General features: G+C 36.7%; 10 protein-coding genes across 17 annotated transcripts; 4 read left to right on the plus strand and 6 right to left on the minus strand.

The window, feature by feature from the left end:
* Positions 1–2131: 2131 nt before the first annotated feature.
* On the plus strand, positions 2132–3687 carry LOC131440235 (calcineurin B homologous protein 1). 2 transcript variants are annotated; one of them, XM_058611338.1, is made up of 3 exons: positions 2132–2246; positions 2320–2450; positions 2919–3687. In XM_058611338.1, exons 2-3 carry the CDS (start codon positions 2384–2386, stop codon positions 3419–3421), a joined length of 570 nt encoding a protein of 189 aa, XP_058467321.1. In that variant the 5' UTR covers positions 2132–2246; positions 2320–2383; the 3' UTR covers positions 3422–3687. The 2 variants fall into 2 exon arrangements, with proteins under 2 accessions (XP_058467321.1, XP_058467320.1); XM_058611337.1 differs by having other exon boundaries at positions 2215–2450.
* A 42-nt stretch (positions 3688–3729) lies between these two features.
* LOC131440234 (protein transport protein Sec23A) lies at positions 3730–18650 on the minus strand. Of its 3 annotated transcripts, none has more exons than XM_058611334.1 (4): positions 18509–18650; positions 16219–18446; positions 15978–15995; positions 3730–4122 (listed from the first exon to the last, which is right to left on the minus strand). In XM_058611334.1, the coding sequence occupies exons 2-4, from the start codon at positions 18442–18444 to the stop codon at positions 4033–4035; spliced, it is 2334 nt and encodes a 777-aa protein (XP_058467317.1). In that variant the 5' UTR covers positions 18445–18446; positions 18509–18650; the 3' UTR covers positions 3730–4032. The 3 variants fall into 3 exon arrangements, with proteins under 3 accessions (XP_058467317.1, XP_058467318.1, XP_058467319.1); XM_058611335.1 differs by having other exon boundaries at positions 18505–18644; XM_058611336.1 differs by lacking the exon at positions 15978–15995.
* A 156-nt stretch (positions 18651–18806) lies between these two features.
* Positions 18807–20219, plus strand: LOC131440238 (mediator of RNA polymerase II transcription subunit 27). The gene is made up of 5 exons (XM_058611341.1): positions 18807–19104; positions 19160–19423; positions 19486–19573; positions 19639–19860; positions 19970–20219. Exons 1-5 carry the CDS (start codon positions 18926–18928, stop codon positions 20102–20104), a joined length of 888 nt encoding a protein of 295 aa, XP_058467324.1. The 5' UTR covers positions 18807–18925; the 3' UTR covers positions 20105–20219.
* On the minus strand, positions 20178–31268 carry LOC131440236 (alpha-tocopherol transfer protein-like). Of its 2 annotated transcripts, XM_058611340.1 has the most exons (4): positions 31025–31268; positions 26156–26314; positions 21276–21464; positions 20178–21219 (listed from the first exon to the last, which is right to left on the minus strand). In XM_058611340.1, exons 3-4 carry the CDS (start codon positions 21448–21450, stop codon positions 20390–20392), a joined length of 1005 nt encoding a protein of 334 aa, XP_058467323.1. In that variant the 5' UTR covers positions 21451–21464; positions 26156–26314; positions 31025–31268; the 3' UTR covers positions 20178–20389. The 2 variants fall into 2 exon arrangements, with proteins under 2 accessions (XP_058467323.1, XP_058467322.1); XM_058611339.1 differs by lacking the exon at positions 26156–26314.
* A 10660-nt stretch (positions 31269–41928) lies between these two features.
* On the minus strand, positions 41929–43636 carry LOC131440239 (formylglycine-generating enzyme). Its single transcript, XM_058611342.1, has 2 exons — positions 43408–43636; positions 41929–43352 (listed from the first exon to the last, which is right to left on the minus strand). Exon 2 carries the CDS (start codon positions 43346–43348, stop codon positions 42353–42355), a length of 996 nt encoding a protein of 331 aa, XP_058467325.1. The 5' UTR covers positions 43349–43352; positions 43408–43636; the 3' UTR covers positions 41929–42352.
* Positions 43637–48063: 4427 nt separating this feature from the next.
* Positions 48064–49397, minus strand: LOC131436677 (uncharacterized). Its single transcript, XM_058605573.1, has 2 exons — positions 49219–49397; positions 48064–49011 (listed from the first exon to the last, which is right to left on the minus strand). Exons 1-2 carry the CDS (start codon positions 49307–49309, stop codon positions 48137–48139), a joined length of 966 nt encoding a protein of 321 aa, XP_058461556.1. The 5' UTR covers positions 49310–49397; the 3' UTR covers positions 48064–48136.
* Positions 49398–53853: 4456 nt separating this feature from the next.
* Positions 53854–112386, plus strand: LOC131440240 (juvenile hormone esterase). Of its 4 annotated transcripts, none has more exons than XM_058611345.1 (8): positions 53854–53990; positions 58204–58536; positions 91331–91453; positions 91527–91828; positions 91889–92598; positions 92656–92834; positions 92899–93182; positions 111908–112386. In XM_058611345.1, the coding sequence occupies exons 2-8, from the start codon at positions 58408–58410 to the stop codon at positions 112095–112097; spliced, it is 1917 nt and encodes a 638-aa protein (XP_058467328.1). In that variant the 5' UTR covers positions 53854–53990; positions 58204–58407; the 3' UTR covers positions 112098–112386. The 4 variants fall into 4 exon arrangements, with proteins under 4 accessions (XP_058467328.1, XP_058467327.1, XP_058467329.1 ...); XM_058611344.1 differs by having other exon boundaries at positions 58308–58536; XM_058611346.1 differs by having other exon boundaries at positions 58311–58536.
* On the minus strand, positions 112368–114459 carry LOC131440241 (DNA-directed RNA polymerase III subunit RPC3). Its single transcript, XM_058611348.1, has 2 exons — positions 114146–114459; positions 112368–113873 (listed from the first exon to the last, which is right to left on the minus strand). The coding sequence occupies exons 1-2, from the start codon at positions 114290–114292 to the stop codon at positions 112497–112499; spliced, it is 1524 nt and encodes a 507-aa protein (XP_058467331.1). The 5' UTR covers positions 114293–114459; the 3' UTR covers positions 112368–112496.
* A 153-nt stretch (positions 114460–114612) lies between these two features.
* On the plus strand, positions 114613–115835 carry LOC131440243 (TBC1 domain family member 7). The gene is made up of 4 exons (XM_058611350.1): positions 114613–114861; positions 114957–115141; positions 115194–115598; positions 115666–115835. The coding sequence occupies exons 1-4, from the start codon at positions 114675–114677 to the stop codon at positions 115780–115782; spliced, it is 894 nt and encodes a 297-aa protein (XP_058467333.1). The 5' UTR covers positions 114613–114674; the 3' UTR covers positions 115783–115835.
* Positions 115836–115928: 93 nt separating this feature from the next.
* On the minus strand, positions 115929–117261 carry LOC131440242 (GDP-fucose transporter 1). Its single transcript, XM_058611349.1, has 2 exons — positions 116916–117261; positions 115929–116862 (listed from the first exon to the last, which is right to left on the minus strand). The coding sequence occupies exons 1-2, from the start codon at positions 116993–116995 to the stop codon at positions 115929–115931; spliced, it is 1014 nt and encodes a 337-aa protein (XP_058467332.1). The 5' UTR covers positions 116996–117261.
* Positions 117262–124704: the final 7443 nt, after the last annotated feature.

Here is a 124704-nt window from a genome sequence, read left to right on the forward strand (position 1 = left end):
TGTTGGCCTCCCGTTGAACGAATGATTGGACTTTCATTGGACCAATTATTCAACATATTGGACCAATGAAGGACCACCATTGAACGTTTTTTTCTAAGTGGGGTGTATATCCTCCATTTGAATTATTGGAATTTGACTGTTAGTTTGGCTCCCTAAGAAGCAGCGATTTCAGATCTATGGATTCGGAGATTTTCTATGGATGTACGAATCCGGAATTTTTCTACAGATATCTACGGGAAAATAGAGAGGCGTTGAGCGCAGAGATGGCTGAACCGATTTCGACCAAACTAGTTGCAAATGAAAGTTCTTTCTAGAAGTATGTACGCTATTGGTTTTGTTTTTATATATGATTTGAGTTGTAGTGTAAGATACGTTTTGAGTTAAAGAAACTTTATGAAAAATACACACAAGTGACTTTAAAAATACCAATCAAACAAGCCATAGGTTGTGAGAATCCGTCAACTATCAATGAAAATATTAATATTTTTGTGTAGAAGATTTTTACACAATATCCCAATAGTACAGGTTTTTAACGAAGCACGATGAAATGACGCTTGGAATCAAAACTAGAAACAATTTTCAATTTCATGATAAAAATCAACTATTGCGAATATCAGTTAATATTACAATGTTAATGTAATATTGTCTGTGAAGTCTGTTGATCTTTGTTTTGTGATTTAAAATGATTTGATATAATTTATGGAATGTGTAACTACAACGAAACAACTATTTTGTCTCAATCCAATTCACTCGTTTATTTTGTAGCAGGTAATTCCATTTAGAGAAAATGAGGAAGTTTTTATTCGTTCAGAACTAACTAACCACGATTTTTGAGACAAATAAATATTGATGCAGAAAGCATCTCGATAAAAAGGTATCACCTCACTGCAATGTGGGAAACGCACGTTTTTCTCGGACTAAATGAGTTGTGGGCGGGAGAAACTACTTTAAACCTACGAATCTATAATTTTGGCCGGAACTCATGCATTGAAACTTGGTTATCCGGGTTTATCCTTCGTATTCAGGACAGATACGTATTCGTTTTCTATTTGTAGTAATTTTCAGTATCGGACGGATGTGTACGTCATTTAGTTTACCCCGGCCTTAACTTTCTGGTCGTTCACCGGCGAAAATTTAAAAACGTTTTGTTATAAATGTAAACAAACCACTGGTACAAGTCGAAGGTAAACTTTATTCATCGCGAGTTCAATTGTGATAAACCACCGGTACATGTCAAACATGAACTTTATTCGTAACGAATTCATTTGGGATGTTATTTTGCAAAACCCAATATACTGAACACTTATCTGTATATGACGGAGAATCAAAATAAAATACATGACGGAAAATTAAAATAAAAGAAGTGTTGGGTTATCATCTTACAAAAATAAACTATTAAAGCGCTTAACAAAAACAAATACTGCTAATGCTCAACTAAAATATATCATATCATTTTTTGTGTTAACGGCCAATAAGCCATCTCTTTGAAGAGGAATTCCATAGCCATCTCTCTGAAGTCATAATAGTACACGACAGAGAAAAATTTTCTCTTTCGTCTGGTGTTAAAATAATATCCTATTTTCCATAACTCGACCGCATTTTCCTTCAAAAGTGCATGTATAAAGGTTGATTATTGGTCGTTATCACAAAGAACGCTTGAATTCTATTGTTTCGCTGTCACATCACGTCACACGTTTCCTGAGTATAAAAAAAGTTACAATATGGATACGTATTTCGACTGTTAATTACAATCATCAGCGTATAAAAACTCGAATCGAATATTTCCTACGCAAAATATGTATCATTCAATCATTCTTGAAATTAAATTCAGATATCTCACAACATAGAAACTTTAATTACATTGTTTCAAACAAACTCCATTTTTCTGCGTGCATTGCATATTCCTAAAGGGCTTCCCATTCATGCAAACGGTTTCGGTGTCTGTCAAACCTCACACACTAATCTTTTGATTGTGTGAAGAGAAATCTATACGCTCCGTCTGGCAGTCGTTACCAGTACGAAAGTGGTTATTAGTATACGGTACTCACATTGAAATATTCACTTACAATACTACTGTAAAAAAATGTTTTGACGTTTGACGATCGTAATTAACAATAAATATAAATAACATTGACGGCCGATGACGTTCCATTAATGTTGATTGAGACTGACGTGTCGTATGAATCTTCCTTGAAAGAGACTGATTCGTTATTCGGTTTTCACTAGTTTTCATTCATTCAATCAATGTAAGCATCGCTAAGTAATAAATAACATTCTCTGTGTGTTGACCGTATTTATTTTTCTGCATTGACATCGCAGTAAACGTTTTCTTCGTTCAATTTCTGGAAGAACTTCGATCGCATCATACCATCACGAATTAAGGATGGGCAACAAATCATCTCTGTTGCTGCGTGAAGAGGAAATATCACAAATTCACGAGGAAACGGGATGTAAGTAGATTAGGAATAATATAGAGCTATCAATTTAAATTCGCCCTTGAGAGGAGGTGTAATGATCGTGCTATCTTGACACAACTAGTTCAAAGGTACTTGAAATCCTCATGAGCCGTGTCCTCCAACAGTTGTAATTGTTTGCGTACATGAATACTGCTTAGATTACATTGCTAATTGGTGCCTGTGCTGCTTGTGCCAAGGTAGCTTTGCGATAAAATAAGTCTGTTCTTCGAACATGAAATTCATTTTTAGTTCGCATTCATATTTATCTAATCAAAAGCTGTCGCGTCATTTGTTTGGTGATTTTTCTTATCACCCTAACAACATTTTAAATTCGATTCGACCAATTTAATCAAATTGGTATATTAGAACCTCTATTATCACTACTGTAAATCGTTAATAACGAATTTAATGGAAAAGAGGTAACACTAACTAATTTCTGTTTTTTTGTGTGCTAAATTCTAGTTACTCCAAACCAGATCGAACGGCTCTATTCCCGATTTACGTCACTTGATCGCAATGACTGCGGTACGCTATCGCGAGAGGACTTTCTACGCATTCCTGAGTTAGCCATCAATCCACTATGTGAACGGATCGTTCACTCCTTCTTTGCTGACAGCAACGATGATAGGGTCAATTTCCGTCAATTCACCAAGGTTCTGGCTCATTTCCGACCAATCAAGCCTAGCAAGGAAAACAAATTGAACAGCCGCGAAGAGAAGTTGCGATTCGCTTTCAAAATGTACGATCTTGACGATGACGAAACAATTTCACGAGAAGAACTACTCAGTATTCTGCAGATGATGGTTGGTGCGAACATTAGCCAGGATCAGTTGAACAGTATTGCCGAACGAACTATCCTTGAGGCGGATACCGTTGGACAGGGTAAAATTACATTTGAGGACTTTTGTCGCGCCCTGGAACGTACCGAAGTCGAGCAGAAGATGTCGATTCGGTTCCTTAACTGAAGCCGGCGCTCGTGGTGTGATTGGTTTGCCAATTTAGGGCAATCTTAGACCAGATGGAGAAGGTGCATTTGTTTTCGAGCTATGTTTGAAATAATTTTCCGATTATGAATTTCATTTGAAACTAATGCACACGACGAGCGGCAAAACGAACGATGTTGAAACGATGGGGAAAATTTTCCAATGTAATGGTTTATTTGATGTTTGTATATTGTTAGAGTGTATGGTGTAGTACAGTGCGGAATAAAAAACTTAAAAATTGCAGAAAACACAGTGTTTTGGCAGAAGAAATAAAAAAGAAATCAATCGGATTTTTTCTGTTAGATAACGGATTTATTTTTTAATAAATATGTTCAATAACGCCATTTGTCAAATTTATGTTGATGCAGTCATTAATCCAAAATTTAATGGGAAGTATCATCACTCAAAGTCGTTACTCCTGTTCCAGTGAGTCATTTCATGTAGTGGCGATATCAATAATTCCAATTGAATACCGAACATACACACAAAGTGAAATACTGATGTGACGACATATCAATAAGCTATTGAACTTTCGATAGTAAACAGATGCAATGCTGAATTGAGGCGTAACTTTTCTCCTGGAAGTGTTCCATCTAAGTGGTGGACGAAACAGCCAATTTTTTCAGATGCTCCATGAAAACCTGCAAGGATACATCGTCGGTAAGAACCGATGCTCCTCCATCCTGCAAAGAAAAAGAACAATTAGCAATAATAATCGATAGGCACTGGACAGAATTTTTGAACAAACTTTTACCACAAGGTAATTAAATTAAAGCGAGTTTAATTTGTACCAGTTACAGATTTGTTTTTTAAATACTGTTTTCCAAACATCCAAGCATAGCCCAATATTATAATACCGGGAATTATTAATTTATTAAACTAAAATGGAATAGTTTGACGAGCATATTTCGTAACGAATATTTTGTCTACAACAAATATTTTACATTTTTACTTATTCTGCATAATAATTGATTAGTTTAATGATCAGTTACAATAAATTATTTAATATATAATAACATATATTCTTTATCAGTTAGGACAAAACAGTGCAGTGAACATAGTGTATTCGAAATGAGTAAATACAATCTACAAAAGCCTGAAATTTGGCCTTCGCGATCAAATTTAATTTCCAGCGCTGCAAAGTTAAACCAGCAACAAGCAAATTTGAAATCTTTCTAATGAAACGGATATCGCTAGATGTAAAAGATGTTAATGAAATAAATATTAACAAGGCTTGTAACTCAGTCGCCCCCTTCAACACGAGAGTCAACAGATTACATGCCAGTTGTGTGAATAACCTGCTCATTACTGTAAACCCTACCCTAAAACTGCAAGAAAGACACCTTTAACCAAAGACAAAGAAACCCGTTCAGCAAAGGTAACAGGTGAACCCACTACTCTTCTTTCAAAATAATTCATAATAAAACCAACTAGCAACTGTAATAAATGTAGGGTAAGGGCTCCCTATTTCATCTCATTTATAAGAGCGTCGCTTCAAAATCCCGATTTAGCCACAAAAATCACTATAACTTTTTCATATTACTGCTTCATTCGCCTTGCTCCACGTTGAGAATTGATTCACATTTCTTGAAAAATTAACTAATATTCATGAAACAGCTAAAAACACTTATGATGTGTTCACTACTCTGCTCCTAATTTCATCTCAATGGATTTTTATCCATCCTATCGTTGGTCCTTTATTCATCCTATAAATTAGCAATGGCGGCAGCAATCAAAACAAAATATTCCACTATTACTCTCTCAGGTTTAAAATATCAGAATTCTTCTTAAAAAACGGCCTAATGCCAACTATGAGACAACAAACGATATTTTTAGAACCAGTTTGAAATCATTTCAACGTTTAAAAAATTTTTAGTCGTTTCCGTTACCTTTCGCTTTAAATTTAAAATTTTATTGCAAAGTTAATTTGGTGAACTTTATATAAAACCAAAAACAGAATTGTTACTATTTAGGCATTAGCCCTTCTTAAAATAAAATGCAGAGTCAGAGATGCCATTTATACAGATTTATCTGTATTGTATAGATTTTTGCATTCGCATACTGATTCAAATCAATGTACAGATTTTATACAGATTTCCTAAATTTAATACATATTTGTACAAGTTCATAAAAAGTGAGAAGTAAAAAATTACATCTCTGTGCACAGCCGATGAAACACACACACACTTCACAGCGTTATGTTGACGTACAGCGGAATGAAACCAGTGCTACTAGATTTGCCACAATGGTTATTTCAATAGTATTTAACACGCTCTTTCTGGTAATATTCGAAACCGAAACAGTTTTATTGAAATAATAATATCAATAATATAATTCAACTAATGCTACGGATACCAAAAACATACTTTTTGATGATAATTTGAGGAAGAAAAACAATTTCTGTTTTGTAACATTATGAGATAACTTGGCAACTTTGCGAAACCAAATGAGGTGAAAACAAAGCGCAATCAAGTGAACTAAGTGAAAAACTTTCATCTCATATTTTTGGAGACTTATTGCTGGTCGGGTAATTTTTTATGTTTTTAATCGTTAACTAAACAAGTGGCAAGTGAACATTACTAATTATGAAGTCATTCAGCATACAATGATAGTGTAATTGTGAGAAATAGTGATCATGTTTTGAGACGAATCGATTAGTAGATAATCAGAAACATGACGAAAATGTGTCCTAAATTGAAAAGTGAGTTTATTTTATATGAAAAAGAACGATCACCGAAGAATTTAAAACCATTTCTTTTAATGGGAAAGTGTGGTAATAGCTTTTAAAATCATTATAAAACATTTTACAGTTTGGTTCAGGTAGGTTGTAAAATATTATTCATGTTCAAAGTAATGAGGTGACGGGATGAAATGGAAATCGTAGCTCAGATGAAATAGGGAGCCGTTACCCTACATTGCTATCTATATTGTATACAACATTTTCAATCCGGTAGAAGATGCTACCAGAACTCGAGTCTCTCAATGCATGAACCGTGAGAGAATTTTGCCAATGTTGCTCGAATATCAAAAATACAACGAATGTCTATGATCATCGCTCGCTTTCCTTCGCCTTTTTTCGATAATCGTTCTGGTATTCGGACTTGTCCGTATATTCGGGCGTGAACGAAGCCGACGCTGCTTCGTTACTTGCACGAATATCTATTCCTTGCAGTTGTTATTCGCATTGGACATACCCCCGAATGACTTAACGCGAATATCGAACGAATATTCATACAGCGATCATCGCCAAACCTAAATCGCGATGATCGTTCGTGCTGTCTTTGAAACATGCAAATTAAGATGTTTCCCCCCGCACTATTACCATTGTCTTATGTGTATGTGATGAACCATATTCCAGCATTCTCCCATTACTGCCATCGAACGAGATATGATGAATTTATTAGATGAAGAATGCTTCGCGAAGAATGGAAACCAACGATCTTCGCCGTGACGCTATTCGAACCAATTCGAAGAATAAAATAAATGAACGAATGACAAACGAATGTATAAAACGAACATGCACGATGCATACCAGCAGCGAAGAATGGATTAGTATATTCGGGTTCTTTACGATTATTGCTTATTCCTTTTGCACCCTTCTCTCTTTCGAGCAGTGAATAGTTCAACGTTGTTCGAGACTGGCATATTCGAAGGCAGTATAATCACAGCAAGGATGCGTGAATGAATTAGTTACACGAAGAATATTTGCAACATTGAATTTTGCTACATTTCTTCGCTCCACTTCATAATCTGAGTATTTCACGCCCTTAAAAAATTACAGTCTGATAATGATCGTTGCTGTGTGGAATTTCCCAAGAGAGAATCGCAAGTTGACAATTATCGCAGAAAATCGAATCGATGATTCAACTTGATGATTCTCGTACTAGGTTGCAATATTTCAAAACCCTTGTGTGGAGCATTCACAGACATTTTCATAGACACAACAAAGGTTATATGCACATAGTTAGAATAAGCGGCAATAGTAAAATGATTCTATCGCAATTATCAACTGCCTGTATAGAATCGGATAGCGATACGAGAATAAGCGACCGTTTGTTGCTTCAGAGAGGATCCCCACCGTAGCGTGCTAACCTTTGATTCTGAGAAATGTCATCGAGAAATTCGCTCTCGCACTGGTGTCGATTCTATGTTAAATAAGCCATGCAGGGTTTTTGTTGTTGCGATGATATGCGTCTCTCTTTGATGGTACTGATTCAATCGTGTGAAGAGTTTCCAGTGAGCGTTCTTTGATACGATAAAGGCCATCCTTGATTGTAACTAGTAAAAAATTGGCTCAATAGGTCACGTAAAGCATGTACGCAAATAGGCCTGAATGCTCAACCCCTAAATGACCACTACCTGAATCGGCCAGTATATGCAGGAACTTGTTATTTTAACCTACAGCAAAACCGCGATGTGAATCCAGCACTCAAAATAGTATCGATCGAGGCGACATCTGCAAGGAATCGTCAGGCTCTTTTCATTCTACTAATAGTACTGTTATTGTACCGTTTGATTCTACTGTGTCACGTCATTACACTCTTACAAAGTCACTATTTTCACAAAAGTGTATCAAACGTTATAATACAGATACGTATTTCCGAATGTTACTTCCTCTATCTATTTTTTACTTCTTTTTACAGTTTTTTCATCGATAAAACGAAATGTAAATAACATTCCGAAATACGTATCTGTATTATAACGTTTGATACACTTTTGTGAAAATAGTGACTGTAAGAGTGTAATGACGTGGCATAGTGGAATTAAACGGTACAACAACAGTACTATTAGTCGCAATATTCTGCTAACAGCTCCAACGAAAAACTAGTGGTATTCATTCTAAATTTTACACATAGTTCATATGCGAGCCTTGCAATCCTATTATTTATGTTGTTACGACGGAAATAAATTCCATGAATTGGAATTCGAATTCCTACCGTGTCCTCCAAATTAGTCAGATTTATGCTTTAGTGACTATTTTCTGTTCTCAGATAAAAAACCTGTTTTAATCCACCTAGTGGTTTAATGATGCCTTTCTCATATGTATATATAATACTGTGGTATTCTTTTCGAAATGTTTCTCTTCGATTTTTGAAAAAAACCATGGAATTGTTTGAGCATTAACTAGTATAACCTACAGAATGAAACAGTTCTTAGTTCGCGTAGGTCATCCTTAAGAAAACGAAGTGGGTTCACTATTATATGAAATTCCAGCACCGGAACCCGAGAACCGATATAATCTAAGTCGGTTCGTACGACCACCAACTGACATTTATTTATTTATTTATTTCTTATTCCTTCATCTGACCTGTTATAGTCTCCATGAAGCATTGGAAGGGGAAAAGCCCAATTGAAAATAATTCAATCGTCCAATTGGGCGTAAAAACCCCTTCATCTTTTCTGACGGTTGACAATAATACAGTTCTACATACATTTTCATATTACATTGTGGGCTTACACTTATACATTACAATAATCTTCTTAGTCTATTTTTAAAAACATCACATGAAATGGAAAAATCAAAACATTCATAAGCACTATTAAAACTATTACACATTCCCCTAATGGGTTCGTTTTGTCCATAGTCAGTACGTTGATAGTCAAGTCTTAAAAAGTTCCGCGATCTTAAAGTTCTAGGTGGTACATTGATATTTACTTGAGAAAGGATATTAGGAGCGTCAATTTGTCCCATCAATAGTTTTCCTATAAATACAGCTCTGGAAATATTTCTCCTTTTTGAAAGTGTGTCCATACCCAGTAATCGACAACGATCAGTATAAGGTGGTAATTCTGTCGGGTTGCGCCAAGGTAAAGATCTGAGGGCGTAGCGGAGGAATTTAGCTTGTATTGATTCAATTCGGTTAATCCAAACGTCCGCGTAAGGACACCATATTACCGATGAAGCTTCAAGAACAGATCGGACAAGGGTGAAATACAATGATCTGAGACAGTAAGGGTCACTGAATTCTTTTGCTATTTTAAAGATAAATCCAAGATTCCGGTTAGCTTGTGCAATGATATGGGAGTAGTGGTCTCTGAACGACAGCTGAGAATCAAGTACTACACCTAAGTCCCTTACAATTGATACTCTCTCAAGGAATTCTCCAAAAATAGTGTATCTCCAGAGAATAGGTTCTTTCTTGCGTGTGAATGAAATAACGGAGCATTTCGATATACTAAGCGTCAATCGGTTACGCGTACACCAGTCGCTGAAGACATCAACTTGTCGTTGTAAGGCCATGCAGTCTTCTTCAGATCTAATGATATGAAATAGCTTGAGATCGTCTGCATAAACAAGCCTACACCCTGGTGGCAAGGCAAAACAGATGTCGTTGTAGAACAAAGAAAATAGTATAGGTCCGAGATTGCTACCTTGAGGCACACCCGACAGATTCGAGAAGCTATTTGATTCACAATTCCCAAGCTTAACAGAAAGTGAACGGCCAACAAGATACGATTTGAGCCAATCTGTGAATGTTTCCGATGCACCTAGTTTTCGAATTTTCGCAAGTAGCAGAGTATGGTCAACACGATCGAACGCTGCTTTAAGGTCTGTATAAACTGTATCAACCTGTGCTCCATCTTCAATGTTTCTGATGCAGTGTGACGTAAATTGAACTAAATTCGTAGCTGTTGATCTACCGGGGAAAAAACCATGTTGATCGGTCGATATGTATGATTTGGTTTTTTCAAACAGAACATTGCTAACGAGAATTTCGAATAACTTAGAACCAGCACAAAGAGAAGTTATACCGCGGTAATTTGCTACGTCTTGCTTATTTCCTTTCTTGAACACAGGGAACATGTACGATTTTTTCCAGCATTGTGGAAATATTCCTTGCGACAGAGACTTATTGAAGATTATCTTTAGAGGAACACACAGTGCATTCGCGCATCGTTTGAGTATGATGGCAGGAATGCCATCTGGGCCAGTTGATGTTGATGACTTCAGTTTTTTCAACGCAAAAATGATTTCTTCGCATGTGAATTGAATGTTACCAAGACTTATAATATCGCAAGGAACATCTCTGAGCCCGAATTCCATCTGAGCAGGATCAAATGAAATTGTTTCGAAGACACTTAAGAAATGTTTAGCGAACACGTTGCAGATTCCAGAAGATGAATTTGAACATTCATTTCCAAGAGTCATAGTAGAAGGGAGGCCTACCTCCTTGCGTTTACTATTCACGAAAGACCAGAAACGTTTTGGATGTTGTTTAAGATCGGCTTGTGTTTGTAAAACATGTCTAGAATAAAGCATGCGGTTATAGACCTTGTAGTTGTTACTAGCGAGAGTGAATTCGTGCTTAGTTATAGGGTTGCGTCGATTTGTATAATGCCGAAGTGCAGCTGCTCTTACGCGTTTCAGTGCACGAAGGTGCCGATTTGACCAAGGTGGTTTTGGGCGAGGTCGTGACGCTGGTACATGTAGATTAAACAAATATTTCAGCACATGTGTAAGCTTTTCTACCGCTACATTGACATCAGTTACATTATCCAAAAGAGATGCCCAATCAATTGACTCTAATGAGCTATTTAATCCGGTGAAATCGGTTTTCGAGAAGTTAAATTTCGAGTCTTCGACAGTATTGTTGAAGCAAACTTTTTGGTAGCATGTCAATTCAGCCAGAAGAGGTGGATGATGAGGATCAATCCAACATGATCCAACATGACATGACGTACAAGCTCTGCTAGTTTAAATTTTTGTTGAATTCGAAAATATGCAGTAATCTTTAGTAGGACCATAAGACCTAACATTTCATTTGATTGAAAATATCGGTTCCGCAAACTCTGAGAAAAGTTAGTGAAATCCACTTTTGTGCATATGACTATTTTCTTATTGTTTAACACACTTAACCCTATAACTCCGGAACCGGAAGTCGGATCCGGATGAAATTCAGGAATTCCGTATGGCACCGTGAGATCTTTCATTTGAATCCATCGCTGAGAAAAGTGAGTGAGATCTATTTTAGAATATATGACGACTATTTTCGGTTCTTCCGGAACCGGAGACCAGGAACCAGGATTGCCGGAAGCGGTTTGTACTGGTAATAGTTAAGTCATTATATAATTAGTGGTACATCAATTGTACACAGGCTCATGTTTATTGTGTTCTTTTGTCGGATTCCTTGTTTGAAATGTGACTAAGGAAACCAATTCCCCAAATTGAAGAAGTTGCGGTTTCAAGTCCTCACTTTAGAGGATACTTTTTCCTAATTGATCAATTTCGCGGTGTTTTCTATTGTTTCCAATTTGTTTTTTGGTATTGATTAAAAATGACAAGTTGTTAGAGAATTATTTGTTGCCATTTTTTAGCATCAAACCAATGCCCATCTGTGATGAGAATGTAGGGAATTTGATAAAATAAAACCAATTATTCTTAGAACAGTCTGATCCCAGACCCGTACCCAGGGTTTCATTTCGGGAGGGGCCTTAGATAAAAAAAATTATGTCGTAATGTAATTATGTACATAATTTTCGGTGCACCTTTTATCGGAGTTTTTAACAGATACTTTTCCACTTCAACTATCATTATTAGGTATTAAAATAAAAATGGTGACTGTGAGCGAGAGAAGGTTATTGTATTACATTTCTTAACATTTACTGTCGTGATATTTCAGTCGCGCATGTGTAAGACCTCCTAAATGTCCATTTATAAAGCACAAAAATCCACAAGACTTTTGATAGATTTTGAGATTCGTGGAGAACGCAAAACATCTTCTAAATTTGTAGGTTATATTAGTTGATGGCCGTACGAACTTAGTTTAGCTATATAGGTTCCGAATGTAGTGGTCTAAATTTCCATAAAGAAACTCACATCGATTTCTCAGCGATGATTTGAGGTTTGGGAACAGATAAAAGTTCGAGGAGGCCAAATCAGGTGAACAAGGTGGATGGACAAGTAATTGAGGCCATAAACCGTTGATTTCGGTATTTAATCGCTCCATTATTGCACGATAATGCTTGTATTTTTTTGACTATTTCGAGGTAGTCCTCCAAAGGAACATTATGAAATTCCCACAAAACCGGCATCATGATCTTTCCGACCTACTGAGTCTCCCGTCTAGGCACTAGTGCCGCTTCTAAGAACGACTTCAGTCCATTGCACAGTAGTCTCAATCATGTCAAAACACGCGTTTTTTTATTTGTGCTTCAGAGGTTGATTTTTGATCTTTCATGTCTTCTGAAGAATTTCTATTTGATATAGTCCGCTTCTTTTAGTATAATCAAAGTTGACATCAATCCACTTACAAGTGAGTTGAAAATATTATTTTGCATACAATACGAGATAGAGCATTTATGTGTTCAGAAAAGTTGTAGATCATGTTTAAACAAGGAACCATGTCGAAGACATGAACACTTTAAAATGAATTGGTATCGAGTATGATGCATTGTTTATTAGAGACCTCAAAAATCAAGTTTTTCCATCATAACTTTTTTCAATGAATTTTTAGAATTTTCGAATGTTCTACAATTATATTTAAATGATCAAAATACATATTTTTGTCAAAGGTTACATATTTTTAAGTTTACAAACTAAAAAGTTTTTGAGCAATTTAACTTAAAAATACTACATATTCAAGTATCAATATCTCGAAAATGTGGAACCAATTTTAACAAAATTTGGAAGTATGATCAAAATACTGTTAGAAAAATTATTAGTCACAACTTAAATTCGCTTAAATTCATATGAAACACACTTTAAAGAAAAGCATGTTCTAACATTCTCCTATATATATTTAGCACCCTGACATACAATATTCTTGCAATACCTTGCACCCTCAATTCAATATTAATCAAAGTAAACGAGAAAATAGGAGCAGTTGAACATTTCAGACAGAACTAAAAAGAATTTCCTAAAGATAGACGAAGTTTTCAATATTTTCTTCAATTAAATATTGTTAATCTGTTAAGCAGTTTGTATTTCATTTTTGATTTGAGGGAACACTGTATTAGCAGAACTCTCCGTTCTTTTATGTTTCAGTATTTTGTGTAAAAATGTTTCTTTTGTTTTCGTCTTCTACTATTTTCTTACTGACTTTGATCAATATTGAATTGAGGGTGCAAGGCTAATGAATATTGTATAGCAGGGTGCTAAATATATATAGGGGTATGTTAGAACATGCTTTTCTTTAAAGTGTGTTTCACATAAATTCAAGCAAATTTATGTTGTGACTCATATCTCGACCAATGCATTTTAAAGTGTTCATGTCTTCGACATGGTTTCTTGTTTAAAATGATCTACAACTTTTTTAAGACATAAATGCTATATTTCGTATTGTGTGCAAAATAATTATTTTTAACTCACTTGTAGGAGGATTAATGACAATTTTTAGTATACTAAAAGAAGCGGACTATATCAAACAGAAATACTTCTGAAGACAAAATATCGAAAATCAACCCCTGAAGCACAATTAAAAAAAAACCGTGTTTTGACATGGTTGGGGCCACTGTGCATTGTCGGGTAATCATTTTACTCTATGGTGTAAAGACTGCCCCAGAAAGTATGGACGCAACCAAAAACCGCTGCCATTTCGCAATGGTTCAGAATCTGTCAATTTTTATGGCTGCGTCCTGTTGTTTACACTCTTCTCTAAACACTTGTGCAGTTGTTTGTTCATTTTCATTAGTTTGTTTCGAAATGCGTGGACTTTCAGCAGAACAACGTCGAAAAATTGCGTACAAATGGTGCACAGAACACGGACTGTCACTAAGAAAGATAGCAAAATTGGAAGGAGTAAGTGAAAAAGCCGTGCGAAATGCAATCTGGAAGTTCGGTGAGGATAACACCTTTGAGGATAAACCGAAAACGGGTCGAAAAAAAGATCCTGCTAACCCTCAGTTGGATAAACGTATACTGAAGGCGTTCGAGCAAAAGAAGGAAGTTTCAGTTCGGGATGTGGCCAAAAAAGTGGTCACTTCGAAGTCAAATGTTCTTCGTGCTAAAGAACGTTTGAATCTTCGAACCTATAAGAAGCAGTAACAACCAAACGCAGTCCGAAACAAGAAGCATCGATCAGGCCGAGGGTTCGAAAGTTGTACAATACGATTCTTGCTGGAAATTTGAACTGCATAATCATGGACGACGAAACCTACGTGAAACTCTATTACAAATCCTTGCCGGGACCACAATATTATACGGTGCGAGAAAGGCAAGTGTTAAACCAGTCCGAGACATCGATTGAAGTTGAAAAATTTGGAAAGTTATGATCTGGCAAGTAATTTGTAGCTGCGGTAAGATTTCGAAACCCTTCATCACCACTACTTCAATGAACAGCGAAGTATACATCAGGGAATGTTTAATTATTCGAAGCCACAAGGATTCTGTTGTCTTCTGGCCAGATCTTGCTTCTTGCCACTACTCGAAATCAACGGTAGAATGGTATACTACCAAAAATGTCACTTTCGCCCCAAAAGACATGAATCCACCAAATTACCCACAACTGCGACCAATTGAGGAATGTTGAGCATTAACGAAGGCACATCTCAGGAAACATGTCTCGGCAGCCGAAACCATTCAACAGTTTGAAAAGGGTTGGAAAAAAGTGTCAAAACTTGTCGCCAAGAAGTCTGTACAGAATTTAATGAGGAACGTTCTCAAGAAGGTGCGCCAGCTAGTCTACAATGGCTAAGTAGCACATGTTGAGAATAATATTCTGTTGTTGTAGTCTAATATTATCAGTATATCGAATAAAATTTGCATATCTAACACTTGTGAATTATTTACAGCGAAATCAAAGTGCGTCCATACTTTCTGGGACAGTCTTTATAATAATGGATCCAGCCAAACATGTACTCGAAGTACACTCGCGTTCGTTTTTTTTTACCGAGATACAGCATAAGGGTATCTTTCTCGTCTGCAGAATCTTATCCAACTACGCGCATTTTCTCTTCTCAGTCATCCAGTACAATCACAATTTCCCCGGATTTTCCACAATTTTATAAAGTTCTGACACTGTTCGCTTCGTAGCAAACATTTTTTTGTTTCTGTTTCGGATTTCAGGAGGGGCCAGGATCCCCCTCTGGGTACGTGTCTGTCTGATCCCATAAAATATCCTCAATGGAATTATTGTGACAAAAATAGACTTACCTTTATAAAAATTTTACTCATAAAGCTATTTAATTGAATTAAGGAATAGAAAAATTTGTACAATTGAAATTTACCACTTTTGTATTCTTATAACTAACTCAAGCTAATTGAACATTGGAATACCCAAACCTTTTTTAAGCATCTACCAAAATCTTAGCGTTAGTATGTTAAAAATAAAGTCGAAGAAAGAATAAGTTACCAATGTTATGAGAATGTTAAAAAAAATTATGTTATTTATGTAGTGCATAGTACAAGTGTCCGTTGCTTTATGTACATAGAAGTAAACCCAATCTTCCTTGAAAAGCATTATACTCGTCGCTGAACAATATGCCGATTCTACAGACAATTCCCAACCAAATCAATCACCATCCAATTGTGGATTACCCTTCGATATCTACAGCTTATACCCAGAATCTTTTGAAATGAAGAAAATAAAACAATATCTACCGCTGTTGGTGCCGACATCTGCCACCGTAATGACATATTGTATTCAATGAGGGCCGAGTCCAGTCAAGATGAAGTTTACAATTTAGAAATATCGCATCCATTCGAGTCAATCAGAACCCCCAAACGGGAAGAAAATGAACGGTCAAACACACGCAAATAAACAAAACAAAAAAAAACAATTGAATCAAAAACCGTACCTGCTAAAACACTAAAGGTTGCTATATAGAATGTTGAAACTTACCTGTCCGTAAGCGTACATGTTGTTATGCGTCTGCGAGGGATTGACTTTGGACAGCAGAAACCGGGCCTGGGAACCACCCTGTTCCGTGTCGATGTACCGTGGCATTGGGAATCGAGTTTGCAGAATTTCCTGAGCGTCATCTACCGGTGCCTGCAGAAGTTGCTTGAAGTTCTCGTACTCGGGCATATCCTGGTACTTGAGGTTACGCCATTGGGCGATCGTTTCACCGTGGAAGATGAGAATTTGGAAAAAGGTGTCCATCAGCAGGATACGATCCGGCTGAATAGATGATGTGTCCAGTAAAACCGGCTCCGGTGGACCATTGAACGAGTACGAGTACAAAATGGGTTGGATCATAATAAGTGATTGGGTGAGATCTTCCCTCATGAGCATATGTCGATAGAAAGTAGTTTCATCCGGTGAATTGTTGAATACCTGCAAGAATTGTGAACGGCGCAGATGGTACATGAACTGAGGAAATAGAGAGAAGTTTTCCGCCAGACGAAAACTGTTCGGATCATCTTTGCTGTACTCGCCGAATTTCTGACACAGGCGGATAAGCTGTCGATCAACCCAGCGAAGCGTGTCGGGACCGTCGTCCGATTCCGCTCGGTACACAACCATTCGAGACATTAGCACAGCAGCGGCTTCCTGATCGAAACCAGCGCTTATCATGTGCAAATTAGCGGTAGCATCAGCCCAGCTACGAGCCACTGTTGTAACACGGATTCGTCGCTGTCCACTTGAATGCTGATATTGGACGATAAATTGCAAACAACCGCGTCCACCTTGAGGAATCGGAGCCGCATGCTGATTGGCCACTTCAAAGAAAAAGGCCATTGTACTATTCGGGGACATGGTGCACAGTTTCCACTGAGCGGTGCCACCCATTCCAATTTCTGAATCTGCTACAGCGGCATTTTTCACATTCAGCGAAACACACGATCCGATGCCACCTTCAATCTTCAATTCGCGGGAGCATTTGATTTCGAGTGTTCCATTGAACGCCATCTTTAAATCGCCCTTTTGATCCACCGCAAAAACACGCTGATATGTTTGCTTAAACAACGACGAATTGAAAGAATCTCCCATGACCATGTGGCCTCCAGTCGAATTACAACACTGTTTCATCTCCATCAAACCGGTTTGATCCAACGCACAAGAGTAAATATCAATGCAGTGTCCATTCGTAGCTGTCCTCAGTGCCAGACTTTCGTAATGTTTAATAGCTTTTTTCATGTATTTGGCGTTGTCCTTCTGGATGTCGTGATGGGATCGGATGGGATGTTTCAGTTCATCGTCCACCACTTGACCGGGACCTTGGGAGCACGGACCTCCGAGGAACATCATGATGCGAGCACCGGTGTTTGGGTATGTGCACTCCAGTAAACCTACCGCGATTGAAAGAGCCGCTCCAGTGGATCGGAGAAAACGCTTTCCTTGAGGAACTGGCCAAGGATCTCTCTGCAATTCACCCAGTAGATCGGTTAGAGCCATGTCGCATTTATGTAGCGGCTGCAGAAAACGATTTGCTGGTGGAATTGGCCCCGCCGGTACTCGCATTTGTTGTTGCTGCTGCTGTGGTTGATTGGGTCCCGATCCTCTTCCTATTCCCAACATATCCTGAATTTGTTTTGCACTCAGATCTTTCGTGCCACGAAATACGTAGCTTTTCGAGCAACCGTCTGTTCCGAGCTCATGAACTTGAACCATTTTTCCAAACGTTATTAATCCTACTAGCGCGTTGGCCGGCAATAAGCTAAGGGACATTTGCAGAGAATCCTTCAATGCCGTTAGCTCTTCTTCGTCCATACAGGTATCTACAACAAACAGAAATACAGGCGGCAAGCAAGGCGCCCTGGTAATTGTATATTCAATCGTACTGAAACCCGCTATCAATTCCGCTGGTTGATGTTGTTCGGAAATAGCGGCATACTGTGGAGGGAACGGATTTCGCTGGAAGCAAAAATTACAAACCCATAACTTGGCCCGGTAGTCTACTTGACACATCGGGTTTAAAATTGCTCTGCATGTGGTTCTGGTACAGACGACCGGATCGTACATAATCGGAGGTAAATCTGGACGTTCCTTCAGTGGCTGATAGAGACACCCTAACGGAACGACCATTCGGCTAGCATCCAGTCGACTGGAAGGCCAAACATTCCAAGTGAATCGGATACCATCCCGATCCTCATTCTGCTGGATGAACTCCTCGTAGGTAGTCATCTCTGGAGTTAAAATTGCAATCAAATCAATGAACACGATTTAAATTAATATTTGCCGTACTCACTAGCGTAATTTTTGTATCCTTACAATGTTAAATACAACACTTAACAAGTATCAATTAAAAATCATTACTAAACTCCATAAAAACGGCGAGCTCGGACAATGCAAGAAAACGATTGCTTTTCGATGTGAAAAACACGTCAATGCTTAAGTGTCAAAATTTCGCCTTCCTACACGTCATTTCGCTTCAAACCCTTCAGAAAAAATCAAATTTTATCACAGCTTCAAACCATTTATTTATCAGAGCCGAAGAACACTCATTAAACGACTTCTGTCGAAATGAGCAATTCTGCTCATTTGTTGCACAGCTCTCGGTTTAGTGTTCAATTGTTTACAATTATTAGAAGTGACGTTTTATTTAAAGTATTAGGACCGGAAAGCGGCTTGGTTCAATTCTTTAGCATAAAATAACGGAAGTACAATGAATCTAGAACCCATCAATAATGCTCTGTCTCATTTACGTGTACTTCGTTCGAGTGTTGGACAAGTTTTCGAATCGCTCGGTAATGGTGTCCGTGCGGAACACGGCGAAGAAGGAAAGGAACAAAAATTTCTGCATGAGTTACAGGAACTGCTCAATTCTGTGAACTCCAATCTCAGGTAACATTTTGTTTTTCTCATAAATTATAATTGTATGCCATCTTTTACATTTTAGAGAATTTGAAACCTGCATCAACGATCTCACACCACCTCAAGCACCATTTAATTTGGCCAACACTGCATACCTTTCGCTAGAAACAAACTTGGAGCGGCAAGCACTGTATCCTCATTTGGTGCAAAGCTACAAATGGCACGATAAACTTCATGAATACAGTACCTTTGCCTCGACGTTACTACAGCAAAATGCTCTCAAACGATCCTACTATGGAAATACCAAACGTAGGAGGTCCCTGCCTTCCAGTCATTTGGCAACCCCACAGTAAATAAAGTTAAAATATCCTTTATAAATTAATAATTCAACATTTTCATTACATATTATAGGACAGTAGATAACCTGATCGGAAGTATTCATTTTAATAACATGAATCTTAAAATTGTGCGTCCATCAATGACGAACGCTATTCTACATGTGAGTATCAGTTGGATTTCCTGTTGATTTTCTTAGTTTGATCAAGTGAGTCCACCTTCCAACAGATAACGATTTCACGAGTTTTGCGAGCAGCAGTCATACTGAAAGGGTTGTTGATTGAGTGGGTCACTGTGAAAGGATACGACGAGTCACTGCTAGATGGAGTCGATGAGCATTGGACGGAATCCAGGCATCAGGTTTTCCGTAAAGTGCAAGACCATGCACATTCAGCCATGTTACACTTTTTTTCGCCAACACTTCCAGAACTGGCTATACGGAGTTTTATAGTAAGTATTATGACAGTAGATTTCCAGAGAGAATATTTCAAAATTTCAATTTTATCCTTTCTTAAAATATTAATTATTTAAAAACATGATGAATCCTTTTTCCTTTTAGACGTGGTTCCGCAGCTATGTAACACTTTTCGCTGATCCTTGTAAAAAATGCGGTAAACATTTACACAATACTCTACCACCAACGTGGAGGGATCTTCGCACGCTTGAGCCATTTCACGAGGAATGTAAACAGTGAATATTTGAATTGGAAGATTGAATGTGGAACTGTTAATTTACTCTAAATTCGATAAAAATAAAACATAAACATGCACGTTTTGATCGCTTTTATTAAATTTCGGTTGTCTAAAAAATCATCGATTCAATAATTCGATTGTTTCGAACTTAATGGAGCTAGGCTAGCAGATCTATCAAAATAAAAGAAATTATCTACAACACACGTGTAAATTTTGAGATTTGAACAACAATTTCTGGTTAGGCTTAACGCACCTCGATAAGTTCATATAAAAATACTGAGTAAACATCAATCGACTTCCAGTTTCCGGAAACTTCCTGCCAGTCCGTAGGTGCTGTTATCCCCGCTAGCCGCCGAGCAACCGTTCAGACTTTGTTTCAAAGCACTGACTGATCCATTCCTGGCAGCCTCTGAGTACATGTACAAATGTACAGCCATTTCGTCGTCCTTCAACAGTGTAGATCGATAAGCTTCCACTTCTTCCTTCCACAATTTGATCATTTCAACAGCTGGCATCACTCCACCATATTCCTTCGGCAGTAAACTCTTATCCATCTGAATGTCCTTAATGTCTGTGTATAATCGAACCCGATTTCTAAGCTTTTCCGAAATCAACGACAAACCCCAGTCAACGGCGATTTTCAACGCTGGATTTATGTTGCAACCATGCATCTCTCGGTGTCGCATTGGGACCAAACGCTCACCATTTTTAGCCAGCCTGACTGCTTCCTTAATCGTGAACAATGTTAAATACTGCAATCCAATGCCAGTTCCAACACCAGCGTGAACTACTCCGCGAATCTGATTCTCTTCATCAGCAAGCAGTGTTTCAACACAAATACTTGCTACTCTTAGCATGTCTCCGTTGGTAAATTGGTTCATATCGAAGACTCCCGGGCGATAGAAAATAACACGACGCCCGTTTCTATCGCGCTTCGGTAGAGCAAACATAAAACCCAAGTCTAATAATTTCGACAGATTCGGTTGATGGCAGTCAAGATTCTTGAACAACAGTTCATCCTTAGTGTGCCTCAGAAGGAGAAACCTCTCAATGTTCTCCTGTACGACTGGAATGCAGAATTTCTTTGCTCGCAGAAACTTCAGAAGAAATACGGCATCTGAAAAATATGGTAGGTAAATGATTGTTCACAAACTACTGCATCTTGAGTCAAACCCATTCTGATTTTGGCAATGCGCGGATTCTTCTCTGCCCAATCACGTAATATCGCGAGCGCATGTTCCCGTCGGTCATCTGTTTCGCCTAGTTCCTCTTCGGCTACTTTGCGTAACTCTTCTGAGAAACGGAACACATATTCATCCGGTGGACTGATGGCCTTGGTATACTTCATAGTCGCTATTAGTTCTGAAACGGAAAAAAAATATCGTAGTCATAGACTCTATGATAGTATTCACAGCTAAACTAACGAAAATATAGAGTTTAAATAACCTTTTTTCGTGGTACAACCATGTGAATCAGTCCTCTATGATTTTTACCCCGCGACTGTTCTAGTGAAACCGTGATGGCATAGCTAAGATCCTCCGAAAATACACATGGGAACTTTCGTCGATAATTGATGCATTTGAGTAAAGTAATACGCCACAATAATGCGATACAAGCGTTGTCGAAACTTTCTCCAAAGGCAGAAATGGGAAGTGCTACCTTACTTGCCATAGAGCCCATGTATAGCCGCCCTTACACGTGGCAATATTATTGTCAATCCAAAGTATTGTCAATACCGTCAATCCAATTGACTTGGTAACTTGAGTCCGCATTTTTCGAGAAAATCAAGCGTTTGGAGCTTCAAATATTGCAAATGAATATTAAAATATAGAGAGAAGAGATTATTGCACATATTTAACAGTTTCTCTCTGGAGAGAAAGTATTGTTGGATTGATGAGCAGTTTTAATTTTTTGACAATATTTTCGTCAATCCAATGAAGTTTCCATTACACGATCAAAAGTATTGTCAATACTCCTTGTATTGACAATAATATTGTCTCGTGTAAGGGCCGCTTATAGCATCGTCGGATTTCTATCTGATTCGACAATGAAAAATGGAAAAATGATACCGCTTCCCTTATCAGAGAGGACAGTTTCGGAGCAGAAAGCTAAATATCGGTTGAAAAGCACCATTAGCCAACATTCGGTTCACCGCGTCAGTTTACAATGGAATCCAGCAAAGTAAGTGTTGAGTGCACGAAAATCAAATGTCGGTTCGGTTATTCTTCGAATATAGAATTAATTTAATCGGGATTCAGAACAAATTGTCTGTCCTCTTTATTTGGAAATGTGTGCTTTGCCATGGCCATTTCCCTGATGGGAAGGATTTTAGGATAAAGGGAATTGTGTCCTGGGGAGGAGGGAAAACCGCACATAACAAAGATTCGTGCTGCATCCCCGCACTGAAAGTTCTGCAGATGCTAGAAAATACGCTTAATGCAGGCTTCAAGTCCCGAAAGGATTTAAAGATTTTTACTAAAGCGACACTATCCTGTATTCCCGTAATATTTCTGAGCAGAGGTAAATTCGACTTCCCACAAGGGGATGACAATCAATCCTTCAGAACCTTTTAAGGTCAAATCACTCCAGCATCTTGCCACATTCAGTGAGAAACGATAGAATATCCTTCAATTTCAATTCCCCATACACAGATTCAATCATGGATGAATCGAAAACCCGGAAACATAGTTGCATTAATGCGGCACAGTTACGAATCAGGTGATATAAAGTACCGGAATCACAATCACAATGTCCATTCGGATCACTGCCCAGAATACTGCAATGACGCTTGGTAAAATGCGGTGGACGTTTTGACATTCTAAGACTGACACACTCGAGGTTCTAAGGCTGTGAACCATTTCGCGGTTAATTTTAACTTTTGGTTGAAATCTGAAACTAGAGTGGTTATTTTGTGTCGAGTAGTTAAATTTAACCATAAATCAAATAAACATAGATTTCCCAGTGTAATAGTAATGTAGTTGAGCAACCCGTGACACCAAAAGCACCGTCTGGTGGAGAATGGGTGCGTAAATGCTCCTAAAATGCATGCATAAAGTTGCCTGCGCATTTAACACAACCATAGTAGCTAATGGAAAAAAGTACACCCGTTTCTCACTAGAGGTGCTGTTAGCGTCACCGTACTGTGGAAAATCTATTTTTATTTGCTTTATGATTTAACTAAAACTACGGCCCATTTTAAATTTGACGGACGGAAAGTTATTTGGGTTTATTTTCCACTGGCAATAATTTCAACTAAAGAATTAATATTAGAATTTTCATTGCAAGATTTTTTTCAGTGTCGGAAAATAACCATCGATCTGTCAAAAATAACCATGCTCTCGAGCAGGGTTATTTTTGACAGAGCAGAGTGTCAGATTTTACCCAAAAGTTAAAATTAACCAGGAAATGGTTTACAGCCTAAGACTCAATTCTGGAATAAATGCGTTTGTCTGAGCGCAGGTTTGCAAGCTTCGTCAATAGCTGACATGTTATAGATACAGACAAGCCCGTTTCGGGAGGGGCCCACAAATGAGAAATAATGCATCTAATTGATGATTCTTTTTTTTTTTTTTCAAGAGTAAGTGTAAGTAATTAGTAATTTAAGTCAATATGTACTCACATATTTTGGATTGGACAATGGAAGTTTGAAGCAAGAAGTTCTATGTGTTAAAGGGAAGGGATTGGTTTTTCACATTTCTCTTATCATATAGTCCCATAGTTCGGCTTCGACATCTGGTTCCGGAAAAACTGAGTGACGAGTATTAAAATCACGATGTAAAAAGGAGTAAATATTTTGAAACTTTCTAGCCCTTTCTAGTTTGCAAAATTTGTTGATTATTTGTTGTACAGATGGTCGATCCGATTTTAACAAATTTATATTCAAATGTAATGCCTTATAATCCCACATGATCTGGATCAGAGATGCTAGACCTGCAGATTTGTTTGTAAATCAGCAGATTTATTGTTCGCTATACTAATTCCGTGCATCATTCTATGAAGAAAACTTGGAGTCCGCAGACTTTTTTTTCGAGTTTACAGACTTTTACAACCCTGTATGAATATATTTAAAATTTTTACTTTGCATCTCTGCTCTGGATATACAGGGTGAGGAGTATACAAACTTAAATTCGTCATTGGGAGTGACGATGCAACAACAGAAAAATCTTCTTTGTAGGGGTCAAAAACTTCAAAACGGAACTCACATATATCAGAGATGACTAAAACGATTTGCACAAATGTAAGAATGGATTCCAATGAAAGATCTTATGGTTTCATAGACTTGTATGTTGTTTCAACCGAATCCGGCTTCCGGTTTCGGAACAGTTTCTGGAAGTAGCGGTCAGAACTCCAAAATGAAGCTCACACTAAGCTCTTGTGTAGCTGTGCATTGTTTAGAAAAACCGATTTCCAATCGCTCCAATAATGCACATTTATATTTGCTGTCGAAGATGTTTTTTCTTTTTTCGAGGGAGTGCACGAAAAGTATATCGAGACAAATACAAAGAACCGACTTCATAACCATTCCGCCCAATTTCAGTCTTTCGTCGGTTAATCATCCTTTTCTCTGGCATATAATAATGGATCTAGACTTCGTCAACAGTAACCAACAAACACTATCATCATCAGCATAGGCGAACATGCTTCCGAAGTGTACTCGCTTTCATCTTTTTAATTCTGACTATGCAAGTCTTTTTCATTCGCAGAATCTTGCTAAAACTATGATATATTTGCTCAGTACTAATCCTCATGCACTCTCTGGTCATCCAGTTTTTTTTTTAATTTTAACATTGATTGCAATTATTGTGAAAATCTTTGAAACTTCGAAGCGAGCTATCTAAAGCTGGTTGGTAAAATCATCTAATTAGCAGATCTTGTTAGTTGATGGCCAAAAAACTCATTTATGTTTCTGATTCCGGAAATAGCGATTAAAAATCCCAAAATGGAAATTACTTTACTTCAATTTCGGGAGGTACCAGGGCCCCTTGGGCTCCCCCTCTGGATACGTGCCTGGATGCAGACCAAGAACGAATTATGGGCTTTATCCGACTAGTTGGCAGAAGTAAAGCGGGCTCTAGTTTGGAATTTTGAAAGTTGCATGTAAGAATTAGGTCACTAGGAGCAACTCATCATACTAATCCCAAATAATTATTTGAGACCACAAGGGTATGGGACTTAGTGTACAGAGTTACTGTTCCATAGCTTTGTAAATTCGGCTCCAATGAAAACCAAGAGAGTAAGTTTCGAATGCACGAGTACAAAAGCATGTTCGATCATTCCTCGAATATAGAATTTATTAGTTTCAGTAATTGTTTTTTATTCTATTTTAAATGTTTCACGAATTAGTTGTAGATGTCACTAGTAGAATTATTCTAAAAAAAATCTACTCTATTGTACATCGATCCCATCTTTCTGTTATTCTAAGAAGCAAAACTGCAGAGAAAATAGTTGGAACAATTTTCAATACTGCTGTTATGGCAACGCGGAATTCTAAGCGAATGCACCCATTTTCATTTCACCCTTAAGGTCAATCTATCGAACAGATACAGCAGATCTCACTCTAACTAATGGTTTCGTATATGAAATGACTACTGGAACTGTTACCCTATTATTAATGTGTATACTGCACAAAACACATCGGCGGGCGAGCTTTGATTAGTCTTAGACCAAAAGCAAACGAATTTCGTTTATATTTTGCCAGTCTGTTTTGTTTTACCTTGACCATTATTTTTTCGGAAACAGTGAACCAGTTTTGGTTGTAACTCGGCTGGCTGTTCTTGATTGAAGAAAAAGTATCTACAAATATACAGATGCTTACGGTTTCATTCACTATAGCATTAGAAGGACTACCACTAATTTTTATCTGCCTGTTATCGTTTTATTAAAAATGTACTTAGACTTAGACTAACCAAAAATCCGCCACATGGCGGTCATTGTTTAGTTTTTATAAGTATAACCATTCCGCTCTATGACCTTCATGATAGTGTACAGTCGCGCATGAGAAAATGACCACAAAACAATAATAAAGAAGTCAGCTTACTAGAAATAATACCAACCGGTATGTCGGTGAAGTTCAACGGCTGATAGTCACCATTGTCGTGGTCTTGCTCTTGCTTCATGTGTGATGATTAATCAGCAGAATATGGGTCACCCGTATCCTCCAGTCCATCCATGAAGGCCTCCAAAGTATCAGTCAACAGCAAAAGGGCTAGCAACTCGAATGGTCATGTAGAAGACAAAAAATGTTACGTAAGTGCTGTGGCTCTGCGAAAACTGCAATATGCAGCGCGCGCAATTCTATCCAGTGTCAACCATCCGAAGAGGTGAACAGCATAGGACAACAGAAAAAGGTGCTTTTCAAGTACCTGTCAGGTCACCAACAAAGTGTTGCATTCCCATACTGAAGCACGGGTGCCGACCGTTAAGAAATGTCACTTTATTGATCATAAACTTATTTTAAGTTCCGAAGATAATGAGATCTTTAAAAATAATTTGTTTTAAAAAATTGAATAAGTTTTTCGAACTATAACAAATTTATAGGGAAATGCTGTTTTTGCTAACTTAGATATTGCCCATTGTTTTTGCAATAATGATAGTGAGTTTGATATTAAATCTTTTCTTAAGGGACTTTTCTAAGGACCCTACTGAACTGGCTTGTGCCAGCAGCACAGATCACATGGTGCAATATTGCGAAAACTACTGGAAGTTAATTTTTGCTAGTCATCAGTAGAATGCAAAACATTAGCGTCTACCGACTTCAAGTTTGATCATTTGAGCCTGCGCGTTTTATTGCTTTATACTTATAATGACTATACTCAGTAATAAATCAAGTAAAGGTGTTTCAAAACCATCCAATGTTGGTTTCATGCAGATTCTTTGAAGAGTGCTTTATTGGACGTTGGACCGTAACGGTTAGTCGTTTGCCTGCATTTATTCTTAATTCTTTGGACTTTGAATCGACTTAAATTAAGATATTAAGAAATTATAAATATTACCATCGGAACTTTGATTGATATCAGTTTTAAATTCAGAATTATCAATTCAAATTGAACAGCTAAGATGAGATAATAATTCAACTCTACTTGAGTAACAATTTATTAATAGTTGCTCGGAGCATTTTTGAAAAGTAATCTTCAATATTGCGAAAAAGTTGTAAATTGAATAGAACTTCTAAAAACAAATATTAAATCGTTGTGAATAAAATGATTTTATTTTTAACGAACAATTTACTAAACCGTAGCACAACAATATAATTTCACGTTTTTCATGACTGTTTCCCTAAAGGACTATTCATACATATCCGGTCCGGTTCAGTGCCGGCACGACACCGTGCACGGATACTGATATTATTTCATTCGTTTTCTATGCGCGCATTCACACCTATCCGGCACCGTGCCGTTTCAGTGCAGCTCGCTGTCAGTGTAGCGTCCGTCCGGCAAACTCAAATTCGTCGTCACCGATATTTTTTATTTTCACTGAAGTCGGTATGTCATTGCATTGGCTGTGCCGGAACGGAAACGGAACGTAAGGGTTCCGATAAAAAAAGAACACTGACGGCGCACTGAACCCTCACGGAACTGAAATGTGTGAATGGTCCTTAAAACGATAACTTGCCCTCTAATGATCGACGGAAAACTTATACATGTAAAAGGTTTATGCACAAATAGAAATTAAGTGGTACACTTAGTGGCCCATGTCAAGAACATCATATTAACAAGATATTCAGCTCTCACATTTCCCGAACATTCATTGGCAACAACATTTTTTGCGATCATGGCGCCCTCAAGTGAGACCGCATCGATTCTCGTACACAGAAGTAGTAGAGTGCCTATAACCAGAGTGACGACATCTCATCCGTAATTTTGGCAACAATTCAAAACATTCCATTAGCTTTACATTGAATTGACAGGTCGTTTGCTCGTTTGGAACTGGGAGCTGTCATTCCAAACGAACAGCTGTCGCCACTCTGATTATAGTCACTCTAAGAAGTAGGGGAGAGAAATGTCAAAAACGTGCGCGCCAAAATAACAGCACTGCGCACCCATACAATTGACATGATATGTTGAATGTGACACCGTGCGATGGCGTTGCTGAACTGAAGATTGATTTCGCTCCAAGCTGACAGGGTCTGCCCATGTTTATTAGCTAAGTTGTAAAGTTAAATTTGAATATCAGATTCTTAAACGAGATATTGTCTATTCTGCATTGTAAAGGTAATCATAAGTCCTATTAGGGTAACAGAGGTATTTTGGCCACTTCATATATTTTGGCCCACCTAACAAACTTTATGGATTTAATCGATGTTAAGTAACCCATGTTGCATCAATTTGAAGATAATCACATTAAATTACCTATTGCGGAAGGATTTTTCAAATATATAACAACATTTGGAGGATATTTTTATAAAGTGGGCCAAAATACCTCTGTTATCCTATGTAACTCCTTAATGAAAACCTTTATTACCATTATCATACAGAAAGGTTATGCATTCAATGAAAATCGATTGCTAACCTTTTTTTGTCATATGCAGTTTGTGACTCAATTTGTCCAAACTAGATTTATACAAAAGTTCTGAGTGATTAGTGTAAAAGTTTAAATTTCAAATGTGATAATTCAAACAAAAGTGATATTTGTAAATGAATTCTTCGAGGTTTGAGTTCTTGTTAATTAATGACGTTAGACGATTACAATTCCGGAAGATAAGCGGACCAATTTTAACAATAGATGCAAATGAAACCATTCCGATTTGTAAGAGGGCTAAACGAATCGGCTTTGGCTATATTGATCCTTTGTTTCCGGATCCGTAAATACCGGGAACAGGGGTAAAAATTCTGAAACGTAATACACCTTGATATCTCAGAGATAGTGAAACTGATTTAAATGAAAAATCCTATAGTTCCTTGAGTGTCTGGTAAATTTGTCCAGATCCAACTTCCGGTTCGAGAATAATTCTCGAAATACTGTAAAGAATGAGTGTAAAAATCCTACACCGAGAAAAGTCAGTGACATTATTTTCTCAGTTTCGGTGCATTATTTCCACATTTTTGTTTCATATCACCCTGTGATTCCTGAACCGGAAGCTGTATCCAAATGAAATTCAGGAACTTTATATGGGACCATAAGATTTTTCGTTTGAATCTAAGTTTGTGATAATCGATTTATCCATCTTCGAGAAAAGTGAGTAACATTATTCACATATTTGGTGCATATCATCCTGTAACTCCGGAACCAAAAGTCGGATCAAAATTAATTCCGAAACTTTGCATGGGACAATAAGACTTTTAATTTAAAACTAAGTTTATGAAAATTGATTCAGCCATCTTCGAAAAAAGTGAGTTCGTTGAGCTGAACCGAATGGTATATGACATTCGGCCCTCCGGGTTTCACCAATAGACTTACGTTTCAAATAGTAACTCTCTGCATGCAACGAATCCTTCGAAACTCTTCTTTAAGGTGGATGTTGATAAATGGTCAATTGGGCCTTATGAAAAAGCGTACCTTTTTTAAACACTTCACGTAAGATTATTTTTGCATCAATATTCAATGTTATGAAGCATTTTCAATTGAATTGAAATGATTGTAACATCAAATACAGTTAGTGATTTATTCGAAAATTTCACATTCTATTTTGTTGTATCAGATACAATTAGCAAAACAATGTTTTACTCTTTCCAAGAATTTTCGTGAAAATAAAAATATTCTCAGTTATATATTGAAGGTATTTTGACCACTCTAATATATTTTGCCCCGGTGTGCATATTTTTGGATGAAATGCATTCAAATACATGGAAAATATTATGCTTATCTTGAATACTTTTAGCAATAGCAAACTGTAGGTTATGAATTTTTCTGAGCATGTTTGAATAGTATGAAATTTTGTTTTTACAACAATTTCAACTGAAGCCATAGAACGCATAGAACGTCGTTTGAATTTGAAGATACAGACATGTTTTGAATATATATCACAAAAATACTAAATCATTCTTGTCTGAAACTTTTCCCACCTTTTGAGCGAATTGAATAGCTGTAATAGGTGTAACGATGACTTTTTCATTAACGTTCCGAAATACTGATGTATTTCGAAATTTTGTGTACCACTACACCTACTGATTTTTAAACAGGAAACTGAGGACCAATATAACTGAACTAAGTTTTTTTTGCACATCAACTAATAACGTTTATATATTTGATCAGTTTTCCGGATAGGCTTGATGATTTAATGACTTGTGCCGTCACTGGAATGTATGCCATTCATCTTATAATCATAACTCTAGCATTGGAATTGGGATCCAATCAAAACTCAATACAAAGCTTTTAGCTATATATAAGTTTGTGACAATCTGATAAATCGATGCAGGTTCCACTCTGTTATTTTTGTTCACTATATCCGGTGCTTTCGGAAATAGAAACACTGGCACTGGACCCTGGCAAAGCTCATTTGAAGCTATGTAGTCTGCCAAACAATGTATTCTTAAATAAATAAAAACTGAGTGTGAGTGAAAACAAAACTATAGTCAAAATGCGGATACTTTTCATATAGGACCACCAAGGGTTGACATTACTGCGATGCATATTTTTTTTTCTTAGCGGAAACCTTGAAAACCGCAAAATAACTTCGTCTGCATCTCACCTCTGTCATTCACAGGTTACTCGTAAGTTAAATATCAACTAGAAGATATATGGCATTGAACGACCAAGTGCATCACCAATGCATTACAAGGGTCTAGGCAAATATTAAAATATAAATGGTTGTAAAATATTGCACATTGTTCATCGTTTGATAGGTATATTCCCGACAACAGCTAATTTAGGTTTGATTTTATGAAGAGTTTCTGATTTCTTGAGTGTGAGGTTAACGTTCATCTAGATAATGAATACTTTCGCGAACAAACCGGGAAGTGATCAGAGAGCAATAAATAACTTACCTGCTTCACTACAATTAGAATGAAATTTTACACCGAACACAGTTTGGCTTAAACTTGTAAGAAACCAGCAGTAAACTTTAAAATTGAATCTGTTTTTCACTATACACTTTGTTTTCTTTCGCAAAAAATATGCATTATCCTGTGTATTCCAAACTGCCTAAAACGCTTCGCTTAACGTATATAACTAGAATCGTTTATGAGGTCTTGAAGCGCCATTTACGAAACGCGATCCGTCTGCACGTGCTTCAACGACAAGACTGAATTGCGATCTTAGTATTATCTTATTCGAGCTTTATGTCGCAGATAGTCAACGAGTTAGTTGCTGCTTGCTGTGCTTTTTACGAAAGTATCAAATCTGTTCTTAGTGCTACGCTAGGGTGGATGTCTCGGTACAAGTGGTAAAGTTTCACAATCGTTTAACACCGGCAAAAGTGAAACCGTATCGTATCGTACCGACTAATGTTGCTGATGTAATCTTCCATAGGTGCTGACTATTTTGTTCAGTTATGTTTTACTACCGTAAAACCTAATTATGTCGTTTTCGCTTAAGAAACCGGAGACAAATCCATGGTAGATTCTACTAAAGACTATTTTGATGCAACTGAACTAGGTACCTACTAAACACATGTGATATGAGCAAATCCGATTTAAAAATCAGATTTCAATCTAAATCTGTAAATTATCTAGCGAATTACCTACACTTTTATTTTTTATTTTTTTTTTATAAAGGTTTATTGGTTAACTATTTCAAAACCGAGTTACAATAAAATACATAAATTAGTATCTGATATAATGAGAGTGGGATTTTGAAATTTTTGTGAAACCTCCGATGTGTGTTCCTATCTGGGCTTCAGTGCCGTGATGTTACAGTTGTATTTTAGCATTCCTCAGAAAATTTTGTATCGCTATCATTGCCGGAATGTTCATAGTACCAAGTATATCCCGAACTGAGAGGTCTGTTACATGACGGATGTTGTTGAGTTCGTCTTTTAAGTTTTTCCTTGCATCATCCAATCGTCTGCACCTCCAAACTAGATGATCTATATCAGCAAAACCATTTTCGCAATCGCAAAGGTTTGTATTTGTTATGTAAATTCTGAAAAGATGGGCATTTTGAGTATAGTGGTTGGCTATCAAACGAGACATATTTTTGATGGAATATCTATCAACATTTTTTCCTGAAAACCATGGAGTTTTATTCACGGTAGGCAAAATGCTATAGCAATATCTTCCTAGATCGCTGTCTGACCAGCTACGTTGCCAATTTTCTATAGCGATACTATCAATCATCGGATAGAAATCTTGGGGTTCTATAACTCTCGGGAACACGCTACCTTCTCTAGCTCCACGTTTTGCAAGCAAGTCTGCACGCTCATTGCCATGCACACCTGAATGAGCAGGTACCCATAGTAGAGATATTATAGATTTTTTTTCTGATAAATAGTGGGCCGTTTTTTGGATATTAATCAACGTTTGGCAGGATTTATTATTCGTTTTTCGTGACTGTAGAGCTTTAATCGCACTGTAACTGTCGGAACATATTAAAAACTTTGCTGGAGGAAGTGATTTTATGTATTCACAGGTATAAAGAATGGCAGTGAGTTCGGCTATGTACACTGAACATGGACTTTCTAGTTTGAAAAATGCTTCATGCTGAGAGCTGTGAATTCCAAACCCAGCTGAATCGTTTATCAGAGCGCCGTCGGTGAAAAATTCATTTTCTAATTTGAAAGGAGACATCTTATCCGTAATCATATGCTTTATTGGGGACGATCTGATGTGTTTGGGAAAAGATTGCGCGTAACTAAGTATTGATGTGTCTGACGGAATACACTTTTATTTGAAATCGTTGTTATGGTTGGTTGGTTCTCTGTTCCTCTTAGCAAGATTATTTTTGACCGGTCGGTGGTTGTTTTCCACCTGAGTGTCACGATTGTCATCTGCACACAACTGGGTAAAGTCCAAAGCTAGTACGATGGAAGCGAGGTACGAGTAAGGATCCATGACGCAGAGGTCTGGATGGCACTCGGATGCATAACGATGTCAATAGATTAGGGCTGTCGACTTCTTCATTCAAAAGCTTTGCAACAAATCCAGTCTGTTGGATACAACGACGTCGTTGAAGAGTTTCCATATTTAGCAGCTTGCAGCGAGCATCATGCGGTCATACTTACAAAACAAGGTCCGTGTGAACCTTCCAGCTGCATAGAAGCTGAGCAATTTATTCTAGAAGCAGCTTAGAAGTTTGTTCGGTTGCGTCGCGCGAACTTTCAAGTGTGAATAATTACTTAAAAAATGGGCTGCTTGAAATACTATTCATGAGCTTCGAAAATTGCTTAAGCTAAATCAGTTCCTTTTATCCGAACTTTTGGTTCGTTGGGGTTGTACAAAGAACACGAAGCAAGAATTATATTTATGTTCAACGAAAATTTAACGGGTTTCAGATGTATTTATATTGCAAAGTTAATATGGAAATTCTTTGACTTTTCAATCCTCTGTTCCGTATTAGGAAACTGATGATTTCTGTATCAGACAGGAATTCATGTTTAAAATCATATACTGTGCGCATACTGTATGAATGTAACCTATAACATATTGTTGACATCAACGCCACCACAACAAAAAGCATCGGTTTCATGAACCAGCATTCATACACTGAGGCAAAAGAAATTAAGGGTTTCATAATACTATGACATATGAATCAACTATAAATCAATTTCATTCAGTAAAAACCATTCAAGCGAAGAGGTTGTGTTTCGATTGTACTGGCTCGTGAGTTAACGGCTGCTACCGAGACAATTCTAAGCTTCAGGTAGTTAAACTGCCCATAGCAAACGCAATATTCGGGGCGTTTCCCGACTGGAAAGCTAGCAACGAAGGCCATCCCGTTCATACGCACAGAGGTGTAGAGACACAGAGGTGCGAGAGCATAGAAGTGACGAGTCACAGAGGTGCCATCGCATAAAGGTGCGAAGACGAAGGGGTGCAAAGGCACAGAGGTGCTAAAGCAACCCAGTGCTGATCTACCAGGTACCAGAATTTGTACGCTGCGTAGGATCAAAAGAGACGGCATATATCGCGAGGTGCTACACTGCAAGCATCGCATTTGATCGCCACCAAGAGCAAAAGCACTGTACCTGGGGTCAGGTACAGCAAGTGCAGTGGTGTTCACAACGACGGCAGAGCAACTGAGATAGCAGTAAACGACAGAAGACTGCCAATTGGAAACAGCAAAAGACTGCCAATTGGAAATCGTTGGAAGAGCTTCACGTCGTTCTTCACGATAAAGGAACAGAGACATCAGCTACAAGGTAGATTTAATTTAATTTATTTTTTATTTCTTATATCTGAAATTTTACTAAACATAAGTTTTTATTTTGGTATTATTAATTTACAAAAAATATTTAATGTAATGGATGATCTCATGGAAGATCATCCGAATCCGATTCCGGATACTAGTAAAAGTTTAAATACTCCGAGGGCTAAACATTATCCACAGGGTACCACTGGGCCATGGATAGTCTATCTTCGAAAAAAAGAAAAGATTTTAAACTTGATGCAAATTACAAAGGATTTGACATCACATTTCTCTGAAGTTAAAGAAATCTGTAAGGTTAATAGAGATAAAATTCGAGTTGTAGTTAACGACTTGAAACAGGCAAACGATATTGTAACCTGTAAATTATTTGCTATTGAATATCGAGTTTACATTCCATCGAAGGAGGTAGAAATTGACGGTGTTGTGACTGAAGCAAGTCTGACAGCAGATGATTTACTTAAAAATGGAGTTGGCCGTTTTAAAAACTCCATGCTTGAGGGAGTTAAGATACTCGAGTGCAAACAATTGTACTCAGCATCTATTGTCGATGGAAAAAAGTCTTATCGTCCCTCAGATTCGTTTCGCGTAACATTTGCCGGATCTGCATTGCCTAGCCATGTCTATATCGATAAAATTCGTCTTCCTGTTCGGCTTTTCGTACCGCATGTTATGAATTGCACGAACTGTAAAAAATTCGGACATACAGCTACTTACTGTAGTAATAAGTCCAAATGTATCAAATGTCAAGGGCCTCATAAGGATAATCTTTGCGATAAAGATGTTGAAAAATGTGTTTATTGTGGGGAAAGCCCTCATGATGATCTTTCAGTGTGCGCTGCATTTAAGCTGCGTAAAGACAAAATGAAGCTTTCTTTAAAAGCACGGTCTAAGCGCACATATGCAGAAATGCTCAAAACGGTCATACATGTCTCCCCTTTGGAAACCGAAAACGGTTTTTCAAATCTTGCGGAGCCAGAGGAATCTGACTCTGACGGAAATAGTGAAGATACCTCGTTTGTCACTCCTCAAGGGTCTGTTAAGAGGAGATTAACAAACCACAAAATACCAAAAAAGACACCTAAAATTATACCTTCAAAAAAAGATCCCCGTGTTAAAGCTAAAAAGCCAAATTTAAAACCAAAAACTGTGCCTCCTGGTTTGTCAAATTCACAAACCAATCCAGGAACTAGCTCAAGAAAAGACAATAATCCAGTGGGCTCCATTTCACATTCACCAACAGGATTACTGAAATTTTCGGAAATTGTAGAATGGATTTTCGCTGCATTCAATATTTCTGAACCTCTAAAGACCATCATAACAGCATTCCTTCCAATAGCTAGAACTTTTTTGAAACAGTTATCAGCTCAATGGCCAGCTCTTTCAGGTTTTGTATCATTTGATGGATAATTTATCATCCGCCGCAAATGATTCAATCACTGTCCTGCAGTGGAATTGTCGAAGCATCATGCCAAAACTTGATTCATTTAAAGTTTTGTTGCATAGTCAAAAATGTGATGTATTTGCTTTGTGCGAAACATGGCTTACATCAAACATAGCCTTAAATTTTAATGACTTTAACATTATACGTCTCGACAGAGACTCCCCGTATGGTGGAGTGCTTTTAGGAATTAAGAAATGTTATTCCTTTTATAGATTAAACATTCCTTCGACTTCTAGTATAGAAGTTGTTGCTTGTCAAATAAACATTAAAGGAAAGGACATTTGCATTGCTTCGGTATATATTCCTCCAAGAGCTCAAGTTGGACAACGACAGCTTAATGAAATTGTCGAAGCCCTTCCTGCTCCACGTTTGATTTTAGGAGATTTCAATTCGCACGGAATGATGTGGGGTTCCGTTTACAATGATAGCAGATCATCTCTAATATATAATATTTGCGACAATTTTAGCATGACGGTACTAAATATGGGTAGCATGACACGGATCCCAAGACCTCCTGCACGTCCAAGTGCATTAGATTTATCTCTTTGTTCGACTTCAATTCGACTAGATTGCACCTGGAAAGTATTTCCTGATTTACATGGTAGCGATCATTTACCAATCATCATCTCAATTAGCAGTAACAAAGGCATTGCTAATTCAGTTAATATTCCATATGATTTGACAAAAAATATTGACTGGATTAAATACCAAAGTAATATTTCAAGTGTCTTAACTTCAATGGAAGAGCTTCCCCCACTTGAAGAATATGACTTCCTCGTTTGTTCGATTCTGGAGGCCGCAGAACAAGCCCAAACCAAACGATTTCTTGGTCCATCGTCTAACAGAAGACCTCCAAATCCTTGGTGGGACAAAGAGTGCTCAGATGCTAAACACGCGAAACAAAATGCTTTCAAGACGTTTTTAAAACGAGGAGGAGGAACTCCTCAGAATTTTGAAAAATTCTTGGTTTTAGAAACCAAGTACAAGAACATACTTCGGGTTAAGAAATGCAGCTATTGGAGACATTTTGTGGAAGGTTTGTCAAGAGAAACCTCAATGAGCACTCTTTGGAATACGGCCAGACGAATGAGGAATCGTAACGTAGGAAATGAGAGTGAGGAGTACTCGAATCGATGGATATTTGATTTTGCGAGGAAAGTTTGTCCAGATTCCGTTCCTACGCATAGCATTGTTAGGGAGTCTTCTTCAAATGATGATTCCATTGATAGCCCCTTTTCAATGATGGAATTTTCCATAGCACTCATGTCTTGTAACAATAACGCTCCTGGATTGGACAGAATTAAATTCAACTTGGTGAAGAATCTGCCCGACCTCGCAAAAAGACGTTTGTTGGAATTGTTCAACAAGTTTCTTGAGCAAAATATTGTTCCACCTGACTGGAGACAAGTGAAAGTTATCGCCATTCAAAAGCCGGGGAAACCAGCTTCCAATCACAACTCATATAGACCCATTGCGATGTTGTCCTGCATCAGAAAATTGTTCGAAAAAATTATTCTACGACGTCTCGACACTTGGGTCGAGACGAACGGTTTGTTGTCAGATACTCAGTTTGGCTTCCGTAGAAATAAAGGGACGAATGATTGCCTTGCATTACTTTCGTCTGACATCCAAATTGCCTTCGCTCAAAAGCAACAAATGGCATCTGTATTTTTAGACATTAAAGGAGCATTTGATTCAGTTTCCATTGATGTTCTTTCAGACAAGCTCCACCAACATGGACTCCCAGCGGTTATAAATAATTATTTGCACAACCTTTTGTCAGAGAAACGCATGCATTTTTCACATGGCGATTTGGCAACAATCAGAATTAGCTACATGGGTCTCCCGCAAGGCTCATGCCTCAGTCCGCTCCTCTATAATTTTTACGTGAATGACATTGACAGCTGTCTAGTAACCCCATGTACACTAAGACAATTGGCAGATGATGGCGTGGTTTCAGTTACTGGATCCAAAGCTATTGATCTGCAAAAACCATTGCAAGATACCTTAGATAAATTGTCCGTTTGGGCTGTTCATCTTGGTATCGAATTCTCTGCGGAGAAAACAGAGCTGGTCGTCTTTTCAAAAAAGCATGATCCCGCGCAACTTCAGCTTCATATGATGGGAAGAATAATCGAACAGGTTTTGACTTTCAAATACCTCGGGGTGTGGTTTGATTCCAAATGCACGTGGGGAGGACACATTAGGTATCTGATAACGAAATGCCAACAAAGAGTAAATTTTCTTCGAACAATAACAGGGTCTTGGTGGGGTGCTCATCCGCAAGATCTAATAAAATTGTATCAGACAACGATACTTTCAGTGATGGAATATGGATGCGTTTGTTTTCGTTCCGCTGCAAATTCTCATATTATCAAACTTGAGCGAATTCAGTACCGTTGTTTGCGAATTGCTTTAGGCTGCATGCATTCGACACATACAATGAGTCTTGAAGTTCTGGCGGGAGTTCTTCCATTAAAAGATCGATTTTGGGAGCTTTCATCACGCCTGCTAATAAGATGTGATGTGCTGAATCCCATGGTAATTAATAATTTCGAACGACTAGTCGAGCTTCGATCTCAAACAAAATTCATGACAGTATATTTTAACCATATGTCACAGGAAATCAACCCTTCAAGATATATTCCTATCCGTGTCAGCATCCTAAGTGCCCCTGACTCAACTTTATTTTTCGATACATCCATGCAGCGTGAAGTGCGTGGAATCCCGGATCATCTACGCTCGACGGAAATCCCAAAAATATTTTCAAGTAAGTTCAGGCATATTGACTCTGAGAAAATGTTTTATACGGACGGATCGCGAATTGAAGAAGCGACAGGGTTTGGTATGTTCAACAATAATGTTTCGGCCTCATTCAAGCTTCAAGAACCTGCATCTGTTTATATAGCAGAGTTAGCAGCAGTTCATTATAGCTTGAATGTAATCGTCACATTATCTCCAAACCATTATTTCCTCTTCACAGATAGTCTGAGTGCAATTGAAGCCATTCGCTCAAACGCTGCTGGCAAAAATGAACCGTTTTTCTTGGGTAAAATAAAACAGTGTCTGAACGACATATTGAATAATAATTATCTAATCACAATAGTTTGGGTTCCGGCTCATTGCTCCATTCCAGGCAATGAAAGAGCCGATATTTTAGCCAAACGTGGTGCTATTGAGGGTGAAACTTATGAGAGACCGATTGCTTTCAACGAATTCTATAGCGCGTCTCGCCAAAGAACACTTGCCAGCTGGCAAGCTTCTTGGGATAAAGATGATCTGGGTCGGTGGATGCACTCAATTATTCCTAAAATATCGACAAAGGCATGGTTCAGGGGACTGGATGTGAGTAGAGATTTCATTCGTGTGATGTCCAGACTCATGTCCAATCACTACACGTTAGATGCACATCTCCTTCGAATTGGACTTTCCGAGACTAATCATTGTGCTTGCGGCGAAGGTTACCGCGATATTGACCATGTTGTTTGGACATGCGTGGAGTTTCGTGATGTCAGATCTCAACTAATAAATTCCTTGCGTACCCAAGGTAGACTATCCAATGTCCCAGTTCGCGACATTCTTGCTTGTCGTGACCTTCCATACATGAAACTTCTTTATCATTTCATTAAATCCATTGGAGTTCCAATTTAAATTTTATTTTATGTTAAACTGTTTTCTCTTCCATGAGTTCAACCAATAGCCAACTATAGGATATTGAATATAAGTGGTGAACTGATACAAACAATCCTGAAATAGTTATAAGATCATGTACAAAATAAATGTATTTTATTTAATGTAATTAAAATAGCAACTCGCTTGATAAAAACAGTGTTTAGATTAACTAATGAGTACCAACATACTAATATGATATTCGAAATGTATTAGGTTTAAACTACTATGTATTGTGGATGCCACGGCGAAGAAAAACTTATGTATATTGCCTATGAAATAAACGTATTTATGAAAAAAAAAAAATATAAATCAATTTCATTAGAAGCTGAAGATTTTCATAAACAGTCTTATGATTTTCTTAATTTTTTATCTATGCATGATATAATTATTCGCTCTATATGTTTCATCAATAGTACCTTATGTGAAAATGTCATAATTTCGACTTATGATTTCATAATTGACAAAAATGCGACCGAGGAAGGAAGTTCGGATCCGAGCTCTCCGGTTACTTCAAGACAGTCCGAATTAATAAAAGAATTAATCTCATATATTTTATCATTCCAGCATTGAATCCAACTGTTAAAATTTGCTTTGGAGAGGATATTTCGAAGAACTGCAATGCACCATGTCATAACGAAAAGGGAATAAATGTTTTTTTGATCAAGGCGAAACAATCAACCAATATATGTGTTGCGAATAGTTTGCAGAATAAAAATATCTTCAAAGTATTTTTTCAACAGTTGGTACATGAAGTATAAACAAATTTTCAATTTAATTGCATGGCAAAACTTACGATACTTATAAAATGATTATCATAAAACGTGACCAACGAAATTCATTCAAACATTTTTGTGAATTTCATAAGACTAGCTAATGGATATCTGGAACAGAAGTCATGAAAAATTTCTCCTCTATATCATAAGACAAAATTGTGAAATACGTTTATAATCCTTATGTCTGAAAGTCATAATTCGTTCTTATGACTTTCGAAGACCGTTTTGCCTGCACAGAGAGCGAATCGATTCTATTGAAGATTGCATCGATTTTTGTAAGAATTTGCTTATAATATTATGTGACATTACATCTAATACTTCTATATTTGTGAGTCTGTGTAACTCATTTGTACTAAATCAGGGAGGACGTTTCAAAATCATTTCCAGAATTTTATTCTGAATCCTTTAAAGCGTTTTCTTCCTGATGGCACATAAACTGTTCTATGATTATGATGTATTTCGGAAACTAATCGGGATAGGAAGTTGTTGATGGAATTGGGCTTGGCTGTGCTCATGCTTGATATTGAAGCGATGAACTGGTCCGGCGGGAAGGGCCTAGTGAATTACTGTGATGCAATATCATAATCGTCAAGTTCACACCTTTGTAGAAGTATAAGGCGGGACCATTATCATCAATATTTTTTTAACTCGATTTGTTTTTGTTATATTTGTCCTTCTTTGAAAAACAGCTGGTATATGGATATTATTTACGTGGTGTAATCATATGTCGAATGAAAAAGTACCCCATATATTTAAAAATCTGCGATTCAATCATAAATTATTCATATCTGCACGAATTTAGTTTGAATGAAAGTTCATGTGCAAAGAGACAAAAAAAATCCTTCTCGATCATAATCTCTAACCAAACGAAAAACCCTTCTTAATCCACCTAGTGGAGTGATAATGCCTTTCTCTTGCCATTTAAATAGTCTTATTAATAAGATTTTATACTCGACCATTAATGTTGTGAGTTTGTCAAATAACCTAATAGTAGCTTTTAAAGGGAAAATTTTGTTGCATCATTTGCATTTGTCGGTTATGTCACATAAAATACCAATCCCTGGGAATTGTCGGCTATGTCACATTACATCTCTCGAATCGGAAATGTTCGTCATGAACCTTCCAAATTTGATTGACATTGTCGGCCTTCAAATAAGCCTAAGTTAATCGAAATTTGTTAAGTCATTTTCGAGTAAATTTAGTTGATGAAAAATGTGCGGTTAGTCGTTTACATCACTTATACCATTATGTATCCGGCACCAGAAGTGATAGCAATTCGATTTTCGAACTTGATCAATAATCTAATAGTAGTCTAAGTTTGTTAAAATCGGTTGAGCCTTCTCTGAGAAAATTGAGCGGTGAAAAACGTACTTTGTCGGTTACGTCACTTATACTATTATATCTCCGGAACAAGAAGATGCGGTCAGTTGATCTAATAAACAACGCGCTTTGTCAGTAACATCACTTATCCAGAAGCAGAAGTCGCAGCCATTTGATCTTCGAACTTGAGCATTGGCTCAACATTAGCTTTCAAACGAGGCTTAGCTTGTTGAAATCAATTGAGCCATCCCTGCACGCACATACACATAGAACATAGCAACGACTGATTTTCGTGTGTTGTGGGATATAACCAATTCATAGTCTATAGTCAAGTTCAATAACTACAAATTTCTTTCAATAAATTTATAACACTAATCAATTATTTGCTGTACACATATATTTAAATGTCTTCTAATTCAGTTCCCTATCACCTCCTGTGATTTTAAAGATTGAATCAATGATATAGTAAAGTAACACATAAAATGCACTACTCAAAACTGGAACATTATTTATATATCAATTCATTTTCTCCGTACCATAATTTCATATCACAATATACTGATTTATTTGATTAATTTTTAGTAAATTTGACAACCTGTTTTGTTTCTTCTTGGAGAATACTCGGAAATATTCAATATATATCCGTAACAGGATATTTATACACCAATTTTGAAGAAACAATTTTTCTTTTCATGTTAGCGAAAACGTTTTTTTTTTCAATACGATCGTTAATACTCAATTTTTTATTCTTTTTTTTTGCCACCAGTAATGCGTTTCTTACTTGGGTCGGCAACGATGTGGAATCAATCTGCATCTAAGGCACAGCGGAATCCCAAATTGCCTGCGGAACTGTCTTCGCTGTTCTGAGATCGGGCAGCGCATCTGTATCTGTAGCAATAAGATTTGTGGCACAAATAAGATCCACCTTTTTTCACTCGATTTGGAGGCTCCGATTTTTCTTGTTCATCCCATAAATCTGACGTCCATTCCCAAACATTCCCAACAATATTATACAACTTGAAAGCATTTTGTGGGAATCTGTCAACGGGACAAGTGCCCACAAAACCATCCTCTGCTAGGTTGTTCTCAGGAAAATCTCCTTGCCAGATATTCATGTAATGCTCATTTTTCGGTAGAAGCTTATCACCCCAGGGAAACAATTTTCGTTTCCTTCCTCCACGGCATGCTACCTCCCATTCAACTTCCGTTGGAAGTCGCTTCCCTTTCCAGGCACAATAGGCAACAGCGTCATTCCAAGAAACATGAACGATTGGGTGATCCAGACGATCATTAATTCCTTTATTTGTATCGCCTTCAGGAAATTGCCAGCTTGCTCCTTTCAATTTGTACCACCAAGGAGCAGCAGCTACACGAAAATCTCGATACTCATCTCGTGATGCATTGCTTAAAAACTCCTGGAAAACAAAGCTATCTCCAAACTTTTCTGCTTCGGTAACGTAATTTGTTTGGTCTACAAAATCTTTAAACTTGCTATTTGAAACTTCGTACCAATCTATATAAAAATCTTTGATGTTTACTTCTCGTTCAGGACCTTCTCGGTCGGTTTGAAAAAATGGTTCATTGGTTCCTACAAAATGTAGCCCTCCTCGAACGAGACTCATTTCTTGAATTAACCCAAAAATACCGTCATTGGATTGCTCGGAGAAAGAAACTTGTTTGGAGTACCCCTTTTCATTATATTCTTCTTCTCGTTTGAGTTTGTCACAACCGCAATCCGTTTCTACTGGTAAAAACAACCATTCGCTAAGAAGCGTGAGTACAACATAGAAAAATAACATATTCCTAGAATGAATAGGTTGGAACATACTATTTTGCATATTTATAAAACAACGTATACCTATGTTCAATAAAAACTCATATTGAATAAACTATTTATTTGTATTCTTTAAGAAAAAATTGAATTAATACAGTAACGAGAAAAGTTTCTTCCAGTCGCAATTGAACTTAATATTCGATGAACAGTAAAATCCGATGACTTTCAAATGTTAATAGTATGTACTAGGTATCTGCACTGTTTATTTATATTTGATAATAGCGGACAAAAATCTGATTAAATTACACAACCAGCGCTGCCAACTATACCGATTTCTGTATTGGATACATGAATAGGGATGTCGTAATATCGATCGATTAATCGAGTAATCGATTAATAACTCAGATAATCGAGTAATATTTAATCGAATAGCTTAAAACTAATATTCGATTATTGAGCTAATCGAATAATTAAAAAAATCCCATACACTCAGGCAAAAAATATATGGAATTTCATAATGATTTCGTATGGTTTTTAGCCACAAGAATATCGTAAGCGAATCATAAGGCCGCCTTATGAAATCACGAAAATTGGAATTCCAATAAAACGCCTTATGAAATTCATACGAACTTTTTAGGAATATTGTGCGAAATTTCTATAACAAACATAACTTCTCTCATATATTGTGGAGTTCATATGTTGTTCGTATGAAAACTATTATAGTGATAGATGAGATGTATGTTGCAGAGGTATATTGTTCATATTAATCTTATGAAATTATGATTTTGGTGATTTTTGATGCATCATAAGATTTGCCTTATGATTTTTACTACTCAATTTGCTTGAGTGTAGTAATAATCGAATGAATAATCGAGTAATCGATTAATAACCCAGATAATCGAATAAATTTCAATCGATTAGTTTCAAAATTATACTCGATTATTGAATAATCGAGTAATTCGAAATTTCCGACATCCCTATACATGAATCTGTTGGAGCATGTTGTGCATAATTTCGAAGATTATGTTTCCATCAACAAGATTATATCGATTATGAGCATTATATCGACGACACGACCAGGCACTCCGAAGAAAAATCAGCATTAAAACTGTTCGCTAACGATTTACCGCCAGTTACCACCAATCTAGCGACCCCTTGTAAATGATAAAAATAATCTTCTCAAGCAACACTGTTTAAGTTGCTATGGACTAGTTTCAAAGGAACCCCAAAACAAATAAACATGTTTTGAAAGCGGTGGAATAGTTCTATTAGTGTTCGGTTGATTGCGCAGCATTGGAAACAGTAGAGTGACTATAATCAGAGTGGCGACAGCTGTTCGTTTGGAATGACAGCTCCCAGTTCCAAACGAGCAAACGACCTGTCAATTCAATGTAAAGCTAATAGCGGCCCTTACACGATCATTAAAAGTGTCATTACTAAAAAGGAATGGCACTTTTAATGATCGTGTAAGGTCTACGAGTTCAGTAATGATGGAATTGTGGATTTTCCATCATTACCAACATTATTTCTTCTTCTTATTTTTTTTGTGGAAGTGATGAATATCTTTAGAACTATACGCGAAAAAATGACAAAGTGTAGATTTAAATTGTTAATATTTCATTAACCTTAACGTTTCAATGGCAAATCAAATTTATTTTCAGCTAAACGAAAATAAAAATATTGCTATTGCTGGAGTAGTGACAAATACTCATCATTAATAATGAACGTGTAATGCTAAAAAGTAATGATGTACAGTAATGCAGTAATGACGAGCGTTTGAGCAGAAGTGTCATTACTTAGTAATGACACTTTTAATGATCGTGTAAGGGCCGCTAATGGAATGTTTTGAATTGTTGCCAAAATTACAGATGAGATGGCGTCACTCTGGTTATAGGCACTCTAGGAAACAGTATTTCACCTTGTTGACCACTATTCGAGGATTACTAGTGGAATTCCACAAAGAAATCATTTTACCGTACGTTATGTAGGTACCGCAGAGCACTAGCCTCGCTCAGCTCGTTGTCGGTCATTTCCATGTCTTCCTCGTTGGTTTGCGCTGAGCTGTTATCACACAACGGTTTCAAGTCAGCAGTGAGTTATGCATCCCAATGTCCCTAAGACTTGAATTTTGAACTTGGCTTTATAAAAGACATAGCTCATACTCCTCAATTTTTACATTACGCTTAGTGCCGAAATACCGATTTTCAGATTTTGTGTTTGGTTCCATAGGGTAATACTAGGTAGCGACCTTTGTTTTATATTTGCTCGCAAAACCAGTCCCTAACTAATAAATTTTTCGAGATTGATATTGTTCAGATAGATTTTTCCGCCAAATAAAAATTTTTGAAAAAAATAGCTGGCAGCTCTGTACCCAACCCACTCGCCACCAATTAGTACACTGAGAAAAAAATCAAAGTAACTAAAACTTTATACTAAAATAATTTTAGTAGTTGAATTTTCGCGTTAATTTTTTGTGTGACCGATTGGGGACCATACATGAGGATCAGTAATGTCATTATTACCAATTAATGTCGTTTTCAATTAACGTGAAACGGCAATAATAATGAAATTTCCATACAAATTTGGAATGTATGGAGATAATAAGAAATGACATCACTAATAAGCCAACTTGTCAACATTCACTGTAAATACACAATTACCTGTTGTTTTTTTAAAATTATTTTCACTTAATTTTGAGATTTATTGAATTTTATTACAGCTGCTTTTTTCAAAGAAGGGCGAATCTTACAAGAGTAACAAATCGAGTTTCTCTTTCCTACGAGTAAATGTTTCAAGGTCCTACAATTTTGTTTAAATGGATTGTACAAAAATCTCATTCATAGAATACAAAGAACTATAAAGAGTGAAGCTATCATTCCATTCATTTACGTAAGTTTTACCTTCCGTATTCCATGCTAACAAACAGGCAGATACTTCAATTGCTAGAAAGGAAGGACGAAAATATTTATTTTAGTTATTTTAGATGGTTTCGATCTATTTACTGCTGGAAATGGATATAGAGGAAAACTGGAAAAATTGCATACTTTCTAAAGATAAATCAACCATTAATAGACTTATCAAAAATTGATCTTATAATACACGATAATTTCTAAATAAGAATTGAAACTAAAGTTGAAACATTCATCGATGTTTTTCTCCATTTGCTGTCAATGTTAGCAAAGATTGACTCAAGATAAAGTGATCTGCGATTAATCATGTATCATTTAAATAGGACCCCTCGATGAGTTCGGTTCACTATCGGTTCGGCTTCAGTCTTTTGAAACAAAACAACAAGCGTCTGATTGCTACATGCGTCGTAACCATGACAATGTTTGTTTATGTTTGAAAAAAAAATCTAGTTACAGTACGAACTATATCCCGCATAGCGTTTTGGCTACCTGGGCAGTCATGGCCACCAGATGGCTACCAAAATTGATTCAGTGACGGTTGTCAAATCCAATTTGACAAAACAAAGTCGCTTGTATCTAAGTTAGCCGAGCGTTTTCATCTTCTCACCTTCGCTGAAAATGTCAAAGATTTCAATGTGGAAGAATCCTGGTGGATACGGTTGTATCGTTTGAGTTGTATATCTGGCAGCGGTGAGGCAGTCGGTCACCAGAATGTCTGCCAGCCATATTTTTCCAGCTGGCAGCGTTTAGTCAGCCATCTGGCAGCCATGCGTATGCGGGATTGAGCGGTTTTTCTGCATATTCAGTTAAAATTACTTAGAATTTGTTTAGTTTGTTACTGTATCATTCCACGAAGCATTAAAGTCAATTGAAGCAAGAAATCTTTATGTGCTGCAGAGAACAGACATCCAAGCTAGTACAAACTTTTTCAAAACAGCTGTGTAAAGCAGCCCATACACGCTCAGTTTTAAGGACAGTTTCTCGTGAACTGAACGATTAATTGAAGTGACTGAAGAGTTCATCAGGCCAAACGTCCGGTTTTTGGATTGAAGCTCTCGAGCTCAGTTTCATCCCGTAAACTGAACAGTTCTTCAGTCAAACGTTCAGTCCGTCAGTTTTCTTTTGATCCGAATAATGTGGAAAAAACTGATGAAACTGACATGAAGACAAAACGCGAAACTGAAAGGTCACCACACACGCTCAGTACAGTTAATCGTTCAGTTTTTTATTCCGTCTAAGGTTCATTTGGACTGTCTGGAAAACTGAAGGTGTTGGCCCGCTTAAAGCATACAAGTGAAAATCCGTTCAAAATCACCGTTGCGTACGACGCATTAATTACCATTGTATGGAAGGTCGTACGCATGAGTCCATAAGCAACTGTTGGGCTGCTCGAAGCGCCTCTACAGGAGAATTACTACTTGGTGATTGCTTTTTAAAAACAGCAATCAGGTCAGAATATGTACGTTTTCAACCAAAAAAATGATCGGCGGGCCAAAATACCCCCGTTACCCTAACAGGGCTTTCATAGACATTTGCACTCAAACTTGTAAGCTGTAGTAATTCATGTGCAACATCGTACGCAAACAAGATTTGGCCCCCAAGTATCATTTATATAGTTTACACAGCTTTTTGAAGAATTTCTGTCATGCTAGGATGTCAGATCTGGGTGCTTGCTTAGTAGCTAAAATCTTACTTTAATCAACTAGAACTAGAATTATCGATACAAATGACTCCCATGAAACTTGGACCAACATTAATTAAAGACAAACAAAAGCTTTTTGAGAATCGTCTTTTATTCTACCAACGAAAAAAAAAATTTTTCTTTTAGAAAAACAATTCCATATACAAGTAGACAACACCTTACAAATATTCGATCTAACATTTACAAATAGATTTATAAATAATCAAATATTTTGTAGCCATGACAGATCATCTTCGATGATGGATTTTCTTTTCTGCTTTTTCGCCTTTTTCTTTTCAGGAGACTGTAACTTGTCTTTATCCAGTAATTGTGCCATTTCTGTAGAGGTGCATTCTGCTGACAATCCTTCGTTGCCAATTCGTTTTCTTTTTCCATCAATTGCTGTACAGCGGCCAGAGCTCAAATAACATTTACTTGCTTGTTGTCGAGCCAGCAAAAGGGATTTTTTCACATGCTTCGGTAACTTGAGTGCTGAATGGTAATGCAATCCTAGTAAAGGATGACGATCGCGGATTAATTCTGGAAAAGGTACTTCACCATGCACAGATGTTTGTTCGATCTGACTTGGAGCATCAATTGATTCAAGTGCTTCTCTGATCTGAATTGTGCCGATGGGAACAAACGATTTGAATTCTGCTCCAGATAAAACAGTAACTGGTTTTTGCGATGAGTTTTTGTTTACAAATCCCTCGAGTTGAAACGAAGTGTTCGTAGATTCAATTTGACTTATTTGTTCAAATGAACTGCTTAGTTTCGCATTCATTAGATGTTTCTTAGCATCTATGGAAACGGGACATTTAACTATCCAAACCTCATCATCAGGATCTGATAAATCAACATTTACGTTATACTTGAGCTTTCTAACGCGAACATTTGGACATTTGACTAGGTACTTCTGCATAGTGTCCAAAACCGCCTTAGAGGTAAGTGGTACATTCGATGGCGAGCCTTGGTGGTATCCCTCAAAGCTATCTGACTTTTCGACATCTGAATTGTCTTCACTTCTCTGTTTTCGGGGAGATTGTTGTGTTGAGAATGCCAAAGGGTTCTGGGAAAAGTCTCCATCCGATTCATCATCTACATGATTGAAACGTTATTTCTTGAACTTGAGTGGCCATTACACGAGAAAATATCATTGTCAATACTCAATATTATCAATCCCGTTCGAATGTACACGAAAGTTTTCCATCACACTATCAATAGTAGTGTACAAATCACGAATATTGACAATAATATTGTCTTGTGTTATGCGGCCCTTAGAAAGACTATCTGAGCTGAGCTTACCGGAATCCTCGTTAGAGCTAAGTTCCTCCGTCTTTACCATTCGGTTAAACTCGGACCTCTCAAAAGAGCTATGCTTTTCTGTCTTTACCATTTTGCGACAATCTAGTAGCAACTTATTATTACAACTTATGATTCTTTGGAAAAAGAATGTATAAATTACATGTGCAAGATACACAGGACAAGAACAGAGATGCCAGGTCTGCAGATTTGTCTGTAAATTTGCAGATTTGGGGTATAGTGCTGCAGACATTTTTTGTTGTGCAGACTTTTGAAATTCTCGCAGACTTTCGTCTATCTTTACAGACTTTTGAAATTTCCGCGATCTTTTTTTTTTTGCTCGCCAAATTAGTTTTGCGTGTCATACTTTATAGAGAAATTGCTGCCAGCAAGACATACTTGCTGACTGCAGATTTTTTTTTCAGATTTACAGACCCTGTCTGCAGATATTTGAAATTTTTACCTGGCATCAGTGGACAAGAATTGAAAAGTTGACAGATTGATCGAGCAAAAGAATATCGGCACACATCTTCCCATTTGTACACTGTGAAAAAAATATAGAAACCGAAACCATTAACCATAGACACCACATTATCAAGATGTTCAGCATCTACATTTTACGAACATATTAACATATTATATTTTGAATTTTCTAAATAAGTTCTTTATGTCATGACAGCATGACAGCAGCCGAAGTAAGTGGTATGCTGATAATATTTACCATCGTTTGGTGCGAAGTTCACTTTGCGAAAGACGCATTAAACTGATTACTTTATTGTAGATTTCCTAACAGTGTGGATTTTGTGATTTCTTTTGCAGTTTTTGCAAAATGGGCGGTCGTAAGGTAACGAAAACTGCGAAACGAATCAGCTAATTTATTCAAGATATTCGCTGCACTGATGAGTTTTACTTCCAATTATCAGGAAAGTTTATCTTTAGTTAACACTTATAGGGCAGATTTTGTAGAATGTTCTCCTTCGTTGTTCACTTTTCGGTGTTTTTTATCCTTTTTTAAATTTAAAAGATATTTTATTCAGACCTATTTGCGTACAAACTTGACGTGGCCGATTTAGGTTAGTTTTTAGATAATTTTTTTTGTATTGAATCTCATTGTCTTCCTTTTTCTAGGGGGAGAGGAGCTTCCATTTTCCTCCTGCGAGGATTGAGGGGCAGTTTGTTCGTGGTTCGTCTCGTCATTCATTCAGCTGGTGTACTTTGTTCTATAGGGGATGATGATGGATTCGTTGAAGGGATGCTTCATTGTTGTTGGTGGCTGTCACAGGTGTACTGAGGTTGCTTGGGGTTGGTGTGAAGGAAGCACCGGTGTCCTTTGGTGTAGTTGTCTCCTTGTCCAGTTCATCACATGGCTTACCGTAGTGAACAGCTTTTTGGCAATATTGACATGTGGCCATCTGATTGTCATAGGTAACAAGTGATTTGCACGAGATTCTTGTATCCTGACCAAATGTCACATAAGAAGGTATAGGCCTCCTAAGCGCATGCGTAACAATCGTACGCCATTTAGAATACCGGGGAAAAAATTCTTCCACTTTTTTTCGATAGAAAGAATCTCTCCGTATTGGGACATAGTTTTGCGAATATAAGAATTGATGACGCTTGAGGAAAGATCATGCACACGCACTTCTATAGCACTATACTAGAATGTTGTACTTGATATTTTCATGCTCCACATAGTGCACATTATTATTGTGTTTAGCGAATTGTATTACATCCAACTCTCTATAGAACTGGATATAAACAACATTATTGGTCTTATTGCATTGAAGTAAATGCACACGTTTTATATCAAGATGCATTTGCTTCTTAACCAAACCTTCAAGTTCTCGTATCGAATTTTGCACTGTCTGAAGTCAACAACAAGTGTATTCTTTCGTGTCGGCGGTAGCTTTTGTTCGTTTGGTTCACTCATTTCGAAGTTGTTCCATTGTTCACTACACAATACTGTACTTGGTTTCTTCTGTTCCGAACGTAAGCGGTTTTGTTTAATCGACTGACTTGGATGAGATGTGAATGCGAACTGAGGTGTATTTATCCTTCTAAGTGATTTGTTGGTATTCTTCGTTGTTCAATGCTGCTGATCATTTTTCACTTGAACGCGAAGCACACTCTTAACGTAGATGGAGATCTGCGCACACGATGTGTCTCCGTAAATACATTATCTTAAACTGAAGCTAGCAATCTGTTGTTGGTATATTTATAGATTCGGTTAATTTTTATGTTTTGTGTTTGGACCTATTTTTCACTATGTAAATAACGTTTACATAACAAGCGTCACATTGATGACAATCTTACATCATTTTGCATTTGTTTAGTAAAAGAATGAAAGCACATACACGAACAGGGAAAAATCTAATCTGGAGTAATTTCGCACATGGGTGAGTGTAGTCAAGAAAGACGTAGTCCTACGTCAAAAGACTGATTAGTTCGGAATATAATTCTTTTGACAAACTTTCAGTAAATTGCTGGTCAGTTGATAGGCTTTAAAAATACTCGAATTCTTCGCTAGGTGCAATATCCTTCCTGACTTCTCGGGCAGAATTCTAACATTCAGGGTTTTTTTTGGTTTGTACAGTACAATAAGGCTGTGAACCATTTCGTGGGTTATTTCAACTTTTGGGTGAAATCTGACACTCGAGTGATTATTTTGATGTTGTCAAAAATAATCCTGCACGAAAGCATGGATCAGATCGATGGTTATTTTCCGACACTGAAAAAATCTTGCAAAGAAAATTCTAATATCAATTCTTTAGTCAAAATTATTTCCAGTGCAAAATAAACCCAAATAACTTTACATCCGTCAAACTTTGAAATGGGCCGCAGTTCTAGTTAAATTGAACTAATCGACACAAAATAACCATTCAAGTGTCAGATTTTAACCAAAAGTTAAAGTTAACCGCTAAATGGTTCACAGTCTAAGTACATTTGGTTTTGAAGTTTAGCGTTGAAATACAAGTATCATCTAATTTGTTTTTACGAAATTTATTCCATAAATATTTCTTACTCGTAAACATATAGTTAATAGTCTATTTTTTCTAATTTTGTGATTTGTATATTTTGAGTAACACTTGACGTATACCGAGTTTTATCACAACCTTTTTGTCTTTATCTCTAGAAAGAATATATAACTGCGAACTTTTGATTGGGGTCCCGGTGATCCCTAGTGTTATATATTATTCGACTCAGTTCGCCGAGCTCGGAACATGTATGTGTGTATGTATGTTTTGTGTGTATATGTATATATGTCATCTTTCGTCCCTCAATTGGAGAAAGCTGAACCGATTTCAACTCGTTTGAATACTACTATTGGGTCTAGCTATTCATCAACGTCGAAGATCAAATGACTAACAATTCTGGTTTCGGAAATATAATTGAAAAAGTACCATAGGTATGTTGTTTACTATTCGCTCTTTTTTTGGTCGAAGATGACTGAATCGATTTCAACTAGCTATAGCTTATTTGAAATCTACTGTTTGGTTGTTGATCATTTATGAATGGCATAAGGCGGGCACCACCGGTTTCGGAGATATAATCGGATGAGTTACGGTACCGTCCAACTTTCTCTCAATTCGAACAATTTTCTGAATGTTGGCTCTACCGATTTAGACAAATTTATTCATGTTTCGAAGCTACAATGTAGTGATGAATCAAGTGTAAATAGATTGTGGTGGGCACTTCCGGTTCCATATTCCTAACCAAATTAGATACGCAATCGCCAAACCGCACTAGCGTTGAAGCACACATTGGTGAACTACCCGAATGGATCTGGACATTAATAGATCTACCTGATATTGTTAAAAAATTAACATTATTAACACCCAAGATAGGTAAATATGAAATTTTATAATACGACTATTTGTATGGTAAGAGAAAGACATTATCACACTACTAGGTAAATTAAGCAAAGGAATGGTCAAAATATTTTTTCGTTTGGATAATGAATGTATGTTTTATTTCTATTTCATTGCCATAATATTCATATTTCATACATTTAATCAGGAAACACCAAATCCGGTCATTTGACCGAACATGGTACAAATATGTATATTTGAAGTGTTGGTATGTTTAGTGTTAATTTCGATTTCTTCGCATTTCGCTTTCGGCTCATCAGTGCTTATCAATAAAGATGCAATATCCATAAAGTATTACATAAATAGTGTAAACTTTGCGTCAACTTAGCGGTTCAGTTCAATGCAAGGTGGAGTTAGCAGCTCAATTTGAACTGCTTTAAGAACTGATGGGCCAGAGGTAAAACGAGAAGAAATCGAAACTAAATATGTACTTATTTTACAAACTAAAAAACCCATAAATGTTCAAAAAGACTGTTAGTTTTTCGAGTACCTTTGAAAAAGACTTAAAATTGGTGCAACTATCCGTATGTAAGTATTTCCGCGAAACATGATAAATTCGAATTTGGAGCATTATAGCATCAGGTGGAAGTACAAGAGCGCGACCAGAAAGCATGACACCCAAACTCAGTTGCTTGTGGAAAATGTGCCTCTTGCTAGAGGCAACCGCCAATACTGCCATCAAAAAACCAAGGACCGCACTGATCTAAGCCATATGCAGTATACTAAGCACACCACTCAAAAAGTAGGCTTCTCAGTTTCTCGCAAGCAGTCAGCTGGGTCAGTCGGTTATTTTCGTTTCTTGTGGTACCTGTAATCGCGTGGTAGTGCATTCCTGACGGCAGATTCCGATTACGACATCGTAAAACGACGCTGAGTGTTTAAGGCAAAAGGAATTCGATTTTGAATGTAAAGATAACTGCTGCATATCATGAATGAATGATAAAACTTGTTTAATTTGAAAATGTTAAAATTTCCCTGGAAGGACTGAAACAACGTTTAAATGTTTGAACAACCATGTGAACTTTCACCAACATCGTGTTCGTTAGTTTGGAGAAGGAAGTGTTAAATTGTCTTTCCTCAAATCACCAAAAAGCAAAAACGCTCCAATACCGGTGTTGCGGAGAACTGCGGTGATCTCAGAAAACACATAAAACGTGTTAATAACAGAGCTTTCAAGATTAAGTAACAGTGCATAAAAATGAACAAGAAAACTAGCGGCGAAAGAGAAGACAAAAGTGCGAAAATTTTGTGTGTATTTCGATCGGAGAATAAACGAGCCCGCGGCTATGATAACTGTGTTAGCTTATCTGATTCATGGGAAACTTCTTTGATTGAGTTTCCAAATGTTTTCGTAAACAATCGTAACAAACCGTGGTTGCAAAGTTGGTATTTTCTTTGGTTTGTGTGGCTCAGATGAATAAATCTGTTGAAATGAAGAATCATGTTGAAAGACATAAAACTAGTATCTAGTGTAATGTAAACCGAGCTTGTTAGCAACAAATCAAGTGATAATGAGATTTGTTAATTTCATATTTATTAAGATTTATATAGGCCCGTCATCCTATTTTTGCAACTGCCAAATGAATTATAGAAGATGTTGAACGAATTATTTTAAAAACTTACCTAACTTTCCCCGCAAAAGCATAGACTGGTCGTTAAGGTTTACATATTTCACACATCAAATTACATTTTATAAATAATAATTAGCTAATAAATGTTTCAAATCGGGATATATGAGATTTAAATCGGAACTTGGTGGTTTCAAAATACGCCAGTTGTCGATTATTTTATCGATAGTAAAATTGATTCAAACAACTATTGATTTGATCGAACCAAAACATTTTATTGTCCCTGTATTATTACGAAACTTTGATAAAATTAATAGTAAGTACTTCATTTTTATGAATGTTTTCACTATTCCTATTTGCATTATTTATGAAGCTATCCAAAATAACTGAATTGTCAAGAAAACAGTGTTTGTTTTAACTTAATCAGATCATCAAAGGGGAGACTCAGTCAGCTTGGTGCGAAATCAGTCTTTAGTTTAACAACCCCTAAGTACGGCATTTCATACATTATGTCAAGTGTATCACTTGCGAGAGTGCTATACAATTGATCACTCGCGTACGAACTTGACAATATTCTCATATATTTGCTATGTTCGAGTTTCAATGCGGACTCGATTGGATGCGTCATGTTCGGAAGAAAGTATGTTGCTTATAATTTGTTCGGAAAGAAAACAGATGGAAAATATTGTTAGTATTCAAAATAAAAATATCTTCAAGAGTTTCACGTGGAACTACGTACAGTCCACACTCGAAAGAGCTGCCTAAGAGTTGACAGCGGATTTTTTTTTTGAAAAATAAAGCTAAATTACTGAAAATTTCATGGGACTTTTTTTTGTGTTTACTAGTTGTTAAGAGCTCTCCATGGAACTTCCGTAAACTTATGATAGGTGTTAGCAAAATATCCTACTTTTCGTTGTAAATATCGAGAAATTTAAAACGATATAGTCCACATCAATATAGCTTACAGGTATTCAGTGATGCCCAAACAATGTCCTATGACTGCATTGGTTATCGATTTCTAGTATCGGTAGTTCCGAAAATGTCGTGAAAGGGTATAAAATTTAACGCACTTTGATTTCTGAAAGATTGCTAAACCGATTTGCACAATTCGTGTGAAGATCCTACAAAAAGAAAATGACACATTCATTTCTGAAACTTGAACTCTGGTTTAGACAGACTCCGCAGTTCTTTTTTAGTGCACAGAACCATTGCACTGACACTGAGATTTTTTTCGGGTCGGGACTCGAACATACGACAACTGAGTTGTATCAGGTTTACCGGTATGAAGTGAGCGTTTTTTTGTTAGAAATCAATACTAATTTTTAATGGGAAAATAAAAAACTCGAAATATTCACCAATGCATTCTACACATCTTCACCACCTTTCTGGCAATTTTTGGATACCACACCAATAGAAATGTTCGTCTTTTGACTAAACCCAATTGTCGTCTTCTTCGTGAAAAAAGGAAGTGCTGCTAAGCCAATGTGGGGCTCTTCGATGAAAATAAAGGGGTTATCGGAAGGGGTCAATTTTGGTGAACACGGCGGGTGTGGTAGCTCTCATCCTAGTGCTTTGATTGTATCCAGAACCGGTTTTGCTTTGTGAGCAGACACATTGTCATGTAACAAAATTACTTTGCCGTATTTTCGGGTTTATTCAGATCATTTTTCGATTAATTCATGATACAAATTGATCATTTGTTGTCAGTAGCGAACAGTATTAACAATTTCACTAGGTTTTTGAAGCTCATGATACACCACATATTTCTATTTCCCCATAACAAAAAGCATTACCTTCTTGCCGAACCGATATGGTTTTGCAGACGATGTTGATGGTTGTCGCGGATCATCCTACAATTTTTTCCTTTTAGGATTCTTAAAATAAATCCATTTTCATTGCCAGTAAAAAAAAATCGATGCGAAACTGATTTTCTTTTGAATCTTTGAAGCGAAATTGTGTGTTTTTCGGTTCTACATGTGTCTTTCATTCAATTGATGTTGCGTCCATTTTCCACACTTTTGGACGTTTCTCATAGGTTTTAAATGGTCAGAAATTGGGCTATACCTTATGATCACAAAAGAACCGGAAATTTCATTTTATAATTCCCGCGCTTGTCCAATCGGTAAACTTTTATTTTCCCAACGTTGGCAACACTTTTATACACATTCTATCAAATTTTGACGCATATCGTACGATTAGTTTCTGTTTGGCGTCTATACAAAGAAGTTGAAAAATATATACTACTGCAAAATCAATAATATGACTTATTTTGGTCGTGAATACGACTTACTTTGCTATGGGGCGCCTTTTCAAAATTCACCGTGTACGAGAATAGGTAGAACTTAATCGTGAATATCTCTTGTTGTCACTAACTTATAATGTAATTTTTTCTCCGTGTTATTGGTAATATGATCAGCAATCTGTGATAAAATTTTCAATAGTATCAAATAACCGCAAATAACTCAAAATTATAGTTTTCTAAAACGTTTGGTTTTAACGAGTATTAAAGAGAAAAGCCCATGACGCTTGTTTGTCGTTTTCGTGCTCGGACGATGGTTTTGATATAGTGAGCGACATTGCATTTTCGAGCTACCAACTGACTAATTTTTAATATCGGTAAATTAATGATTAAAGAACTTTTTGATGTTTTCTGAAATTATTGCAATTCGTACCGTGTGTACTTCTGCAGCCAAACAATTTTTTACTCTCTATTGCCCTGCCGTTTGATTTGTGTATTAGAATAAGTGTGTCGTGAGTTCGTCGTACTTCAGCATAGGTACACCGTTACAACTATGGAAGTACAGAAATGAAGCCTTGCTCAATTCACACAATATATCAACTGATAAGAACGATTTTAGATATTCAGAAGTTAGAAGGTCTATTCGTATTCACGTCATCCAATTATGTCTCTGACATTACTCACCCACTTTTTTGTCAAATCACGTTAACTAATCACTATTTTATCACTTGGTACCGAAGTAACCGTTTTGAGCTTTACGTACATATAAGTTTTCACTTTATTCACGATTCATTTAATTTTATTCACGATTTCATTCAGTGCCTTAGCAGTTCAAACTAAACAATCTTTGCTACTTAACGTTTCAGCAAACGCGGTGAAACTCTATTTGCGTAACACTCAAGGAGTAGTTTTACTGATGTTCCGTATGTAAACGAACTGCTGTATACCATCTGTACCTATCACCATTTTTTGAGAATGTGATTTATCAGCCAACATCTGGCGTGACCTTTGAATATTTGAAAATCATTTTCTTGAGCAGTCAGCGTTTGCAGACGCGTTTGCGAAAGACAAAAAAAGCTTCTAGACATTAAAAAATGTACCATACTCCTGACCAGACTTTCTACTCCATTTCATCGTCCGCCATAATGTGAATGAATAAACACCTTTAATGACAATACCGAACATGGGAAAATAAAAGCTCGAACACAAAATGAATAAGAAAATTGGAACGCAAACGACTCGAAATATAAACGCAATAATTGGAAATTATGCTTGCAACTCATTTTCAATTACCAAATCCGCCGACCGATAGCTTGTGAATATTTGTATAGCGCGAGAAACACTTTGAAACATCGCGTCCAACATGTTTAGCAAAGATTAGGTGTGTAATTTTGCCTACGCGTTTCATCTCATCAGCAGTGAACGAAGCGGCGGTTGGAAAGAATCGAACTTGAATATCATCTTCAAGTGTAAATCGTTGGGCTCAGTTTTTCGTGAGAAGTTATGCACACGAGAAATGTGCACAATGTTGAAGTTGTTAATACTATCTCTATTTTACATCGGGACTCGATCAAGTTATGCATTGCCACCGTCAACATTCGGGGACGCTTTAGCCAGCGCCGGTGAACTGTCAAACAAGCTGAAGGTAAGTGTCTTTGTTTTCTAATCCTTTCTTCGTTTGAGACACAACGTTGCGTAAGACTGTCCATAGCTGTTCGCAATTTCTGTCCTGGCATATTATCACCGAGTACGAGATTCGCCGTTTATGGTAGCTGATCAAACAAAAATCTGTTGTTTGGTTGGTATTTTGCGATTGATCAACAACCTGTCAAACACACCTAAAAAACGAACTATTTCATTTCGTTATTGCTTATTGTATAATCAACTTTTGCATATTGTAACATTATGATAATCAGTTTATCATAAAAGCTTATCACTTAGCCGTGCGCTTAAGTATGCCACAATACATGCAATCTTTTGATCTTTGATAGATTGTTTTGCACGATCAACTAGACCATGATATGCACATATTTGTGAGCAAGCATAAATATTTCTTCTGAAAACACAAATTGTATCCTCCATTGGACTTTCAAAATGTGGAGCGGAGTGGGAAGTGTGGAATTATCCGTATAAACGAATACCATTAACTATATTAGATATCGTCAAACGTTCAAAAATATAGTTTGGATTCTACACGGGATAGTTTATTTTTGTTTTGTTTTTAATAGAGGTTTCAAACAAATAGTTATCTTCAATATCTTGCTGGGAATCCATGTTACTGTGTATCCTTCGATAAGTTTGAAAGCAATGAAGAAGAATTTAGTAAAGAATATGTAGTTTTACTTGATTTATATTTTGAGCGGACCCACCGGACGCCCGAGATGTTGGCTACAATACAACTGACTAATGCACCATATTCTTTAAGCCTATGTTCATGGCCGGAAATTTCAATTCGAATTATTTTACATTTTGGAAATTGAATTCGAATTATTTTACATTTTGTTTTAAATCTTGTGCAACAAAATATTCTAAATAGAAGAAAATCCAACAGTTCGGTATTCTAAGTAATTTTTCACCTATGAAAGTCTACGCGGCTCAACCTAATGAATATCTAAGCAATATCTGGTATACATTGTTAAACTAGATTTCACGCGTACTTTAAGCAGCAAGAAAGTTCAAACAGAATTTGTTTTGTATTTTCCAGTTGCCAAAAGTTCCACGTATATTTTAGGCAGCGAACCTGTCGAAAGTTCAAAAGCGAAAAAGTAAACGCATGTGAATTCAGCTGAGTTTCTATTCATTCGTGCCTAATTTTGTGCTTAGGGCACATAACCGTTTTGAATTTTGTTTACGTTTCTCCTTAGACTCATCAGATTGTGCCCTAAGCACAAAATTGAGCTTGTTATGTGCCCTAAGCACAAAATTAGGCTTACCCCTGAATGACCAAACCTAAATCGGCCAGTTAGAGTCGAAAATCCGTTTCCGTTCGGCACGTCAGCTTAGACATGGCACTTACACACTTAAATTTTTTAGCTGAGTCTCGGCAAAAAAATGCCGAAATTCGCACAGCCGAGTAATCAGCAATAATTTCGGCAAAAATTAAAATTACTTAGAATCTCGGCACCCTCAAATTGGACAAACGTCAAATACTGCCGAAATCGTCAGCAGAAGAGTTACTGTTTGCTCAGTGAAACTTTCACTGAATATTCAGTAATGCAATGAAAAAAAATTACCAAATCATCAGTAATTACAAAGTTTACGATTAATTTAGTTCGTGATTTCTCAATATTATAAACACGCCGTTTAGGATCAAAAGTTCATTTTATTTACACTTATAGGAGGCTTACAAATTTGTTGCCGGTAGTGTTTAAAGCTTCTATCTGAAAACAAGTAGCATAAAAATATTTTTAAAAAAATGTCGGAAGGCTCGCATTTGATACCGAATACTGTATAAGCCATGCAAAGATTATTAAATCCTGAAAGCATCCCCGGTCCCATGGGAATTACTACATCTCTCCAAATTAGAGAGCAGTCTCCTTCGCCAAATTTCTCAGGCATCACTAATAGCGACGTTTCCGGCCACTTTGAGTCGAGCTGGAAATATAAAAGTAAAAATAGGTTTTTATATATAAAGTTACCTTCCAAAAATTCCATGATAATTTCACGACAATAGAAACAAGCAATAGAAGTTGTTTTCTATATAAAAATGAAAGTGTTGCAATCGTACTTACTGAATAGATCGTAGATTCTTACGTCTTTCTTTCTAACAGTTTCTAAAATAGCCATTTTTTCACTAAAAATTTCACTGACAGCTGTCGTACTGAACTTCAACAGCTATTGCATATTCCGACATCTCGGCAAACGGCTCTGCTGGTGTCGGCATATTAGTTTTTTACTGATAAATTCAGCAAGCAATTATGCCAAATTTCGGCAAAATGAAGCATTTTACCGAAGTATCAGTGGATGCATTTAACGAAGTTCAGAAACATGCGTATTGATTAGTAAGCAATCAGCAACAGATCGCACGGAGTCGCGCAGCAGAGCTCCGTCCATTCAAGTTCAGCAGAAAAATGACAAGTATGTCAGAGTGAACTCGATGCGTTGCGAAGCGACTACTGACTGATCGCATCGCACTCACTCGGACATACATATCAGTTTTCTGCTGAACTTGAATGGACGCTCTGCCGCGCGACTCCGTGCGATCTGTCAAGATTCGCATCGCTTCGCGTCGCGTGTCGCTTTCTCTCTGGCTTCACCCTTAGTATCTGGAACGGCGTACATTTGTTACGCATGCGCTTGCAGAAGTCTGTACACGGAACCGCAAAACTACCTATTTTTGCGAACTTTCTACCTGTTTTCCGGGTGTCGTTCAATAACATAAATAACGTAAAGTGATTCTAAGTACTTTTCATGAGGCTTTAGTAAAAATAGACTGAAGCATATCTACTCACTAGTAAATTATTTTTACTCAGCAGTCGAGTTCTATTAACTTCTTCTTCATTTCTTCTTATTCCTTCTGGTCGGTGTCACCTCTCTTACACTTATAGGAGGCTTACAAATTTGTTGCCGGTAGTGTTTAAAGCTTCTATCTGAAAACAAGTAGCATAAAAATATTTTTAAAAAAATGTCGGAAGGCTCGCATTTGATACCGAATACTGTATAAGCCATGCAAAGATTATTAAATCCTGAAAGCATCCCCGGTCCCATGGGAATTACTACATCTCTCCAAATTAGAGAGCAGTCTCCTTCGCCAAATTTCTCAGGCATCACTAATAGCGACGTTTCCGGCCACTTTGAGTCGAGCTGGAAATATAAAAGTAAAAATAGGTTTTTATATATTAAGTTACCTTCCAAAAATTCCATGATAATTTCACGACAATAGAAACAAGCAATAGAAGTTGTTTTCTATATAAAAATGAAAGTGTTGCAATCGTACTTACTGAATAGATCGTAGATTCTTACGTCTTTCTTTCTAACAGTTTCTAAAATAGCCATTTTTTCACTAAAAATTTCACTGACAGCTGTCGTACTGAACTTCAACAGCTATTGCATATTCCGACATCTCGGCAAACGGCTCTGCTGGTGTCGGCATATTAGTTTTTTACTGATAAATTCAGCAAGCAATTATGCCAAATTTCGGCAAAATGAAGCATTTTACCGAAGTATCAGTGGATGCATTTAACGAAGTTCAGAAACATGCGTATTGATTAGTAAGCAATCAGCAACAGATCGCACGGAGTCGCGCAGCAGAGCTCCGTCCATTCAAGTTCAGCAGAAAAATGACAAGTATGTCAGAGTGAACTCGATGCGTTGCGAAGCGACTACTGACTGATCGCATCGCACTCACTCGGACATACATATCAGTTTTCTGCTGAACTTGAATGGACGCTCTGCCGCGCGACTCCGTGCGATCTGTCAAGATTCGCATCGCTTCGCGTCGCGTGTCGCTTTCTCTCTGGCTTCACCCTTAGTATCTGGAACGGCGTACATTTGTTACGCATGCGCTTGCAGAAGTCTGTACACGGAACCGCAAAACTACCTATTTTTGCGAACTTTCTACCTGTTTTCCGGGTGTCGTTCAATAACATAAATAACGTAAAGTGATTCTAAGTACTTTTCATGAGGCTTTAGTAAAAATAGACTGAAGCATATCTACTCACTAGTAAATTATTTTTACTCAGCAGTCGAGTTCTATTAACTTCTTCTTCATTTCTTCTTATTCCTTCTGGTCGGTGTCACCTCTCTTACACTTATAGGAGGCTTACAAATTTGTTGCCGGTAGTGTTTAAAGCTTCTATCTGAAAACAAGTAGCATAAAAATATTTTTAAAAAAATGTCGGAAGGCTCGCATTTGATACCGAATACTGTATAAGCCATGCAAAGATTATTAAATCCTGAAAGCATCCCCGGTCCCATGGGAATTACTACATCTCTCCAAATTAGAGAGCAGTCTCCTTCGCCAAATTTCTCAGGCATCACTAATAGCGACGTTTCCGGCCACTTTGAGTCGAGCTGGAAATATAAAAGTAAAAATAGGTTTTTATATATTAAGTTACCTTCCAAAAATTCCATGATAATTTCACGACAATAGAAACAAGCAATAGAAGTTGTTTTCTATATAAAAATGAAAGTGTTGCAATCGTACTTACTGAATAGATCGTAGATTCTTACGTCTTTCTTTCTAACAGTTTCTAAAATAGCCATTTTTTCACTAAAAATTTCACTGACAGCTGTCGTACTGAACTTCAACAGCTATTGCATATTCCGACATCTCGGCAAACGGCTCTGCTGGTGTCGGCATATTAGTTTTTTACTGATAAATTCAGCAAGCAATTATGCCAAATTTCGGCAAAATGAAGCATTTTACCGAAGTATCAGTGGATGCATTTAACGAAGTTCAGAAACATGCGTATTGATTAGTAAGCAATCAGCAACAGATCGCACGGAGTCGCGCAGCAGAGCTCCGTCCATTCAAGTTCAGCAGAAAAATGACAAGTATGTCAGAGTGAACTCGATGCGTTGCGAAGCGACTACTGACTGATCGCATCGCACTCACTCGGACATACATATCAGTTTTCTGCTGAACTTGAATGGACGCTCTGCCGCGCGACTCCGTGCGATCTGTCAAGATTCGCATCGCTTCGCGTCGCGTGTCGCTTTCTCTCTGGCTTCACCCTTAGTATCTGGAACGGCGTACATTTGTTACGCATGCGCTTGCAGAAGTCTGTACACGGAACCGCAAAACTACCTATTTTTGCGAACTTTCTACCTGTTTTCCAGGTGTCGTTCAATAACATAAATAACGTAAAGTGATTCTAAGTACTTTTCATGAGGCTTTAGTAAAAATAGACTGAAGCATATCTACTCACTAGTAAATTATTTTTACTCAGCAGTCGAGTTCTATTAACTTCTTCTTCATTTCTTCTTATTCCTTCTGGTCGGTGTCACCTCTCTTGGGATGACGCCGATTGATGACACAGCAACTTAATCTATATTGCCATTTAATTTTCGTTTATACCGTCCAATGGACTTTCTTTTCACTGGACTACAATCGAAAACCGAGTCACCAAAGTACGAATACACATTCTTTCTTTCTCGCGAAATTCTCTAATTTTCACCGCACTAACACGATACAACGTGCTCACCTGTTGAGAGATTCTCCGGAAGTCAATTTTGTTCACTCAATTCCAGGTTGAATGCGGTTTAAGATTTTTAAACGAAACTCTCGCTGTTTAGTGGTTTTACTCTCTCTGTGTTCTGGCAACAATGGAAAGAGCGAATGAAAAAAAAGATTCCATACAACTCAAAATCAAGTAAAAAGAAGTAAAAATTATTAATTATTTTTACGTTTCGTCTTTGACTCATCAGTGCAGAGCAGTTCAAATTGAACTGCTTAGTGCTAAACTCGGCAGTTCAATTTGAACCGCTAAGCAGACGTAAAGTTTCTGCTATTTACAGAACACTTTTTGTTTTGCAACGAAGTGCAATGTCTTTTCTGACGTGCCGAACGAAAACGTGTTTTCGACTATTTCTGGCCGATGCAGGTATGGTCATTTAGGGGTTAGCCAAATTTTGTGCTAGGGCACATAACCGTTTTCATTATTTTTACGTTTCGTCTTTGACTCATCAGTGCAGAGCAGTTCAAATTGAACTGCTTAGTGCTAAACTCGGCAGTTCAATTTGAACCGCTAAGCAGACGTAAAGTTTCTGCTATTTACAGAACACTTTTTGTTTTGCAACGAAGTGCAATGTCTTTTCTGACGTGCCGAACGAAAACGTGTTTTCGACTATTTCTGGCCGATGCAGGTATGGTCATTTAGGGGTAAATGACCATACCTGCATCGGCCAGAAATAGTCGAAAACACGTTTTCGTTCGGCACGTCAGAAAAGACATTGCACTTCGTTGCAAAACAAAAAGTGTTCTGTAAATAGCAGAAACTTTACGTCTGCTTAGCGGTTCAAATTGAACTGCCGAGTTTAGCACTAAGCAGTTCAATTTGAACTGCTCTGCACTGATGAGTCAAAGACGAAACGTAAAAATAATGAAAACGGTTATGTGCCCTAGCACAAAATTTGGCTAACCCCTAAATGAAAAATTATTAAGTTACTACGGTAAGTTTTGCGGTCAAACTGACATCCGGATTTCTCGAATTACTCGATTATTCAATAATCGAGTTTAATTTTTAAACTAACTGATTGAATTTTAATCGATTATTTGTATTATTAATCGATTACTCGATTGATCGATCGATATTACGACATACCTAGTCGAGAATTCATATATATATATATATATATATATATATATATATATATATATATATATATATATATATATATATATATATATATATATATATATATATATATATATATATATATATATATATATATATATATATATATATATATATATATATATATATATATATATATATATATATATATATATATATATATATATATATATATATATATATATATATATATATCCAAGGACAACGGTACTTCTGCAACATCGACCCTAAGCAACCCCACTTCGGAGAGAAAGCTAAGTTACAAAACAAACATCAGAACACTGTCCACGCAAGAGGAACGCTAAAGGTAGTGAAAATTGATCTTCAAGAAATCTAATTGATCAACGATATTAAGACATCCACAATTTAAATCAATGCGATATGCAGAACACTAAAATTCCTCTGGGAGATAAGATGCCATAAAATAAAGTAATCTCTTGGTTCTGTCGTCTTTTACGACATGGAAGAAAGAAGTGGATTATTTAGAAACTGGATACGGAATCTAAGTTTATTCTTACCGGAGAGAATTTCTTAGCAAAATCCAACTATAAATAATCCTCAGTCACGATGATTTCTGTGCTGAGATGTAAGGCATATAAAACATACAGGCCAGTCGAATAACAGGAACTTCAAGCATAAGTGATGAATAATATTCGAGTGAACCCAAGAACCTAACCTAGCAGAATGAGCAGGATAAACTTTGTTTGACAGCTACAAGTGGTTTCTTTACATGTTCATTAGGGATTCAAATGCGTGAATTGGTTTTGCACGATGATGACACAAATGAATTGTCGAATTTTGACAACTATCGGTGGTTTGTTTTCACTTGAATAGCAGAGAACTTCTTCTTCTTCTTCTTCTTGTTCATTCTGGTTGACTTCACCTCACTTGAGATGACGCCGATTGATGGCACAACAACTTAGGCTATATTGCCAGTTAATTAGGTTTTGCACGAACATAACATAACCTCACAAAAATGAACAAAACGAATCAATTTTGACAGCTCTCAGTGGTTTGTTTGTGTTCATTGCGTTAATTCTAATTTGAATACGTGTTAATAAATATGTAAACAAACCATTGATAGCTGTTAAAAGGTGAACTTGATTCATCGGCAGTTCATTGGTAGTTCATTCTAGTGGTCATCGTGCAAAACTTAATTTTCGTCTATTAGGTTTTGCACGATGACGACACAAATGAACTGCCGATGAATCAAGTTCATCTTTGACAGCTGCCGTGTACTTGGTTTGTTTTGCGACTGCAAGTTAAAAATTGAAAAATGACGAAAAAGTGCCTGTTAAAATTCCACGTATTCCACAGTGAAAAGAACTAAAAAGATTGCCCTGTATGTGTTTCCAGCATCAAGGAGCGATATATGTATGAATCTGTTTAGTGTGAGGCGACTTGCAATTTTTACATTCGAACGATGAACCTCTGATTAACTTTTAAACTGTAAAGTACACGTCGACTGTCAAAAAAGTTCATTTTGTGAGGTTATGGCATGTTCGTGCAAAACCTAATAGTTACTGGACTACAAGCGAAAATCTTACTGTATGGCTACTTCGAGTCATCAAAGTACGAATATTTTTGTTTCTAGCGAAATACTCAAATTTTTAACGCACTAACACGACACAACGTGCTCACCCGTTGAGAGATTCACCGGAAGCCAATAGCAGTTTGTTTATGCATCAACTAGTACAACCTATCAAATGAAACAGTTCCACTATTTCCGGTGCTTCTGGAGTCGGAAACCAGGAAAGTCGGACTCGCTTTGTTTTGCCGTTTTTCTGAAATTGACTATCGATAGAAATAATAGAACAATAAGAATAATATAAATAAACGACTAATAAAAATTTACTAATACAGATACGGTGACTGGCTAGGTTTGGGTTCAGAACAAAAAAATATGTTCGTCTAGTTTCGGGTATTTGAATCCGGGTACGGGTAGGGTTCAGGTTTGGAAGAAAAATTATTCTCGGGTTCGGGTGAGGTACGAGTAAAAGTTTTTTATTTTCGATCGTGTACGGGTCGAGTTTAAAAAAAATGCTAACCCGACCATCTCTAGTGACGGTATAAAATTTTTATTACTGTTAACCCTGTAATTCGGGAACCGGAAGTCGGATCCGAATGAAATTCAGGAGACGACAAGACCGTTCAATTGAACCTTAGTTTTTGAATATGTAGTTTGAAATTAAAATTGTATACTAACTACCCTGTAATTCCGGATAGAACTACAAGACCTTTCATTTGAATCTAAGTTTGCTAAAATCGGTAATTGACTATACCAAAATGTTACACACACATAGAGGCATGTTACGTATGCCCTCTGCATCAAAAAGCTAAGGCAGTGTGTCTTATTAAATAAATCGTTAAATATCAGTCGGTGTTGAACAGTCGTTCGCACCGCACGCGTATAGCTATTGGCTCCTGGAATTTTTTTTCTGGCTACCTAGAGTTTCATTGATTCAAGGCTTCAGTCTTTTTCAAGGCTACCTGAATCACTAACTGAGTGACTAAGTGATACAAAGAGTGATATTAGAGTGACTAAGAAATTAATCAGCCTTTTTTAAGGCTAGCTAGGAGTCTAATCGAAGACTAATTTAGCCTAGTTAATTTAATTTAAAATTTCATTAATTTCAAAAATGCCTGCGTCCAACCGGAAAGGCAACAAGCCTAAGGCTAAAAATAATTCAATACGGAATAAATCACAATCCGTTATTCAACATTTTTCTAATAACATTCACGATCTTATAGAATCTGAATGTAAAAATAAAAGACAACGGACGGATTTCCCTTCCGTTGATTCTATGCCGTCTAACAATATTTACGAGATTCTTCCTGAATCCGATTGTAGCGACATAGAAGAAAATTCTTCAAAAATTCCCAAAATGGACGCTTATCGTTCTGGGAAGAAACATCAATCTATGCCACCAGTGACGGTGATGATTTCCGACTTCAAAGCATTCCGTACTGAGCTTTCTACTTTTCTCCCGGAAGTAAAAGTCTCATTTCAAATCGGACGAAGAGGAGAATGTCGAGTCTTGGTGGATGGATTGGAAGATTACGAACGTCTTATTCGATATTTGTCCGAGAAACTTCATAAATTTTATTCATATGATATAAAATCAGACAGACTCTTCAAGGCTGTCTTGAAAGGATTATCAAATGATCAAAGTATTGATGAAATTAAAAATGAACTAAAAGAATTGCTTGGTTTTGCCCCTTCCCAAGTAATACTTATGAAAAAAAGAGCGAATGGTACTTCTAAACCACGCTCTGGAATTTCCCATGAACTTTACCTAATACACTTCAATCGAAGTGATGTAAACAATTTGAAAACTTTAGAAAAAGTACGTTTCATTTCCCACATTAAAATTCATTGGGAACATTATAAACGGCATAATCGTATTGCAAACTTAACGCAATGTCGTCGTTGCCAAGGCTTCGGTCATGGAACCAAAAATTGTCATATGGATATACGGTGTTTGAATTGTGGTAAATCGCATTCGAAAGACGATTGTCCAACGAATGAAACCACTGATAAATTTTCATGTTCAAATTGCAATGGAAATCATAAATCCAATTATTTGAAATGTCCTGTCAGGGAAAAAATTTTAAACGCTCGTTCGCTTCGACAACAAGTCAAATCAACGACCTTAAATTTACAGAACATACCTGAAAATCAGAAAACCGTTACAAATGCCACGCCTAATTCGGCACTGATTTCTTCGAAACAAAAAATACGCCTGTCAATTCGTCTTCTAACGAAAACAATTTATTGACAGGTAGATCGACCTCGTCATCATCTTCTTCTAATGTCAGTTATGCTGGTATATTAGGTAGAAATCTATCACCTATTTCTTCTAATGTAAATAATCAAAACACAGGACCGCCTTGCAGTTCTTCTTCTAACGAAAACAATTTATTAATAGGTAGACCGGCCAAATCATCTTCTTCTAATGGCAGTCTACCTACAAATATTCCTTCAATGCCATTCGCTTCTTTAAATGAAGTCGATTTAGGCGATATAACTGAAAATAAAATGATCTACCTACAAGATCAACTTTTTCAAATGATCATCCAAATGAATTCAACTTCATCACTTTTTGAAGCATTTCAAATCGGATGGAAATTTGCAAATAATATTATAATGAATTTAAAATTTAACAGTGATGTTAAATAATTATTTGAATATTTTAAATTGGAATGCTCGATCTTTGAAATCGAGTGAAGATGAATTTTATAATTTTCTCAAAGTTCACAAAATTCATATTGCCGTTGTGACAGAAACTTTTCTTAAACCAAATGTAAAATTGAAAAGTAATCCACATTATGTGGTTCATCGATTTGACAGGTTTACTGGAATGGGTGGTGGAGTTGCCATTTTTGTCCAACGGCAAATCAAACATCGAATTTTACCTTCTTTCAATACTAAAGTTATTGAAAGCTTGGGAATCGAAGTTGAAACCATTCATGGAATTTATTTCATCGCTGGAGCATATTTGCCATTCCAATGCACCGGCGAACAATTAAATTTCTTTAAAGGCGATTTGCAAAAACTTACAAGATATCGATCGAAATTTTTCGTAATAGGGGACTTAAATGCTAAGCATGTCCAGTGGAATTGTAGGCAAAATAACAGTAATGGTAAAATACTTCATAATCAACTCTCAGCTGGTTACTTCACAGTTCTTCATCCCAGTAATCCTACTTGTTTCTCTTCCGTGAAAAACCCGTCTACAATTGATCTGGTTCTAACAGATCAAAGTCACATTTGTAGTGAACCGATTACTCATGCTGACTTTGACTCAGATCATCTTCCAGTAACATTCAGACTTTCCAACGAAGCTATAATTAATCCAATTAGTTCTATTTTCAACTATCATAGAGCTAATTGGTTGGATTACAGATCTCACATTGAAAATCATGTGGATCATGAAACTATTTTAGAAAATTCTGCGGACATCGACACAGCAATTGACAATTTGAATCATTATATTATCGAAGCTAGAAATCTTTCAGTTCCCAAAGCTCAAACTAAATTAAATTCTCCTATCATCGATGACAATCTTCAACTGCTCATTCGGTTGAAGAATGTTCGTCGACGACAATATCAACGTTCTCGTGATCCTGCTATGAAAAACATAGTTAAGGATTTACAAAAAGAAATTAAACATAGATTTACTCTTTTGCGAAATGAAAATTTCGCTAAAGAAGTTGAACGAATTAAACCATATTCTAAACCTTTCTGGAAACTTTCTAAGGTTCTTAAGAAACCTCAGAAACCAATTCCTGCTCTCAAGGAAGGAAATCAAATACTTCTTACAAATGGTGAAAAAGCTCAAAAACTAGCTCAGCAGTTCGAGAGTGTTCACAATTTTAATTTAAACGTTGTGAGTCCCATTGAAAATGAAGTCTCACTGAAATATGATCATATTTCAACCCAAGTGTTATCACACGATGACATTATTGAGACGAATTTTGATGAAATTAAACCAATTATTAGGAAACTCAAAAACATGAAGGCTCCTGGTAATGATGGAATTTTTAATATTCTTATTAAAAATCTTCCCGATGTTGCCTTGAGACTCCTGGTTAAAATTTTCAACAAGTGTTTTTCATTAGCTTACTTCCCAAAAAGATGGAAAAACGCTAAAGTAATTCCTATCCTAAAACCTGATAAAAATCCAGCAGAAACATCAAGTTATCGCCCAATTAGCTTACTTTCTTCTATCAGTAAACTTTTTGAAAAAATTATCTTGTTGAGAATGATGACTCATATAAATGAGAATTCAATTTTTTTACCAGAGCAGTTTGGATTTCGTCATGAACATTCAACTACTCATCAGCTTGTCAGAGTAACGAACATGCTAAAATCAAATAAATCTTCTGGGTTATCCACTGGAGTTGCTCTTCTAGACATAGAAAAAGCATTCGACAGTGTTTGGCACAAAGGTTTAATAGCAAAAATGTCCGATTTCCAGTTTCCTATTTATTTGATCAAAATGATTCAAAATTATTTAACTGATCGTACTCTTCAGGTTAGCTATCAGAACTGTAAATCTGAATTGCTACCCGTACGAGCCGGTGTTCCGCAGGGTTCGAGCGTAGCTCCAATCTTGTATAATATTTTCACTTCTGATCTTCCAAATCTACCCGTTGGTTGTCAGAAATCGCTATTCTGTGACGACACAAGTCTGTTAGCCACAGGTAGAAATCTAAGAGTGATCTGCAGTCGCCTACAAAGAAGTTTAAATATTTTCAGTGATTATCTGTCAAAATGGAAAATTAAACCAAATGCAGCAAAAACGCAATTAATTATCTTTCCTCACAAGCCAAGAGCTTCTTTTCTTAAACCAAACAATAATCACATTCTTAAATTGAATGGCTTGGAATTGACATGGTCTGATCAAGCTAAATACTTAGGTTTAACGTATGACAAAAAACTCACTTTCAAGGATCACATTGAAGGAATCCAGGCAAAGTGTAATAAATATATTAAATGTTTATATCCTCTTATAAACAGAAATTCTAAGCTCTGTCTAAAAAACAAACTGTTAATTTATAAACAAATTTTCAGACCAGCCATGCTTTATGCGGTACCAATTTGGTCAAGTTGTTGTTCCACCAGGAAGAAAACGCTTCAAAGGATTCAGAATAAAATTCTGAAAATGATTTTGAAGCGTCCTCCCTGGTTTAGCACAAATGAGTTACACAGACTCACAAATATAGAACCATTAGATGTAATGTCACATAATATTATAAGCAAATTCCGACAAAAATCGATGCAATCTTCAATTGAATCGATTCGCTCTCTGTATTAGTTAGTAAGTTAGTATATAAGTTCCTTTTCCCCATTACACAATACAAGTAGGTTTAGAATTTTCCCTACACAAAAATTTCAGAATTGCGGAAGCAAATAATGTCTTCATGGTAATAACCAAATCATATATATATATATATAACAGGGCTGAAAAGTCACCACTTGTGGCTGAACACCCAATTTAAATCCTATTAATTTAATTTTAACTCATATTCCAATGAATAGTTATTTAAAAAAAAAAAAAAAAAAAAAAATCGTTAAATAAAAAAAACTACAAAGATCAGCCCCATGGGGTTGTTCGAGCCATTGATGTGGAAAAAGACAACCAAAATTTCTAATGATCGACAATTTTAATCAATCGTCACACTTTTGAATCCGCAATTGCATGAGAGTCTGCTTATATTGATTTTTATTAGGAACCAACACCGAACATTATTTGTTTTATAGCCGACGAAATTACACCAATATCCCAAATGTATGCAATTGTACAAAGGTACATACTTGAGATACGGTTTTGATATTAAAGCTTCTCTTCGCCAAGCTTGTGTTCAAGTTTTGTATGCAAGCAGTTATTTTTATAGCGTTAAGTTTCTCTACCATTCTGCGATTTCGGTTGAAGCGATAAACTTTGTCTCATTATCAATTGAGTTCATCTTATATAAATTTAAAATTAATCGTACTCAAAATTTATTCTGCGGTAGTTGTCAATTTCTCAGGCGAAACGACATAACATGGAATTTCATTCGAGCTTGCATGACACAAGATCAGAGCATACCAATTAAAGCTTCAAATCGTTTTAAGGCACTTTTTGTCTTGCTGTCTAGCAACATTTTACCTGTAGCAAGGTCTTAGGTAGCAAGCTACGCTTAGGACTGAAACGATAGCTATAATTTCGCTTCTATTTATAGATTCGCGTGCTTCCTACAGGTTCGCTTCTGCATTGATTGACCAATCAGAGGGATGCTTTCCCTTTGATTTATCGCTTACTTCTTCAAAACCGTCGTCTATGGCAGGGAAATCCGTTATGCCGGAGAATTTTAACAGACAAATAGGACACTGCTCGATACTAATCAAAATTTCAGCTATATGTAATTGAAAATACGAGACTTGATACATTCAAATCAAAACATAGAAATATTTCCAATCAAATGATGAAATAATATTAATAATTGGTACAAAATAAACTAAGATGTAAGTGTTTAAAACCTGACCACATTTCTACGTGTATTTTTCCTTGAGTTTCTGATTTGCACTCCTATATAGAAAATAAAGATGTTTTCCACATCAAAAATACATTTTACGTACTCGACGAACTGAGTCGAATGATATATGACACTCGGGCTGGGTCCAAAAGCGTTTTTTTACGGTGGTTGCATAACCTTCATATATGAGAAAGGCAAAAATTACGTTTTCGTCCTAGTCATTTTAGAAAATTGGATGAATCTCAGAGCTCTAATGAATGTGAATGTTTGTGGATTTTACCTAACGCTAGGCATAAGAAAGACAAAACGAAAGCAATGGCCTCTGGCTTACGAACCCGTTGGTTGAAGCCAACTTCTATTTCTTTGCTGAGTCAAAGTTATTTATATCGAAAATTTGATTATATTACAAGAACAAGACTCCGAGGTGGCGCAGTTCAGGTTGGTCAGGGACCAGTCGAAAGCGGTGGCCTGACAAATCTGTAACCGCATCATTTGTCCATTGTACTCAAATATAGATATATAAATTTTAGTAAAGTAACTTTAGTAACTAAGCTAAATACATTAAAGTTAGTTACGAATGGCAGCGAGATTTGGGTACCACCGATATCTAATTGATGGCACATTAGGCGTGTTTATTCTTGTATCCGTCTATCGGATAATTGCCGAGAATTCATTCTTTCCGTGAAATATTCGAAATTTAACCACAGTGATCCCGAAATCGCGTGCTCACTCTTTGAAAGCTTACCGGAAGTCAACCACCGCTCTTAGCTTATTACCCCCATCCGAAATGATTCCATGTTATCGATGTTCATGAGTATTCATTTGTCTCGCTTGCTGCTAGTAGTCGGCAGATTCCTTAACCATCGAAATTGTACAAACAACTGCTCAAATTACTAGGAGTTGTCATCCAACTCACCGTGAACGGAAAACATTTTACCGACAAAGATTAATACATTTCATTATTAATCGAGAAACACACTGCTTAGAAATTAAACTGAAAACTCTTTTTAAAGTAAACTAATTGAAAAGAGAAACTCTCATTCTTCCAGTTAGACTTCCAACGTGACAGTTAGTTTTTGACTAGTTTGGTAAATTTTCCAATATATCACGAGGAAACCCAATTTTTTTCAACCCGTTGGCGACTTTTTTTAGACATCACCGGTAGTCAAATAAGTCTTGGTCACGCGTTTATCATGAATTACCGTATCAATAATTCAATAAAACAAATTATATTCAACTAAATAAAGCTATACAGTATATCATGTGGAAAGCAATCAATAGACAGATTATTCTTGATTTCCGGAATTAGAATAAACATGATTATACATTATTTAAACATATCTTGCGCTAATCGCACGCTTCACAGCACAAGGTAAATGCTGTGACCATACCTGTAGACCACTTCAAACATAATTAGAGTCGTCAATTACCTCCTTCACCAATGCTAAGCAAACACAATAATAATACACCTGATGATCATTAGATGCTTTTATTCTGTCAACATGCCAATGCCCAATCTGTTAAAATAATTACGAATACAATGTTACGAACAAGTCATGTTAACAAACATGCATGACACCCTGAGACACTATCTTAATAAGCAGACATTTATCACTTTTTCAATGACATTTGAAGACCCAACGAGCTAGACTCACTAACGAGTGTTTCCTTAGGCGTTGTGCAAACGAAGCATAGCGAGAAACGGAAATGAAACACACTTCTTTAATTGATTTACCCCTCATTTGAAGACATGAAGACATTCGTTTAAAAACGGCTAGACTACCGGTGCAGCTCTAACACTTCAATGACCGTTGGAAATGGCAATAACAGTAGAAGCTCCTGAGCGGCTTCTGCATCCGTTCAGTCTGCTGAACTTCAAATTAGGAGGAGGATATTTGTAAATATTGCCACCCATTTTTCGTTGTTCGTTAGTAACATATTCATGTTAAATGAACACATCAAGATGCGTTATGAGTTTAGAAAATTTCACGTTTTTTTGTACGGGTATATGTTACATTATGTGTATCGATATATGTTTATACGTAAGGAGTGTATCGAAAATAAGCTATCCACAAATTTTTCTTTCAAATTATAATAAAAAAACGATATTTAATTCAAACTAAAAATTGATCCGTTATTGTACAAGGTTAACCTTGAGTATAATGAAAACCGAATGAAATTTAAGTTATTCCTTCAAGAATTTTCGAACTTTTGATCGAACTCTTTTCATCAAGTTCCGGACAAGTGTAGTATCGCATTTTTTGGACGCTTGAGCCCAAATTTTTTTTAACTCCTGCATGTTTCCAGGTACCTTACCAGTCTTCTTGAAGACCCTCTTCACGATTGCCCAGTTACGTTCGATGGTTCGAAGCTGATGACTATTTGGTGGATTGATATTTTTCTCAACGAAATTTATACCCTTTTCTGAAAGCCAATTGAGAGTAGTTTTGGCATAGTGAGCCGACGCTAAATCCGGCCAAAACGGTTGAGATGTACTATGCTTCTTATATAAAGGCAGCAATCTCTTCTGAAGACAATCAGATCGATAGATTTCTGCATTTATAGTTCCGATAGTGTAAAAAGGGTTGACTTCAAACCACAGGAACATATTGCCATATCGCTCACATCCTCCCCAACGACGACAGTAAAGTATTGTGGACCTGGAAGGGTTTTTGAGTCCTCCTTTACATCAGTCTCATCGTCCATCAAAACGTATGCGTATCCGGACACTGCAAAAGACGCGAATACAATTTCCGGGCCCTTGTTGCTGTTCGCTTCTTCTGTTGTACTCTTTGTTTCGAGATGTTCTGCATCTCTTTCGTCTCTTGATACGCTGGATCATTCCGGTACAAGTTTCTACGTTGTTGGCCAAATCACGTATTGACAATGATTTGTTCTTCATGAACAGAGATACCACTTTCTGGTCCAGTTTCGGGTTGAAAGAACCGGATTTTCTGCCTCTTCCTGGTAGCTCGTCCAAAGAATAGTGTTCCCCAGACTAATTAATGATGGTTTTAACACTGGCATGAGTGTTTAATGAAACGTGACCTTTTGTGACAGGGTGAAGGGGGGGGGAGGTTTTTGGAATGTGACGTCCAATATGTTCAATGAGCGCATTTTTGAAATACCTAATTATATAACTGCTTCGCCCTACTTCCTGAAAAATTTCCACAATAAACGTTTACATTCTATAGGAAAACGTGTATTTGTTGATGTAAAAGCTTCTTCTTGTAAATTCGAAAATGAATGATGCAGGAAATCATTTCTGTTGTGATCAGCAAAAGTGCACGGAGGAGCGAGTAAATTAGCGAAATTGATAAATTTTGCCTAATATGAGTATAAAAGAAATATATGCCTTCAAACGGTTTAACTTAAGTTATGCACTGACAATTTTTTCAGCAATTTGATTTTCTAGCATTGATAATAGTATATCATAAGACTTTCTCTCATCTGATTCTGATGCAGTTTATTCATTTGTACTCAATTTGAAAAAGGGCGGGAGATCCACGATTTCAGACGTAGATCATGCCATGTCTCACTTGATTTTCCTCCACCAACATCAAAGCTTATCGAATTATCCAATGATTGAACTTACATAAATCAAGAATCATTTTAGCTCAAAATCACTACTCATTGTGTGACGGAAGATCAGTACCGATATTGATCGATGTGATTTAAAATTCACTGATCAACTGATCTTGAAAAGATATAATTCATATAATGGATATTCATAAAATAATTCCGATGATTTTGTAGTTTTAGGGATATTTTTTAATCTAATGACAGCATGTAATAAATCGATTTTTCCTTCATATTTGTATGGTTTGTCATACGTATTGAGAATGTATTGAGATGAATTTTATTTATTTTGAATTCGTGACATGTGACATTGGGGGGGGGGGGGGGGTTTCTTAGCTTCTGTGACAATTTGTGACAAAGGGGGGATGAGGAGTCAAAAATCGTCAAGAAAAGCGTGACGTCTTTTATGGAAAATCGTCAAGAAAAGCGTGACGTCTTTTGGGAAAATTATCTCAAGTACATACATACATACATACATTTATGACTGTCTGAATCGTAGATTAAGGTGAAATGTAGCGGAATCCGAAAATCGTGTTTTTGATCAATTATTCAAAAACTAGAATGATTTTCGAAAAACCAAAAACACTTAAATTTTCGAATTCAAATTTATCATAACTAAGTATTCTTAGAATTTTGAAATTTTGCTTTGCCGAGCCGTAATTGGTTTTTGAAATGTATAAACAGTTATTGTTCCGTTCCACGGGGATGATTTTAGAACTAAAAAGTAGTGTTTGTAGCAGAATTTCACAAAGAATCTGAAAATGCAAATCAAAATTATAAAATATTAGCTAAAACAACCGAAATTTGAAAAAGTTTACATAAACTTTTCCCCATTGTTTTTATTGCTTGTGCGCTGCTGTTTCGTATTGAGATGGTGTGAGAAATGCACGGTGGGCACGGTGGCATTATATCGTGTGCAAAAATTTTTGTGTTGAAATAAAAACGAGTTGAATACAATAAAATGGGTATTGTAAGAAATCATTTATTTTCTAAGTAACTGTGATTTATAATACTAATTATGTCCAATTCTGTTGACTCATAGCATAGCTTCGATTACAGCCGACTCACAGCATAACTTCGATTACATGGCTAGTGCTACGATTCTATTGACTAAACCGAAATAATACTTCCTACTTATTCGAAGATGATAATGAAAGTCAATTAGAATGGAATATATTGGCATTGAATGTATTCGATAAGTAAATTCGACCGCGCTCTATCATGCGAGTCAAGTAAATACTTTTACGTAAATTCTATCTTATCGGCGGGAAGGGCCTGGTGAACGACTTGCAAAGATATCAAAAATACTTGAATGTTATCTTCAATCGTTCTTTTGAAGGAGAATCCATGCTTGCTACTAAACTCAGGCATATAGATGGTTAGCAAGTTAGTCAATACAAATACATATAACCTCATGTTAGTCATTCATAACTACTCATGATTTATAGCTCTAGTGTAAGAGTAATCACTAACAATAAAGATTGAATTAGCATATATTCAAAGTGTGAAGGATTCAAAAATCCATTACGTAGAGTCTTATTTACAAGTCAATATAACGAGAGGTAAACCCACTGCGCTCAATCATTGAAAAAAGTTCTTGTTTCTATGTGTCCGTATTTCTTGGTATGCTTTGTGCGACGATTCGTTCAACTGAAGCGGATAAAATTTTGCGCGCATTTTATGACGCTACATTTCACCTTAAGTTAACACATCATCAACAATATTACGCCACAATACTCGTTTTTTTTTTTGTATATTGTACATTTGGTGCGGGGATGAATCTTTTTACCTTTTTTTTATATATAAAAAATAGGTATAGAATTCGCTCAAACTTTCGAAAAATTTTCCGAGGCCCCTCGTCGATTCAGCTCGACGAACTGAGCAAATGTCTGTGTGTGTGTGTGTGTGTGTGTGTGTGTGTGTGTCTGTATGTGTGTTGTCAACTAAGAGGTCGAGATCTCAGAGATGGCTGGACCGATTTTGATCAAACTGGTCGCAAATGAAAGGTCTCCCCGTCACCCAGAACGCTATTGAATGGTTTTGAGATCGGATGTTTACTTTTTGAGTTATACGAAGTTTTATGTCAAAGTTTTCAGTTTTTTGACAGTATCTGTCACATTTGACCTTGAAAACAGAATATGTTTCCAGACTTAGATTTCGCTCGGTAATACCTATCCAACAAGCCATAGATTGTTAAAATCCGTCCATTTTAACGGAGATATCGATATTTTTGTGTAAGCCTTATTCCAGTAGAAGGAATTCTGAGCGCTGTATGAAAAAGCAATGCTTGGGAGCAACATGAAACACGATTTTTTATACTGTTACATATAATTGTTTCTAAGTACCAAAAAGACTGTGTACAGCATCCTTTTTTATGACAATTTGCCTCGGACCAATTTTAGCACGGTTCATTTTTGGCAACATAATCTTTCGAATATGGCATATGTAAACCAGATGATACCAGCATTATCGAGTTGGAAGTAATTCCATAATTATATTGATTTAAACTATTTACAGCAATAAATGCTGGAAGAACATGACTTCCATATACCATATGACTCAGTTCGTCGAGATCAGCAAATGCGTGTGTGACAAATAATTTCACTCAATTTTCTCGGAGATGGTTAAACCGTTTTCTACAAACTCAGATTCATATGAAAAGTCTTATACTCCCAAACAAGGTTCCTGAAATACGTTTGGATCCGACTTCTGATTGCGGAACCACAGGATGATATGTGAAACGAAATTAAAATAATGCAATTAATTTTTCTCGTAGATGGCTGAACCGATCTAAGATTTAAATGAAATCTAAGAATCATCTATGATTCAAATGAGAGGTCTTAAAGTCCTATGAAACATCTTACTATTTAGTCAGATCTAACTTCTGGTTTAGGAGATACAGCGGTATTCGTTTTTGGATTCGGAATATACCCCCAAATTTTAATTCGCACTACAATTTCACAAAGATGTCTACACACTGCTCAGGTGAATTTAACTGATTTCGGCTACACCGATTTTAGAATTCCGGTTTCAGTATCGAATCGATTCTCAAAGCTCAATCATTTTCTCAAAAAAGACCAAATCGAACTTCAAAAACAAATATTACAGGACTTAAGGTCCCATACAAAATCCGATTCTGGAATTACAGATGATGAGTTTATAAATTTTTTGTAAATTATTTGGCGTAATAATTTATGACCATTCGAATCATTTTGGGCTATGCTAATTCCTGAATACCGGCTCTGGAAGTACCATAAATAATGACGAAAAACTCTAAAGTGGAACTTACTTCGACATCTCATGGAATGTTTGATCGATTGTCACACGCTAAGATTGAAATTCGATATGTTTTGCAGTTTCGGCATTACAGGGTAATGAGTGATTAAAATCTCAATTTGCCGTTTAAAACGACGATAATTAAAATAATGTCATGAGAATTAAAACACCTAAGAATATCCATGAAAAAACACATGCGGATTGATAAAAAAAGGTATCATCTCACTGCTAGGTGGATGAATCACGTTTTTTTTACCGCAGTTTCTTTTGGAGCTCGTAGTAGGGACGACTTCCACTGATGATACGTCTTCGTATTTCGTATATGGATCCGGGGCAGTCAAATTCCCCCACTATCCCGAAAGTATCCCCGTCTATTGTTACATTATTACGCTGCTTCTCGGATGTACAACTCTCCCTCCGGTGATAATGCCCTCGTCATCTGCAAAGCACACCTTAGAATGAACTGAAAAGTTCACCCGAAACCCTTACGCAGTTTTGCACATCGTCCATCGTTGCTTTGATTATTCTAGTCAGCTTGCACCGCTGTCTCACCCCCTGGCTACGTTCTCCGCATCGTTCTGGTGGTCATCGAAGCTCCACCTTTTAATCACTTCATGTCCGTCTGTCAAGAGGCTCCCGTTCTTCTCCGTGCCCATTTCGGTTAACGACACGTGGCCGTTCCGGAATTTGTTGAACTTCTTGTAGAACTTCCGTGTTTCTTGAAAACGACTCAGTAGTTCCATTTCCTCGCACTCGGTTTCCTCCAGGCGGCGTTTTATCTCTCGAATGATGCGGGTTTCCGTTTCTGTTTGTATTGTTCCACGTTCTGTCGGCTTCCACGTAAAGACTGTCCCAGAAAGTATGGACGCACTTTGATTTCGCTGTAAATAATTCACAAGTGTTAGATATATATAGACAACAGAATATTATTCTCAACATTTGCTACTTAGCCACTGTAAACTAGCTGGCACACCTTCTTGCGAACGTTCCTCATTAAATTCCGTACAGAATTCTTGGCGACAAGTTTTGGCACTTTTTCCAATCTTGTTCGAACTGTTGAATGGTTTCCGCTGCCGAGACATGTTTCCTAAGATGTGCCTTCGTTAATGCCCAAAATTCCTCAATTGGTCGAAGTTGTGGGCAATTTGGTGAATTCATGTCTTTTGGGACGAAAGTGACATTTTTGGTAGTATACCATTCTACTGTTGATTTCGAGTAGTGGCAAGAAGCAAGATCTGGCTAGAAGACAACAGAATCCTTGTGGCTTCGAATCATGGGTAGAAGTCGTTTTTGTAAACATTCCTTGATGTATATTTCGCTGTTCATTGAAGTAGTGGTGATGAAGGGTTTCGACATCTTACCGCAGCTACAAATTGCTTGCCAGACCATAGCTTTCTAACAAAATTTTTCGACTTCAATCTATGTCTCGGACTGGTTTAACACTTGCCCTTCTCGCACCGTATAATATTGTGGTCCCGGCAAGGGTAATTTGTAATCGAGTTTCACGTAGGTGTCGTAGTCCATGATTATGCAGTTCAAACCTCCTTCTTTTGTTCGAACGCCTTCAGTATACGTTTATCCAACTGAGGGTTAGCAGGACGTTTTTTTTTTCGACCCGTTTTCGGTTTATTTTCAAAGGTGTTATCCTCACCGAACTTCTTGATTGCATTTCGCACGGCTTTTTCACTTACTCCTTCCATTTTTGCTATCTTTCTCAGTGACAGTCCGCGTTCTGTCCACCATTTGTACACAATTCTGCGAGATTGTTCTGCATTTAGAAACAAACTAATGAAAACGAATAAACAACTGCACAAGCGGTTAGAGAAGAGTGTAAACAATAGGACGCAGCCATAAAAATTGACAGATTCTGAACCATAGCGAAATGGCAGCGATTTTTGGTTGCGTCCATACTTTCTGGGACAGTCTTTACCCGATGGTGCATTTGGCAAAATTTTTGTAAAACTATTCTTGCAATATCCAATATTCTTGCCTTTTCATCCCTAGGCTTTGGATGATGAGCTACAGGGCGCGTACCCCCCTTTGGCGGATGGGAGTGGGTGTCAATTCATACTTCGTATTGACAAAGTCGGCCCATACCGAGATCGAACGATCGTTTGCTTATAAAAGTAAAAAGATGAAAATTATTATGTTATCTGGATCGATCTCGGCGTGGACAAGACTAATACTGCTTGAAATTGACAATAGGTCATTAGGTTGTTTCGAGCATTCTTATGGCTGGAATTGTTCACCAATTTGAATTATCTTGATCCAGTTGGGATTAATGTTAATATATAACATTAGTCCTGAACTGGTGAATTTAATTCAAAAAAGAGGACTCTTGTTATCAGGAATAAGAGTAAATTGATATCTTATGAACCGTTTAGGAACTTTCAAACCTTTCCGATCCGGTTCGGTATCGGTAATGATTACAAATTGCAATGACAGCGAAACTGATTGATCAGGTGTAAATACACTCTCAAATCGGGAAAGGTTTGAATGTACTTAGATTTCTCCAACTTGGACACAGATGTCACCTTCTAACTAAAAGTGTGATATGTGTGTTTCTGGAAGAGAACGGTTCACGTGGACCATTTCATACAATCACACCTAGTATTTCTTCACGAAATACATGTAGTTCTTGTTTCCTGGATGCGTGCTCAACACTAAAAGGCCCAAAACTTAGTTTAGACCTAAATTGCTCTAAAGCAGTCAAAATGATTGGAAGAGAGAAAGTCAATAATAAAAACTGTGACAGAATAAATAAAAGCTAGTGCAGTGTGCCTTAGTGCATATATAGTTAAATAAAGAATTAAAAACGTTCACAGAATTTTAAGCAATCCTTCCACTGTTTACATATTGTGATTTTCCTGGGCAATCTAGTGTTAAATGCGCATCCTTACATTATATAATTTAACTAGCTTACTAACACCTGATTTTATCTTATTTTATTTTCTTGACAAAAATCGAGCCTGTTGAAATAAAGGATTATCATCGAAGATTTAAGACCAAGAAAAAGACCCTAGTTCTCAAGAAAATGAAGCAAAATAGGTATTTTATGTAATTACCTACCTTTTGGTAAGTAAAATGCACGATTTTTACTATCACTTTTATTATTATTAATATTATAATAATAATAATTATTATTATTATTGTTATTATTATTATTATGCATCTTATTATGGTTCCTTTATTCTTGATAATCTATTAGCTTGTGATATTAACAGGTTTCTCCGGTATAGTAAAAAGCAATGCAATGGGGCAAAAGGAACCGTAACGTAACATCGACAAAGATAGAAACAATCAGAATAGATTAGATTGGATAGTGTTAGTAGACCAAATATATCTACATCTGTTTAGGAACTTTAAAGTAATAATCGTAAGTACCGCTTCAGACATAAAAGACTATATAGGAATGCAAGGCCAAGACCGAAGCGGATACAAAGCGAAATTTTCTAAAGATTCATCGACTAGGACATTTAAGACACAGAAGCAGTTGATAGGATGACAAAATACCAATGCGATATAGACACACGACTCAATGATTGACTGGTTACAGGGTGAAGCACACACTTCCTGCCCAAGTGACAAATTCTCTGGCGAACTTGCAATAGAAGATATTCGTATCTTTCGTTGCAAATTGATAACCGTAAACGAATCTGTCGCTTGGGTTACATGCTGGAGGGTTTCCTCCTTCGTTACTAGTGTTCATTTGGGCACTATAACCTAGTTCGTCCGGTATGGAAAGTGCGGATCGTTGTAACCACCCCCCTCGGCCAGAGTAGCCCATAAAGGGAAAAAAATATCCAATATTCTTGCTACAAAGCTTATGCAATCACTTCAAAGGTTATACTTATCGAGTCGGTTCGTCGAGTTGAGCAACGCGCGCGCGTGTGTGTGTAAGTGTCAAATAATCTCACTCACTTCTCTCCGAGATGGCTGACTCGGTTTTCTCAAGCTTAAGTTGAAAAAATTCGTGTAGATTTATGTCTTGTATCTAGAAAAAAATCTTATAAATTTACGTCTTCTTCGTGCGTCAGAAGTACACTACATTTTACAGTTGATCTAATCCACAGTACATTTTACAGTTGATCTAATTCATGTTTAATGCATTCTGGTATTTTTAAGTGCTGAAACATGTAAGTCTATACACACCTGTTGGAAAGGTGGGGTATGTATGACATTAATCATTCTTGAAAAATTTAGTCATTCTACGCTTGTAGAAAAAATGAAATTTACACTTGACGTAAATTCAAGCATGTCGTAATTTCTTCGGTGATGACACAACATTACATCTACTAACATGTAAACATAAATTTAGCATCTGTATCGATGTAAGCTTCAGCTAAATTAATTGTGAGATTAATGATATGGCTTATCTTTACATGCTTTGAATTGTGAATGTAAGTAAATTGCGACGCTCTTTTTATGTGAATCTATTAGGATGTAATTTTTTCTAAGTGTGTACGTAACCAGTAAGTTTCCTAATTTTTTGCTGACTGGATTGAAATAAGGTCCGTAATTCAGAATATCCTTGGCAAAACCCAGCAATTCTTCCAATTAATTGCTAATTTCATCTGCACTTTGGTCATTTGAAAACCATTCAGGGTAACATTAAAAGTTTCTATTGTACAACTTTAGGGCTGCGAGAAAGTTCGCTCGAAACTTGTTTAGTACTTTCAAGTTACCTAAAGTTTCACGATAACGTTTAAGCAATGAGAAAATTTCCGCGGAACTTGTTCCGCCATTTCAAATTGTCAAAAATGTTACGGGCACTTAGAAACCGCGTTTTTTAATCGTAAAGTTTGGTCAAAGTAAATAATTCACGGGATATGACACCCAAAGTATTTTTTTCACACGCTTGCATGGCGTATGGTATCTTCGTTGCAGCATATGCTCATTGTAAATGTGATTAACGATCTCTTGAAAACAGAAACCGTTCAGATTTCCGTTCTTTTAACACCATGTTTGTTTCGCGAGCTTAGTTTTTCTTAATTGGTACGATATACGATATATTTTTTCGCCAAAGTAATTCATCAACGAGCAGTTTGTCCATGAACCGTGAATACTGCCAAGCTCAGAACGCTTTTCAGTACCATTTCGGAACGAAATTCGACTTTCTGTTTCGGCCGAATTCAGTGCCAATTCGTAGCGAAGAGATCAATTGCATAGTTGCGAAGTTACTGCATAAGAATCTGAATCTAGTTTTCATAGTGGCATTATAATAGTGTTTTTCGATACCATAAATATCTTACTCTCCGAATAAATTTACTCTCCAGATAAACTACACAATTGATACATTTATCCTCCAAAAAGTGGTTTTTAGCTATTCAAATCTGCTATCATTGAACAACCAAGCGCGTAAAACATTATTAACATGTAAATTATTTGTGTGTACTTTAAAAAATGACTAACCTTCACTCGGCACCACAATGAAAAGCAAACCGAGGTTTACCTGATGCCAATTTCTATACAACAAACGCCATCATTAGCGTGTGCTCATGTGGACAGACTCGCATTTAAATTTGGTTGGTACTTGAAAATCTATTAGTACCTTGGCTCGCAAGTCGTGCTCGAGATTGTACAAATAAATATTAACCAGCTTTCGGTGCAAGAAAGAAAAAAAATGGCCTTACCCTGAAGAACGGGGAAACTCATACGTCCGTGTTAGTTGTGAGTTAACTTGACTTCTCACTCAAAAATCTCCAAATTAATATATCAACATCAAATTCATGCTGCCGCTATTTTGTCCAACTTTCCTGTCGTTGCCACTTAAAAGTAGCATACAACCTGAATTTGACATTCCTATTAGCTTATTTATAAACCACAGTATTTGAACATTAGGCAAGATGTACCAAAGTATAAAAGGTTTGTTTGTACAATTTATTTTCCCTGTTCATTGCGATGCAGTTTCTTGATTTTTTACACGGATATCGCAAAAAAACTGAGTAAAACCCCACCGCAGATTATTGGCAATAAATTTGTTGATTTAAATTGTGTTAATTGAGCAACAATAATTTTCACAACCTATTGTCCGAAGCAGCAAGGACATACCATTGGTAATAGTCGATGCAAATACTATTGGAATCCGGTTCCAAAAATTAAAATGATCCCTGCAATGTGTTGACCTGATACTGTACCAAGCTGATGCAATTAAAATCTCGTTTTACTACATGCGTCTTTTAGAGGTGGGACGCATCGTAAAGGCCAATTGATTATTAAAACAACTCTTTACCTTTCTCCCAAAAACAGACTTACCCTATTTAAATTTGATCAAAACTCAATTTGATTAAATATTAGTCATGATGTATGTGGTACTAATCTTTATCAGAATAGATTCAATTAGAGTAATATTTTTCAAACTAAAGTTTTGCTTGAATCTTCATGTTTGGACTGAATAATGGTTTTTTACACATACATTGGAAAAGGAAAGGAACGGTTATAATGATAATGTCCATCATTATCATTATAAGTAACGTGTTAATTCGAGAGTGGTTTTTTGTTAGTACATGCAACAATTATGTTATTACGTCGTCATTTCTCTGTGCAACTATCGAAAACAAAGTTTATCGTCTATAGCATTAATTCGTAATTTCGAGCACAACAGACCATGACACAATTAAACCAATAACCGTAGGGATTTTTGTTTCATTTAAGTATAAATTAATACATTTGTTACTCAATAAATTGAGAAAAGTTCAACACTGCGGTTTTGGTTGCTTCCGCTGCGTTTTCCTAACAAAGATGTTACCTCTTCTCCTGTATAAGTATACATAGAAAATTCATGATTAACCAAACTCATAGACCCATAACACCGGAAACGAGTCGATGGCAGTGTTATATCTGCTATTTGAAACTATGATTGACCAAGCAAGTCAAGAGAAATTACTGAGCAAACACCTAAGCAATCATGTATATTGTGCGACTTTGAGGATTAAGTCAAATTTTTGTTACGGTCCTCGGTTAAAACGAAGCATTTCGGAGTTCTGTACCCCACTTGTACGCGGCGGGCTGATTTCCCCCCAGACGGCTGGCTATGTCTTCTAGCCATTTTTGCCGGAGTTCTGCCAGAATCCCGGCAAAAGTCTGGCAACAATGCAACAACCGTTTCCGGCAGAGAATTTCGCCTAGCGGTTATTACCGGTTCTTTTCTGTTATATTATTGCCATACAAGATTGGCAGAACCGTTTTGAATCGGTTCTACATTTTAAGCGTCTTAGTTTTATTTTTTCATTAAAAGATACATATGAAAGGCAATAAGTTATTGCCCTTCATATATACTAATAATGGAAAATGTTATTGCCAATAACATTGCTTTCTCACTACCAAACATACCCATATTTCAATCTCATTTACCTCGTCTCAAGATTCGTTTTTTGTACGTACATGCGGAATTGACGAATATCAAATGAAGTCGAATAAAAAAAAAGAAAAAAGAAAGAGGTGGAAAATAAACAAGACACGCACGGCGAGATAATGACGCAATTTCGCCTGGACAATTTTGACAGCAGCCGGAATGCAGCCAGCCTTCTGACGGATGCCAGAATTCCTCACAAGCGGGACAGAGCTTAAGTTATATATGACCGCCTCATCTTTGTTTATTACTGTCTCAATCGTAAATGATTGCATTTAAAACAAACGAAAGAGAGGAAGAATTCTTGTTTTTCACAGCCATCTGACTCCGGTATGTTAGCACCAGCACTAAAAAAATTGATTTTCATTGACACAAAATATACGAAAATGACGAGAAATTAGTGTCACTCTCAGCTTCGCTTGCAAACTATGAGAACAAAATCCATGTTCAGTCAATGACATAAGCGGAACAGTAGTTTCAAAATTGTGTTCTTTCTTTCATTTGCCCTTTTAGTCATTTGCGGTTTTCAGTGAAAACCCCATAGTATGCAGTATCGGTATTCGACCGAAGCTTTGAGAATCAAAAATGACAGAAAAAGGTTTCACAATGACTTTTACCTGTTGGTGCTCGAATTTGTAGTCGTTTTGGTTTCCAAAGTGGTTCTGGGGTGTAATTACTTCGATTTGTCATATTTTAGTCACTCTTTATAGCCAAGCGTCACAGATTTTCAATACATCGTTTAAAGAATGAGAAATGAAATTCTACTGATTCTCCCTCCCCGTTAATTTGGTTTCGTCTTGTCATAGAGGAAAGAGTGACGTTGGTAATTATACTCTCTCTTTTTTCAATGAGAAACGAAAATGCTTCGTCTCTCTTCGTTTGTTCTGGTGTCGGTCATTTACGAATGAGACAGTAAAATATTGAAAATGAGACTATAGGATTGGGTTTTTTCATTGAGAATGCGTGACAATTTTAAGTTCTGGTTAGCACCAGCCCTTTGAAAGTACACCGATTACGTTGTGCACCTCGCGTTTTGGACTCCAAACACTGCGATGTTTTGACTCTCAAAGTGTGAAAATTACTTCCTTTTGATATCTCTCAACAATATCTTCTGTATTTTGAATAAACCGACAAACTTTGAAGTTTGCCTATAAAGTTATTGCACTCTTGAACCTCTTTGGAAACCAAAATTACTAGATACGAGCACCAACAGATGAAAATCATTGCGTATCGTTTACCATTCTCGAAGCGTCGGTTGAATATCGATACTACACATTATACGATTTTCACTGAAAACCGAACATGACTGAAAGTAAGAAAGAATATAATTTTTTAAAATACTGTTCCACTTAGGTCGTCGATTGCACATTAATCTCATTCTCAACGTTTTCATGCAGAGCTGAAAATGACAATTATTTTTCGTCATTTTCGTCTTTTTTGAGTTAATGAAAATGATTGTAATGATTCAATTCATAGCATAGAATTGGTTTCGAGGTCAAATTCCACAAAAGGAATGTAATGCCAAGTAAAGAGCATTTGAGGAAAGTGTTGATTCACTAATTTGCTTCGAGAAAAAGTGCTTGTTTCAAATAATTCAAAAGTGTGAAAGACAAAAAAACGCGCAAACAACCCTACAAATTTGACGATGCCGAATTGCAAGAATTATTGAACGAAGAAAATACTAAACACAAATAAAAATAATGACAGAGAAGCTAGGTGTTAGTCATCAAGCTATTTCTGATCTTCTACACATCGTAAAAAAAATGAGTCCCTCATGAGCTGAATGATACGACAGCAGGAAAAGCGAAAGCGTTGAGCTCGACAAGAAACAAAAGATTTTCTGTGATGGATCGTGACGGTAGATAAAAATGGATTTGTTTTGAAAATCCCATTTGCAGAAAAAATGGAAATAAAATTACAGGACTCTAAACAATTCGAATCCGTATGCTTTGTTAGTTGACGACCCAACGACTCAACTTCGGTCCCGGTTCCGGAAGCACCGGAAACAGTTATCGCAAACTATAAAATGGAACTCCCTCACCTTTCTCAGAGATGATTGAGTCGATTTGCACAAACTTTGATTCATATAAAAGCTATTATAGTCCCACTTGGAAATTCCGAATTTATTCGGATCCGATGAACGATTACGTAATTATAGGATTAATTTCTGTGAATATTGTGGATAAAATGGTCAAATTTATTTTTTTCTTTTGAGCATTTAACATTCAATATCTTACACTTTTTCCTTTGCCATACAGTTGACGGCTTTCTATGCCAAGTAGTAAATACCTCACGCCTTGATTATAATAAAAACGAAGTTCAAATGAAGTTGATACAAATGATGTATGCTTTGGCGAGAACAAACCGAATTTCATAAAATGTTTTCATCGTTTAAGGAGTGTATCGAAACTAAGCTATCCACAAATTTTTCTTTCAAATTATGATAAAAAAACGATATTTTTTTCAAACTAAAAATTGATCCTTTATTGTACGAGGTTAAACTTGAGCATAATGAGAACCGGATGAAATTTAAGTTTTTCCTTCACGAATTTTCGAACTTTTGATCGTACGCTCTTCATCAAGTTCCGGACAAGTTTTGCATCGCATTTTTTGGACGCTTGAGCCCAATTTTTTTCAACTCCTGCATGTTCCCAGCTGCCTTAGCAGTCTTGAAGACCCTCTTCACGATTGCCGAGTAACGTTCGATGGGTCGAAGCTAAGAGCAATTTGGTGGATTGATATTTTTCTCAAATTTTTACCCTTTTACGAAAGCCAATTGAGAATGGTTTTGGCATGGCATAGTGAGCCGACGCTAAATCCGGCCAAAACAGTGGAGGTGTACTATGCTTCTTATATAAAGGCAACAATCTCTTCTGGAGGCACTCAGATCGATAGATTCCTGCATTTATAGTTCCGGTAGTGTAAAAATGGTTGACTTCAAACCACAGGAACATATTGCTTGCCATACCAGTACCTTTCGACCGAATTTCTCCAGTTCAATCGACCTGTCCGCATCGCTCACATCTTCCCCAACGACGACAGTAAAGTATTGTGGACATGGAAGGGTTTTTGAGTCCTCCTTTACATAAGTCTCATCGTCCAGCAAAACGCATGCATCCGAACACTGCAAAAGACGCGAATACAATTTCCGGGCCCTTGTTACTGCTCGCTGCTTCTGTTCTACACGTTGTTTCGAGATTTTCTGCTTCTTCAGGTGATTTCGCCTCTTGATACGCTGGATCATTCCGACACTCGTATCACGTATTGACATTGATTTGTTCTTCATGATTAGAGATACCAATTTCTGGTTCAGTTTCGGGTTGGAAGAATCGGGGTTTCTGCCTCTTTTGGGTAGCTCGTCCAAAAAATAGTGTTCTTCAAACTTATTAATTATGGCTTTAACACTGGCATGATGAATTCCAAACCGCTTTGCCAATTTTCGCATAGTAATACCCTTTTCGCTTAGCCATGTGTCCAGAACCCTCATTTTCACTTCCTTTTCAATACGCGACATTTTGAGAACGCAGAATTTCAACCGCACAAACAAGTAAACAAACGAGAGCTGACAACCAAACGCACAGCATGCTGTGATCTGAGCATGAAACCCATCACAAATACATGCGTACAACACAAATGTTTGTGGATAGCTTATTTTCGATACACTCCTTATTTCTGACTGCACAACCAGAAATAATCACAGTTCACCCTCTGGGACTGTAATTTCTGGGTGGTTTAACTGGCATGACTTTCCATGACATGGAAAGTATAGCTTATAAATAATGCGTTTTGGACAGTTTTACGTTAATAATTATTTATTATTATTAGATGTTCAATCACACGTAATCGAATTCTACAACCGAAAGTTAACCAAAATGATAAACAACTTTATATAAAATTTATTAACTTTTACCTAGGAAACGACAGCATGGAAAACGTTTACCGGAATCGCTCGCGAATCGGATTCTCTCAACTCACTGGTGCGTATCATTCCCAGGACCACGATGGGATTCGTACGTGAAGTGGTTAATTCATTTCGGGTAAGTAATTCCGGGCCAAATGTTTAAAATTCATAATTGCATACCACTGCAATACATCGTACTGTTTCAACAGAAGAAGGAAGCTCGGGCAATAGTACTCACGCGAGCAGGTGCCGTTCAAGGACGTACCCAGAAAGTGAAAGGTGGAGGCCACGGCGAGTTCTATGCTTTCAAAGGAATACGTTATGCACAGCCTCCAGTTGGAAAACTACGATTTCGGGCCCCTCTTCCAGAAATACCCTGGAAAGGTATTCGTAGCGCACTTAGAGAAGGTTCTGTGTGTCCCCACAGAAGCATGATTTTAGACAATTTCAAAGGCAGCGAAGATTGCTTATTCATCAATGTCTACACTCCAGATTTACCCATAGATAGCTAGTATGTTACAACTAATGTTATCTTGATGTCTAACGTACTAAAAGTATGTCAATGTTACAGCAATCCCAGTTTCCCTGTAATGGTATGGATTCATGGCGGAGCCTTTTCATTCGGTTCGGGAAATTCGTTCCTTTACGGACCGGATTATCTTGTTCCAGAAGGTATCGTTCTAGTAACTTTCAACTACCGTTTGGGTCCACTAGGATTTTTGGGCGTTGGAAAAGATGCTCCAGGAAACGCAGGTATAAAAGATCAAATCTTAGCTCTCAAGTGGGTCCAGGAGAACATAGCAGCATTTGGAGGAGACCCCGAAACTGTCACTGTTTTTGGACAATCAGCCGGATCGGTTTCCGTCCATATGCTCATGATGTCTCCGCTTGCGAAAGGTCTTTTTCACAGAGCAATAGCACAAAGCGGAACAGCCTTGAATCCATGGGCGGTAGCGAAATCACCAAAAAAGCGGGCCTTCCGATTAGGAGAACAACTTGGATGCTATACAAACAGTACAGATGAATTATTGAGGGTTTTGCGTAAAGCTTCTCCCCAAAAGATCATCAACGCAGCGGCAAAAACAATAACTCCTGAAGATATCAAACGAAGTATCGGACTGCCATTTGTTCCATCGATCGAAAACTGGACCGGCGATGACGCGTCAGAAGAACTACCACTGATTGTTAATGAACCAATACAGATAATGAAGAGCGGAGTGTATAATCATGTTCCACTAATTACAGGGTTCAATTCTCATGAGGCAATGCTATTTTTGAGAAGTAATAGTGCTTGTCTTTTAAAATGTATTGTAGAATTAACCAATTTAATTGTCACAGGGGTGCGAAAGGATCCTAAATTGCTAACGACTATAGATTCAGATTTCCAAAGACTGATACCAATTGATCTGAACGTAGATCGAGACTCCTTAGAAGGGACTTCAGTGGCGCATGATATGCGCAACTTCTATTTGAACGGATCACACATCAGTAATACGTCTATTCAAAGCATGATGAACGTAAGAAAAGTTTCAATTGTTCAAAATCATATATGTAAAAACTTCCATTGTTCTCTGATTATAGCTTATGTCGGATGCTATGTTTTTGCATGGGATAACCAATTTCGCTCGGCTGCATGCTACTCATGACGGTCAGGATACGACCTGGTTGTACAGGTTCGCGTACGATGGGGCGCTGGGTATCTACAAGAGGATACTGGGCATCGACTGGCCTGGTGCATGCCATGGTGATGAGTTAGGCTATCTTTTCCACTTCGGAGTGCTTAACATTCGTCTAGACAACTCATCGGTTGAGCTACAAACGATGAGTAAAATGACACGTATGTGGACCAACTTTGCGAAGTATGGGTAAGTGTTAATTTTTATTCTACATGGAAAATGTAAATAGTATTAACCGAATCAAGAGGTTGAATGTCGGTAAGAAACTGCTCATCCTAGTTTTTGTAAAACAACATCACGAATTTTTACCTGTCAAAATACAAGAACTAACGATTTTAAATTTAAAAAACTAACTTAATTTATAAATCAATTGTAACCAAATACACTTAGCGTTCAAATTAACCTCTACACATCATTATTAAAAACCCCAAATTTATATATGGAATTAAAGAAAACATCAAAATTATCAAGAAACTAAAATGAAATTAATTCTTTATAACAGTCAATAGATATGCATAATTGTCATCCGTCTACTGATTCAAAGAATTAATTTAGATGGCACACCAGTTAAAGTTAGATTGTAAATATGAGTCTATAATTTCTAGAAACATGTAATTTTTTTAAATCTCGAATTTTTCAACTGCGCTTGATAATTCGCCGTGAATTGGAAATATCAGCTGACGATGTAGAAACTTTTTTTTTATATTTAAAAGATATTTTATTCAGGCCTATTTGCGTACAAGCTTTACGTGGCCGATTTAGCTGAGTTTTTAGATAATTTTTTTTTGTATTGGATCTCGTTGTCACCCTTTTTCTAGAGGGAGAGGAGCTTCCATTTTCCTCCTGCAAGGATTGAGGGGCAGTTTGTTCGTGGTTCGCCTCGTCATCCATTGCCGTGGATTGTTGTTGATTTCGTTGCTAGTTGCTGTAGATGCACCTTGTTGTACATTGTTTGCAGTTGCTGGTTGGTTGGATGGTAAGCTGTTAACTGCAGCTGGTGTATTTTGTTCTATAGGGGTTACGTTGGATGGTTTCGTTGAAGGGGATACTTCCCTGTTGTTGGTGACTGTCACAGGTGTACTGGGTTTGCTTGGGGTTGGTATACATAGTTGTCTCCTTGTCCGGTTTATTACACAGCTTACCGTAGTGAACAGCTTTTTGGCAATATTGACATGTGGCCATCTGATTGTCATAGGTAACAAGTGATTTGCACGGTATTCTTGTATCCAGACCGAATATCACATAAGAAGGTATAGGCCTCCTCAAGCGCATGCGTAACAAACGTACGCCATTTAGAATACCGGGGAAAAATTCTTCCACTTTTCTTTTTCGATAGAGAGAATCTCTCCGTATTGGGACATAGTTGCGCGAATATAAGACGCTTGAGGGAAGATCATGCACACGCACTTCTATAGCACTATCTTCCATATATACTGGAATGTTGTACTTGATATTTTCATGCTTCACATAGTGCACATTATTATTGTCTTTGGCGAATTGAAATGCATCCAACTCTTTATAGAACTGGATATAAATAACATTATTGGTCTTATTGCATTGAAGTAAATGCAAACGTTTAATGTCAAGATGCATTTGCTCCTTAAGCAAACCTTCAAGTTCTCGTATCGACAACTTTTGCACTGTCTGAAGTCAACAATAATTGTATTCTTCCGTATCGGCGGTAGCTTTTGTTCGTTTGGTTCACTCATTTTGAGATCGTTCTATTGTTCACTACACAATACTGTACTTGATTTATTCTGTCCCTAACGTAAGCGGTTTTGGTTTATCGACTGACTTGGTTGAGATGTACGAGCGAACTGACCCTGTAGAAACTTTTGCAGGACGCAAGACACATAAGGAACGTTTGGACACATTTAGAAGAACATAATTTATCCGAAAAGTGCAAGCGATCATTGATGAAAGCCCTTCCACGTTTATGAAGGTAATTGCGAGACACCTTATTACCTCTGAAGGCCACATCAATCTTGTTGTTCGAAAATCTACGCTATAAGTTCTATGTCCAAGTTAAAGACATTTTCGAGGGAAAACGTCTCATGCACAAGATTGAGCTCCTCGATCAACCAATCAGAAAAGTGGTTGATTGTTATGATGAGCTTCCGATATGGGATGTCAGGTTACTGTGGTTCAATATCAGAGCCTGATAACAGAGATGTCAGATCTGCAGATTTGTCTGTAAATCTGCAGATTTCGTACATAGTGCTGCAGACATTTTTTGTTGTGCAGACTGTTGTAGACTTCTGAAAATCTAGTTTTTCGCTGACTTTCGTCAAAATTTACAGACTTTTGATTTGGTTTGCTCGCCAAGTCAGTTTAGCGTATCATACTTTATAGAGAAATAAAGACATACTTGCTAACTGCAGATTTTTTTCGGATATACAGACTTTTGCAACCCTGTCTGAAGATATTTGAAATTTTTACTTGGGATCTCTGCCGGATGAAGACCCCGGCGAAGTAGGCGATGAAATAGTGCGCTGAAATTCAGGAATTTGTGATACATTTTTTCCTTTTTCTTGAATTTTTTGAATGTAATACATAATAATTCATTTTTTATTATGTATGACCCTTCCCAGGGCTATCAATTAGATATAGCTTGCTGATGATTCCGCGCAAAATTTACCTACTACTAAAATGAACCTTTAGCCGGCCCTGATTAGCATCTTTCTTCAAAGGTCTAAACAATGAATGACCAACAAAAAATCTGCTTTAATTCACTTAGTGGTGTAATGATGCCTTTCTCGTATTGCTCATAATATTATAAATATTACAGTGGAATTCGCAGTGGAAAACTCAAAATCCTGTTTACTCTGTAGTTCCAGAGTCGGAAGTAGTACACAAAACAAATTTAAGGAATTCTGTATGAAACTGTAAGACTTTTCCTTTGAACTTATAAGATTGTGAAAATCGATTTGGTTATCTTGAAATAAGGTGAGTGATAACCTTTTTGCAGCTTTTGATCACTATTTGCTATACTTCCGAAACCGGATTCAGATGACCGGAATAACCGAAGTTGGTTCGTTTGCCAACAACAAATATGACCTACAAATTGGAACAGATTTGAACCTAGTCAAACCTAGACTTGCTATCTCCTGCTCTGTTTCGATTAAATCAATTAAACGAAATCTAACAAACGAAGCGAACCTACGTTGCTGTTACTTTTGCATATGTAAGTCAAGCTAAACAACATAAATCAGCAGCATAAAACATGTAGTAGGATTATTATTTTTATTGTTATAATTGACATTACGTGTAGGCACGGTATTACTGCACTGTCGGCTGTGAAAATTGAATTTACATCGCGAAGCTTGAAATTTCGTTGTACGTTTATTTTTTTCAAATGAGATTCAATGAAGTTCAGTTCGGTTGCACTTATCATAGAATAGCTAAAAAATTTTATCTATCACCGTCTTTTACCAATATCACACATCAGTAGCAGATATCCGTAGCCGTTTCATTTTCTCTTTTGCGTGTACGCAATAGAACAAAGCACGCATCGTTCGTGTTGTTTTATTCTTCCACCTTGCACGTACCGGTGCTGTACATATTGTCATTCTATATTGCGATTTGAAAACTTTGACACTCATCGTCCTGTAACAGCAGAACCGGAAGTCGAATATAAATAAAATTTCATAGTAGCTTTTTAAACAATGTGAGTTTTGATTTGAACTAGGATTGGTGAAAATCGGTTCAAGCATTGCTGAGAAATCGAAGTGAGTTGTATTTGTGGAGTTTTGCTTTTCTTATATAGAAAGTTATGCAATCACTGTAAGAACCGACTTTTGAACCGAAGCCCGGAGGGCCGAATGTATGTGTGTGTATTTTGCATTAACTTTTCTCGGAGATGGCTGGACCGATTTTCACAAACTAAAATGAAAGGTCTTGTGGTCCCATACAAAATTCCTGAATATTATTTGGATCTGACTTTCGGTTCCGGAGTTATGGGGTGAAAAATAAAAATATGTGTTCTAACTTTTCTCCTAGATGGCGCGACCGATTTTCATAAACTTAGGTTCAAATCAAAGGTCCTGTGGTCCCATACGTAATTCCTGAATTTCGTCCGGATCCGACTTCCGGATCCGGATATATATGGGTAAAGTGTGTTAAAAATTTTATACCATCACTGAAAAGGGGAAAAACCGTAAAAAGTTCTCTAAACCAACCTCAAATCTTCTCCAATTGATAGTTTTTTTCAGTACACAGAAAATCAAGAGGATTTCGATTATTTTCTCAAGAATCGAAGAAAATTATTTGGAAGAATACCACAGTATTGTATATAATAGTATGATTGATATGAGAAAGGCATCATTACACCACTAGGTGGATTAAAACAGGTTTTTCTTCACTACTTTCGGTGCTTCCGAATGTATATTGAGTTTATATGCCAACAACTAACAAGTTCTGCAAACTAGAAGAATATTTTAGCCATATTATGTATGAGATGGGATTTGTACCTGTTTTTGACCATCGTTTGTGAAAAAATACTCATGAAATTGGAAATTTTCCACTTATTACGCTTTAGTTCCGGAGCCGGAAGCTAGAGCCGGATAAAATGTTCCAATAATTCTTAGAAAACTATAAGACCTTTCATTTATATCCTAGTTTGTGGAAATCGGCTAAGCCAGTTCGCATTTTCTCATACAGATTTCCGAACCAATCGATTGGAATTCATTCCGAACTGACAATGTGGGCGTGATTCAAGCATGTCCCTTCCGGCAGTGACTTCAGTTAGATATTACTGCTTAAATCAAGGTTTTGGAAACTGTTTTGAAATCTAGGTTTTGGAAACTGTTTTGAAATAATTGATTGGGATCATACACTGAAGAATTATCAATTAAGAGTTTCACAAGATTAGGCAAGGGTCAAATCACTATAAACCTTGTCTGTACTCAAACAAAATTTAGCGGGTTTAGAAAAGTTTAGGATAAATTGTATACGATCAGCAAGTTTACAATTTCCTAATATAATGCACAGCTTTTAATAATGTAACAGACTTTCACAGATTTTTGAAATCGATCACTGACTGCCGATGAACTCCTAAGAGTTTTCAAATTGCTAGGGAAACACAGTGAAAATATATTTCCGACAGAGCGCTTTTTTGCACAGACTGATTTTTTGTTCGAACACAGAAGTTTGGATTTTATCCCGGATCCGGGATTCCAATACATGCACACGCCGGCAGCTCAGTCATCGCCGATGAGGAAAAAAAACGTCCCGGATGGTCCCGTCCCGGATGGTCCCGTCCCGGTCGTCCCGGTATAGTGCGAACAGGCTTTTAGGAGAGATCGAACGGGATTAAAAAAAGTTTTGGAGGGATTGCGCGGGATTTACGCGTTTACAGTAATTTTACAGGGATTAAAAAAGATTAGGAGAGGCCACCCAGGGTTAGCAGAAAATACTTACGATTAGATGAGCTTATTTGTCTCAGCAAGTCCAGATTTCTTTCGTCTCATATATTTCATACCATTCTCATTGAACTATCTCATGAATTTCTTGAATAAAAAGCTTGAACCTCTGTATCATAAAGCACATATATGAAATACATTTATAATGGTCATGTCTGAATGTCATAATCCGATTCTGTGACTTTCGAAGATTTCTAGATTCTAGTGTTGCTTAGATCTAATTTTTTACTTAGTTTTCAATGTTCGTTTAAAATTTGTTCTCTTATATTCTACTTACCTGTCCTATTAGTCTAGTTCTGTGGTGTTCTTTGCAGTATTTATTATGTGCATTCCCAACAAAGCGACCGACAACCTAGTCTGTAATCATACCATTCTCTACAATCTACAAAAATCAAACCAAACATACATGCGATAGAGGTGTAACATTGCTGAACGATTCATCAGGTCGTTATTTTGCGATACACCAATATACAGGAACTCGAAGTTCGAATTTCATCGTTTTGATCATGGCACATAAACACATAAACCACTTCGTTGGGGGCACGGCAATACGCGGTAAATTTTCCGCCATGCGTGTATCGGAACGAAACATTCAACGTGTATTTTCCGGGTAACCCAGTAATGTTAAGGTCAATATAATTACACGCACCTCCAAAGAGGAGCAACAGCACACCTCGATACAGAGCAATAGTGCACTCAATATGCAAAACACTTCGTTTCTCAAATCATTGGAACGGTTATTTTGATCAATGTTACGAATGTCATTCAACATAGGTCTACTGTAATCATGTTGATGTAGTCAAGGAAATATAATTTAAAAATTTAAAATAATGAACGAATTGATAACAAAAAATAAAACCCAAATATTAGTAATTTATAAACGTTGTCATAAATAACCATTTTTACTAAGTGCACATAACTAACTTTTTAGCTTTTGTTGTTTGGTTTTTGACTCTACAGAGCATTCGATAATTTTTTTCAATTTGTTCCGGTTTTGAACCGTCTTCCGGGGCTTTCAAAATCGGATATTAGAAATACATGTGATCAGTGCAACTTCAAACGATCATCATGACCTGAATATCAAACCTATTTGACGCATAGCTTTGTTTCATCATCGCTTGCATCATTTAAACGCAATTGTATTTTATAATCACATGCACTCTTAAAAACATTATATTATCTCGTTGAATAGAGCCGAATCGGTTATGAGAAAAAAGTATCAGCATAGTTCTTTATTCACATGTAAACTGAATGCTTTCGATGTGCAATCTTCTTTGGCCCCAAAAATTGTAACATTTACGAGCAGAACCAACCATTAAAAATGGATCCATCAAATTGCACTATATCGTCAGTCTTACTACATGGTACTTTGAAAAGACATTTTTTACAAAATCTGAATAGACAGTATGTTCCGCTTGAACCAGCCAGTCGCGCATGAAATTGCGACTCCCCTTCGCGAACCAGCCTTTTTAATTTAGCACTTATTCAGTCATCGAGCCATCATCGGACAGTGACGGACCACATACTTTACTGCTTATCCCCCTCTTTGACATAAGTAGCGCGGACCAGACCAGTACACAGAAAAAATGATGAAATTTTCACGACATGTAATGCCGTTTTTGTTTTTCGCACTGCACTACCGTATAGTGTAGCACCGACTGCATTCGCTCGAATTTGGGCAGTTCGGAATGAATTTCGAATCCAATAGGCGAATAGGGGGAAAATTTTCTTTATTCAGCCGACCGGTTGGAATCGGAAATATGTTGGGATTGAATGAGAAAAAGTGAAGCTTATCTTCTCATATTCGTTATCATTAGTTTAAAAACGTGCTTAATCCACCTAGCAGTGAGATGATACCTTTTTTATCAATCCGCATGTGTTTTTTTGATGAATATTCTTCGGCGTGACATTATTTTAATGACATCGGTGACATTCGTTTTACGCTGCAATTTGACATTTTAATCACTCATTACTCTATCTAAAAGTGGGACAATCGACTAAACATTCCATGATATGTCGAAGTAAGTTCCACTTTAGAATTTACGGTAATTTAAGGTACTTCCAGAGCCGGTATTCAGGAACCAGCATAACCCAAACCGATTCGTATAGTGAATAAATTGCAATAGTTTTGAATCCAACTTTAAAGCTTTTCGGGTTGTCATCTCCTATATCGGTTTGAATTTTAAAAATTCATCCTCCTGTAATTCCAGAATCGGAAGTCAGCATTGGGTAAAATAATTAATTTTTTGTGGGACTATAAGTTTATTTTAATTTGAATTTTTGTTTCTCAAATTCGATTTGGCTTTATTTGAAAAAACGATTGAGCTTTGAAAAACGATTCGATACTGGAGCCGGAATTCGAAAATCGGTGTAGCCGAAGGCAGACGAATTCACCTGAGTAGTTTACATTTGTTTCAAAATGTTTAAAAATCAGTGTAGACATCTTTGAGAAATCGCAGTACGAGTTAAATTGTTGGGTACCTTCCCAATCGAAAACTGAATACCACTAAACCTGAAATAAGTTTATTTGGTTGTCGACTATTCAAATCAGCAAATCTTGGATGATTCTTAGGTTTCATTTGAATCTTAGATCGGTTCAGCCATCTACGAGGAAAATGAGTTACACAACTTTAATTTCGTTTCACATATCATCCTGTAGTGCCGGAACCAGAAGTCGGATCCAAACATAATTCAGGAACCTTATTTAGGAGCATACGAATTTTCATATGAATCTGAGTTTGTAGAAAACGGTTGAGTCATCCTCGAAAAAAAGGTAAAATTGATTCGAATGGTATATGGGTGTTATGTTCTTCCAGCATTTATTGCTGAAGCAGTTTAAATCAATATAATTATGAAATCGTTCTAAATTCGGAAGTACTGCCATCTTTCCAATATGTCATATTCGAACGATTATGTTGCCAAAAACTAGCCGTGCTAAAATCGGTCCGAGGCAAAATGTCATGAAAAATGATGCTCTACACAGTCTTTTTGGTAATTAGAAACAATTGTATGTAACAGTATAAAAAATCATGTTTCGCGTTGCTCCCAAGCCTTTCTTTGCCATACAGCGCTCAGAACTTCTACTGCTGGAATATGGGGAAAAAGTCGCTTACACAAAAAAAATTCGATATCTCCGTTAAAAATGGACGAATTTTAACAATCCATGGCTTGTTGGATAGCTATTACCGTGTGAAATCTAAGTCTGAAAACATATTCTGTTTTCAAGGTCAATTGTGACAGATACTGTCAAAAACGTGATTAATCCACCTAGCAGTGAGATGATACCTTTTTTTATCAATCCGCATGTGTTTTTTGCATGAATATTCTTCGGTGTTTAAGTTTTCATTACATTATTTTAATCACCTACGTTTTAAGCGACAATTTGAGATTGTTATCAGTCATTACTCTGTAATGTCGAAACTGCTAATACAATCGAATTTAAATCTAGAAGTGTGATAATCGATTAAACATGCCATGCCGATTAAACATGTATATAAGTTTAATTCAATTTGAATTTTTGTTTCTGAAATTTGATTAGGCTTTTTTGAGAAAACGATTGAGCTGTGAGAAACGATTTTATACTGGAACCGGAATTCTAAAATCGGTATGGCCGAAGTCAGATAAATTCACCTGAGTAGCTGTATAGTTTACATTTGTTTCAAAACATTTGAAAATCAGTGAAGACATCTTTGAGAAATCATAGCACGAATTAAATTTTTAGGTGCCTTCTGAATCGACAACTGAATACCACTAAAACTGAAAAAAGTTAATTTTTTTTATCGACTATCCAAATCTGCTAACCCGATAAACCAGATTAATTTATGTGGAATAGACATTTTTATACTAATCACCCTGTATCCCCGAAACCGGAAGTTGGATCTGACTGAAGAGCAAGATGTTTTAAAGAATCTTGAAACTTTTCATTTGCATCTTAGATCAGTTCAGCCATCTACGAGAAGAATGAGTTACACAATTTTGATTTCGTTTCATATATCATCCTGTAATTCCGGAACAAGAGGTCGGAACCAAACATAATTCAGGAACTTTGTTTGGGAGCATACGAATTTTCGTATGAATCTGAATTTGTAGAAAAGAAATTTTCAGAGAAAATTGAGTGAAATTATTTGTCACACACGCATTTGCTGATCTCGACGAACTGATTCGAATGGTATATGGATGTTATGTTCTTCCAGCATTTATTGCTGTAAGTAGTTTAAAACAATATAATTAAAAAAAAATCTGCCATCATCTGGTTTATATATGTCATATTCGAACGATTATGTTGCCAAAAACGAGCCGTGCTAAAATCGGTCCGAGGCAAATTGTCATGAAAAAGGATGCTTTTTGGTACTTAGAAACAATTGTATGTAACAGTATAGAAAATCGTGTTTTCCGTTGCTCCCAAGCATTGCTTTGTCATACAGCGCTCAAAACTCCTACTGCTGGAATAGGGGAAAAGTCGTTTGCACAAAAATTTCGATATCTCCGTTAAAAATGGACGGATTTTAACAATCTATGGCTTGTTGAATAGGTATTATCGTGCGGAATCTAAGTCTGAAAACATATTCTGTTTTCAAGGTCAATTGTGACAGATACTGTCAAAAAACTGAAAATTTTGACATAAAACTTCGTGTAACTCAAAAAGTAAACATCCGATCTCAAAACCATTCAATAGCGTTTTGGGTGACGGGGAGACCTTTCATTTGCGACTAGTTTGATCAAAATCGGTCTAGCCATCTCTGAGATCTCGACCTCTTAGTTGACAACACACATACAGACACACACACACATACACACACACAGACATTTGCTCAGTTCGTCGAGCTGAATCGATTGATATATGTCATTCGGCCCTCCGGGCCTCGGAAAAATTTTCGAAAGTTTGAGCGAATTCTATACCTATTTTTTATATATATAAAAAAGGTAAAAACTGAAAATTTTGACATAAAACTTCGTATAACTCAAAAAGTAAACATCCGATCTCAAAACCATTCAATAGCGTTCTGGGTGACGGGGAGACCTTTCATTTGCGACTAGTTTGATCAAAATCGGTCCAGCCATCTCTGAGATCTCGACCTCTTTGTTGACAACACACATACAGACACACACACACATACACACACATACACACACACGCACACACACACACACACACACACACACACACACACACACACACACACACACACACACACACACACACACACACACACACACACACACACACACACACACACACACACACACACACACACACACACACACACACACACACACACACACACACACACGGACATTTGATCAGTTCGTCGAGCTGAATCGATTGGTGTATGACATTCGGCCCTCCGAGCCTTGGAAAATTTTTCGAAAGTTTGAGCGAATTCTATACCTATTTTTTATATATATAAAAAAAGGTAAAAATAGTTAAAATTTACTGAAAACCAACAAAAAGGCCTGTGTAGAGTGCGATAAAATGACGTAAATCGCTGTACCACTTTAACTATATAGATCATAAAGAGAAAGAAAATTCAATGACATTTATAATGTCACTTTTAATCGAGTACTCAAGTCGAGCAATCGAGTAAACGTTAATTACTCAGTCCGTCTGGGAATCAATGTGGGATATTTTTCTGTTCTGTACTGTGTAGCGATTGTATAGAAATCGAAAATGTACGTAAAATTGATAAACTTTAAATGTATCCTGAAATTTAATTTCGGTGTGAAATGGAATTGAATGAAATTTTCCGATCTAAACAATGATTCCAACAGTGGTCCCAGTGCGTGGAAGCAAAGACCTGAAACGTTGCTGTTTGAGAATCACTAAATTAGAAAGACAGTTATTTTGAATGATCGTTTACTATTTCGTCAACAAACTCAACATAACATACATTTTTATATTATATTTCGTGCTCCTAATATGTACAAGGAAATGTGTGTACATGTACATAATATATTTAGCTGTGTACGCTCATAGGAGTAGGGTTATGTAATTCTGTATATGCGCGATACATTTGACCAACAGCCTGCGTGTAGAAACCTGACCTGATCGCGGATAAAATATATGTTTATCACCACGCATGAAGAGCGGATACGACCAGCGCTCGATTGAAAACATAAAAATCCATTGTTTACATAACATGTGAGCCTGACTAATTGGACCCCTATGATGTGAGATACCTCAATCATATCTGAATAGTTTCATAAATCATTCATTCTACTGCCAACTCGATAACGAAAATTGAGTGCTTAAACGAAAACAGATGTTTCGCAAAAATTGCCGCCCACATCGAAGAAGTCATCGGTTTAGTGAACAAATAACCGTCCCTCGACTTCACCATCGATAAGTGAAAAAAAAGATCCCCATGAAGATTGTTTTGCTACCCCTCAAAAATGTTGCACACGGGGCGAATACCCCTTTCGACCCCACATAAACCTACTTCGGCTATAACGAATTCCAGTTATCAGTTCCAGAAGTATCGGAAACAGTGAACAAAAACTTCAAAATGGAGCTCACTTCATTTTCTCAGAGATGACAAAATCGATTTGCACGAAATTACACTCAAATGAAAGGTCTTATCGAGCCATAGTTGGCTATGGAATTTCATCTAGATCCGACTACCGATTCCAGAACTGTACGGTAAAGTGTGTTGAAAATTGCAAACCGACATTTAGAGCGACAATGCAAAAATGAGAAAAAAACGTTCTTAAAGGGAAGGTAGGGTCTAAATGATGAAAAAATCATCATTTTTGCGGTTTTTTTTTTAAGAATTATCGCTCAACAAAATAAATTCCAATGTTTTGCAAGATGAAAAGCATCATTCGAAAACCATTTTGTAATTTTTCCGTGGGAAAATATTGAGAAATAAGTCGGTGAAGAGGTATTTTTATTTTTTTTGTTTCGATTATAGAGGTTTTAACCTTAAGGTCATTCGCCTCTTCGGGCCAGAAAAACTTTCTGACCCTATGTGCGGGGTTGGGAATCGAACCCAGGTGGGCTGCGTGAAAGGCATCGACTTACCCATTACGCTACACCCGTCCCCCTCAGTATTTTAAGGCACGCTTCTTAAAATCATGATTTGCCATGTCCACTGTAACTCAGCACAGACAGTGAACATATCAAAGCAGCATAGTTAGAGTAGAAGTTTTTCTAGATCCCAACATTTCTGTTTGGTTTGTTTTATAAATTTTTTGAATTTTTGGTGGTTGTTGAAAGTGAAAACTACGAATTTTCACAAAAAAATCCACCATTTTGTAGCTGTAAAACCTCCCCAAAGTAACAAATAACGAAAAGGAAAACGTTGGGGTCTGGTTTTTTATATGTAGAAAGTGTGTGCAAAATTTGAAAAATATTGGTGCAGTAGGTTTTGAATGACGATGGACACGGACTTTTAAAACCTGATTTCGAGAAAAACACGTTTAAAATTTTTTGTCTAAAAAATCCAAGGAAACAAGCTCGTAGGGTCTAATATTTAAAAAAAAATCATATTTTTTCTTTTATAATATGTTACAATGAAACATTCCAAGAATGTTTTGTCAAGCTTTTAGGTCAATCAAAGCAGAAATCTTGGGCCTAAGTGCCGAGCTCTTACTTCTTCGCAGTATGTGATAAGCAATGATAAAGGCCCATAACTTGCTGATTTTTTGTTCCGATAGGCTTGATAATTTAAATTTTAATTTTAATTTCATAATAATTATGTTGATAAATTGTTACTCATAGCAAGAAGCTTCACAAAGAGAGATAATCAAATGCATTGAAATAATCAATTAAACTAATGGATTTTGTACACAAACAAAATTATGTTATTCTAGTAAATTTCCATAAATTCTGAAAAAAGCATTTGTTGAGTGTTGAGTTTTGATAAATATAAGCATATGTCGTATAAGAAGAAGAGGGTTTTTGTTATGTTTTGTTAGTTGGTCTACGATAAAATTACATCACACAGACACTAAGTGCTCTGACAGAACTAAAGAAGAGGACGGGTATAGCGTGATGGATAAGTTGATGCCTTTCACACAGCCCGGCTGAGTTCGATACCCTACTCCACAGATAGTTTTTCTGGCCCGAAGAGGCGTATGACCTTATGGTTAAAACCTCTTTAATCAAAACAAAAAAAATCAACTACCCTGAAAGAAGACGCGAGACAAAAGAATGATTTTGAACCTGCCCGGGGTTGACTAAGCCAACAAGTGTTAAAGTTCTCTTTAAACGAATATTTTTGTAGTTAGTTAAATCAAGCGAATATTTTTGCTTTCCTCTTATAAAAAGGTTATTCAATCACCTGAAAATGGACTAGTAAAATATGACTATTCGACTCAGTTCGTCGAGCTGAAGAATGTCTGTGCGTGTGTGTATGTATGTATAAGTCAAATAATGTAATTTCTCTCTAAGACGCAGCCTTCTCAGTCGATTTTCACAAACAGAAGCTCAAATTAAAGGTCTTCAGGTCCTATTAGTCGCTATTGAATTTCATCTGAATCCGACTTCTGGTCTCTGAGTTATAGAGTGAGAGAGAGATTTAGAGAGGAAAAAAACTTATTAATTAAAATTAACTTATAATTGCTTACAAGTTAAAAAAGTTATGTAAGTTTATTTCCAAATAAACTTTGTAGTCCTTATTCAAGTTTAATGTTTTTTTCGAATGAATACTCTAGTATATAGGATATATGAGAGAGAATTGCATCATTGCCCCACTAGTTGGATTAAAACAGATTTTTCCAATGTTCTATGATAGTTTATATCACTTGAATTGAATCGCATACGTAAAAATCCTGAGAAATTCCGGAAAATGGCAGAGCAATACATTTAAAATTTTGTCAGTATTTTGGAGCAATAGAATGTACTTGCCAAAAACGCAACGAACAAAAATGATCTCCGAAAATTTATTTTGAAACTCTCAGGTGGAGCTGTTCCCATAATTATTTGTTCTACGCTTGCGACTTCGAAGCCATCTCGACAATTTTTGCTTCGTGTACCGTCTCTATTCGGACAAACCATAAAAGATATGTGGAATGTTACGTCATATGAATAATATTAATGTAATTTCTCAGGTAAATATTGCAACCAGGAATTTTTCAGGAGCCAAAAGCTGATTAAGAATAAAATTGTGCTTGCATTTCAAATTCTATCTCAGAAGAGTTTAATTACGCAAAGGTGCTAAAAAGTTGAAACTTGTGGCTAAATACACAATTTATTTCTTACCAAAGTAAACTCCTATCATAGTCCAATAACTGTAAACACTTGCAGCTTATGATATCGAAACTACACTCTTGAAAGAGTGACATAATTTTTAACTTAGTTCAAACCCTTCGCATCTCTAACTGTGCGATGCTGCTTATCGATGCATTGCTGAACGAGCAAGGTTAATGTATTCTGACGAAAATGAGGTTCGTATTTCGACCCTGAGTTAGTGTATATACTACGCTCGTTTTTGCTATTCCAACAGCAGTATCACTTGCACACCGTAAGATGTTCAGAAAAACCTTCCGTCCAAGCAGGAAACAACCGACAGCGACTCGTGGCATTAAGTGCATCTTGAACATTTTCACAACTAAGGTGAGAGCGTGTCGATTTACACGACAGCGCTGAAGCAAAACCCAATGATGCGATCCGCGACCGGTTCGGCCGCTCAAATAAGAGTTTTTTATGTACACTAGTATTGGACATGTTTTGCAGAACATACTCGTTGAATGCCATCTGAGTTCCATCTGATGCCACAATCTATTAATCACCAACTCCTTACCGCGGGTAATTGGTACTGATGGGAAAGAATATGAATGTACGTGTGAACGAAACGTGCTTGGTTATTCTAATTAATTTTGCAGAAATTTATAAATTCTGCGCCTTTCCAAAAAACATGTATAGTTCATCACAACAGTTCGCATAGCTTTATGATTATTAGTACCACACAGTATATTCTATAAAGCTTCAATCATGCGAGCTTGTGTTTGTCCACTTACGTGAAACATTACTTTATTTATCCTGGATGTCTCATGTAATGGCTCTGTATTGAGACTCAGAAAGGCTATCAAAATAAGGTCCAGTAAAATAAAAAGCCGAAGATTATCTCGTAATATAACTTCAGGTGTCAATTTATTTTTAATATCATATAAATATGACCTTGGAGGAAAAGCAGTCATTTAGGTTTTCGGAACTATTGCTTCACTACTCGCGCATTTGCCCATTGATTCGTTTTTCCTTTTGCTGCTGCTTCCATTTTTGTTGTTAACATTTGAGTGTTTGGTTAAAAAGCTATTGTAGTTGTTGTGGTATTGATGTTGTTGGAAGGATCGTTATAAGTTTGAAAAATAAGTTAACTCTTGTCCCTGAAGTGCTGCTTGGATCCTGTATAGAAATTTTTTCGATGTCCTTGGATGTTCGTTTGTCCGATTTTTCGCAAGACTTTCCAAAATGGGTCAGTTTTCTGAAGGTATTAGCATGTGGCTTTGATTCTCGTATGTGAATTATATTCTTTGATTTTCGAAATCCAAGTAAGAATAAAACGACCTCTTCAACCACATATGGAATATACGAATATTATTTCGTACTTATTTTTATTTCATTTATAACTTCTGGTCAGTCAGTAATTTTTACTTTTTTCGGTTTTTACCGATATCAAACTAACTAGAGATTATGAGAGGAGAAAGAATATGAAATTATAGAGCCATAGTACTCAAAAAAGAGCAAGGATGTGAAGATAAAGTGCGGAAAAATGAGACGTGACAAGAGTCATTTAAGTAAGCAGAAGGCTTCTCGTATCTAAACTTTTACCTTCTACCAGAGGAGTCGAATAGCGATACGAATCATCCGAGTCTTTGATATGTCAGAAAGTAAAGGCAAAGGTCGTTTGCCATTTACTATCCGAACCGGCCAAAGGAAAGTTACGAAAAGTTGTCACATTTTGCCCACGACGGTTTCTCACACAATGTGTTTTATTGTGTTGATATTTTCTCATCTCTATATAGCTAGTTATAACACCGGAATGGAAGATTCGTCCGAAACTATTGCTTGAGTGCCTGGAGTTGTAGCGTATGGCTATGCGTCCCAGGGTGCAGGCGGCGCACAGGCAGTGCTCCACTCATCGTTAAAATAAGTCTAAAAAAAAGTAAAAAGTAAAAAAAAAATTTTTCGCACTTTATCTTTACATCCTTGCTCTTCCTTTGGTACTATGGCTCTATAATTTCATATTCTCTCCCCTGTCATAATTTCTAGTTAGTTTGATATCGTTAAAACCCGAAAAAATTATTCCGTACGTCAGGGACAAAGTTCCTCCGCAATTCCCTGTCTATGGAAAGAGTTTCACCATACTGCTCCACGTGTTTTTGTATGGAGCTTTCTTTAAATCTCATGAACAAGCACATCAACGACATATTTCTCAACGCACACGTGTATAGCATTATACATTAAATGGTTTTGCTCAACCCAGTGTTTTTTTTGTGAATTTGGCTACTTCCTTTTCGTATTCATCAAGAAACGGTATGTATATTGCATTATCAAATTTGTTCACCTGCGGTTCTTGTACCATGTTCATGTCGAGGGACATTTCCCTATGCATGATCTCTTTTTCGCTAACGGAAGATCAGATACTGCTCTTTCTGAAGTCAATTACAACGTGCCAATGTTTTTTTTTTCTTTGAATTTGCTCATCGTTCATTACACTACTCTGTATCATTCAAATAGCTTACACAGCTTGACACACACACTAATCTCATCAGCAAGCAACTGGATTGAAGTAACTATTGCACGCTTAAGAAAATAGACTATTGTAAGACGTAAAACTGATAAAACCATGGATATTGGCATATTGTCCAGCTCTAACATGGCCTCGGTGTCGGCGCTTGAGGTCTGAACAAAAATTTTCTTTAGACCACAGCTGTGGGACGTTGAAAGGGTTTGTGGTCTTTGATAAAAGGCTAATCTTCAGCTGATCCACCTTCTCCTGAAATCTCTTCCAAGCGACCAAGTCGGACCGAAAAACTACCCTTATGGAAAGACGGTTTTCACTAACCCCTTTGGTCACTTCTTCTCAATAATTGATTGCTTCTCTGGCACGACTGACGCTTTCGCATAATACTGAACATTTCCGTTCGACGCTCTTGTATATCTCCTGAAAGAAGAGGATGTTGTATTGTCGCTGAAGTTGGTCTGAAGAAAACCGCAACCAGCGTTAATCGTTTTTATCACGTTCATTAGCCAATGTATAACTTGCCAATGCGGAACTTGCGACAACTGCAACGGGAATGTATGCAATACCGCAGCTATTCCCAACCGGGGGTTAACGATGTAGTTTTTTGGAAGTCGCAAAGCATTTTCAACACTAAGAATCCTTCCAGGTCGGGGTTCGAACATACGACAACTGGCTAGCAAGCGTCCTATGCATTGAACCACCAACCCGGGACAAAATGTAAGCTTTAATCTTGCTCGAAACGCAATCAAATGCTTTCGTGCATGATACGTCCGATGTTCGAATTTATTGGGTTCCTGCGTGTTCCGTCCGATGTTCGAGTTTACTGGAAACTGTGGTGGCCAGTATTTTCGCTTTTTTTTGGAAAGGTAATAGAATTGCTGGAAAATCGACTTCTGATCGTATCTCCTGAAACCCCTGGTGTAATACACCATTCGATCAAGCGAGATCGGAAAATGCATGTGTGTATGTATGTGTTTAATGGTATAAGTGTCGTAAACCACAAAACCCACTTTATATCTTATCGCATAATTCTCTCGGAGATTTTCGCTGTTCAGTTTTGATGATCAAATTGCTATCACTTCTTGTTTGAAGATATAATGGTGACGCTAACGACAAAACGCCCTTTTTCCGATGATTGCACCAAAAAAACTTGATTTTTTCTCACCGATAAATTTAGTCACAGATGGCTAAACCGATTTTAACAATTTTAGGTTCGTTTGAGACTAGGTTCATTAGGTTCGGTATCGAATTCGAAGATCATATGGCTGACACTTCAAGTTTCGGATATATAATCGTACAAGTGACGCACCTGACTCTTTTTCTATCCCCACAATTATTTCAGAAAGTGACCAATTTATTATTGCTGATACATTAGGTTTGAGGAATGAAGCCGAATATGTGACCTAAACGCTGAATCATGCTTTTGTGAGCTATCCGAATCAATCTGAATGAACTTGTATAAAAACTGAGCCCAAATTTGAGTCAGAGATTATCTTAATGAAAAAAAGTGCTAGTGGACTGTGTCATTGACAAGAGAAAAATATTATCAAACCACTAGGTGGATTAAAAAAGGTCCTTTGTGATAATTTTAAATTCAAATTTTATAACTGTCATTAATTATGCATCGGGAGCTAAAAACACTAAAAGCATTATACGAATTGTGTTAATGACATTATTTAAATTAACTTGTATCTGATGAAAAAATACTGATTGGATTCTATGGTTTCCATTTCAGAGTTCGAGTTCTTGATCAACCATGCTTTTACGATTAACTAATGTAATTACAATTTCTTTTTTTTTTTTCTTCAAGTAACCCGACACCTCACGGAAGGGATGATCTGATGGCGAGTACACGCTGGCCATGCGTGACACCGCACAGTATGACAGAGCTTCCATACCTCGATATTACATCCAGCTTAACACCTAGTAACAACCCGGAACCGGAACGACTTCGTTTCTGGGATGAAACATACGCAAAGTACAATGGTGACATATTTTAACGATCATTTATTAAGCTTTTAAGTGAGTTTATAGTTATATAAAATTCCACAAAATTAGTTTTGCGATGGAATGGAACTTTGTTTCTAGGCTATCGTATGGCATTTGATTTTCATAGCACAAATTTCAAGAAACAACATGTTAACTTGCCGACCGCTACGTTCTGTTCCCTCAAAACTGAAGCAGGTTTAGATAAAATAGATACCAGTTTGAATACCGTTGGCATTGTGATGCTTTTGGATAGTTTTAGTGAGACTGAATGAAAATAATAATTAAAGATCAAATAAAGAATTTCAATATTTTTCTCTGCATTTGATATCCGAAATAAATCACCTTTAACAGATAAAATCGACAACGTCGAATTCTACCTTGATAGTGCTAAAATGTGTTGAAATCGTTTGTTACTTTTTCTGATATTGCTGATACAGTTTGAGTAAAAAGATTGTTTCATCGATTCCAATTTCCGCACTGTACAAACTTTTCACTCGAATTTTAACCTTTTGTAAAATTTCTTTTTCTGGCGGTGTCAGAGTTTCTTGTATTTCTGCTATGTATTCTTCCGACTCACCTCGTTCTTTCATCGCTTCCACAATACTATCGAGTCGCTGACTCTTCTCAATCAATCGTTTGTTGACGGTCTTGTCGTGAGTTGATCGGGTTATTGAGTTATACAACGATTTGTAGCAGATTTCCAGCAACATGGAAACAATTTGCGGTTGGTTCACATAGAATAAGAAAAATGATTTCGGTGCACCGGCATTTCCTCCGCCCGGTTTACGAAATGTTTGAATCTGAAGGAAGTTTTCCTCCAGCAACTTGTAGGTTAACTGTTTTGCTTCCTTCGCCGGTACCATCGCCTCCTTCTGTATATCTTCCTGTTCAATAAATTTTTTCAATCTTGTCACCCTGAAAATACGGACTGCTTTGGAACCGTACTTTTCCGTTATGATGTTTTCGATACAACTCCAATTGAGCTGCTCCAAAATTTTTTTCATATTCAATGTGTACTGCCCACCACCCATATCGCCATACTTGCTTAAAAAGTTAACCGATTCGATTACAGCTACGTATTGATCTAAAAACTTGATCAATTCTAAATTGCTTGATTTTTTCTCACAAAGCTGCTTCAACTCAACTAATGGTATAGGATTCGAAACCATTTCCCACGGTTTGGTTCGAGTATACATCAACTGCAACAAGTACTTCAAGCACTCTGCTGCATTGGCATCAATGAGCCGTTCCACGGCATTCAACATAATCGCATCTCGAAAATCTAAGTGAAACTTTTCTAAATTTACCATCCAATGGATACCTTCGTCGGGAGCTTTGGAAGTCTTCCCTTCCTGTAGATCGAGTAACATGCGAAGATCCAACTCAGGCATCTGGAAGAGCTTAGAGTCCTCATGTTCTAACATGAAAAGTTCCTTGTTTGTCTCGATTAGTTTCGGTTCTGGCGTCCTAATGAAATAGTTCATACCGACCAGATCACTGAACTTCTGCCGTAATGTGGTAATAGTGTTTTTGTCTTTTACGTCGGAAATCGATGTCGCCTTTAGAATGATATAGGATGCAGTTTGATACCCTGAGCGAAGTAACTCCTCTGTTAATATTGCGGACTCGTGGCCATACTTAGTTTGTATTAAATGCACGTAACGTGGATACCGCAGCACCATAAGAATTCGTTCATAGTCCAAAATGTACTCATAAGCAGTACTGGATTTATTAGGTTGATATCTTGCCAGACTGAACTTTATCAAAACCGCAAGAGCTTTGCAGACCTACAACAGTAAAATGTATAAGAAAATATCAAAGTACGCAGTAGGATCATTCCAATACAGAGCTACACTAGATGCACGCACAAGCCGAAAATGAAACATTTAACATACTTTTTTACTCAGTCAAAATTTAACAAATACCTCTTCGATATCCTTCTAGTTCTTCAATTATCTCCCTGCATTGGAACAATCCTTTACACTTCCCAAGGTAAAATTTGGTCGTTCCTAGTCAGTTTTTGAACCATAAAATAACAAACAAATCATTTCTTCCTTACCTCCGACTTGGACAGCTCAGTACTTTTCACTATCATTGGTAACGTCTTAGATACCGCCGCGAAGAGATCATCGGCGACCATTCGTACGACTTCACCGAAATGCTGTTGTATGATACATGAACACAATTTGCCTAACTGAATTGACATTTCGCAAATTAAGAGCTTCTAACTTAAAATTATCAATCAGCTTCCGAGTATTGTCGTTTTATTTCTTTCTTCGCGACAATATTTATCACTAATGTTGGGTCGACAGGTCCCTACAATAATTACTATTCTGTGCAGAAAAATATGTTTAATGCACGCACATGCATAAAATTCTGACGAGCTTACGTTGAGGATTTTGACGTTTATTTGAATACTCACCCATGCTCAAAACAGTGTAGCATTCTGTAACATAACACGTGCACGAAGAGAGTGAGTACCGCTGTGAGATCCTACGATCAGCTGTTGCTTTAGTTTAGCGTCAATAATGTATGTTTTGTTAGGATTTCATCGATTCGCTTTCAGTTTTCGTAAACATTAAGCTTCAATGGCTGATAAACGGAACTTCCGCTCCACTTATTACGAAAAAGTTGGTTGTCGTAGCGTAGAGGAACGGAAGTCACTGGAGATTCTGCTAAAAGATAAACCACTGAACGTACTTAAGTTAAAACAGTTTTGCATTCTCTTCACTGTGCCGAACATTCATCGAAATGTCTTGTGGAACTTCTTATTAGGTAAGTACTCCAAACAAATTTCATATACGCTTCTGCATATGTTTTTATATTAAAATGTATACTGTATATATGTTTACCATTCGCGTTTTTTCAAGGAGTTACTCCCGCCTACACCGACTCTCGACAATACGTTATGACTCAACGGGAGGCAGTATATACAGATTTGTTGCGAGCACTACAAGTAATGCGACTTGTAGAAGTTAAAACCCCTAAACATAAGGTTCTCTATGCTATGTGGTTACTGGAAACCAAACAGCTCTGTCTTGGATTCGACTTGAATGTATGTATTTTATAGGAAGCTTTATCATACAAATAATAACTTTTATTAATAGCAAGACAGCCCGTTTTGCAATATTACCGAAGTTTTATTGCAAATATTCGACAATGACATCGAAATCTATTGGATGGCGAAAGGGTTTCATGAATATAGTCAGGAAATTTTGGAGGAAATGGGTAAACTTTCCGATCTCACCAACACCATACTAGAAAAGGAGGATAACGGTTTATTCATCCATCTTAAATCGTGTGATATTCTCTCTGCTCTACCATTAACTAAGTGGTACGGATCGTTCTTTGCTGGTCTGCTTTCGGAGCCAGCGCTTATCAGAATATGGGATAAAATCTGCGGCGGTTCGGTCAAAATTGTGATATTTGTACTGATAGAGATTTTGCGAACGCTTCGTAGGAAGGTACTTCAATGTACCGATCTTTGCAGTCTTTTGAAATGCATAGAATCCGTGAGTATATTATGAGTCTACACTGAGTATGTTGAAAAATATGTTTAATATTTAATATTTTTCCCAGATTAAAGGAGAACAGGAAACAGCCGACTTGATCGTGAATAAAGCGATAGAACTATGGCAACAAAACAAGGGTCATAACGAGTTCATTCTTCAATCTAAAGTAAAAATGATAATTTGAGATCGTATTTTTTCAAGCATGTTTGAATAGAAGTTTATTCACGTACCACAGTTCTGTTACAAATGATACAGTAAATTATTTGTCGAATTATTTTTTATATGATTAAGTTTATTTAAGAAAGTAAAATGCTAATCTGTTACATTAATTTAAATACCCATTTTCTGACTATTCATTTGTATCCGATGTCGTTGATCCATCTCCAGCTGCTTTACGCGTGTATAAAGAGCACTCCCCACTAACACAACGATATTGGATGTCCACCAAAGGGATGATTTAGCTTCGTTGTACCACGAAGTAGCTATTACAGTCTGAGCACAAGCTTTGGCCGTTCCTGATATGTTATGAGTCAAAGCTGAAGTAACTTTTATCTGTAGAGCAGTAACGAATCCTATTGCAAATCCACATATGCCTCCAACTGTCATTGCACCCCAGAACCATAGCTCTGTCAAATGCTTGTAAGCTATGATCACAGAAAGTTCCCCGTTAATCAGTATCAGAGGGATGAAGATAACGGCAGAGTAAACGTTGTTATAGTATGTCAAAAGCCACACTTCCTGGTTCACATGCACAAGAGTTCGTTTGGTGTAAATTGAATATAAAGACAGACTGAACGAACCGAACACTCCAAACATTGTTCCTATGAGTGAAAAAGATTCAGTCAAACTTTCCTGATCTACACCGATCCAGAAACCTGCTACAATGAGCAAGCAGCAAAGTACAGATTTGCTACTAGTTTTCTCTCCTAGTAAAAAATATGTCAACACCACATTGAATACCGTTGTTAACGATCGTCCTATGTAATAGAACGCCACGCCAACGTACTTCAAGCAAAGATTATTTGTGGTTATCATGACAGTGAAAAGCAAAGAGAGTGGTATCACTTTCCGGAATGTGGTCCTATCCAATGGATTTCCAGCAGGAACGTTCAACAATTTTGGATACTTCTTGCTTAATATCGTCATCACAAAGCAAATGGATGAAGAAACCAAAACTTGGAACCATGTTACAAACAGTGGCGCTTCAAGGTCCAAACCGCTTAGTAGAGCTTTGTTCACGAAAACAGTCAGTATGGAAATAATCCTGAAAAAAAATTAGATGATTCTTTCCTGGAAATATTTATATCATATACTTACCAATACGTTACAACCACACTAAATATCCTTACATATTTGGCAAACAGCGTTCTTCTGTCGTTATCCAATGGCTGATACATTTTGTGCAATTTTGCTAGTAACTTAAACGTGAAGGAGTAATGTTGTCATGAAATAGGTATATGTTGCTATCCGGGTCGAAAAACCGTGCGCCAAATGAATGTAAAAATAAATTATGATGAGCTTCTATCCATAGTCCAACAGAATCTCATGAAGATAGATAACGCTGGAATATTGATAAACTACTGATTATTTGCTTAATTCCTAACTTGTAGAGAAATGTTGGAGGTATGTTGATGTTTTCGAATGATTCTGAACTCAGTCTCAACTGCTGTCAAATCTATATGTTCTAACCCAACATAGCAGTCACTGAGAGCTTCTCTTTGTTTACGTTGCTTACTTCACTCAGATCTCACAGAGAGAGGCGAGATGGGCCAATCGTGGCCTTAAACAGCCGGTTAATGACAGCGCAAAGAAAAAAAGATCTCACAGAGAGAAACTCACGGAAAATGAAAATGGAATAAAATTGTACACGGTTAACGAAAATGATTCAGATTATTATATTCATTCCAACGAGAAAATTTTCCCGAAAGAATAAAACTGTCCCAGACACAAGGACCAATAAAATGAATTGACTATCCTATTTTCAAAATACAGTATCAGAGACAGTCTTCTGGAGCTGAAATTTTATAATCTTATTCTTCAAAGTCATAAAATCTGCTCATCTTTTATATCAACAGATTCACAATAACCAAATGGCTTAAAACATAATCACAAACTAAACCTGTGATGTTGCTGTATCTGTTCTAATGTAACATTACTTCTATAAATCTCTGAATAAGGAATCACAGAATCGTTTTACCGCATTTCGAATGAGATTAAAATCAAAGTCCTGAGATTAACTGTTAAATAAAGGTTGGTTCTAGTGATGATAATTCGTCAAAATGGATAAAGTCAACACGCAGAAAAATTTATTTTCAATTTTAATATATTACACTTTGAATTCAAAGATATTTTATTTTGAATCGGCGCTTATTTTAATTTTCCTTTGATTCAAATACATTTGATATTTACTTCAAAGCAAAAAAAATATTTCTACGCGCACAGAAATAAAATGAGCATTAAATTCAAATATATTGTGCTTTGAATTCAAATATATTTCATTTCCACCTGAATTTCATTTCTCTTGGAATCAAATACAATTGTTATTTGATTCAAAGCAAATTAGTTTTGTTTCTAGAATCAGGCTTTCGTGCGACTGTGTGTGGATTCAATGATAGATTTTTTTGAATTCAATAAATTGTTATTTACAAACAATTTTCGACTAATTATTGTAAATTAAATTTTTATTTATCATTGAATACATTTTGTGCGCGCAGCTAAGTACAGGGTCCGCCATGAAACTTTTTTTAAACATGCAATGAAACACAAACGGTTCATCCGATTTCAAAATTTATTTTTTCATATTAAAGTACAGTAGCACTCGCCATTGACCGTGGCGGCGGTTCCTGCCTCATTTTCAAACAAAAATGGCCCAATGATGCCGCCAGACCAAAATCCGCATCAAACCGTCACTCTCTGAGGATGCATCGGCTTCTCCATGATAACGTACGGGTTTTTCGTCCTCCAGATGCGACAATTTTGCTTATTAACATACCCGCCGAGATGAAAATGTGCCTCATCTTTTCTTCCCATTTTCATACGTAATTTTCGCACACATTCCGCAACATTACCAAGATTTTCAAAGTAAAACTGCACTATCTTCACGCGTTCCTCAAGCGTATACACAACCATTTTCGTTCAGCGGAAGGATAAAACTAAGTTTCTGTCAAATCAAAAGTGACATTAAGGTTACCAATGTCGAAATTACCGCTAGTTCAAAAAAAAGTTAGATGGCGGACCCTGTATGGTTGCGGTATTGACTCCTCAGCTTCCTTTCGTTCAATAATTTCCAAAAGCTCTACTGTGAAACCTTTTTCTGAAATTAATACAAATGTAAGTTCCCTGTACATACATAATTCATAACATACCTTGCCTATGAAAGCACTCACTATAATATCGCCCAATTCTAACGATTTCAATAGTGCAGATGGTTTAAATTCGTCAACTGCCTCGAAAGTTTTTACTTTCTCGAACGACGTTTGAATGATGTAACAAAATGAAATCTTAGCAAAAGTTGTGTTAAATATCACAAAAGTACCAATGTTTGACTCAATGAAAATATTTTAGAATCAATAATCTCTGACATTTGATTCGAGGACAGAAAATTTTAATCAACATCCATGAATTTGAAGCTAAGACTCAGTATATTTGATTCAGTTTGATTTAAGAGTCAACATAATTTTTTATTTGAATCTATCCAATGACATTTTTGATTCAAATACATTTAATGTACTGTAACAAGCATCTGAATCGAATAAATTTTTGATCTGATTAAAAAAAACTTTGAAATTTGATCCATATCTCAATATATTGGAATTTAATTGCACACGAAATTTGATTCAAAAAGAGTTTTATTTGATTCAAAATTTAATTCAAAAATAGTTTTATTTGATTCAAACAATTGTTTCAAGTTGACTTAAAGACTCAATATATTAGAATCTAGTGTGTTCTATTTCTCTGCGTGCAGGACTTCGACGCCGAATATCAAAAATAACCTAACTAAGCCAATATCATTTATATCAAATCAGCTATGAAAACAGCCTTGCAAACGTTTTTACGAACAGATAACAGACCCAGCTCAATCAATATGTAGCGATACCGATGTACCTTGGATAATTGAATGAGCCTCTCCTTGCTAGATGGTAGAGTGCGAATCTAATGAATTTGCGTTGGACAACTTCAACACGATATCAATTTTATAATGAGATGGTCTAACGACAGTTGTGTATTGGAGCGTTTATCAAACTAGTGCTCAATAAAGAGTCTTCAAATAGTGTATGTTAACGAAATTCTTAGTGATCCGAAATATGAAGCTTCAAAGCTGGGATGCTTTCGAAATAACGTAGTTAGCGTGGTTCTTGATATCAAGTTCGTGGTGAAGAATAACTACCAATTCCTTCACATAGAATTCACGTTCATGAACATGTTGTGGAAGTTTAGTGATACCTTCTTCTAGTTTTTATTAGATGAAATAATTTAAAGTCATCAGTAAATAATAGATTGGAACATTTCATACTTCAAGTTGAGGTCATTGATATAGAGTAAAGATATAAATCCGAGTTAGGTTCCAGATATGTAATCGTTGCATTTGTGGGCTGCATTACACACACGAACAAAATTTTCAAAATCTTGTGTAAATTTCAAATTCACTCTATGTTTGTAGCAAGGTGCTGACTACTGCCACCTACTTGACTAGCCTCCGCGATCTCTCAAAACGTTCAATTACATTCCAGAACGATATCAAAGTTCTCCTGCCTGTTGTAGAAATATTTCAACTACAACCGTTTGAGCAATTCTCACACGATAAGTCCTTTCATATAAATTATACGTGAAATCAAACAGGACAAAACAAAGATAACCTTCCATTTTAACCAACTAAGGAGTGTACCGAAAAAAAAGTTATCCTCAAATTTTTCTTTCAATTTATGATAAAAAAAACGATTTTTTATTCAAACTAAAAATTTATCCTTTATTGTACGAGGTTAAACTTGAGCATAATGAATACCGGATGAAATTTAAGTTATAATTCACGAATTTTCGAACTTTTAATCGAACGCTCTTCATCAAGTTCCGGACAAGTGTTGCATCGCATTTATTGGAGGCTTGAGCCCAAACTGTTTTGAACTCCTGCATGTTCTCAGCTGCCTTGCCATTCTTCTTGAAGACCCTCTTCACGATTGCCCAGTAACGTTCGATGGGCCAATTTGGTGGATTGATATTTTTCTCAACGAAATGTATACCCTTTTCCGCAAGCCAATTGAGAGTGGTTTTGACATAGTGAGCCGATACCAAATCCGACCAAAACAGTGGAGGTGTACTATACATCTTATATAAAGGCAACAATCTCTTCTGGAGACACTCAGATCGTTAGATTTCTACATTTATAGTTCCGGTAGTGTAAAAAATGGTTAACTTCAAACCACAGGAACATATTGCTTGCCATACCAGTATCGTTCGATCGAATTTCTCCACTTGAATTGACCTGTCCGCATCGCTCACATCCTCCCCAACGACGACAGTAAAGTATTGTGAACCTGGAAGGGTTTTTGAGTCCTCCTTTACATAAGTCTCATCGTCCATCATAACGAATGCATCCGGACGCTGCAAAAGACGCAAAAACAATTCCCGGGCCCTTGTTGTTGCTCGTTTTTTCTGTTCTACACTTTGTTTCGAGATTTTCTGCTTCTTGTAGGTCTTCAGGTGATTTCGCCTCTTGATTCGCTGGATCATTCCGACACTCGTTCCTGCTCTTTTTGGCCAAATCACGTATTGACATTGATTTGTTCTTCATGATTAAAGATACCACTTTCTGGTCCAGTTTCGGGTTGGAAGAATCGGTTTTTCTGCCTCTTCCTGGTAGCTCATCCAAAGAATAGTATTCCCCAATCTTATTGATGATGGTTTTAACACTGGCATAATGAATTCCAAACTGCTTCGCCAATTTTCGCATAGTAATACCCTTCTCACTTAGCCAGTAAGAGGGGTAAAAGTGTCCAGAACCTTATGTCGTTTTCGTTTTTAAATTGCACAACACCGGTGTCGTTAAGGTTGCACTGAAACCGTTCGTTTTTGCCAATTTCACTATACCAGTGCTACACTTTTTCTGCACCGATACCACTGGTGAAGCACTCATCAAAAGTTTGGTGTAGCTCTGTGCAATAGAATCGTTTATTGTAGTCAATGGTTACTGTTTAGGTTTTCGTCATTTTTGTTCGTTCATTCATGCCTCAGTGTAGCTTTGCACCGGTGTACTGCAAATTAAAAACGAACACGCCATTAATTTTCACTTCTTTTTAAAAACGCGATATTTTAAAAACGCAGAATTTCCACCGCACAAACAAGTAAACGAACGAAAGCTGACAGCCAAACGCACAGTATGCTGTGATCTGAGTATAAAAAACCATCACAAATACATGCGTACAACACAAATGTATGTGGGTAGCTTATTTTCGATACACTTCTTATCTGGGGTGAAGCTATTCCACTGTAATTAGTAATCTCAGCTTTGTTGCGTAATCGGGAAATAGATCCTCTTCCAGGAGTCAGAAAATGTTCCCGACTTAAGGGATGTTTTGAAATATTGATATTAACAAGTGATTTTACTCTAACATTTCAAAATAAATCATCCAAGTGTTTTCGAAGGGGGTCCGTTTTTTTCTCTTCGGCGTCCCTGGGTACGGTCTAAGAATATTTTGCCAAATTTTTAAGCCTATCGAAACAAAACTCTGGAAGCTATCGGCCTGTATCTTTGTTTATCTCATACTGAGAAGAACTTGGCGAACAGGTCCAAGAGTTCTGCTTCGATTGACTTGAAAATTTGATAAAACTCTGTAGAAATAATTTGATTTTACGTTTCGTCTTCTTGAGTCATCAGTGCGTAGTAGTTTTCTATGAATTGCTAGCGCGACATGACGGTTCGGTATAAAGCGCCAGACAGACGTAAAATTAATGCTTCTTGGAAAACATTTTTTACGCCGTCAGGTCGCGCTAGCAGTTCAATATAAACTATTACGCACTGATGAGTCAAAGACGAAACGTAAAACCAAATCAAAATGGGTATGTGCACATAGCATAAATTGGGGGGTGAAAACAAATTTTTCCCCTTCTAAGTTACCATTGTAGAATTCTTTCAATATGACAAAATACAAAAAAAATATGATTTTTCGAAAGTGTTAAACCCTACGCGCCTCCTAGAAAAATAAATTGTATCCTACGACTATATAGACAATAAACTTTAACCGCGTTTTGCTCGAAAGCAGCTTTTGAAAGTATCCATCGTCATTCAAAAACTACTTCACCACGTTTTCGTTCAGCACATCAATATAGACATTGCCCTCCGTTGCAAAACAAAAAGTGTTCTACAAATAGCAGAAACTTTACGTCTGCTTAGCAGTTCAAATTGAACTGTCGAGTTTAGCATTAAGCAGTTCAATTTGAACTGCTCTGCACTGATGAGTCGAAGACGAAACGTGAAAAATATTATTCAATAATTTTTTTTCAAATTTTGCACACATTTTCTACATTTTAAATACCAGATCCCAACGTTTTCCTTTTCGTTTTTCGCCACTTTGGGAAAATTTTACAGTTACAAAATGACAGATTTTTTTTGCGAAGAATCGTAGTTTTGATTTCAAACAACCACCAAAACATCAAAAAATCAAATAAAAATGTAGGGGTCTAGAAAAACATCTTCTAACAGATCGGCTGAAAAGTTCGTATCGTTTCTATGAGAGGGCGCCACTAGAATTAAATCCATACCATTTTCAGTTAGTACCAACCTTCAAAAGATACGTGTATAAATTTGACAGCTGTCTGATTATTAGTTTGTGAGATATTGCATTTTGAGTAAAGCTACTTTTGTTATTGTGAAAAAATGGAAAAAAAGGAATTTCGTGTGTTGATGAAACACTACTTTCTGATGAAAAAAAAAATTAGAGGGTTGTATTCAAGACACGACCGAGCACAATAACATTAAAAATGGAACGTTTCTAAGGTCTTCATAATATATACAAAAATAAAGAGATGATGATACACTAAACTAAAAACTTTTTCAATTGACTAATTACAAACTTGCTCTAGTTTAAGCGCTTAGATTGTTGGCGAATGATAAAATTGACAATTAGATTTTTTCTTGATAATTAATTATATTCAATTTTGATCCCTTTCCACAATTTTTTACATTGTTAAAATTTTGAATAACGTCCTTTAACTAGAATTCAAAGTTACTTGAAAGCTCAATTTTAGATACAAACAACCTAAAGATTTAATCCTGAACAAATGAAACTGTTTTATTTTATGACAATAATCTTCGAGAAACATACAAACTTATTAATTTTATAAACAGTTAATCGATCCAAGAGAAGATTTTATTTATTTTAACGAGAAATGTTGTACCAGTAAGCTCAGTAATAGTGTAATTTTATTAATCCTTCTTCAAAATCGTCGATAATCTTCGGAAAGTGTCGGTAAATAATATGGCAACAATACGAGGAAGAAAAATGTGAAACAGTCCGCATAAAATATTTAGTTACTTACATTGATTTTCGCTTTGGCATATTAGGAATATACGAAATTGATACGCAACAAAATTCAGAAATTTTGTTCATATTGTAACTTGATGTTATTAACACATGAATGAACATTGTCATAGTTACAATGCGTGTTTTGAAGCAAATAATAATTGAACTGAAACTGGCGGTTAACCAAATTCTACGAGGGTTGCTATTCAAACGATACATGTAAAATCGCAAGTAAACTTACCTTTGGTTTATCTTTGATACTATATGATATTGTATCTAATTGTACTGTATATGTGAGCCTGTGGAACTCATTTATACTACCAAACCGAGGAGGCCGCTTTTAGATAAGTTTCAGAATTTAATTTTGAATCTTTTGAAGCGTTCAATACCTGGTGGGACAACAACTTGTTCAGTCACATATAATGAAGAAGAAGTTTCTATGATTATCATAATAACACAACTTTATACTGAATCCATTTTCGCGCCACCGTTTTGTTCGTATGGGAATGGAGATTTAAGTATGCAAACCGATCCGTTGACAAATTGAAACATTTTTAAGCTTACAATATTAAAGCTTTGGAATCATTTAA

This window comes from Malaya genurostris, chromosome 1, assembly GCF_030247185.1.
Source record: "Malaya genurostris strain Urasoe2022 chromosome 1, Malgen_1.1, whole genome shotgun sequence".
Classification (NCBI taxonomy): domain Eukaryota; kingdom Metazoa; phylum Arthropoda; class Insecta; order Diptera; family Culicidae; genus Malaya; species Malaya genurostris.

Excerpts from the sequence above, each read along its gene's own strand:
- LOC131440234 (XM_058611334.1), bottom strand. The coding sequence starts at position 18,444 with ATGACTACCTACGAGGAGTTCATCCAGCAGAATGAGGATCGGGATGGT.
- LOC131440236 (XM_058611339.1), bottom strand. The coding sequence starts at position 21,450 with ATGAAGTATACCAAGGCCATCAGTCCACCGGATGAATATGTGTTCCGT. Across the intron at positions 21,220-21,275 it reads CATTGCCAAAATCAGAATGG|ATGCCGTATTTCTTCTGAAG; the intron begins GTTTGACTCAAG and ends CATATTTTTCAG.
- LOC131440238 (XM_058611341.1), top strand. The coding sequence starts at position 18,926 with ATGAATCTAGAACCCATCAATAATGCTCTGTCTCATTTACGTGTACTT. Across the intron at positions 19,105-19,159 it reads TCTGTGAACTCCAATCTCAG|AGAATTTGAAACCTGCATCA; the intron begins GTAACATTTTGT and ends TTTACATTTTAG. Across the intron at positions 19,861-19,969 it reads TGGCTATACGGAGTTTTATA|ACGTGGTTCCGCAGCTATGT; the intron begins GTAAGTATTATG and ends TTTTCCTTTTAG.
- LOC131440241 (XM_058611348.1), bottom strand. The coding sequence starts at position 114,292 with ATGTCAATTCAGTTAGGCAAATTGTGTTCATGTATCATACAACAGCAT. Across the intron at positions 113,874-114,145 it reads CTGAGCTGTCCAAGTCGGAG|GTCTGCAAAGCTCTTGCGGT; the intron begins GTAAGGAAGAAA and ends TTACTGTTGTAG.
- LOC131440235 (XM_058611338.1), top strand. The coding sequence starts at position 2,384 with ATGGGCAACAAATCATCTCTGTTGCTGCGTGAAGAGGAAATATCACAA. Across the intron at positions 2,451-2,918 it reads AATTCACGAGGAAACGGGAT|TTACTCCAAACCAGATCGAA; the intron begins GTAAGTAGATTA and ends GCTAAATTCTAG.
- LOC131440240 (XM_058611345.1), top strand. The coding sequence starts at position 58,408 with ATGTGCACAATGTTGAAGTTGTTAATACTATCTCTATTTTACATCGGG. Across the intron at positions 92,835-92,898 it reads CTATTCAAAGCATGATGAAC|CTTATGTCGGATGCTATGTT; the intron begins GTAAGAAAAGTT and ends CTCTGATTATAG. Across the intron at positions 93,183-111,907 it reads ACCAACTTTGCGAAGTATGG|TAACCCGACACCTCACGGAA; the intron begins GTAAGTGTTAAT and ends TTTTTCTTCAAG.
- LOC131440242 (XM_058611349.1), bottom strand. The coding sequence starts at position 116,995 with ATGTATCAGCCATTGGATAACGACAGAAGAACGCTGTTTGCCAAATAT. Across the intron at positions 116,863-116,915 it reads AGTGTGGTTGTAACGTATTG|GATTATTTCCATACTGACTG; the intron begins GTAAGTATATGA and ends ATTTTTTTTCAG.
- LOC131440243 (XM_058611350.1), top strand. The coding sequence starts at position 114,675 with ATGGCTGATAAACGGAACTTCCGCTCCACTTATTACGAAAAAGTTGGT. Across the intron at positions 114,862-114,956 it reads CTTGTGGAACTTCTTATTAG|GAGTTACTCCCGCCTACACC; the intron begins GTAAGTACTCCA and ends CGTTTTTTCAAG. Across the intron at positions 115,599-115,665 it reads TTTTGAAATGCATAGAATCC|ATTAAAGGAGAACAGGAAAC; the intron begins GTGAGTATATTA and ends TATTTTTCCCAG.
- LOC131436677 (XM_058605573.1), bottom strand. The coding sequence starts at position 49,309 with ATGGTAAAGACAGAAAAGCATAGCTCTTTTGAGAGGTCCGAGTTTAAC. Across the intron at positions 49,012-49,218 it reads TAGCTCTAACGAGGATTCCG|ATGATGAATCGGATGGAGAC; the intron begins GTAAGCTCAGCT and ends TCAATCATGTAG.
- LOC131440239 (XM_058611342.1), bottom strand. The coding sequence starts at position 43,348 with ATGTTATTTTTCTATGTTGTACTCACGCTTCTTAGCGAATGGTTGTTT.